General features: G+C 35.5%; 10 protein-coding genes across 32 annotated transcripts in view; 3 read left to right on the forward strand and 7 right to left on the reverse strand.

Annotated features, from left to right (window-relative positions):
- Positions 1-1,938: 1,938 nt before the first annotated feature.
- On the reverse strand, positions 1,939-35,413 carry LOC143901190 (glutathione S-transferase-like). 3 transcript variants are annotated; one of them, XM_077413266.1, is made up of 5 exons: positions 35,394-35,413; positions 6,212-6,379; positions 5,693-5,860; positions 4,713-4,855; positions 1,939-3,953 (listed from the first exon to the last, which is right to left on the reverse strand). In XM_077413266.1, exons 2-5 carry the CDS (start codon positions 6,354-6,356, stop codon positions 3,786-3,788), a joined length of 624 nt encoding a protein of 207 aa, XP_077269392.1. In that variant the 5' UTR covers positions 6,357-6,379; positions 35,394-35,413; the 3' UTR covers positions 1,939-3,785. The 3 variants fall into 3 exon arrangements, with proteins under 3 accessions (XP_077269392.1, XP_077269391.1, XP_077269389.1); XM_077413265.1 differs by lacking the exon at positions 35,394-35,413 and adding an exon at positions 10,858-11,234 and having other exon boundaries at positions 6,212-6,372; XM_077413263.1 differs by lacking the exon at positions 35,394-35,413 and adding an exon at positions 10,858-11,228.
- Positions 13,543-46,068, forward strand: LOC143901186 (carcinine transporter). 2 transcript variants are annotated; one of them, XM_077413250.1, is made up of 10 exons: positions 13,543-13,661; positions 38,855-39,113; positions 41,142-41,352; positions 41,907-42,165; positions 42,400-42,592; positions 43,107-43,325; positions 43,404-43,618; positions 43,871-44,046; positions 44,132-44,304; positions 44,848-46,068. In XM_077413250.1, the coding sequence occupies exons 2-10, from the start codon at positions 38,863-38,865 to the stop codon at positions 44,957-44,959; spliced, it is 1,809 nt and encodes a 602-aa protein (XP_077269376.1). In that variant the 5' UTR covers positions 13,543-13,661; positions 38,855-38,862; the 3' UTR covers positions 44,960-46,068. The 2 variants fall into 2 exon arrangements, with proteins under 2 accessions (XP_077269376.1, XP_077269375.1); XM_077413249.1 differs by lacking the exon at positions 13,543-13,661 and adding an exon at positions 35,759-36,119.
- LOC143901188 (carcinine transporter-like) lies at positions 46,065-63,087 on the reverse strand. 2 transcript variants are annotated; one of them, XM_077413260.1, is made up of 10 exons: positions 58,408-63,087; positions 51,001-51,276; positions 50,556-50,751; positions 49,888-50,146; positions 49,191-49,383; positions 47,960-48,065; positions 47,760-47,863; positions 47,232-47,446; positions 46,953-47,128; positions 46,065-46,532 (listed from the first exon to the last, which is right to left on the reverse strand). In XM_077413260.1, exons 2-10 carry the CDS (start codon positions 51,270-51,272, stop codon positions 46,314-46,316), a joined length of 1,740 nt encoding a protein of 579 aa, XP_077269386.1. In that variant the 5' UTR covers positions 51,273-51,276; positions 58,408-63,087; the 3' UTR covers positions 46,065-46,313. The 2 variants fall into 2 exon arrangements, with proteins under 2 accessions (XP_077269386.1, XP_077269387.1); XM_077413261.1 differs by having other exon boundaries at positions 58,114-63,087.
- Positions 63,088-63,436: 349 nt separating this feature from the next.
- On the reverse strand, positions 63,437-79,566 carry LOC143901185 (organic cation transporter protein-like). The gene is made up of 8 exons (XM_077413248.1): positions 78,700-79,566; positions 73,971-74,154; positions 72,438-72,696; positions 69,586-69,884; positions 69,310-69,422; positions 68,859-69,073; positions 68,104-68,452; positions 63,437-65,900 (listed from the first exon to the last, which is right to left on the reverse strand). The coding sequence occupies exons 1-8, from the start codon at positions 79,056-79,058 to the stop codon at positions 65,693-65,695; spliced, it is 1,986 nt and encodes a 661-aa protein (XP_077269374.1). The 5' UTR covers positions 79,059-79,566; the 3' UTR covers positions 63,437-65,692.
- A 4,860-nt stretch (positions 79,567-84,426) lies between these two features.
- Positions 84,427-88,059, reverse strand: LOC143901189 (ectonucleotide pyrophosphatase/phosphodiesterase family member 5). Its single transcript, XM_077413262.1, has 8 exons — positions 87,745-88,059; positions 86,340-86,586; positions 86,158-86,250; positions 85,612-85,978; positions 85,322-85,531; positions 84,989-85,243; positions 84,801-84,891; positions 84,427-84,586 (listed from the first exon to the last, which is right to left on the reverse strand). Exons 1-8 carry the CDS (start codon positions 87,858-87,860, stop codon positions 84,559-84,561), a joined length of 1,407 nt encoding a protein of 468 aa, XP_077269388.1. The 5' UTR covers positions 87,861-88,059; the 3' UTR covers positions 84,427-84,558.
- A 3,620-nt stretch (positions 88,060-91,679) lies between these two features.
- On the reverse strand, positions 91,680-105,898 carry Cglr1 (cGAS-like receptor 1). 9 transcript variants are annotated; one of them, XR_013258014.1, is made up of 14 exons: positions 105,683-105,898; positions 104,578-104,746; positions 100,916-101,079; positions 100,658-100,828; positions 100,187-100,284; positions 99,975-100,113; positions 98,731-98,880; positions 98,264-98,350; positions 97,832-98,002; positions 97,342-97,464; positions 97,082-97,268; positions 96,841-96,915; positions 92,187-92,299; positions 91,680-91,911 (listed from the first exon to the last, which is right to left on the reverse strand). XR_013258014.1 is itself a non-coding variant. In XM_077413251.1 (13 exons), the coding sequence occupies exons 2-13, from the start codon at positions 104,741-104,743 to the stop codon at positions 91,682-91,684; spliced, it is 1,761 nt and encodes a 586-aa protein (XP_077269377.1). In that variant the 5' UTR covers positions 104,744-104,746; positions 105,683-105,898; the 3' UTR covers positions 91,680-91,681. The 9 variants fall into 9 exon arrangements, 8 of the variants coding, with proteins under 8 accessions (XP_077269377.1, XP_077269384.1, XP_077269379.1 ...); XM_077413251.1 differs by lacking the exon at positions 92,187-92,299; XM_077413258.1 differs by having other exon boundaries at positions 91,680-95,695.
- A 1,404-nt stretch (positions 105,899-107,302) lies between these two features.
- LOC143901230 (FIGNL1-interacting regulator of recombination and mitosis) overlaps positions 107,303-144,179 on the reverse strand; it is a 43,058-nt gene continuing 6,181 nt past the window's right edge. Inside the window, exons 1-14 of one of the 7 annotated variants that reach the window (XM_077413342.1) lie at positions 126,768-126,890; positions 118,814-118,899; positions 117,163-117,309; positions 116,186-116,409; positions 113,056-113,210; positions 112,472-112,656; positions 112,159-112,304; positions 111,868-111,961; positions 111,302-111,482; positions 110,788-111,019; positions 110,001-110,331; positions 109,514-109,714; positions 108,067-108,477; positions 107,303-107,733 (exon numbers count right to left, since the gene is read on the reverse strand). In XM_077413342.1, the coding sequence (XP_077269468.1) occupies positions 107,482-107,733; positions 108,067-108,477; positions 109,514-109,714; positions 110,001-110,331; positions 110,788-111,019; positions 111,302-111,482; positions 111,868-111,961; positions 112,159-112,304; positions 112,472-112,656; positions 113,056-113,210; positions 116,186-116,409; positions 117,163-117,309; positions 118,814-118,899; positions 126,768-126,783 (2,661 nt within the window). In that variant the 5' untranslated portion in view covers positions 126,784-126,890 and the 3' untranslated portion in view covers positions 107,303-107,481. The other 6 variants (XM_077413344.1, XM_077413345.1, XM_077413343.1 and 3 more) reach the window with 6 other exon arrangements.
- On the forward strand, positions 121,460-130,302 carry LOC143901231 (uncharacterized). Its single transcript, XM_077413349.1, has 8 exons — positions 121,460-122,131; positions 122,362-122,895; positions 122,987-123,577; positions 123,758-124,079; positions 126,674-127,007; positions 128,281-128,401; positions 128,795-128,958; positions 129,255-130,302. The coding sequence occupies exons 1-8, from the start codon at positions 121,949-121,951 to the stop codon at positions 129,316-129,318; spliced, it is 2,313 nt and encodes a 770-aa protein (XP_077269475.1). The 5' UTR covers positions 121,460-121,948; the 3' UTR covers positions 129,319-130,302.
- Positions 132,566-140,251, forward strand: LOC143901232 (E3 ubiquitin-protein ligase LRSAM1). 4 transcript variants are annotated; one of them, XM_077413350.1, is made up of 13 exons: positions 132,566-132,758; positions 133,178-133,420; positions 134,726-135,139; positions 135,457-135,486; positions 136,239-136,340; positions 136,402-136,510; positions 136,609-136,770; positions 136,839-136,938; positions 137,315-137,558; positions 137,806-137,931; positions 138,106-138,300; positions 138,594-138,791; positions 139,775-140,251. In XM_077413350.1, the coding sequence occupies exons 1-13, from the start codon at positions 132,690-132,692 to the stop codon at positions 139,898-139,900; spliced, it is 2,118 nt and encodes a 705-aa protein (XP_077269476.1). In that variant the 5' UTR covers positions 132,566-132,689; the 3' UTR covers positions 139,901-140,251. The 4 variants fall into 4 exon arrangements, with proteins under 4 accessions (XP_077269476.1, XP_077269477.1, XP_077269478.1 ...); XM_077413352.1 differs by lacking the exon at positions 132,566-132,758 and adding an exon at positions 132,778-132,903; XM_077413353.1 differs by lacking the exon at positions 132,566-132,758 and adding an exon at positions 132,947-133,078.
- Positions 143,287-144,179, reverse strand: part of Chrac-14 (DNA polymerase epsilon subunit 3 Chrac-14) — a 1,114-nt gene continuing 221 nt past the window's right edge. The window contains exons 1-2 of one of the 2 annotated variants that reach the window (XM_077413357.1): positions 144,114-144,179; positions 143,287-143,849 (exon numbers count right to left, since the gene is read on the reverse strand). The exon at positions 144,114-144,179 is cut by the window's right edge and continues 221 nt beyond it. In XM_077413357.1, coding sequence (XP_077269483.1) covers positions 143,425-143,817 — 393 coding nt within the window. In that variant the 5' untranslated portion in view covers positions 143,818-143,849; positions 144,114-144,179 and the 3' untranslated portion in view covers positions 143,287-143,424. The remainder of the gene's footprint in view (positions 143,850-144,113) is intronic. The other variant, XM_077413356.1, reaches the window with a different exon arrangement.

The following is a 144,179-nucleotide window of genomic DNA, read 5'->3' on the forward strand; positions in this document are numbered from 1 at the left end:
ATATGTCTTAAAATTATAAGTCAGCCATTCTGCTCAGGTCCTATAAAGGCAAAGAAAAACGCAAGTCCGTAACAGGCTATTGTATATTATACTTATTATATATATTATAGTCTTTTTTTTTACGCGTCTTACATTTCTCTCTGCTTTATTACTTTACGTCCACAGTTACGACAGACGTCTCGTTCTCTGTCATCAGCCGAAGAAAATGAAAAGACACCGCGTATATAAAATATGAAGATATAAAATATCGCCTACTAAGAGAAATTATATTACTAAAGAATTTTGAATGTTATAATTTTGCTCAAATTACAAAAAAGATGTAATAACATCTAAGCTCTTTTATTTACTCATTTTTTGTTCCAGATTTCCTTTGTAGTCGCAGATGATTATCATAAATCATAATAATCAATCCGAATCTTGAAACAAAAGAAAAATGGAAATATACGAACGCGAAAATATGGAATAATTGCCCCAGATAGCACCGTATATCTAAAATCAGGACATAAGATGTCTTTAAGGCATCTTTACGAAATGATGCCATCGTAGCTCATTATAGTGTCGGTAAAATCAGTCCTCATCCCCTATATTTCGAAAATAGTTTAAAATTATGAAAAATCACGAAATACGTGTTGATCATTTCGAAGGGCTATATTTATTTAAAAGGTTGTCCCACCCACACAAGGAAATGCCCTAAAGAAACCCCAACTTTCAAATAAAAACCCCCATATTATTGTAGCATATCGTTTGAAGAGGCATAAAAAAAAAATTTTTTTGGCGTAAACCAGAGATCGTTGATCAATTCAGGAGTTATTTAGGATAAAAAATAGATATTTTCGAACTTTGATCTTAAATAACTTTTGAACGGATCAGCGTATCGATCTCTGGTTTGCGCCAAAAATTTTCTTTTTTTACGCCCTTTCAAACGATATGCTACAATATGGGAGGTTTTATTTGAAAGCTGGGGTTTCTCTGGGGAATTCCCTTGGGTGGGACAACTCCCGCACCTTTTAATTAAATAAATAGCCCTTCAAAATAATCAAACACGTATTTCGCAATTTTTCATAATTTTAAACTATTTCCGAAATATAGGGGATAAGGACTGACTTTACAGACACTATATATTGTGCTACGATGGCATAATTTCTTAAGACGTCTAAAAGATATCTTAAAGATGTCTTCAAGACATCTTATGTCCTGATTTTGGACATACAGTGCTGTATGAGGCAATTATTTCATATTTTGCCCTTTTAAATGATATGCTATAATATGGACGATTCCATTTGAAATTTTTCAGTGTCTCAGGGAAACGGGAACGTAACTCGATCCTCCTCTTTTGGGGGGACGTAACTCCTCCAATTTTCTTAAATGGAGCTTCTAAAAATGATCGAACACATATTTCGCGATTTTTCATAATTTTGAACCATTTCCGAAATATATAGGGGATGAAGACTGACTTTATAGACACCCTGTATGTCAAAATACCTATAACATTAATAAGGTAAAATTTCTTTATTTAACTTATCAAAATATATTTTTAAGTCAGTTTTACGACTGCATTTTGATGTCATACTTTTGCTCTTTTTTCAAATTTCGTTTCTTTCAATTTCACAGATCCACTATTTTTCTCGATTATAAAAAAAAACCTAGACGTGATAGAACGAAACGGTTTACGAATTCGGATTCAGTGACCCAAAATCTATAAGAAATACCTACTCCTGATCGTCTATTCTCAGTTGATTTTCAAACAAATTTTTTTTGTAGTCCTGTGTAATCGTTAAAAACCGATTCGAATCTTGAAACAAAATAATTCCATCATGAGAGAAACGAATAAACGAATTGATGCGAATGCATTTCACGATCCAGTCAAATAATGCGCTTATATATATATATATTTTTTTTTATGGATGAGGCATTATTGATATGAATATATACGTGACATTAACATCAATTGCGACTCCGCTCGTTTGCATTACGTTATTATTATCAGTCATGCTGTCCCATCGTGTAATCACAATAATATTTATATTACATCATCTGTAATCTCAACACTTAATAATACACTTAACATTACATATATAACACCGCATCATAACGTTGCAACATGTATTGTACATTCACAAATCTCGCTCTTAAAGATCTCGTTTGATAATTATAATTGACTATGTTTAAACCATACCCGCGAGTATGTTTTCAAGCGCCGACGAAAGGACAAAGCTTTTTATCATCTTCATCGTAGCACATTAAAAAGTCTACCGTTTCGCTGCCCTATTCTAACAAGATGTATTTTACAAGCGCATTTTCTCATTCAATTATCTCGCTCAAACACGATGATCTTATATGAAATACGTTTAAGTCGGTGTCTTATTGATAAAAGCAAAAAATATCATAAATTATCTTTGAATCTTTGTTACAATTAATCTTATCGACTGCATTCTATTTTGTTGTTGCATTTGTCGCATATTACCTTTGCTGGCTGCAAAATTCTATGTACATAAAATACTCATGTGGAATTGTACTTACAGCGTGTTGCTGTTCATTCGTGCAATAGATTATTTTTTTATTCTTCGTACATTTTTAGTATTACCCTGTACATTACACCGCATTCAACTTCGACTAGATATGTTTCGTGCAAAACAAGTAAGGATGATTTTATGAAGTATCAAGATCTTATATGTAATGAAGATCGTGATATCGCAATCAACGGTATAAAAACGGACCGAGCCAGCGAGCGCGAATAAGCACGAACAATTAAACGACTTACTTTAATTTCGCCGGTACAGCGGCACCGTTCGCCTTCATTGATTTATTCATTCGCGCTTGCTCGTTTGGCTTGGATCCGTTAAAAAAAAAAAGAGATTGATTATGATATCCGTTCGAAATACCACGCTTGTCGCGCTTCTCGTCTTTTTCGGCGATCGCGACAGAAATCGTATTATTGTAACGATGCACCATTCACACATCACACGACGCACACGACGCGCGATAAATGAACACATTGACCAAGCTAAATTTGTACCCTAGACATCCATTCGACAATAATCTTATATGCGCACATTGTTCGCATAATCTGCTATAGCTGTGCGAAAACAAGTGTCGCAAACGATCTGTGATCGATCGATGATATGTAAGTTCATGTAACTCGCATACGTGTGACAAAATTAAGCTGACTGGGATAAGAACAATAGCGCTGTCTTATTTTTTTCTGTTTTAACAATAACGAACAAGGTTGCATTTTTGTGACTATTGATATACGAATAATATCGATCTTTCCTGCGTCTCTGGACTAGTATACTATTTCATGTGAATAAAACGTACGTCACTTAAAAGTAAGCGTTGACGTAACATTTTCCAAGCAAATCGATCTCGAAGTTCAAAGTGTTCGGAAAAATTTAGAAAACTTAATTATAAATACCCATCAGACAGCACTATGTTCAAAATCGGGACAAGACATTTTTTAGACATATCATAAGACGTCTTAAAGATGTCTTAATGATGCCTTGAAAATGTCTTTAAGATGTCTCGTGTCCCAATTTTATATAGACATGCTGTCTGGATTATTATTTCAAATTTATAGAACTTTATTGTAAATATAGGTAGTCTAAAATAAAGCGCGCTCCAAAGAAACTGACGCGAAACGCATCGTGTTTATGTTACTCAGCGATTAATATCGATCGTCGTCAGAGCGATGCAGGACAGTCGGACAGTGAGCTGCAAGCGTCAGATATGTGGTTGTTTGTGATGCGCCGTCGACGTCGCCTTCCGATTGCCGTCGTTGGAGCGACATTTCAGAACTCCGAATGAGGTCGTTGGGACAGCCAGTCGGCGATCGCTGAAATTTCGTGCACTCGCTTCTTCAGGCCGCGTAACGCCGGGTAATTCTCCAAGGCGGTCGCACCGAAAATGTTCTCAAAGTTCTCTAACGCCACCGTGAACACGAAGTCCGCCCACGTGGTCTGCAAAGCAACGAGCAACTTATCATCGAGACGGAAATTTTTAACTTATCGCGATTCTAAAAGGAGCTGCCTTACTTGAAAGATATACGCGACACTCGACATCTGAGCGTTCAAAGCTCCTATATATGTCGGTCTATTCGACTTCAACGACGAGAGAACATCGAACAAATAAAAATACACGGCAAATAATATTCTATTTTCACTCATTTTATATTTCTCTACTCTCTCTAAATCTCACAGAGAGGTTTCGCCACTAATATATATTAAATTGCAATAGTTACTTCAAAAGAGAGAGTTGTCACTTTTATTTGAGTAAATGTGGGCATTCATAAGGTAGGAGTAAATTTTTTACTCAAATTTTTAGAGCGGCTACTCTACCGGAGTGATACACTGATACGATCTCTAAAGCTATAGTGAATCATGATTCACTAAGCTCGACTAACAAATCGCTCTAACAGAGTAAAATTTTTCAAAATTGTAGAGTGAATTGCGTAGAGACATAATTCACTCCTATAAACACTGATCTACTGCACTCGAAAAGAGTGCCTTTTCACTCAAATGCATGGAGTGTGATTTTATTCCAATTTATTGAACGCAATTTTACTCTTAGAGTGGTGAATCACTTGAAGTGCACAGGGTCAATTTTCACTTTTCGTTACACTTGCATTTCACTCATTTCGAGTGATATTTCACTCTTCGACTTTTAGAAAGTAATTAAACAAACTTGTGTGAAGATCGTTACTGAGACATTCTCTTTACCGTGGAACCGACCGCGTAACCACCGTTCTCGGCAACAGTCTGCTCGAACTTATTCAGGTAGAACGGTATTGTTTCCTTCAGGAGCTTCGCCTTCTTCTCCTCCTTCTTAAAATGATCTTCCTCCGTGCGATATTGAAAGATAACTGGAAAACAAATTGTACGCATGCTTTAGTGGCTCATCCCCATCGTGTAAGCTTACGTCAAAGTGACACATCGCGACATTAAAGCGTTCGTCGTCGTATACGCTCCGTGAATATCCGAATATTCTCAAGTGCTGTTTATCGAGTGACCGGAATATATCAGGTTTCCCAAATCTCCGATATCGCGAACAACCCCGCAATCTAGAATGTCTCGTTATAGCGTCTAATTGGAGTCGCGCGTGTTATTACTCGCGGGGATTACATGCTGGCGGCGATCCAATTGCGCGCAAACGCACCACCGTCACGTCAGATTTCGCGAGGAACGCTTTTCCGGGACTATAGCCCTCCGCTCGATTATGTTACGACCTCGGGGAGAGCCTGGAAATATAGGTCGCGCGAGATCGCGCGTGTCTTTCAGAGGAGCAAAAGCTAATTTATGTTTAGCCTCGGTCGCGCCCGCGTCGCGCACTTTTCTCTCTATCTCGGGCAGCATCTTCGCTGGACCGTCTCATTTTCGATAGTACGATCTTCTACGTCTCTTCGAACTCGAGCTGCTCGAGCATCATCGATCGCTATCGACTGACGCTCGCGCGAACTTACTAAAAGTCCTTTGACGGGATTTGATTAAATTGCACGGCAACATCGAACATCGAACGACATTCGAAAACTTTTGTCGCTGGGTGGTGGCAATCCTTCGGTATAACGGAAATCGCGACCTGAAGGCGGATTCGCGGCCGAAAAGGAATATCGATTAGAGATGGAGAGGGTGGAGAGGGGCTGACGGCCGTAAGCGGCTTTCCGGAACCGTTATGGATTGCACCGGGCATATGTATCACTTACATTGTTTCAGGTCTCCCAAGGTATCGACCAGCACGTCGCACAGCATCGATTCCCATTCGTCCTTGCCCGCGAGATTATGCTCGCGGGCCAGGTAACGCGCCACGGCGTTGCTCTGCGCTATCGGCTTGCCGTCTATCTCCAGAACTGGCAGCATCCCGTAAGGCATCGCTGGGAACAAGAGAGAGCAATCGGCAGGTCGTGCTTAAGAGCTTAAGTGGCAGCGAAGGACTCGGAGCAATTTGTTTTCGCTCGAGTTAAAAATTAAAAATGTTGCTGCGTACGCAATATGCCTCCGATTAATTTTAGGTTGTTACGTTGCACAATTATTTCGTGTTTTTAGTCGGGTATATTTGTTTTGTTATACTTGGAATATTTTATGTTAAATGTAAATTTAATTTTCAATTACAATTAAATTAGAATTAAATCTCCTGCGTGAAGTTTAACCAGGATTTGCGTTGCATTATTTTACATGTTGCGCGAACAAGTTAAGTATTTTATAACTTTATTTCTGGCACTTACACTTTTTAAGCTCAGGCCAGCGGTCGTTGGAGATCCTCTCGTCGATATAATCGATGCCCGCATAGGCGAATATGTAGCGAATATGCTCGGCACGACCTCGTGCATTAAAGTAGATCAATTTGTACCTCGGCTGTTCCTCAGCCATCTCTCTTACTTGCGATCTGAAAACTTCCGAAGGTGTCAGAAAAAAAAGTTACGACTTCAATTTCAAGTTAATTATCGCCGTTAAATTATTTTTAACGCAGCAAGTAGTAATGGCTTCGATATGGTCAGACAGAGCTAACGTAACGAAATTCGTACAATAGAACAAGACGAGACATTTCGCTCGGCCAGCATTAATAAAAAGTATCGTAATTTCAGGGAATTTGAATTGTAATCATTCCTCGATATTGTTTCGTACTATCAGAGTCCGGCTCAAACAACCGGACTTTTTTTAATTTCGGCCGAAACCGAAACCAAAATCGAAACTTTTATAGAAATCCTAAGAAAGCCTACGCGTGCACATATATAGTATACTTTTTCTTTATAAATATCAATTCAATTATTAAAATAATAATTAGATATACCTATTATCATACAATCCTATTATTACAATTCTATTATTCCAATCTGTATAGCTGTATATTATATAATACTATCCATAACAGTATCACAATCATATTATTTCAATAATAATAAAATTTCTACACATAAAATGAAAATATTTTTTAAACAAGTTTTGGGAAAATCTGTGGAAAATACAGTTTCGGCTACATCGCCGAAACTGCCTTTCAATTTCGGCCGAAACCGAAATCCAGGAACTCCGATTTGTATAGCCGAAACTGGCCGAAACCGAAACTGAAATCAAATTTTCGGTCGGACTCTATCATACTATATATTTAAAACTTTCATCCAAGCATTTAAAGTCTCGTAATTTCCCACAAAAACCCACAATAAAGATACAAATAATTCCTTGAAAGGCATGACAGTGTATTTTGTGTGCTCGCGGTATTGCACGCCTGATACCGCTGATTTTCGTTTCAACCTTTATCGCGCCCAAAACGAAGACGATTTATCTTTGTGGGCGATCTACGTGGTAATTCACATCAGTATTGCCTATAGATCCCGGCCGTTTCCGTGAGGATGCTATATATGATCTATCTGGAGTATCTTCACCGCGGGCGGTCGACTTGTTTCGGGGAATAAACGATAGGGTTGCGTGATTACGTGCGTGTGAACGGCGGGGTTTTATCAAATTTCGGGGATCGGGGGCTCGCCCGCCGGATTAGATAAGCCGCGGCAGAACTGACAAACGCGAGCGTACTTCCTGTGAGTTTCCTCGGCGAAATCGCGGAATTTCGTGCGTCACGCGTATATGCATGTATACGTGTTTACATATGCCAATATGTGTGCACATCGGAGCATATTATGCGCGCGCGCGCGCGCGCCCTATCTAAACGTTATTTACCTATCCTATGCGTATACATATGCACATTTATATTTTACATGTCAACCACTTAATTGGCGTTCTCGTTACCACCTCCGAAGTTCACACTTTCCTTAGCCACATCTTAAAGAATCTATGAAGACTCACGGTGCATTTGACTACGATAATTCAAACAATTTTTTTAATATTTTAAACAAAATGTTTAGTGGCATAATTTTTTATATAAGACACTGAATAACCAAATATAACATAAATTAGTAAAAATATTTTTCTTACTTTATGTATATAGCTTAATAAAAAATAAAATGTCCATCAATGGCCAAGTAATGGGACATGGCCCGTCATTGGTACTTTTGTCGCGATAACCGCCGTATCCATCGCCGTAATTATCGGTTCCGGTCCGCGAGTCCAAGTCCGGGCGGAATTACGTAATTTAACGGACGCGACGCGATCCCGAGGTAACGCTACATAATTCATGTTACGCGTAAGTCGCCCTCGCGACTCGAGTGACTCGAAATGAGAAAATAAAACTTCGCAAGAATTTGCCGGTCACGCAGCGGTGGCGTACATATACCTCTCCGCGCATGTATATCTCCGCGGGGAGAGAGCTCTCCGCGGCGATAATTATTTGATAATTCGACTTTAATTATATCCATTTTTTTCTATCTCTCGCAGCGGAGAATTATTCCCTCTGATGAAATTGATTTCCGAACCGTTTGAGTGGAGAACCGCAAATAAGCGTTCTTGGGCGAAGTTCAAACTAGCCATCATCGTTATCGTGTAAAAGAACAAAATAATATTATTCAGCAAAGAGCGCGGGTATATTCAATTAAAGTTGTTCCTTTCGACGGTGTGTTCTCTTACGGTTCGGAAATTGCCTCTAATCCGATTACTTCCGATCGCAGGAAAGGTCATTTTCATTCGAGAGGCAAAGCTTTCATTTCTCACGCGTGCAAATGTGCAAACGTGTAAGAAACGGCCTGTAGGGAATTACACGATACTCGCAATTAAACATCAAGGACCGCTAAATAAGAAACGCTAAATGTAGATCGCGAAGGAGGGCTTTGAGGAGAAAACTCCGTTTCCCGGGATTCGACCATTTAATTCTGTTTCTTTCTATACCTTCTCCCCGAAATAAACGCGGGCTGCTTGACCCAATTTTGCGTCTCTCGACAATAACAACCCCCCGTGAGAGGGGAGTTTTTAAAGAATGGATCCATCTAATTAACGGGTAACACGGGTAACATAATTTACAGTTCCACGGAACTGGGGGATTTGTGCGTACAAACGATGCGTTTATTGATTATCGCTTGGATGGAATGCTCCATGCCCGACGGTTTCCACCCACCGATCGAGAGAAACACGTGACGAGCGACGTTGTTGCGCGAGGTGTGCAACGTGTCCATTGCAGAGAGCGGATACAATCTACCGCATTAATTCAATGGATGCAGGCGCGTTTGAACGTGCGCGAATCGAGTGGATGTAATCTCTCAGGGCGATTGAATCCTGCATTTATACCATTCGACTCCGTTCTCAATTAATATTTGCTCTTATTTTTTTTTCTTTTTGCTTTCCGGAATCGAAATGAAGAATATTCAACTAGTTTCTGTTCTCCTGCCGAAGAAAAACATAATAAGAATCCTAGACAGCACGCATGTCCAAAATCGGGACGTAAGACGTCTTAAAGACATTTTTAAGACGTCTTTAAGATTTTGGATACGGTGTTGTCTGGGATGTCTGCGATAAAAATATTACTTTAGCAGTTGTTTTTCGTTATACAAGTGATGATGAGAAAGGACTCGCTTTCACTCTTCAAACCGCGGCGCGGGCGTAAACTCCATCGAGATCGGACGATTTTCCCAACGACGCCTGTCCTAATTTGGCGTCCGAGATAGCCAGCGATTTAGCGCCGTAATATGTGGCGAACAGACAATTCGAGTCGAATGTCGGCGTAGGTCGCGCCGATAGCCGAACTCCGCTAACCATATTTGACGTAAAATCAATGGCCCGTATCTGCGGAAACATTAATTTGGCGCGTGGGCAGACAACTGGAATGATATAAGGTACCGTACAAAGGCTGAAGGAGTATTAATGTTGACGTTGTGCCGACTCCCCGGCGGGACCGTCGCGTCCGCGTCGCCCCGCTTTTTCCGCGCGGGGGTTCGGGGTTCGGGGGTTCGCGCGCGGCGAAAGTTCGCCCCGGCGCGGCGCGAATTCATTAGTCATGCCGGGCCATTTCGACGCGGACGTTCGAGTTTCGGGTGAAAGCGAGATTATATAAAAAGCTCTCCGTGAAATTATCTCGACAGGAATATCGACCTGATACGGTGCCCTCCATCCTTCCCTTGGGCCGGCTTTATCCGGAAGGCAGTCATTTAGCGATCATATTCGCCGGAAAATCCGGCGAAATAAAAATATGTCTGCCTCAGAGTTTTCGCGCCACCACACGACGTTCGAGATGCACAACGTGATCTATATATATTGACACTCTCGCGAATCGAAATCTGCTCGCGGTATTTTTCACCGTGTCATCTCGCCCGCGGCCTTGTAATCCTTTCAGTTTATTAAAAAGCGCGATATAATCATATAACAGTCGGTAAACGTGCGTCGGCTAAGACCCGACCAAAATTAACGCGTAAAAGAAAACTCTGTTGTTGCACGAGAATCGAACGTTTAACGTCGGGAAAAGATGGACTGAACGAAATAAGAGAAACTGCTCGACCGTATATGCACGTACATGCGAGAGGATTGTGAATAAACAATGAGATATAAATATGTATCGCGGGATTTTAGTTCTATATCTGAAAATTTTATATTCCGTGCACGAAGGGACGCGAGAGCGGTGCGTGATAAATTTATATTGATCCATAAAGTTATTTAAATTAATTGAAATTAGAAACTATATAGATATAATTATGAATGTAATAAACTTATAGTTAAGGAAGATAACTATTATTTAACAATGTAAAAGTTAAATATTCACTTGCTAATATAAATGACATCTTGACATCTTCTACTCGCGTTGAACATTCTATATTACGCGTCAAGCGAAGCATATGAAAATAAATTCACTAACAAATGACGAACTGCAATGTGACGAATCGTTTATATTATCGTGGTTTTCTTTTGGATTTTAGGTGCGGTGAGGTATAAATAGGCGCCGCGCGAGAATTATACGTTGAATCACTCGGTCGTCGCGTTGAACGAATTTCAAACTCACCCCGGCGTTCTCGTACGATCCCGCTACCACCCCGAGTATAAGGTGCACTCGTGCGCCGAACACGGGGCCGCGACTCGCGACTGAGCCGTCGTACCGGAATCCTGCGCGGCAGAGGACCACCGGTTTCCTTCGGCACCACTTGCGCTCTGCTTCGTGCTTGGGCACTACTGCGAGTTTCAGGTTCCGACGAGCACGATGCGCAACCTCAGAAAATTTATACCACCCGCCAGATTCTCCACCCCCTTCGCGAGCTGCACAGGCGGGGGTGACCTGGAAACTCTGGCCATTCTTGGACTCCTCGACCGGATGATTTTTACGGTGAAAATCTCGCTCGTGGAAATTGTTCGCGCGGAAAAAGGCGTCGGTAGAATCAAAATCGAATGCGTTTGACAACTCTTGTCGGATCGCAGGTAAATGCTTCCGAGGTGGTCGCGCGATAACGGATCCCTCTGCTTCTACTTTCAGTGAAATTTGTAGCTTTATAGTCAGACGTGCTGGCCAGAATTGCGGTATAATGTAGCAGGAATAGTGCCGAAGGATTCGCAAATTGGATTCGCCAGACAGAGATACGATGTTACCTTGAGCGCGCGCCGAAGAAAGTGAAGACGTATAGCAATAAATTACGCGCTAGCGTATCTTCATATCTTATATAACGTTTACATTGAATAATAAAATGTTGTATGACTTTAACGTCAATATTGTGAAATATCATTAATTGCTCCGCGCGGTTGATTTGTAAAGTAATCTTTTTTCGCAGTGAATTTTCATATAATCCCAGACGCGCGCACATACACACACACGCGCGCGCGCGCGTACGCACGCACATGCACACACATGTAAACAGTCACGTGAACAGGCGACTGTACGTCAAATGTTATGTCGTGCTTGGGTCAGTTAATTGGTCAGACCAAGCTAGTTAGTTTCATTACGTTATCTCCATCTTCGTGAGTTTCACACAATAGACGCCTCTTCCAATATCGGGGTCACTAGGTTTGCTCGCGTAGCTTAAATCCTCTTTATCGTAATGCTTACTGTTATCACAGTCAAGACAAAAAAAAGATTTCAATGTCGAGGAATCGAGGAAATTTTCCAGCAGATTTTCGAGCAAATTATACGAATGACATTCAAACCGCGGCGCACAAAAATATTATATCTTTACGACAAAGCGATAAGGTAAAATATCCAAGATTCTCATAAGTTGATCAAATGCTTTGAAAATTTGGAAAATTATTTAGATATATCGCACCCCGACAAAAATATTGTCAAAACTTAAAAAATTTCAATTTTGAGTTAAATCGATAAAAAGTTGTGCCTATAAGGTGTTCCCTACATGTTATAATATATACTCTCCAAAAGTCAAAGAGTGAAATATCACTCAAAACGAGCAAGTGTAACGAGTAACAAAAAGTGAAAGTTGAGCCTGTGCACTTCGAGTGATTCGCCACTTTAAGGCCGGTATTCATAGTCGATTCTTATTTCATGATCGTCTTAAGTAACGTCTTAAGATGATAATGCGGCTCTGTGATTTAATTTGTGACATCTTAAGATTGTATTTAAGATGGTCTTAAATGTAAGATCTGATTATGAATACTGACCTAAGGAAGAGTATAAAATTGCGCTCCATTTGAGTGAAAGAGCACTCTTTTCGAGTAGAAGTAGATCAGTGTCTATATAGGAGTGAATTATGTCACTCTACAGTTTTGAGAGGAAAATTTCACTTTGTGTTAGAGTCATTTATCAGTCGATCTTTAATGAATCATATGATTCACTATAGCTTTAGAGTGAGATCATATCATTCCGGTAGAGTAGCCGCTCTAAGGAAAAAATTCATTCCTACCTTATGAGTTCCCGCATTTACTCAAATTAGAGTAACAACCTTCTCTTTTGGAGTAACTATAGCAATCACTCTAATATATTAGCGGCGAAACTACTCTCTATGAGATTTAGAGAGTATATAATATAATCACACAAGTCTATGCAAAATCCGCTGCACGAGGCAGAAGCATCGTTATTTTTTTTAAACCGGTTATACTGCAGTTTTCTGGATGAATATAGTGTTATAAGTAAATTGATAAGTAATCTACAGCGGATTTTTTTAAAAAACAGTATAAGTTTTATTATAACAAAATATCGTAATTGTAATTACGTTAAATATCTCGTAATTTTTAAAAATTGAACTAAATCTGTGTTTTCTCTCTCCTGAAAATTGTGTATTTTTTATTTGCAAGAGTATTCTTCTCGGGATGCAATATGTTATCGCATATAGAGATTTACCTCTTGCATTTTTTGTAAAATAAAAGCAATTTTGCGACTTTACTTTGTGATAAAATCTGAAAAAAAAAATCCGTTTTCACTTTGTTGAAGTCTCTTTCTAATTTAAATATTCAAAGAAAATCCAAGGATCGTTAATTTGGGAAAATATCAGAGGCAGAGGAAAAATTAAAGGGGAAAAGTCAGATAGAACCGACGTAGAATTGGTGCGTTACTTCTCTCGCGGCGGATTACGTAAATCCGACGTTTCTACAGAAGAATAACTGGGGGCATCGTTAATGGGTCGCGGTAAAGTGGCAAAGAATTGCCGGCCGTGAGTGCCGCGCGTGCCCTGATGAATTCCGGCAGGGCCTCTAAAACGCGTTCCACCCAGCTCGCTCGCGAGTATTTTGTTATCGTGGCGAACGCGAATTAAATGACAGAGTTTAGTGCAAGGCTAGCCGGCGATGAGCGAAGCTGACAACAGTGGGGCTCTCGTCCGCACGTTCTCCACGGCCAAAGACGACGCTGTCTTGAAAGCACGCTGTCTTGACGTAAGTGTATCGACGATCGATCAGCTGTCTGAAGAAAATCAGTGCGATTCTATTTTTTTCGCGTTCGCGCGACCGCGTATCCCGGTGAAACTTTTTCCTCCTGAAACGCAGATTTACGACGTGCGATAAGGAAGTAAGCGTGCTAGTGACTCGAGAAAATGTATATTTAGCACGCGGATGATGTCTCGGGGAAAAGCTCCGTGTTTATTTCCACGATAAACCCCACGACGAATTTGGGGCTTATCATCTCTTAGCAATTAAGCCTCGAATATCATGCAGGATGCAGTGAGATTTGCTTGAATTTAATTTAAACGGACAATAGCTCCCGTCATTCGGTCGCATTTTAGAATCTCTGCCCGTTTATAAAGCGTAACGTTTTGCGCCAGGTATATTATTCTCGAATGGATTTGACGCGCGCGGCTCGTTGAAAACGCGTGCAAATTGCAATTTCACGGGACATCCGTTACCGTGACAACCGAGCGGTATTTTTCTTGTTTTTTCCTCGCGCGGAACTGTTTCACATCTGCGCACTCGCGACAATAACAAATTAAATTACTGTTTGTACAAATCATCAATATGGTATCTTCGAGATGTATAATTTATCGATTGTTTCGTCGTGTATTTTTAATTAAAAACGCAAAAAACCGTTAAAAATCAAAGGTTTCGCTTACTATCGATTGGAATGACAAAGTAGATAGAAAAGACTAATTATTTCCTTCTAACTGAATTTTGACGTGGGCGCGCTTACTCGCACGCGCGTATGTGTGGCTTATAATTTTCCATTCCTCAATTCTCGTTGTTGTATTCTTAATTACTGCTTTATCAGGATGTGCTTAAAGCACAGGCTTAATTAAAATCTTTATGACTACATTTTTGTCGACAATTCTCGCGTGTGATATGATGCATTTTTGTAATAAACGCGTGATAACATCCTAAGCGCCAGTCATAATTTCTTCCCGCCACTTGTGTCTTATCTCGCTATTTATAGAAAATACGGAAATGTACGATACAATAAAACCACTATTAATCACTTAATCCAAATAAAACGCGATATTAGTGAATGCTTACACCACTTTACATACTCTCTAAATCTCATAGATTGGTTTCGCCACTAATATATTAGAGTGATTGCGATAGTCACTCCAAAAGAGAGAGTCACTCTAATTTGAGTAAATACGGGCACTCATAAGGTATTAGGAGTGAATTTTTCACTCAAATTTGAAGATTAGAGCGGTTACTCTATACCGGAGCTTTAGAGTGATACGATCTCACTCTAAAGCTATAATCACAATTTACTAAAGATCGACTGATAAGTGACTCTAACAGAATGAAATTTTCCACTCAAAATTGTAGAGTGATATAATTTACTCCTATATATATACGAACACTGATCTACTGCCATGCACTCGAAAAGAATGCCCTTTTACTCAAATGAAGTACGATTTCACTCCAACTAATAGAGCGCAATTTTACCCTTTTTTTAAAGAGGCGAATCACTCGAAGTGCACAGGCTTAATCTTCACTTTTCGTTACACTTGTATTTCACTCGTTATTTTGAGTGATATTTCACTCTTCGACTTTTAGAGAGTAACATTTCGCATTTACATGCGCACAGTAATATTCATGTCTGTATAAATTGAAATGAGTTTTTTGAAAAACTTGGAAACTTTTCAACTCAACTATATGCATCATCGTTCTTGTGACATTTACGTACAAATTGTCGAGATATCAAAGTTAATAAAATACTTTCGAAGCCTGACGTCAATACGTTCGTTGAACAAAACTTACGATCGTGGCGAAATAGAGTGAGATTAATTGCAATCGGCACGTAAAGTGCGACGAAGAGTATGAAGATCATAATCATTCTAGAAAATTCGCTAAACTACGTCGTTCTAATAACTAGAACAGTGGTTAAAGAAGATTTTCTAATATATCCGGGAATTATATATTAAGATGCCGTTTGATACACGAGCGTTCGTTTAATTAAAACAGCATAATTTTGAAATTATAAACCATGATACGCCCCAGATGTGACTCGGAATTTTCTCGTGGAATAATTTTGGAAACCCCGGGTAGAGATTTTTCCTCTTCCTTTCCGCGTCTCAGTGTCTTGCGTATTTCACCGGTCGATCGGGACGGGAAGTGGACGGGGGAGGGTGAAGGGTAAGTAGGATAAATTGAGAAGATTAATCGCAATCTCCACGTAGCTCGGGTTGCACCATTGTCCGACGAACGCTCGTGTGCCTCATCCTCCCTCCTGAACTTCTGAAACTAGGTTGCATAACGGTTCGAAACGGCCGAGAGCTATACGTGTCACGCCAGGTAGTTAGCCTGGAATCGCAGCCTCGGCAGCATCGAAATGCAGGCATCTATCTGTCGATTCTGCCGGGGAAAATATGCGCCTAATCGGATTCGCGCCGCGTTTTCGCGCGCTTAACGCCGCGGCGCGGAGAAACGCCCGTCGCCCGCGCGTGGCGCGAGAGAGCGACGTGTATCATCAAGCGCGCTCTCGGGACATCACGCTGAAGAATTCTTCGTGTGAATGCCACTTGATTTCCTCCCTCATTCGATTTTCATTCGGCTGCCTGCCTGAGTCCCTGAACCCGCGCGCGAATCACGGCCGTTGCAGCTAACTTCGAAATATACGATCGTCGATCAGTCCAATCTCGTCAGATTAGTCGAACGAATATCGTCAGTTTCTTCCTGTATTCTTCTCTTTTCTCTTCCGTCTCTTCCACAGATCTCGCGTCTCGTGAGCTTGGAAAAAGAAGATATAATGTAAATAGAATAAATCCGGTTTCCGCGCCTCGCATTTCGTCAGAAATTCTCGCAACTTTCGCTACGTCAATTTCGCTTGCGAGAAACGTCGTTTGTTTACGGGAAGATGATGTTGCTCCGGCGATTAATTTTCGTCAGCGGAACATTGTATAAATATTTTGCTATTGCTAGCAAACTGCTCCGAGCGCCGGAGCATCTGTTGCCGCATTCATATTCACGTTGTCGTCGTCGTCGTCGTCGTCGTCGTCGTCATCGTCGTCGTCATCATCGTCGTTGTAGTCGTCGTCCGTCGGGAGAAACTCGCGCTAAATTATAATGGATTAACGGGATGGAGATCGACGATGTGTGTAGTTACCGGCGTTAATGAGCGACACGATTAAAACTTCGCTGAGCACGATACAATTCTGCCATCCTCCCGTCAAACGCTGTCTGCCACCCTTTAACTACCCCGAAAACGTCGTTGATGCGTAATTAAGCTGAGCTCTACAGCTCAGCGAGGACCGTTCTCTCATCGACCGTATCGTTGCCTCCGTCTCTATCATCCCGGATATATCCCTCTTCTCTTTCCGTGAAGCAGAAATTTTCAACACTTACACTTGATTATAAAAAACACTGAAAAAAATATTTATTAGTTTATATTAAAAAATCGGAGTAATTATATTAATGGAATTCTTATTACGTTGTGTTGTTGTGTAAACGTATTTACCGAATACATTAATATTATTTTCTAATATGAATCGAATTAAAACTGAGCGAATATTAAAAAGTTAAGCGAGCAAAATATGAAGCTGAAGACTTCGTTGATTTTTACTGGAAAAAACTCTATAATCTTTTTGTATTCGACTAATCTGTTTTGTGCTCCGCGATAAAATTACAAGTACTTTTGTTTCATAAACTACGCGCTTGTAACAATTAATATATAATAAAAATGTTTATCGAAATGTGTGTGTTGGGACAATTTTAGATTCAAACGTATTCACGCATCGCTGGGTTACGAAGTATCTGTGCGCTCTCGATATTTGTATTCGTGCTATCTCCATATTTTACAGAAACGCTCGATAAACACCCGAGAGGAGGACTACGGTGCAAACAAAGCTGCTATACTCTCAATCGGATCTCTTTTTATCATATCGCGATCGTGCGAACATTTATTATCTGTTTATTCGGTGAGACGTCAACTACAAGCTATGTGCGAATCAAGGATTTTTGATGTCGAATTATCGAATCGAATCGAGTCGACAATATTTCATTCGAATCGAAGCGAATCGAATATTTTCAAATTGAATCAAAATATAATTTTTAATTAACAATATAATTATTATTAGATTGAATTTTAATACGCAGATAACAAGAGAATATTTTAATGTGGAAAAATAATAATTTTAATTATATTCTTTTTAAAGTAAAAAACATATTTAAATGTTTAATATGAAACTAATAAAATATACTTTATTTATAATGTTGCATTAACTGAAATAATTAGGCAAAAAATCATAGATAAATTATTAAAATATTTTTATGTAATATCAATATCCAATAACATTATCCAATTACATATACAAGGTGTTTCAGCGACAGGTGGATAGGAAGATTAGAAAGAGGCGGGCCTGGTGCCTGGCCAGCGCGTTTGCCGGACTTGACGTGCCTTGATTTTTTCTTATAGGGGCATGTTAAAAGTTTACTGTACACGACCCCTGTCGATATCCAAAATGAGTTCATTGACGGGATAATGAACGCGTATGTGATGTGATTCGCAATACTCCTGGAATTTTCCATAGGGTGCATCAATGCACCGTAGATGCAATATGCTTGTATTGAGATTGCTGGTGGCCATTTTAAACATTTGTTGTAATAAAATAAACAAAATAAAATTAAAAACCATATGATTTTTTTAAATTCTAATCTAACCATACAAAAATCAAACAGTGTTCAACAAGGCTAAAAACGACGCTTGGATTAATTAACAAAAATTGTTCAATTTACCAAGATCTAACACCCCTTTAAGTTTATCGCAAATGTTCGGAAATATCTTGTATAGAAATTAAAATAAAATAATATAGTTTATTTTTTATCAAGAGACACGGTAGTGTCTCGCGCTAAGTACACGGATAGCACGAGATCGTCGTGTATATCTTTACGCGAGCCGACGAGTTGCAAGTACCCGAGATTTTGAGATCTCAATAACGAGTGAATGGATTAAGTTCTAAGTAGGCTCAATCGATAGCTTGGAATCGATTTATATGAGAAAAGTAATTTCTTTTCCTCTACGTGCCTTACGAGCGGAGATATTACAATGCAAAGTCCAAAATGTAAATATTTCGTTTACGATACGTTATCAATACTCATAGCTTATACGATTTTTTTTACATATATTCAAACTTTTACTTATAATTTGATAGGGTCACGGAGCATGAAAAAATTAGAAATAAACTTTTGACTACTACTTATAGTCGCTCAGTGAACGGTTATAATACTGAATTAACATAATCGTACTTTTGCTTATTAACAGAAAATATAATTTTATAAAATTGACAATGTATATTCCTCACAGCAATAATATCATATATATCTATAGAATATACTAAAGATGCACTTAATATACTGAGAACATCCTTATAATATCTTACACTTTATGATATTCTCTGAACATTTTCAGAATATACATTTGCTGTTAGAGATGATTCGAATTCTATCTATCTAGATTCAAATTTTTGATTAGTTCGAATTCGAATATATATATGTATAGTTTGCACATCTCTAGCGTCGACGGTTTGGAGCATGTTCGGTAAACGCGAATAAAAAAAATTCGTGCCAGAGGCCCGAAATTAGGCAACGGAAATTCGTAAATATCGCCTTGAACGGACCTACTCGCTTATCGGCTGTCCTATTAAAATCGATCGTCCCGACATTCGCTAGCCTCCGGAGAGGCTATAAACGATTCGATTCCGAGAGCAGAGACGATCGTTCGATTTCCGCCCGGCGACGTCGGCCACTCGGTGGCAAATTAAAAAGCGCTTAAACTTACTTTAGCGGTGTCGGGCGATCGTCCACTCGGCGGAAATCGATCGATTGCCGTCTATCGCTTAAATTGACGTCAATCTTTAGACGCCGTCCATGAAGCTTCCGTTCCGCATTTAAATAGCGACCTTTGCGCTACCTTCGACATTCGAACACGCGTGAATTGCACGCGCAAAAATGATTCGCACGAATCGTTCCGAATAAGGACAGCTGTCGTGCCGTTGACAGAGGATGCGATACAATTGTCAGGACCGGTCAGGACTGTTGGCCGGGGAAGAAGACACAGCGATGCAAAACCGCGATAATGCACGCGCGGTTGACAGTCACCGAGCGATATTCGCGACGCGGACGGAAATAAAGTTATTTCACGCATCGATAATTATGCGGCAAACCAAGCGTGATCGGCGCGATTTGCCCCCGTTACATTTTCATCGCGTAATTAAAGATGAAGAATAAATAACACTTTCTCATTGTATTTGGGTTCAGTCAACGATCCTAGACAGGCAGATAGCACGAATGTCCAAAATTGGGACATCTTTAAGACATCTTATAAATATAATGTCTAAAAGGCGTCTTAATGACACGTCTTTAAGACATCTTATATGGCTTTATTCAAGTACTTTGCTCCAAAATTTTCAGAAAATCCACCATGTTTGTGCAACTGTTTTCGCAAGTTTACACATTCGATTTATACCCGGTCGGAATCACCGATTGTGTGTTCCCTATAAATTGGCTGAAGCTCTCGGTGGCACGTGAAACGAAATAAATGAAGACGATCTTCTCGAATGTCTCTTGCACGACCGGGTGCATTATCACGTCAGGTTCTTCAGATCGATGTCGTTTCCGTGAGTTTCGGTGATCATGCGAAGATTCAGAAAGCATTTCTCGGACATGAGAGATGGAAACGAGCCGAGCATCCGCGTGACGCGGCTTTTGTGTTTCGGCAAACAACGGCCCAATCTCGGCTGCCGAGGCCATGATTTTTCCGCGGCCTGATTTCTCTCGTAGCATCCCCCAAGCGTCGTCCTATTCGTCGTCCGCCCCCTTCGTCCGATTGAAAATATAGCGACGGAAGAGAAAAAATTGGGGCGTACAAAAGATAATCGATCGGACGGCCGGAGGTACATATACATGCGTCCGCTGTCACGTGTCCCGATGTTTTCATTTTGCGGGGGATACTGACGTCGGAAATACAATGCCGATGTCGAAACGCAAAATATTATTGTCGAGGGTGCGGGACGGTAACCGTTACGTAGATAAATAAGCGCTTTCGAAATTATTGATATTATTATAGTTATCTCGTGCTTGTTATATTAAGTCATTGTTGTACCAGCGGGGACGTCAATTTCAATCGACGAACGTCATTAATTTCAATTGAACGTTTGCACGGATGTTATCGTCCTTGTCGCGCGTGTAGCTGCTAAAGTAGACAATATGCGAATCCTTTGCATCGCAGTTTATAATCCGTCCGAGCCGCACCGCCGGATCTCTCTCTTTTCTACTAAATTCCTCGTTAAGGCTGTCAGAGATTCGCAAAAGTGGACGGTTAATTTCCACGAATGTCTCTTCTACATTTCGCGGAGAGATCCGCGCTGAACGAAGCGAGACACGGTGGAGCAGCGATTCGCAGTCGCGTCATTTTGTGCATGCATGTTGTGTCAAGACGACGAGCGATCGAGAGAAAAGATTCGATCAGCCGTGAATAATCGCCAAGATACATCTGTATCTCGAATCGTAACGTCGCGAGGTGTAACGCGACCGATTTATCTAGGATTTTTCGCGTCTCGCAGGTGCGTCTATGGCTAGACGCATGACTAGGCAACTATTACGTGAATTGCGAATAAATAAATGTGAATTTATGAATATGCGAATTAATATATATATATACGAGAGCGCGGAGGAGGTGTGTCCGCGGCAATCAGTCTATATTAGGTTAAGAACCAATGTGGCTATAGTTCTCAAAAATCGGTCATAATGAGGTCACATATATTAATTACCATTTACAATTGTATTTTCTATTGTCTACATTATTTCAACGATATATTAAAACGACATAAATATTTTGGAAACCAAAGGACGCTTTTATCTATAATTAGCGTACAATTTCTTTTTTCATTTTTATATCATTTTTGCGTCATTTTTTATCAGTGACTTTTAAGAGACAAATAAAGTCATGATATGATATCCTAATGATATCATTATGACTTCTATGTTCTACCTGGGTAATCGTTGCACGTGGCAGCCCGGCTCCCCTTTTTTTGCTTCATAGTACGTCTGCTACATCTATCAGTTTCATCGGCTCTATTGCATGAACCAGTTCTATTTATCAGTTTTATCATATCCATTAGTTCGTTACGCAATAGTCGATAAAAAAATTACGAAGATTCGATTATTTTAAATTGGTGAGAAGTTTGTATCTGTTTCTTGTTCTCGCCGGATTTTTTCCGGCATTAATACAGAAACTGGGTACAAAAGTTATAGTTATACTTTAAAATACTTGTATATATACTAAATATACAAAACCATATACTTGCATGTACCGAAGTTATTGTTATACTTCGGCATATACTAAAATTAGAACAAAGTATATAAATAAGAATAGCACTACCTCTGTGCAAGGATGACCCCTAACAGCATTAATATCCTGTACATCTATGGAATATACTAAGGATGTCAATATACTGACAACATCCTTATAAATATCTTATACTTTATGATATCCCCTGAACATTCTCAGAATATACATTTGCTGTTAGGGACAGGGAAAATCGTGAACCATTTCATACAAAAGATGATAAAACAGTTATTATAATCAACCTATTGACCAAGACAATAAAAAAGGAAACAATTCTTAGAGTATTTTTGTTGAGTGAGAACGCATGGTGTGTTCAAAAGAAATTCGCGTAGACTCGAGAGGAACGTTTTTTTTCCGCGTACGTGTCGATCGATCCGCGATTCCTGAAACAACCGGCCTTCCCGCGTCCCGACGGAGAAGCCGGAGTTGTCGCGATTTTTATCAAAAGTTGCCTATGACGCAGATGCATCGTGATTTACTTCGGCGTACGCGGCGGCGGAAAACGCACAATTCGCGGTTTGCTCGTTGGAGGGGGAGCAAAAAAATATATCTATATCGACGTCTCTTATTTTAATGACAAAACTGCATTGCGATTTCTCTCTTCTGTTATTATTAACACGTTGACTGCCAAGTACGAGTTAATTCGTATTTGGCGATTTTGCCTAGGACGCCACATACGAGTTAACTCATACTGGCCTGACTTGCAATTAAATCGCAGTTACGAAGAGATTCGTAGGAAATAAAATTGACAGTGAGCTTCTGAGGTAAGAATGAAAACTTAATTATATAGTGTCAAAAAACGAAAAATATAACTTTTCCCAAATATAGCTTGGCAACGTTAATTTGAATTGACGGAATTGACGTTAATTTGAATTGAGGAAAGCTTCATTTGTGAACGACGAAGTTTCTCGAGCCTTCCTGCATGCATTCGTTAGACGATTTAGCTGGCGTCAAAGTGAAACCGCAACCTTTCGCAACCGTCTCGGGGAAACAAACTTCCTCTTCACGAAGAGAATCTTCTTCCTCGTGAAAATTACCGCATTGGCCGGCGAACGCTCGTAAGAGCTATCGATCGGGTGTTTACCTGACAAACTGACGCCGAGCTGCCGTTTGACGATTTCGATTCACTCCTCGCGTTCTCACCGTGAATCACGTTTCCGCGATACACGAGATTCTTGCCCTTGACAGGCCGCTTAATGAATTATTGATGATGCATTTGAATTCATTTGAATGCGATGGCACGAAATTGCCCAGAAATCCTCGGTTTTGCGACAAAATGACGGCATCCCGGTTGGCAAAATGAGACCATACTTAAAAGTTCGGTTCGCGCGTGAAAGAGAAAAAGAGAAATATATATATATATACATATATTTTTCTATTTGGTTTTCTATGCATTTTCACATCCATATATCTTGATACAACTCGACAAAGAAATAGAACTAAACCAAGATGTGTGTGTGTGTGTGTGTGTATGTGTGTTTGATTTTGAAAAATAGTTTTATATGTGGATTTTAAGAGACGCAATTTCATCTACATATAGCAAAATATATTTTAATTATTTATTGAATAACATTTTGGTCAAGTTTTTCTATCTGTTTTCGTTGAAAAACTGTGTGTGCAAAAATACTCGCAATCCAGTAATGATTTTGATAGCATCAAGATTACACATCAATAAAAAATATTCATTGACAGCTCTGAAATATCATTGTACCTATTACTTTCTGGTCTGATGAGCATTTTCACGAACATCACGTCAGGAAATACAATAAATACGTAATATGTATAGCGACGAAACATTTGCGATTGTAAAAAATGTTAATTGGATAGCTATTAGGTAATAGTGAGCTTTTTATCATAGCATACTTTAAAGTGGTTTCTTTTATGCTCCAACGTGTTACAAAGGCAAGAAAATTATTATCTCATTTATTATCGTATCATTTATTATTATATGAATTGTTTGTAATCATAGTCATTATAACATTATCTCATATCGTTTATTATAAAAGTCGTGTAAAAACATAAATCTATAAAGTAGGTAAAATATAACAGAATATAAATCTCTCATGTTAAAAAAGAGCGAGAGAATTATTATCATTTATCATCGCACACTGAGAGAAAAATGCTTGGTATTTGCAATTATAATTGCATAGTAAAATAATTATGATTGGCGTTCTTATTTTTATAATTATTATTGCTATAGGGGAAAGTAGGGGAATAGGACGCAGTGGGTGAGTGGGTAATAGTGCGCACCTCAAGTTTGAGACTGTGACGATAGCTCGCGACACGTGAATGGCAAAATTTCAAACCTATCGTCAATTCTAGATAATATAGATACATTTTATCTCAGCTCAAAGCTTCATTTGAACAGAAGAAGCGAAAAAGAAAACGCGCCCGTTTACCATTTTGAAGCGACAGAAGTTAAGCTTGTAAGTGGGCAATTTTTATTTGCTACTGTTATTGGTATAACATAGTAAAATACGATCCCTTGGGAACCTTTTGCCGCGTTGGTCCCATAATTTTATTTGCGGTTTTCGCGAGTAACTGACAAAATTGTCCCAAAATAACAAATCGGGGAATAACGCGCGGCTTTTATTTATGTTAATTTTATATATATAGTTTATTTATATTTGAATTTATATATATTTATGTCGAATTAATCGTGTGTTGAAGCCATAAATCAGTTCTACTCGCAAAAAAATTTTTTTTTAATATCTTTTTATTTTTAAAGTTTTGCGTTTAATTTTTGATTATTTATCATCACTTATCATTAATTATACGTAAAACTAATGATTTAAGCAGAAAAGTTCGAAATTTATCCGCTGCAGACGGTCGCCAGACACAAATTGGCAATTTCCAACTGCGCACTATTACACGCCACTTTCATTTTTATCTGATTTTGCATCGTCCTAAATATCGCTCAATAAATATTCAACAACAAAATTATTATCAAGTATGAGTTCACATACTTGTAGACAAACGTTTAAAGGTTCCATAGCTGCATTTAAATTAATTGTAACTATATAAAAGCCATTTTGTATTAACAGATTTACTTTAGGTGCGTACTATTATCTCACTTTCCCCTAATATTAATAAAAATAATTTTATATGCATAAATCTTTCAATTATAGTCATTTTTATCATATTTATAGTATATACGATTATAGTACTTGCTATACATAAATCACAGGTTATAGCGTATAAAATCATGTATAATGTATGATTGAAATAAACGTTCGAAAGTTATGACAACAATAATGTAGAATTGAGTCATAATTCGCATTGTTAAAATAACTATAAAAATATAGTTGGCATTAAAAATAACTAAAAATTATAGCGAAATTGTGATAACTGCAACTATTTCTTTTGCTCGTTGTATTATTTATTATATCATCTGAGTTGTTTATAATTCTAATCGTTATAACATTATCTTATGTCATATTTATTATTATATAAGCTATATAAGATTGTAAATCTATAATCTCTCACAAGTCGATCATCTCTAACATTAAAAACAAAAGAAAGAAAACAGATGAGGTACCCTGTGACATAATACCGAAAGTAGCTGTTATGTTCAGGCAGTTCAAGCAATATGCTGGCGATGAAACAATCGATTCAGTTTTTCAGACCAAGTAGATTCTATCTATTATCGATTAAACCACCCGAGCGTGACCGCATTGACATTTCCAAGGACTTCCTAAAGGAGTGAACTAAAGGAGTAGGAGCGAGGATTAGATTAGGTCACGTGGAACGTGCGACTGTCGCTAAAAATAAGAAAATAATCCACACTATTATCGATCGGACAGAAGAGCTTCACGTCTAGAGACGTTAATTAGTCTGAATAATGACGCCTTCGAAATGTTCTCTGAAAAGTAACACGTGCTTCCGCCATGCTTGTCGGAACGTGTGTCGATACAACTCAGAAGATTATCATGCCATATATAGAAATTTAATAATAATACGCGTCAGCGCGCTCGACAAAAACGCCAAGGAGAAACTCGGATGCTCGGCAAATATCGCGGATCACGTGCCAGTCAGAGCGCTTTGGTATAATTAAGATCGGAAAATTTTCTTAAAATCTTCGAGTGTCAGAGATAAATAACGACGTGGAATAAAACTGACCACCTTCGAGACCACGTTCGATCGATATCTCGATGAAAAGATGTTTCATGTTTAGCCGATTTTGCATACTCCGGGCGGCACTCCGAAATAGACTGTCGTCAACGACGATCGTATCTTAAAAATGTTAATTAGCGCTTTGCTGCGAGGCATGTGTCGCCGAGCTTATAAAATTAAGATAACGCCGCGGTGTGCAAATTCGTTTCTTCCGTGAGTGCACGGCAACAACGTACGGCTTTTTTAAGCGCGTTCGCGCCAACTGCGTTGCATTTTATTTGTAAAGGCACATGGTTCTGCGATATGTTTCCTAGATTCGGTAAAAAAGTAAAGTACTTCCATGTAAAAGATCGCGCGCGCCTTTATTCCGATCGATCCGAACGATGGCTGACATTGACTTTAATCGTTAATGTGTATGCGAATGTGTTTGTACTTCATTGCGCTGCTATTCCTGATTTTTTTACACGGCAACAGATGAAAACACTCGATCTCGAACGTGCGATTTTGAACTTCTGATGCAAAAAATTATAGAAGAAAGATTAACGTTAATTTATTTTACAAGGAAATTTAATTTTATTTCATTTAAGATAAATTAAGATAAATAAATTATATATTTCATTTAGTTGTTTCATACGGATATAAATTCTTCATTTTCGAAATCAAATATTTTTGGATTTATCTATATCTATTTTAATTGCTGTGAAAATTAAATACTTTTTAATACCATAAGCCAACTGTTATTCGTTTTAATTTGGTTTCTAAAGAAAACTCGGTTTTCTTGGCGTTCTATCCGCCGCGATGGATTATGTTTGTTCTGTTCGTTATGTTAATTAATGTGTGCCAGTACTTTGCGGAATGTTATGGATGCCATCTCCGCGTAATGGAATTTTTTAATACTCCAGGGCAAAATTAATTACATACTGTCATTCCGCACAAAGACCGTCTTGTATTGTTGCTATCTAAATCCGCTAATAAATTATGGTTTACTTGTCTGCTTGTTAATTGCTTTCCTCGCGGCGGGTTAAGCCGAAAATGCCATTGTTGAACGAATTAATAATCAGAAACGACCACACCGTCGTTGTAAATTATACACGTGGATCAAGTGAAATCTCGATCAAATCTTTGATACACAATGCATCCTTGCCTGATAGTAATTATAACGCTCTCTTTCTCGAGCGCTGTTCATTACGGCTTTTATATAAGATGCGTTTTTATATATAATACATGTATAGTCATATATCATAAACAAGCTCTTAATGTATGGCATAGCGAGCAACGTTGCTCCACGCGTGATAAGAACGAAAGTGTTTTAAGACGACGCGTCGCACTTTGAGTAAATAGTCAAATAAAACAGATCGACAGATAAGAAAATAAATTATGCCAAAGTCTTTACATGACCGACTATAGTTAACCTCGATCTAATTTTTTGCCAGCGATTATATGTTAATATTTTTATCTGAAGACTGAAACGCGTCGGTGGCCTTACTGACAAATGCGAATTTTGTCCGCATGTCGGGCATCAACACAATGATCATTTATTTCAGACTAGCTTTTTCGCTCGCGCTTCGCGCAGGCTCAAAACTCTTCCTTTTGAGATATAGGTAGGGTTACCCGGGGCTTCGCCCAGGCGTCTTTTTTTTTTTAACGACTTTATTTATGTTATTACGTTTGTGTTCTAGCTAATCTTATCCACTAATGTATGATTCATAAACACATATTTTCAATAGCTTTCCACGTCACCCATAAGGTACTATTATTAACGCGTTTTTTTTTTACTGGTCAATACCCCAACCTTCCTTTAACAATACTCTATATAAAATTACATGGTATAGCTCATACACTTTTTAAGCAGAAATCGGTAACCCTTTCATCGATCCTCGGCAAATTCAATAACAACCTTCCTTAAATGATTACTGTATCCATCAAATAATTTATACATTGTTTAGGCAGAAATCGGTAACGCCTTCACCGATCCTCGCCAAATTCAAAACACAACCTTCCTTTAATGATACTCTATATAAGATGACAAATATAACATGTATAATTTATACACTTTTTAGGCAAAAATCAGCAACCCTTTCACCGATTTTCGCCAAATTCAATACCAATCTACTTTTAATGATACTCTATCCATAAAAAAATTAACTCAATATCTCAAAATATGTATATATACTTTACTATTATCGAAAATATTGAAGAGGATTTTTCAATGGCAGATATTTTTCGATAAATATAAGTGTAAGACTCGCTTCTGTGAACTTTATTAAAGTGGACTTCCTCGCATTTTGTTAAAATAGCAAGGCTAATTAACGTCAACTTCCGAAGGTGCGACCGCAAGAAAAATGAACGGGCGTCCGATTTTCTGCCACGCGCCAGTTTATCGATCTTTAACGATATATTCGAAAAGCGTAAGATTCGAAACATCATTAGACAGCAAAGTTCGAGCATGCGTACATTCTTCCTGCCCGTTCAAACTGTTAAGGAGCATCATTGTCGTTTTGGTATACTTGAACCCGATAAGAAGTTGCCTGAGGATTTGCAGCTCGGCGATTTACAACTTCACAGAAGCCCGCGAGCGAATTTCTCGTAGCCGCGTCTTTATCTTCGAGAGGCAATTATGACAACGCATATTTCAGCTTATATTGCTTACCGTTTTAATGTATTTCAAATCAACAAAAAGTGAATAAAAAAACTTTATTTTCAGTTTTCGCTATTTTTAGCGATGACCGCCTGCCGCGTGCATGTTTTCACTGTATGGTACTAAACTTCCGCTTGTAATGACCCCCCCCCCCCAAATTCATAGTCAAATCCATCATTCGGCAAACAGTTATAGAAAAGTATTACTGGTTGGTCAGTAATTTATTACTGAGTCTAGTAATTTTTTACTAGCGATTAATATTTTATTCATGTATTTCAGTAGTTTAACTACTGGCAAATGAGTAATGTATGAGTAATATCTAGTAGTATTAGTAGTTTTTCCGGGATTTAAAATACTGATACAAGTACTTCAGTATTTGCTTATATAGTAAAAAAGTACTGAAGTATTGGAGAATCTAGTAGTTGAGCTTAGACGTGAAATACTGATTATAGAATGAGTAAGTATAGTTTTCCTAGTAATTCATTACTTGGTCTAGTACTTAAGTACTGGTATAGATGAGATTCAACTACTGGGGCGGCAAACGGCGCCTAAATGCATATGTTTTATATCTGGAGTAAAAAGGAACCTAATATATAAAATAAGTAATTAAATGTAATTAATCAAGCTGATCCATTGATCAATTATATGTTTTGCAACTATGGTCAAAGGCTAAAAGATAGACAAGGTTTTACAAATTTTTTACATAAACATAAAATTTATTTCTTTCATTTGCTTTAGTCTTTCTCTAAGGAATTTACTAGAGGATATATACACACACAGTTTCCTATTGTATGACATTATAATAATACATTTACATTCTATCATTTCGGGATAAATAGCCACACATTCCGGAGTCATTTCCATAATGTTGTAAAAAATATCCGAGGAGACATATTAACTAAGGAATTTTGACAAATAGTCTCTTTTGTTAAATAAAGACGTGTACTTAATAAAATGCATTTCATATTGTTGGATCCAAGAATCCTAATCTCAGGAGACATTGATGTTGTCAATCGCAATTAATATTAGCTAAATGAAACGTTTTAATAAATAATTAATGAAAATGATAGTGAGACATTTTAAAATTGAAGAATTTTATTATGTTGTAAAAATACAAAAGTTATGTGTTATATTAATAACCAGTTTTTAAACTGATCTTGTTTCTTAAGATGATTTTTGAAAAATTATACATTTACGCTGGTTATGACATATGTAGACTATATATAACACTTACATCAAATTAAGAAGTAGTCTACCACGTCAGGCAGTTAGCTCACGATCTAGAGGTCCCGAGTTTGAATCCCATCAAGGTAAGTGTTTTTATGTAACACGTGCATGGAAAATGGCCCATTGCGCACGCTACGCGTGCGTGATAGACCACTTTCCACGCATTTGCAACATAAAATAAGGTATGCAAGTCGTGCGTAAAGATGAAAATTCCCGGGTGCGGAGTTGACGCACGAGCCGAAGTGCGAATGACCGCATTCGCCTTCGGCTCGTGCGTCAACTCCGCACCCGAGAATTTTCATCTTACAGCACTTGTTGCACAAATAACTATTTCAAGTACGAGAAAATATTTATAATTATAGTCTGCATCTTAAGAAACAAATTTAGTTATAAAATAGTAATAAAATTTCAAAAAAAAAAATTTTTTTAATGTCGGGTGATTATCGGAAATTGGAAATTTTTGATTGAGTAATTCAATACTAAGCACCAGTAGTTCTGTGTAATAAATTACTACCAGTAATGCCCAGTACTTTTAAAGTACTCGCCAAAATATTATTGCCAGTATTTGCAGTAATTTATTACTGTGTACTTTTAGTACTTTTTTTCTGTAAGAGGAGTAAATAAGTAGAGATATGTGCATGGATAAAATGATTTATTTTGTGCACGTTCACTATTGTTGTTCACTATTCGGCAAATGTCAACCATTGATAAAAAATTTTTAGGATTTTCTCTTACTATACTTTACTACCGACAGTTACTCGCGTCGTTCGTTTGCATCTTTATTTCGTATCTGACACGCTTCCGATATGCTGTCGTAATACTCTATCGCAACCTATACTGTCGTTTCTCGTGTCGATTTTATCATGTCCTTGCTTAACAGCTCGTTAGATTCATATACGTTTTATGCAATTATTACAATTTTCAAGGACGATGCCACGCGAGAGTTCTATCGTACAACATTCTCGCGGCGATCACATTTGAGCAGAGCAGCGCTGAAATTAATATCGTCCGTGTCAATTTAATTGTTTCGAACCGACAATGCTTGCGGCGCCAAAATCATTTAATTTTTATTGTCATAATACAGATCAATTTAAATATCGTATCGCTATTGTCGCGCACGCGATTTCTCAACGCTGATTTTATCACTCTAATCGATCTATCATTTTAGTGTGATAAATATCGCTGTCAAAACTGAATTGAATGTCATTGATTAGCGCTTAGACGATTATGAAATACTTTATCGGTTTGCATCAAAAGAATTTGCGAAAGCCTATTATGTTATAGCAAAATGCGACTAACAATAAGCTAGAGCTCTACAAAGTTATTTTAAATTTTATAACGAAATCTTTGAGACGCTAATGTATGTGCATGCTAGAAGCGTGAATTGGCATTATTTACTAATTTTTTATTTAAATAACAAAAAATTAAAGAATAAAAATGTATTCATAATTTTTCTTTTAATTGAATGATGAATAAAAATTTATTCGTTATTCTTTTTTCATTAAATAATAAATAAAAATTTATTTGTTATTCTACCTTTCCATTAAATGACGAATAAAAATGTATTCGTTATTTGGCCACTTTTGTGAATGATGAATATCTACAAATTTCTTTGTCATTCACACAAGTGGCCAAATAAGAAATAAATTTTTATTTATGATTCAATTAAAACGCGAATTATAAATACAATTTCATTTATCAATCACCAATCATGGAATGTCTTTCCTGACTAGAAGTAATAACATTCTTAGTGAAGTTTTAATTTAAAAGACAAATTAAAATTCAGTTATAAATATTTAACATCAGTTTTGGAAGTGAGTTTATCATTGAATAAGGTGTTGTCGATCGACGCAATTCGTAATTCTCTATGCTACGATGAAACAAACTGCATGCATCGAGATATGTGACGTGCGTGCGCGATGACATTTAGGAAAAGAAAAGAAGGCCAGGATTCCCGTGACGTCGCGTACGCTCCGCAAGTATTTTCTCTCCGCCGTTCCTCGAATTTTTCCTTCATGCACAAGCAAGAACTCGCGCGTTTTCCTCAGTCTTGCGAGACGATGACGCTCGGGCATTCCTTCTCCGCGACGCCGCGCCGCGTAGCTGCTCTTCCACCGTAACGTCGTCGTTCGCGTTCGTCAACCGGTTTCGTCCCGTATCCCGCGTCCGGCCTTACCTTTCGTCGTCTTTCTCGACATCTCCACCTCGGTATTTCGTCCGAACCGGCGTTCTATTCCGGTTATATCGGGTTTTCCCTGCGCATGTGCCATCAATCAAGGTCGTCATCTTCGGGTCTGGAGCACTCTGCGAGAACTCACGACGCATCGTCGTCGGAAGTTCAGGCACCGTCGCTGATCGATTATATTTATGCACTGCGTACGCAATTCACCTTTTGGCGAATGTTCGACGTCGTTCGTGACTTTCGGATTGAAATAATTCAAATCCACGATTTTTTAACCAAATAATTCCCTCCTTTCGCCATCGCGATCGTTTTGCTTAATATTATCCCGTAAATTCGATATTTATCGAAAAATTTTAGGAAGAGTCTTCGCATTTTGTCAAGAAATCAGGTTTTGCCTTTAAGATAAATATATTCGGAGCGTTTAGACTATAAAACAGAAGCGAGAAAAGACGCATTTATTATAGGTATCATAGAAGAAAGAGCTTTATCATGTTTTCATTATATTATCATGAGCTTATCATTGATGTGACGACGTGTTGTTCATTTTATGTTTATATTTTTATGTTTTTTGGATAATCTCTAAAAATCCCCCGCAAACAGATTTGCGTTTGCGTGAACCATAGTTGCGCCATCGCCATCCGCGCATTTGCCTGATGGATGATAGTAAAGCCTGATCTACAATGTGTTCTTTGCTTTCTGTTTCTGCTCTTACCTCTTTGCGACTATCTCGCATTTCGCAATTCCGCCGCGTACTTAATGCGATGTTTTTTGTTCTCTGTCGCCGAAGATAAAAATTGACGAACTTCAGAAGAGACAAGAAACATCACGTTACGCGACGGAATTGCGAAATACGAGATAGTCGCAAAGAGGTAAGAGCAGAAAACAGGAAGCAAAAAACACATTGTAGATCAGGCTTAAGTTATCCCAGTTTGGATGTCATTGTTCGCAAATTACTGTATTGTGAATCTCTTTGAGAGTACCCCGTACGATGATACATATAATATTTATTCGAGCTTCTTTTATGAATGACAAGTTTCCTCATGATTCACGTATTAGTTTTTCCTTTTTTTTTCTCGTACAACGAGATTAGTGACGCACGTTTTTCTAATTATAATTGATACTTGACTTGTTAATTTCCGCATACATTATGAGTTGTTAGTCCAAATTAGCGAAACTTATAACAGATAATTTAAGAGAAAAAGACGCTCGAAGAGGAAATATTCTCCACCTAATTAAATTATATTGACGTTTAATTGAATATTGTGCGATTGAACAAGTACTATAAATCATTGAAACTGAATTGCTTGATACGCAGTTAATTTTTCATATTATTTAGGCATTATAAATTGTTCTTGAATTAAAATATTACCAGATTAATAATATCGATCAAAAATAGATAAAAGCAGTGTTTTGTATCAATGATTTCTCAACCTATGTAATTCTCCGATATTTGCCGAACGAGATATTGAAACCTTGCCGAAACACATGATTAAACAAAACATTTTCACATATTTTTCGACTTTAATATTATGACTAATTACATCCTAATTAAATCATTAATATAGCATTACTATAAATTAATGACTTATTAGGTTAGGTTTAGATTTCTTCAGATGTATTTAATATAATTACAAAAATTATAAAGAAGAAAAAATAAACTAATTACTAAATGTTATTGCAATAAAATAAAAATTTTAAGGTTTTATTTGGCATCTCCGAGGCCGGGGTCGACTGACCGGAAGAGACACAGATCAAAGTAAGTATTTTATAATAGATAAACTTGACCGTTTATGAAAATAACGACGTAAATATTTTACTTGAAAAGGTTCTAGATTTCTTAATCTTATCGGAGATCGGAGATTCGATATTACTTGGATCATCGAAGAGTTAAGGCCTGTCCTACTGGCCGGAAGATAAACATGGTTATTTTATTTGAAAATATGTATGTATAGGTATAATCTTTTATGATACTCTCTAAAACTCAAAGAGTGAAATATCACTCAAAACGAGTGAAATGTAAGTCTAACGAAAAGTGAAAAGTGAGCCTGTGCACTTCGAGTGATTTGCCACTCCAAGAAAAAATAAAATTGCGATCTATACGTTGGAGCGAAATCGCACCCCATTTGAGTGAAAGGGCACTCTTTTCAAGTGCAGAAGATCAGTGTCCATAAGAGTGAATTATGTCATTCTACAATTTTGAGTGGAAAATTTGATAAATATGCATAAAACTGGTGCTACCCCAAAAAATATAGCAGTTATTTTGAGTATTGAAAAAAGGCGAATTTAATTCTACACCGCCAAGTGTAGGGCGGTGGAGATAAAGCCTCCTACATTGGGTTAGGTTAGGTTAATTTTTTGGGGGTGGGGGCGCAAGGGAAAGGACTCCGTCCCTCTCCCGCCCACGCATTCAATAAATAATATTTACAATTATAATTATATAATTTTATGGTAAAGCAGAGAATACTTATTTGTATTCTTGCAATTATATATGTATATACAATATTCTATACATATACTTCGATTTCTATATCCTACCAACTATTCTCTGCTTTAACAAAACAACTGTTCAATGTCTGCTTTAAATGACTTTTTTTTGTTTATACATGTGCTATTTTCACATATACATATTAGTCATTTATGCCTTTCAATATTCAAAATAACTGCTATATTTTTCAAACCTCTTTTGTTAATAACTTTTTAATAAAAAAACGATCGCGGACAGCTAAAATCTTTTGAAGGTTACTCAGGAGGGTGACCTTGACAACGTATGTCAAGGTCAAAGTCATTGGCGGTGGCACCAGTTTTATGCATATTTACCGAAAATTTCTCTCTGTCACTCTATAGCTTTTAGACTGACAATGAGATCGTATCACTCCGGTAGAGTAGTCACTCTAAGGTTTGATTGAAAAATTAACTCCTACCATATGAGTGAGTGCCCGCATTTATTCAAATTAGAATGACAATTAATCCTCTCTTTTAGAGTGACTATCGTAATGACTCGAATATACAATATTAGTGACAAAACCATTCTATGAAATTTAGAAAGTAGGTAGAAAAATCTTAATCTTTTTGGCGACTCGACGTCGCGTATTGGATCTTTTCAAGCGTCGAGAGATTTCGTTCCTTCGGACTTCGGACGAAGTGAACGCAGAGAGTCACGCATTCGCACTCTTCCTGCGCTCTTTATATCGGTGCACTCACCTGCGCGCAAGACTCGCGCAAAAGGTTGCGGTTTGCCGCGCCGCGGAGGAAAGCGATGACGTTCGTGAAACGAGTGCGTACGCGATCAGAGAAGATCGCTTGTGCGTGCAGGAACGCGGTACAAAAAAAATCGCGAAATCCCCGTTCTCGCGCGTGCGTGCTCCAGTGACGTCACGGAAAGCGCGTACCTTCCCCGTGCGCCTACAGATCGCGTTTAATGCGTTTATCCGAGCCGCCCGGTGTCTACCGGTCGCTACGGGTCCCATCAAGGTGGGGAAGCGCGTGGTTTTCTGTATCTGTAGTGGAAGACTATAAAGCCCCACCAATCAGTTATGCTGCCGACAGTCCGCGCGCTTCTCGAAACGAGACGATGTAGTGCGTGAAAAGGTCTGAAAGATATCGATTCGCGGCGATCTATCAGAAAATCGAGATTTCCTCGACGCCTTCTTCGCGTAATCGTGTGATCGATCGAAAGAGAAATATTTATATACTTTGTTCGAGCGTTCCAAATATCTGTTTTCCAAATTAATTAAAAGACGGCGATACGAGTCAAGCGCGGTACGTGGTGCGCAACTATTAGAGAATTAATAGTTACATCTGTTTTCCGTTTTACTTCTTATGACCTTTGTAAAGTGGATCTTTGTTTTGTGGATTATTAATAATTACCTTTGTGCGCGCCATCGTGACTCTTTACCTTGTTCTCCACTTGAGAAGAATCAATAATAGGTAAACAAATGTTCTCGTCTGTCTCTTATAATTTCAATCGTGCCATCAGATATTTTTTCCTTTTTTCTTTTTCAAATAATGTGGAATGATTTTGAGACAAATGTGGGAAAATTTTTTTATCTTTTTTTTTCGCCAAAACGGATAAAACTGAATGCAATGAAGCTACAATAAGAAGTTTCACAAAATCTAACACTTTGTGGAAATAACTGACGTGTCGTTCTTTTATTTTCTGAATTTGTAATTTTCTGATTTTCACATCATTACTTAATTGCGTGAAGACTGTGAAGTACTAAACGTTCATGCTTACATTGCTATATGAAATTTCCTATTTCTGTTACAAGAAAATATCACACGTCGCAGAATTCACGGTTGATAGATCATCCAAAACGGAACAAGTATTGATTCAGTGGATAAAAGCGGATAGAAGGAATAATGGAATTAAGCTGAATTAACGAGGAAAGATATTACAGATTGATAAGCGAGATAGGGTGGTAATTAGATCTGATTAAATCAGTGGAGAGACGGCAATGGATTATTAATATAATTAACAAGACTGCGTTGCTTTTGCGAATTCGCTGATATTGTTTACCTTCTTTTTGTTTGGTTCCATTATTCCGCAGTGCAAATTATAATTTCTACTAAAGGCAATCCCCGCAAGTATATATCGCACTTTATGAATATCTGATCAGATTATTAGCGCTGATGACTTACCGGCAGCGTTTTTTTTTTTTTCGTTACGTATATATCGTCGAGGACGGTATATAATTGCTCAGTGTAATTACTTCTGTACTGAACTAATGCGTCGGTTCAAGCAACATCGTTTCGATATCTTGTAAATTTTCAACGATATATATCTGTTATGATTACATGAACGTTCGTGGCACGTGACGGAATTATTTATATTCGTATATAAAGCTACGTAAAGGCACATATTTTTCCGAATTCGCTCTTCGAAGAAAGCGTTGCAGGATTACGAGCGAGGAACATATCCAAGTCGCGCGCTCCTGTCACTTTTAAAAACAACGTCCCGATTCTCAAGGAAAATAAGAAGTGAAGGGATGAGGTGCCGATCGATTCTGCGATTTTCGCAAAGATATACCCAGGTAGCACATACACGTTTCAAACAGGTTTTTTAAACGTTTTTCCGAAAAGTTTTATAACCAATTTCTAGAAACGTTTCTCATGAGTAAAAAATGTCCATTCAAAAAACGTTCGATGGAACATTTCTTTTCCGATAAAATAACGTTTAAAAAACTATTATAGAAACGTTATATTTTAATGATAAAGACATTTTAAATAAAGACATTTTAGATAAAGACATTTTAAATAAAGACATTTTAGATAAAGACATTTTAGATAAAGACATTTTAGATAAAGACATTTTAGATAAAGACATTTTAGATAAAGACATTAAAAATTCCTATTTTTCACGTCTTTTGTACGTGTTTATGACGTCCTTGAGACATGCATGAAAATGTTCTAGAAGCTTTATGCATATACCATCTATGACAATTTTTTCGAAGAAATTCCTGAACTGGTGCACATTCGTGCAATAAGTTTAAGTAAAACAAAATATACTTGTCTCACTCTAACTTAATTGCATTACTGATGTGCACCAGTTCAGGAAGTTCTTCAAAACGGAACACACGTATATATAAATGTTTTTTCAATGGCCACGTTCAGCAGAACGTTTATTTTGCAACTGTTGGAAGTTTTTTAAGCTCAGATTTGTCCGATAACAAATAGATTAAGACCGGTAAGACAAAATTAATTTAAGTAAATAAGTGGGTATGTGTGCATGAATAAAATGATTTATTTTGTGCAATAATTAGTGCAATATAAATTTAAATGTTTCAAAAAAAGCTATTAAAGCTATTATATATATAGATAAAGCAAATTATAATTTTGAAAGAAAAAATTTAACAAATATAGGTATATTTTTATTAACTGTAGAAACGTAAAAAAATACGTTTCTTAAATCATGGTTTCAAAAATATTTTTATTCAAACGTTTTTTAATAGTTCTTTACGGTTATGAAACTATGTATGTATACGTTCAAAAAACGTATATAAAACTAATATGTGCTACCTGGGTATAACCGACGCAGAGCCGGTAGAAATTACGGATCTGAACGAGATTCGAGAAGCGAGTACTAGAGAAAACATTCCTTAATATTTATTTGTTTTAATATTGCGTCACCTACTTTTTGTTTATGTTGACGTATGTATAATAATCTTACATGACCTTTCACGGTCCCTTGATTACCATACTCGATATTCGGCCAACTATTTGTTCCGCCTTAACAGTCAGAAAATTCCCTTATTCTAAATAATATACAACTCTGACGTTCGGTCAGTTTAGTGCTTAATGTAAAAATATTGTAATTAATGAAAAAGACCAGTTACACGCGTTGTTGCGTTCGCTATATGCCATAATAACAGTCTTTCATTTATTCCTATTAGCTTCCTCTTTCCGTACGCTCGTCGTCATTTACGGAGATCCGCTCGGCTCATTAGCGGTATAATGATACCGAGGCGTCTCGCCTCGTTATCGCATTATGTATTTCGTTCTTTGTTCCCGCATACCCGTTGTCTCACATACCAGCGAACGGGACCGCACGTCCACGTGTATATACCGAGTATACCGACGATACTCGACGAGCTTTTTTCGCCGTTATATAGTCGCGATAAACGTTCATTAAGAGAATCACAGGCATTTTTCGTTATTCTTTTCAGATATCACGATGACGGTCATGGTCGAGTCCACGAAAGTCGAGGAAGGCAACGGTCCCGCGAAGATCGAAACCTTCGACGATATTCTGCCCTACGTCGGCGAGGCGAGCAGATACCAGTGGTTCCTGTTCATCCTCCTCCTTCCGTTCACCTTTGTTTACGCCTTTTTGTATTTTACGCAATTTTTCATCACACTCGTGCCTGCTGAGCATTGGTGCACCATATCGGAGTTGAATCATTACAATCTCACGGATTACGAGAAGTAAGCTTGAAGCCTTTTGATACTCTCGATACTTTATACACTCTTAAATCAAAATAACAGATAAATAATATTTCACATTTAGATAATTGTGACAAATAAAAAAAATGAAGTAATGAGACATTTAAATAATTAACACGAAGTAATTTCCGCGGATCTGTAAGATATTTTTGTGCGAGCGGGATCAAAAAACAAAAAATTTCCGAGATTTGTAAGTTTAATAAGTAATGTCTGAGACAGTTTTGCAATGACAAAAAGTGAGAAGATAGCGAAATTCCTTTCATCTTTATTTCATAACGACAGTTCAAGTCCAGTCGGTTCGAGCTGACCGAGACCTTGGGCCATGGTCGGCTTGGCTTATATATAGATTCACCCTTGCGTGTTGGATTTTTTGCCTATACGTTTCATCGTCTTTACAAGAACGACGATAATTTTTAGATTGTTAACGTTTGTGAAATTTTTTATGAATCAACTTTCTTTTGAGAAAGTATTATTTGAAGATATTTTGAAACTGTTGCAATTAAATTTTTTCCAAATTTTAATACAATAATTGAATCGAAAATGCCAGAGAATATGTGAGCTATTTACATATCTCTTATTTATTTTCCAGAATAAAATTTTATTATTCACATACATAAAAGCTCCTAATGTTTCATTTAGTGCGATCTTAGTTTTTACTTCGCTTGAAGCAAAAAATAAATTGTTGCCAGCGGCGTTCCTGTTGGGATTTCCCGAAGTTGAATACATGATGTTTAAAATAAAAGGTAGGATTAATAAGGAGTTATTTTGTGGTTGCTCAAAAAAAAAATGTAGGAGACGACAAAGATAGATCTCTTCTTCCGCGTTAAACATATGACTTAATTCACGTCCAAATAATTTTCGTTCTTGTCCCACAAAAAGAACATTTTTCTAAAGCTAGAAATATAATTACGTCTAATTACGTTACATTTCTTGTAGGCTTTCCGCCGTAAGCGTGTTACACAAATAGAAGTGCATAATTAATACGTTAATTATACGTTTTTCTTTTTTTTCCTTAAGTGGCGGAACATAAATTTTTCGCGTCAATGAAAATTGCGAACAGACGTGCGAGACCATTCATTTGACAAACGTATAATTTCTAAATTCTGGTTTTTCGTTGAAATATTTCGTTGACTACGATTTTTGGTGTGGTTTCAAGCAATTCGGAATAATTTAATCGTATACAGTGTTTTTACCCAAGTGTCGCGTGTCGAGCGGAAATAATTGTGCCAGACGTTTCCTGCATGACTGTCACATAGGAAAATCCGTCATTGCGGTTGTATATACGTGATTCAGATTGTTCGATCAGTGGTTTCTCATCGTATATCCAAAGTTACAGAAAACCAGTTTGGTTGTCGACCTCGAAGGGATTCCACGGGGGGGGGAGAGAGAGAGAGAGATAGAGAGAGAGAGAGAGAGAGAGAGAGAGAGAGAGAGAGAGAGAGAGAGAGAGAGAGAGAGAGAATGAGAGAGAGAATGAGAGAATGAGAGAGATGGAAAAATCTTTTTCTTATTCTTTGAAAGACTATCTTATAGGAATGGACTTTTTCCTCCCTCATCTTCGAGAAACCGCCGAGTTCTTTGGAAAATTCGAAGCATCATTAAAATTAGCCGCGACATGACTTAAAATGATAATCTCCGTTGAGAATAAAAGGCCGCACGAAATATAAATACTCCGGGGACTAGTAGAAACGCGCGCCTATCTCTTTAGGATAAAATTGTCATTTTCTCTGTCTTTTTGGATTTATGAACCGTATAGAACGCGTAATCGCATTCCTCGGACAAAAATGGCACGTCCCCGAAGGATCGGAGAACCCATCTGCTGTCATATACTAGCGTGACTCGCGCATAACGCCGCGCGCCGTAGATTTCAACGAGTATGCCATTTCTTCGACGCGCGTCACTCTTATCTTTTGTTACTTGCGATATATAGTGAATGAAAGATATTTGAGATATAAAAAATCATATAAATTTGTTTTCCTAACGATTTTGTTTGCGTCTGGGTTATGACAGGATCGCGGTAGGGATACCCCCGGCCACTGACGAGGAATTGAGGCTGGAGAGCGCCACGTCATTCTCGAGATGCTACATGTACGACGTGAATTACACTGAACTCTTGGAACAAGGTGTCAGGCAGGCCAATTTGTCGTGGCCGATCGTCCGATGCAAGGAAGGATGGACCTTCAATTACACGATGATACCGTACGCCTCAATCGCCGCCGAGGTATCTAAAACGCGCCATTACCACTCGCCATGAATCACTGTCGCCGCAGATAATTGATTAATAAATTTGCCGACTGACGCGCTCAGCGAAACGTCAACCGACTTTTTATTCTTTTCTTCTTCTTGCAAAGCGCGCAGCTTCATTGTCATCTTCTTACGAAGCGAAAGAGAAACCGGTACCGAAAATACGGTCCACGCACCGGTATTTTTTTGGTATTGCGTAATATCCGAGATAAAAACCGATTAACGTACTGGTCACATCGTCGAGCAACGTTTATTAATACTTGTCACCAATATAAAGTAGCGTAAGCTTCGGTTGTATATATATCATCAATATTTGATGCTATTTGACGTCCGATGCAATTCAAGCTCCTCAGCATTGCAATATTATAAGGCTAAAGATAATAGAAATTATTTATAAAAATAATTACTTCAGTCGCGGCATATCCATATACAAAAGATGCTAACAAATTAACGTCATCGATGACAATATTATAATAATAATAATAATAATAACCTCTTCGCAATTATAACAATGTGCACTAATTTTGCCAGCTCGAATGGGTTTGCGAGAAGACCTTTCTCGGTTCCGCAGCCCAGTCGGCCTTCTTCGTCGGCAGCATGATCGGCGGCCTGATATTCGGCTACATAGCCGATCACTACGGCAGAATCCCGGCATTGGTATCTTGCAATGCCGTAGGATTCTTTGCCTCTATCGCAACCGCCTTCTGCAACAACTTTTGGTCCTTTTGCGTTGCAAGGCTGATCGTCGGTTCGTCGTTTGACAATTGCTTCAACGTACTCTTCATTATAGGTACGTATCGTTACGATCAAATAAAAAAAATCACCAAGGACCTAAATAAATTTTCTGTCCGAATAAAGCAGCTTATTAAGGAGATACAAATAGGTATTTTTGTTCTTAATAATCGCAGTAGTTTCAATTAAAAGTAAAGTATTGAATTCTGAAATAGAATTCTAACGCGATTATAATGGAATTATTATATTGCGACATCTCAGTCGTCGTTACTGACGATAACTTTGGTCGTAGTGATCGAATACGTTGGTCCGAAGTATCGAACTCTGGTGGCGAATATGTCCTTCGGGATTTACTTTGCCGTCGCCGCTAGTCTCCTACCGTGGATCGCATATTGGATCGCAGATTGGAGAATTTTAAGCGTCGTCACCGCATTCCCGATGATCGTCGCTTTCCTCGGTCCGTGGCTTGTCCCAGAAAGTGCACGGTATTTAACTTCATTCTTATTGTCTCGTATCCAATTTGTAATATAAATTACCCAGTGAACAAAGTGATATAACAGTCTGTCGGCAGATTGGTAACAGATTTGATCAGATATGTCAGCATTGTGTTCTTCCAGCAAAGTCTGCTAACATAATCAGATTGGTAGCAAAAATCGTGCAAACAGAGCTTATTGACAGGCAATGTGAGATTGGCAACAGAAACCACGTAGAACCTGAACGGTTCCAGCAGGATTTGCTCAATTTAGGCTGCCAATCTATATACTGTCTGATTATGTTATACTTTTAGCGTTCCGCCGACATCATGCGTACATCAGAATCGGCATCAAATCTGTAGTTTCTTTCTACCGACAAAATTTGTAACAGATACTTGACAAGATTTGCTTTCGACAGACTTGGTTGTCTGGGTATATCATGAAATAAAATTATCTTTTATATGTTGTACATATGTGGGTATAGATGCTGATAGGCGCATAATAATTGGCCTATTTTGTTTCTTAGATGGTACATTATGAGCGGCAAGGTTGACAAGGCGATCAGCATGCTGAAGAAATTCGCAAAGGTCAACGGCAGAGAAGTGAAGCAGGAGGTGTTCGAGGAATTCGAAAAGAGCTGCAATAACATGATCGTAAAGGATCAATCGCACAATCAGTACACGGTCCTGCATCTTTTCAAGCTGCCCCGACTGGCTCGTATCACCGTCATGCTCGTTATTTACTGGTGAGTGCCAGGAAAATTCAGATCCGACTTATTTTCCCTCGTTTGAAACGACTATTGATCCAAACAGTTCGCTTTCAGGCTGTTGATCATTCTGGTGTTCGACGGACATGTTTGGAACATGAAGCTGTTGGATCCGGACGTGTTTACATCGTTCTCCTTAGCCGCGCTAACCGAGCTTCCGGCGGCGATTCTGCTGGCACTTTTCCTCGATAGATGGGGCAGACGATGGATGGGCTTTGCTTCGATGTTCATATGTGGCGTTTTCTCTCTCATCGCTATTAGCACTCCTCCCGGTAAATTACATTGTCACTCGCAACGTTAATTATTTTTGTTGTTATCAGGATTTTTTGCCCTTATCACCAGAACAATACGGGAAACGTAAAATTGTCATAAGGGTGCGAAAAATAAGAAATGGAAGATAAAACGGGAAAGAGCGTGAAGATAAGATTTTCCAATCTGTCACTCTGCGATCTGCGATCCAAGTTTCGTCGGATTGCGAATAGTATATGTAACACGCCACATTTACATAACTCGTGATGTTTCAGGTCCACTAACCGTCACCATGGCAATTTTGGCGCGCCTCGGTGTCAATATCGCCGCGAATATCGGTTTCCAATACGCGGCCGAGATGTTGCCGACCGTAGTGCGGGCGCAAGGTGTATCTCTGATTCACATTATTGGCTACATTGCTCACATCATCGGACCCTACGTGATCTACTTGGTAAAGTATCTGGAAAATCCGCGTGATTAAACGAAATCCAGTCGCCAGGTCGATTAATTGAGTCAATCGTCATCGTTGTTTTCAGGCCGACGTCAATCAACATTTACCGCTGATAGTGCTCGGCTTTCTGTCGTTTATCGATGCGTTCTTAACGTTAGCGCTTCCGGAAACCTTGAATCAAGAATTGCCTGAAACTCTGCAAGAGGGTAACGACTTCGGCATAGATCAGAGCTTTTGGTGGATTCCTTGCATATCTTCGTAAGTTCTCTATAATTACTTCTCTTTTCTTTTCTTTCTCTTTCTCTCTTTCTCTCTTCTTCTGTCTTTCCTCCTTTTTCCTCTCATCTTCTTTCGTATTAGATTCAAGTAAAAAAAAAAGAAGAGAGTCCCTCTGTATTTCTCTTATACAAGGGAATCTTGCACATCTGAAAATTCTGACCTTAATGAAACTTTATACATATGTGTGTGGGGGGGGGAGGGAGGGAGTAAATAGACGAATTTCGAAATTTTTGTTGCGGCCCAAAAATATGTGGTTTAAAGGTGTAAAACTACCCCTTATATGTAGAGCGGTTTTTCTCGATATATCTCGAAAAGTATTCGAGATATCAAAAAATGTTTTATACAAAAGTTTTATGGCAACACCTCTATTTAATTATATTAATTATATTTTTAAACAATAATTTTTGAAAAGAGATTTAAATTTAAAAATTTCGATTTAAAATTAGAATTTTTTGGTTCGCGAGTTTTCCTTGTTGGTAATAATTACGTAAACTTATCTCTTTATTCCCGAAATTTTTGCAGAACCCCGAAATTGAAGAAATCGCTGAGGAAGAAGAAGAAGAAGAAGGAGGGCATGACGAACGCGGCCTTCCATCACGGCAGTATTCAAACTATGGACTGTACAAGATTATAACGGCCGTATTCGCGTGGTTACGTATAATTTGCTAAATCATTGTAAATATCGCGGTCAATATCGTCCGCGTGTGTGTGATCTTAGGTGTTAAACTATAACAAGTGACGCGCGATATGGACACGTCAAGTGCGGTGTCGCATCAACGCACGGTGGTGAAGAGGGACATAAATAAAAAATAAGAATGCAGGATTCAATTCCATGCATCCGGCAAGGTGCACGCTTAGATAGACACGAATGCAAACGTGAATGCGCAACTTCGAAGTCGACGCGACTGTCTCGAGAGTGCCAGATTATTTTTCCGAATCGTTTCTTCGCGATGCGACTTCGACTTTCGCCGCTCTTTTTCAGGATGCAGCTGTGTACAAAGCTATTTGATTAATTGTAAGCGTAGTTTTAGCGAGACTATATAGATTGACGAGCCAGCTGACTTTTTCATACCGTTCGCGAGATATCACGAGGCTCGAGATCGGTGTAATATCCGACGTATTCAATTTTTTTACATTGCATAGGGTGGCGAAACTTGTGCCAAATGTCGCATTTTATTTACTCACGAGTAAAAATATCGCGTACCTATAGATATTCATATGTAAACGTTCGCTACATTCAGCGGGATCAAGATGTCTGTTACAAAGGGATGTCAACATCCCATCTCTCATTGTTTCTTGTCTTGCCCGAACGATATTTCTGACCCGCGGTATATAAAAAAACTGCTCATTTTCCGTACCGAAATACAGATACAGAGATCGCCTTGTTACACTTGATTACTCTCGAAAAGATACAACGGATCTAGATAAATTGTGCGAATAAAAGGGCTATCATCGCTTTCTTGATGTATCATCAAAAGTTGTTGCGAAATTGTTAGCAGCGATGGCAATCACGAATTAATTTTCATTATGTAAATAGAAGACTTTAAGTAATTTAATGTATATAGGCTGCGGGACACCGCGATCACCGCATAAAGACATGTTTCTCATCTTTCACTGCCAAAAACTTGGAAATTTCTTCGAAAATCGCGGAAGATGTCAACATACTTTTTCTCTCATTGCCATCTGAAAGTCGTTGAGTAACAGTGTAAAATAAAAAGACAAATTGTTTTATCATCGTGTAAATTCCGTTCTAATGTATTTACTCTAAAAAAAAAAAAAAAAAAAAAAAGTAAATCTTCCTAGAAAATGCTCCTCAGATCGGAAGATTATTATTCCGATCTTATCTATGAACTTTATTAATTCGTACAAAAAGAAGCTTAATTACTTATCATATTATTACGTGCCGCGCGAGACGCAAGTATCTTTTTTTCTAATTACATTTCTTCGACGATCGCGCCGAAGATTATTATATAACGGAGTTGAAAAGACTAAAGCTCGCGTGGACGATAATGTCGATGTCGATTCGGACACGGTCTTCCGCAGCAGGGCATCGTCCAGAAGCTTTGTTCCTTGCCGAAGTCCTCTCCCTGACGTAGGGTCTGCGGGAGGTCGCGACCGAGCGTCTCCGGTAGGAACAATACCAGGGTAGCGGCTCCAAATGACACGACGCTGATGATCATCATCGGCAGCCCGTCCCAAACCTTGGCCTAAAACAATTTCGATTGATTGACTAAAAATACCGAGCGACGCGAATAAAGCTTGCATTTTTGTCCTCAACAAAAGTTCTAATGTTTTCATTCTAAATCGATACACCAATAAATTATTAAATAATGGACGCAATATGCGATAGGGTGTTCAATATTCGCCTGCCGAAGTCTACATTAAATTGGGACAAATTTCTTAAATTTCTTAAAGTTTTTTAATTATTTGTGATTGACAATAATAGATCATTTATAATAAAATATATTTTAATTGTAATTAAACTTCTCTGCTAGAATCTCCACTACATAAATATAGTTTTCTAATAATACTACTAATTACATCGTCATGCAAAATGCAGAATAGTTGTGTCAATTGTTCCACAATATCGTCTTCTTCCTAAGTAAAGAATACAAAAGGTTACTTACGCTATCCACCACGTACGGCGCGACGGAATGGGCCACAATGCCAAAAATGTGGATCAATGCGACGCCCTGCGTCCTAATGGGGGTCGGCAACAACTCGGCGGCGTACTGGAGGCCTACATTGGCTGCCATATTCAAGCAAAATCGCGAGAGCACCGACATCGTCAGTTTCGCTGCGACTGAATAATAAAAACGCATGAGATAAGAGATTGCGGCATGGTCGCGGAACGCTTGATTTTATTCGAAAGACACATTTGAAAGCCCTTGTGTATATGTGCTCACTCGACTGTAACAGCAGTTCGGCGAAGCTGAAGAGGCAAGTCATGGCCAGAGTGATAAATCCGCAGAATCGGCGACCCCAGCGGTCCAATAGCAACGTCAGCAACAGTCCGGCCGGCAGCTCGGTCGCGCAAGCGAGGGAGAAGGACACGAACACCGAGCTCTGGATCAGCTTGAGGGAGTATACGTGGCCATCGAAAGCTATCATCGTCAAAGACCTAGAAAGTACCCAAAAGTACATCCGTAACTTCGTCGCCGTACGCGACGCGGAATATATAACGTTATATCCGATTTCAAAAGCAACAGCGCGGTATAAATTTAGTTTAGCAGATAAGATCCTCATATGTGTCATCAGATTCTGAAGCTATTTTCGAGAAAGGAAATTAAGTCAAGATATATCCTCTCGCAAGATAGAAATGCGATCATCAAAAACTAATGTTCCGCCAAGCTGAAGAGGCAATATATCGAATAAGGAAGGAAAAACGACGCGACGAAGCGACAGCGGGAAATATAAAGTTGCATCTCACTTACCAAAATAAGATTAGCAGAATGGTGTTCTTCGCTAGACGCGGTGACTTGAGAATATCGAAAACGTTCGCGCTTTCTGTTTGGATATTGGTCACGGTCAAGTTTCTCTGTAAAGACGATAAGGTGGACAATGAGTGATGCGCTGTTTGCGTCACGGTCTCACACGTCTCACAGCTTTGCGTCTCGTTATCAATCTTACTTACGACGAAGACTTCGTAGATGCGTGTGTCAGGGCTCTTTCTGTTAATCTTCGCTATCCGTTGCAGTTTCTGCACCATTTTGTCTAACTTGCCGTTGGCGACGAACCATCTTAATAGCGAAACAGTGTTTCTATTTCAGCGGAAAGTTTGGAGGACGAGGCTAACAGTGAAACGAGCTTACAACTGTATGAATTTCTAAGAACAACATGAATTTCTAGATATTGATGCGACACTGCCCACAAGAACTTTAAACTTTATTTAAATATCGCGCTTATTTGATTCAACTCGGAAAAATATGAAATCCTTTTACAACGCTCTAATTATAAAATTACATAAATAATTATTATATGTAATAGTAAAGTTTGTGTGTGTGTGTGTGTGTGTGTGTGTGTGTGTGTGTGTGTGTGTGTGTGTGTGTGTGTGTGTGTGTGTGTGTGTGTGTGTGTGTGTGTGTGTGTGTGTGTGTGTGTGTGTGTGTGTGTGTGTGTGTGTGTGTGTGTGTGTGTGTGTGTGTGTGTGTGTGTGTGTGTGTGTGTGTGTGTGTGTGTGTGTGTGTGTGTGGTGTGTGTGTGTGTGTGTGTGTGGTGTGTGTGTGTGTGTGTGTGTGTGTGTGTGTGTGTGTGTGTGTGTGTGTGTGTGTGTGTGTGTGTGTGTGTGTGTGTGTGTGTGTGTGTGTGTGTGTGTGTGTGTGTGTGTGTGTGTGTGTGTGTGTGTGTGTGTGTGTGTGTGTGTGTGTGTGTGTGTGTGTGTGTGTGTGTGTGTGTGTGTGTGTGTGTGTGTGTGTGTAGGTATGTGTGTGTGTGTGTGTGTGTGTGTGTTCGTGTGTGTGTGTGTGTGTGTGTGTGTGTGTGTGTGTGTGTGTGTGTGTGTGTGTGTGTGTGTGTGTGTGTGTGTGTGTGTGTGTGTGTGTGTGTGTGTGTGTGTGTGTGTGTGTGTGTGCGCGTGCGCGTGCGCGTGCGCGTGCGCGTGCGCGTGCGCGTGCGCGTGCGCGTGCGCGTGCGCGTGCGCGTGCGCGTGCGCGTGTGTGTGTGTGTGTGCGCGTGCGCGTGCGCGTGCGCGTGCGCGTGTGCGTGTGCGTGTGCGTGTGCGTGTGCGTGTGCGTGTGCGTGTGCGTGTGCGTGTGCGTGTGCGTGTGTGTGTGTGTGTGTGTGTGTGTGTGTGTGTGTGTGTGTGTGTGTGTGTGATTTGAATGATTGAGTAGAACAAATCGAAGATGCGCATAATATTTATTTACCGAGCGCTTTCGGGAAGAATCCATGGTGTGATAAAAGCGCTCACCATCGGGATCGCGCTGACATAGGCGAAGAATTTCCAGTTTGCGACGTAGTACGCGATCCATGGTAGAACTGTGCTTCCAATGGCGAAGTATATGCCGAAGGCAACGTTAACGACGAGAGTTCGCCTGTTCACAGCCATGTACTCTAGCACTGGCGAGATTAAAATTCGGGATTTGATTTATTGCTTATATAATATTTAAAAAAAGTCCCGAAATTCTCTCTCAATTTAACAAATTAATTAATAATACGTGGTACGTTCAATTCATAGCTTATAGCTTACGTAAAAGTTAACAATAAAGTTACGTACAGAATGAATTGTGCGCCGTAACATTCACGTAAATATTCATAAAACGCGTCACCGATCGAATACAATGATCTTTCATCTCCGTCGAGCTTTCCGGGTAGACTACTGCACGTAATACCATTCATTGTAATAAAAACTATGTACGGACACGTGCGCGCATTATTGCCGCAGAGAAGATCCGCAGTCCAGATTTATGTGACATGTAGAAAAATTTAAAAAAAATGAAAAATGTGACCGCGCGTATCTTTGCATGTAATTTTGAACGGACGTCGGAATAGATTCTCTGATTTAGTGCCGCGAGCGACGCGTAAAATCCTCGCACGGTCGATCATCTCTTGTCGATCGCTTACCAATAATCAACGGAATGTTGATGCAGTTGTCGAAAGCCAGACCAGTAAAAAATCTGCAGACGGCGAAGGACAAGAAGGTATTAGCACTCGCAGTTGCGGCCGAGGCCAGGAACCCGATGCCGTTGCAGAGGATCAAGGCGGGAATCCGGCCTCTGTGGTCGGCGATCCATCCGAAGAGCAGACCGCCGACAATGGAGCCGCAGAAGAAGATCGACTGTGCCGTCGATATGAGGTATTCCTGGTCACATACCCAATCTAGCTAATCACAAAGGATCCAGAATCAGTGCGCGAGGAACACAACGTTTGTCACATTTTTGCATACGGGAAGTTATGCGGATTTATCTTTGTCTTATTTCTCTATCTTTCGTCACTTATTGGCATATTATTATTCTGAAATGGATTACGATTAAAATTACGCGAGAAACGCAACGCTATATTTGTGTATTTACGTAAATTGATTTTTATTTTACTTCTTCATCTCTCGTCGTTTATATTCGCATATTATCGATCTGCGGATTATACGATTGAAATTACGAGGAAGAAATCGCGCGTAATCTCAGTTAATCGCTCGACCGTTTAGACAAGAGTACTCGTGAATTTTGACTCTCTTTCTCTGTGTCTTTTGTATATTTTATACGCGCACAGCGATGCATTCAAGGATACTTCACCTCAGCCGCTATACTGGCGTACGGAATCTGCGTGAAATTGTATTCCCAGTGGCTGCAGTCCACGGATTTATTTGCCTTCAATTCGACCGAACGAATGTCCTTCCCGTGACTTAGAATAACGGAAAAATCCAAATCCCTCCGATGGCATTGGTCATAGTACGGATAATTCTGCGACTTTGGTACGCCGATCTTCACTCTGAAAACATTGACCTCCAAATGTACGAAATATATCTTTTCAAAGACAGAAGATAACAAAAAGATAATAATAATACGTACGTCAAAAAAAAAGGAAAATAATAATAACAATAATAATATAATAATTAAGTTATGTAATATAAATTTAAATATATATAATAGATATATATGTTATTTAAAGCATGTGTGATAAAATATATTATTTTGATTTATAAGATCTTAATGAGTAACATTGTTGCGGAAATTTCACCTTTCTTCCCGCGTAAGGTTTAAAGGGATCAGTTCCTCTATCTTGCACCAATGCTCCTGCGGCACCAGGGTGAGGAAGAACTGCGAGAAGTATAGAGTGGCGTAAGCCACGCTGTAGGGAAGCAAGGCCAATAGAAGTAGCCACTGATATCTGCCAAAATCACCGACGTACGGCAAGACATCGTCGAAGGTCTCCAACTTCGGCCTCGGCGTGGTGTTTTCGTTCGGATCTACGGTATCTGTGGGGTTCTTCATGCCGTTTGAGTTCTTCATCGTTCTAAGAGATGCCAATATTTGATACGCTAGATTTACACTCAGCAAACCAAGTTGAGGAAAAGAAAAAAGAAAAAGGAAAATAGAGTCGGTTTCATCAACCGAAAGTAACTCAAACTAAAAGAAAAAACTTTTAAAATCGCTCGAAATATTTTAATTTGAAACTACAGAGAAAGGGTAGATGGTTCAAAAAAATGTCTATAAAAAAAAGTAATATAAACTAACTATATAATATATAATTATAGATGCAAAGTTGAAGCTGGTAGACAGTGTATTTTTTTAACAAAACGATCGCAATATTTGTTGTTCCGGCGAAAGCAACCCGGCACAATTTAGCGTCCTTCCTCTATAATATTATTTATAAGTAACAAAGTGCGCGCGATTTAAGGAGGTTCGTCTACTACTTTAAAGTAAAAAATGCGATTGAATAATAATGTTATTACAGCGATTCCGAATTATATGCAATATTAGTATAATGAATTGTGGATGCTAAGTTATATGTGCTATATTTTTCGTAAATTATTAGTGTATAGAATATTAACAAATATATGCCGAAGCATGAGAGCGTCAACGACTCGGGAATCGTTGTCAGGTATATACTTATTATCCAACATTATAAAGTAAAAGTAAAATTACAAATAATTTATAAAAACCTATATGAACAATTGTCAGAGAATACTAAAGACTTAAAATGATTAATACATTGATGATTGCGTGTCGTGGATTCGCGATTAGTGGTTATAAACACTGTTGGTGAAGTTAGGTTCGCATCAGCTGTTGCGTTGCCAATGGCAACGTCTGTCATTACAAAGTTCGATCCGCGAGGTAAAAGTAAACTTTCTGACAATAAATAAGCTTTAAATCCATACGGTAATAGTTATTTGTGCAACAAGTGCTGTAAGATGAAAATTCACGGGTGCGGAGTTGACGCACTCGCCTTTGGCTCGCCTTAGTCGCCTTTGGCTCGTGCGTCAACTCCGCACCCGTGAATTTTCATCATTACGCACGGCTTGCACACCCTATTTTATGTTGCAAGTGCGTGGAAAGTGGTCTATCACGCACGCGTAGCGTGCGCAATAATGGGCCACTTTCCATGCACGTGTTACATAAAATCATATTTTTAAAGTTTTTATGATATCCTTGTTTTTTCAGTCATGTTTTTTCTGTCAAATGCTAGTTTTTCAAAGTCCTAAGATGGCTAAATCAATAATTATTTACCTCCGAGCGACAGTTTCTCATGAGGCAAAGGCTCAAAGTGGTCAATTTATGAATAATATTACAAAAAAAAACTATACGATCAATATTGCTCAACTTTTGAGATTATTTGAGTGAATTGTTTATGTAAATTATATAAAAAAATTAAGACTAAGTTGACTTTCGACTAATAGGCGAACTTCCTTAATCCTAGCTACCCATACTTATTTTCAAAAATCTGAATTAAAAATATGTTACAAAAAAAACCTAAATACACACTTAAATTTGCAATTTTGAGAAGATCTGACGTCTAGTTTTTGAGATATTAAATCTCAAAGTTGGCATTTTTAACATAGGTTTTATGTTTTATGGGAAATTGTACCAAAAACATACATTTTTGGAGAATTTCACTCACTGTCTGTAAAGAAACAAGTTCAAAAAACTGAAAATAACATTGTTTAATTCTTCTAGCACTTGTTAAGTATAAGACAAAACGACGTTGACGTGTAATAAAACCAAAAATTCAATCAAAAGTTGATGAATTGTCGCGTTTCTTGTCAGCCTTTCGATCAGCTGTACGCGACGTGCAAGAAAATCTCCCATTATCGAAATTGTTTGTTACCTTTCATTATTTTTCTACGTAAACACAATACATAACCTCACTCAAACACATGGCACTGGCATGATAACTGCCTACATAGGCCAGTCATATTAAACTAATTTAGAGGGTTAATCTTCCAATTAATCTTCCCAGGTTGCAACCACCATGAATCGCTTTGATTTGAGGTGCTATAAGTGGGATTTATTTTGCTTCAAAAAATTAACACGCAATAAAAAGTTATTAACAATATTATCAACAAAAAACGCAATTTTTTTTATTTTTTCTCAAATATCTCAAAAACTAAGCAAGATAAGGTAACTAACTATACGTACTTTTTTTGTAGAGCGTAAAATTATCTACAATAATGATCTGAACAACACTTATCGTCAAGTCAGTCGTTTAGCTTGCACGCGCCGTCAAAGTCCGAGACTCGGATCCCGAAAACCCTCGATTTCATCGTTTTTTTGATGTTGCGCCGGTGATTTTTTTCCGTCATTTTAAATAGAATTAAAAATCATACATCATCTGAGAACTACAAAGAATACTTTTCATGGTGTAACCGATTTTTTAGATCCTTTTTCTTTAGTTTGGTAGCTGTGTAAGCAAAAAATTTCGATTTTTTGAAATAGTCTTAGTTTTTCGCTGTTTTCAGGCCTTAGAATTTATTTGAGACGAATATATGTCATCGTATGCATCTTGTTGTGGACAAAATTTGCAACAAAAAAGGACTCTTGTATTTTTTTCGTACGACAAACGCTAATTTTTTTATTGACGCGCAAAGTTATCCAATATTGCGCACAGGTCGGATAACGTTTGTTTTACACCAAAATAATTATTTTTTATTAAAATTCACGTAATTCTTCGCATTATTACTGAACCATATTGCAAAGCCGTTTTTTGTAATATGGTTCAATAATAATGCAAAAAATTACGTGAATTTTAATAAAAAATAATTATTTTGGTGTACCTGGGAAGATTAATTGGAAGGTTCGATGTCTAATATGACTGGCCTAACAGCGAAGAGATGCAATGTCGCGACATTTCTCTTGTACGAATGTCAACTGAAGTCAAATCTTGAACTGTTTACATTTATCAGTAAATAAATTGATACATAATCGAATGAAAAGTTACATTATAAAACCAGTAATTATATAAGTGTTTAGAATATATCCATAAAAATGGTTTTTCTTAAATAAAAATTTAGGCCTTATACGGTGCTAGCTGAAACACCTTAATTTGCCACATTACGATCCGTGAGACCACTCGACTTTGTTGTTTTATCATTTTCATTCTAATTAATATTTTTAAGGTTGTAATGTAAAATTAGAAATACAGAGATAAATAAGATGTTTATAATAATATAAGGTCAAAAAAATGATTTAAGTTTAAACTGAACTTATTATAAAGAAACTAGAAAATTATGTTATTATGTGAAAATTAGAAAAACGTTTAGCAGTCCACTGGACCAGAATGTGGCGAGGGTGGCGAGCTAGGGCTTAACTAAATCGAGTAAACATCGGATATAAAAATGAGCGGACTCTGTGCTTCTGTTACGATCGACTTAAGTTGCGGTGCAAAGTCCATGCAGCTTAAGCGTATCCTAGTGGAAATATTAAATGACAATTTGAGTGGGAGCGATCTGAGCAGTCAGTGTTGTCCGAACGTGGCGGGATCAAATGGCTCGTGACGCGCGTCTCGATCGAGATAATGAAGATCAAGCGCAAGTTTGACAACCCAGGGCGCGATTAACGATGTTGGATAACGTCACTTTTATACCCACTTAATATGACAATGATAATGCAAATAATATCAGATACTACGTAGATAAATGTATCGGCATTATATCGAAGGATGTTGAAAATATATAATAAGAATATTTAGGCGTTGAGAATTTTCGGGAACGTAGTACCTACTAAATTAACTCGTTTAAGGATCCAGGAGGCTCCTGCAAGCTTTTCTGTTTTAATTCTTTGTAACGTGAGTCCTAATAAAAAATTTTAGAGCGCAATTGATATTTAGGGGCAAAAAAATTACTTTTTTCGAAAATCTAATCGGTGATAGGGTGGGATATCTGATAAAAGATGTAAAGATTGAAAGTAAAGATTAAAAAAAATATATATATATATATAAGTAACCTCTACGGTTTTAATGACAAATATTCAACTAATAAATGATTTCGTCTACCTTTTTAAGTAAAATAAATTGATATAATTATTAGTTGAGTGATCTATAACAAAAATTCCACTCAAAAAAGTAGACGAAATTATTTATTATAGTTGAATATTTGTCAGTATATACATATAGGTCAGTAGATAGAAGTAACTTACTTTTTTTACCTCTACTCTTTCAACCATTATATGTTTTTCTTCAGATATTCTAACTAGATTTTCGAAAAGAGCAACTCTTTTTACCTCTAAATATCAATTGCGGTCTAAAAATTTTGATTAGAACTCGAGTTACAAGGATTTGAAATAGAAAAGCGTGTAAAAAGACCTTCTAGGACTTAATGGGTTAAACCTGTTATAGGATTTTGCTAAATCCCGAATCCTTTTATTTAAGTATTTAAGTAATTTAAATGTAATATGTAAATGGCTTTTAGATGCTTAATATCCTACCATTTATTGGCACTGTAAGCAAATTATAAATAGTTTATATAACGTTGAAATGCCATTAAGGCTCTTGTCCACTCATTACAGTTTGGATTGGTGACATCACAACCGAGAAAATTTGTCATAAAAATCCTTGCAACGTACATTAAAATAAAAATGTTTTTCAATAAAATAATTGTTTGTGTAATTAGTAGAATAAACGGTAATTCTTTACAATAGGGCCTTTTCCGAATTTTGATATTTTCTTGCGGCTCTCTTGGTATTCCTTTCCTCCCGCTTCTACTCGGCTTTATGTAAACAACAATACAAGACATTGACTGCTGTATTTGGATAATAGAGAATATACCGACACTTTCTCTCAGTATACGAACGGAGATAATCGGTCCTTTTTAAGGGCCACTATATTTATAACGTTGGAAAATCCGGAAAGCCATGTTGGAAAAAAACAGGTAAAAAAATAAGGTAAAAATAGGTAGGGTACATATTTTCGGGCTCCCCCGATTGATTATGTCGAAGTCACAACAAAGGTTTTTACCAAGAGAGCCGCAAGAAAATATCAAAATTCGGAAAAGGTCCTATTGTAAAAGAATTACCGAAAAAACTTGCAAAATATATCGAAAAGTCTTCTTTCGTTTCGTTCGAATAATCAATAAATAACGCACATATGTCGAATTGAATTGTGCCTAATAAAGGATGAAAAATAATAAGCTGTTCGACAACTGCCGAATTGAAATAAAATTGTTTACTTTATTCACATATTAAATTAAAATGAAATGAGAGTTTTCGGTATATTTTTACACACTACGATAATTATTTTAAATATAAAAACACTACTACACTAAAACAAAAATGACGCCGTAACTTACAAGAATAATTGGACGCAGTTCTGCAATGCGGAAACTCCAAAACTTTACTTTTCGCTGGAGTAAATTTTACGAAATATTAGAAATAAAATTATGTACCAACGTTATCTCAAATATAATGACCGAACTATAATCTTCCTCAAGTACAATTCCATGTGTTATACGCGTTTTTTTAGAAAATCTCCTGTCCTGTTTATGATCACTTTACAATGCGGAACTAAAAATCGCGAAAATGGCGTTTGGTTCCTTATTATATAGGTAACTATATCTAATGAGCTTTTTAACGTTATTTTTCACGCCTTTTAGTTTCACAATTTTGCCAAGTGTGACGTTAATTGTAAGCGTACTGTCAATGCAGACTTGATAATCAGGAGCCTTAACATATAGATAATCGATATCACGCATCACGTATAGTACTTCGTCTCTTCACAAAATTAACGCTTGCTTTGACTGTAAAGAACGCTTGAGATTTTTGTTCATGGACGATTGACACGACTTACTACTTTTTATTCTTGAAAATCGAAAAATATCGTGCCCGCGATACTTGACGATTGTGTTTATCTGCGACAAACGCCCCAAAAAAATATACATAATAATTGCTGTTCAAGAACGGTGAGATATCGAAAGTTGCGGCAAAGGGTCAATGTCAAATGTAAATACCGGCGCGACAGATCACAAAATGGTCCGACGCAGCTTGATAACGCGATAAAAATAATTTTTAACAGGCAGACGCAACAATGCGTTTTGCAAGACCATTATGCTTTTAATTTTGCACGACTTTGCACTATTCTCAAGCATGAGAATAATAGTCATATAAGAATAAGAACGTTTATAGATTTAAATCTACAATTTTATACGTGTACGTAATTTGTACGCGTATAAGCATTTGATACCGAATTAAAAAAAAATGATGATAGGAAATCGTCGCGCGTATTATACACTGTATTGTACTCACATTGCGAATATCTTGTGGCTGACCATTCATTAAGGTTAATTAGCCAAGGCATTCCGCGAATATATATATGTATATATATATATATATATATATATATATATAGAACAACTTCGCGGTTGCGATTGTGTGATTATTCGCTATTTTGTCTTCTTATTAAAATAAACATTTTCTTGCGTAAAAAAAGCGTCGTTGTCACGTCTGCATATTAACGTCCGAAATTAATTAATATTAACGCGATGAGCCTATATGTTAAATATGCCTTCCCCGAAGTTGGTCATTGATATCCGATCGATGATTCATACTTTTAACATTGCTCAAGCAGCTCAAGTTTCATCTTAAACACAGGGTGTCTAAGGAGAGCTTATTCTCGATATTTACATTTTTTATAATATCTTTAATCTTTAATTGTAGTTATTACAGATTTATAGTATCTTTGATCAATCTTTCTCCTTTTTTTATTTTTTACAATTAGAAAAACTTTAATATCTTTCGACACACTATACCTTTAAACCTATCGCAATAAGTTTCTCTACTGTTTGAATTCTTGTAATTTTTCAATACGTCATGTATCCAAAACTTAATTGCATGTAGTCTTCGTGTTAAAACTGTTAATACTTACACTGTTATTTTTTCGTTGCACTAATTACGTGTATTTAATCTTTTCGTATATTTAATCTTTGATTTGTATCACCGAACGTCAGCAAATTTTACAATTTGTTTACGTAATGTATAATTCCCGCGTTGCAGGAAAAATAACTTTTCGAAGAAAAACTATAAGTCAGTGAGAGCATTACACAAACTGTTAAAGAAATTATTGCAAATTGACTATGAATAATTCGTAATTCGTAATTACGACAATTGTAAATCCAGATGCCACTACACTATGTGATAATTTTTAATGTTTATCACTTACGGCGGTATTTTTTACGATCGATTGTGGTTAAGCGACGGTAATGACGAGGCTCTCACGCGAAGTGCAACTCGCTGTCTGAGGAGGAAACCCGATTGAGTATCGTTGATATGAGAGCTCGGCATGCAGAACGTGATATATCACGTATATATATGTCAACAGTAGCGAGAAGGAAAGGAAGAACAACGGTGAGAGAAAACTGATCACCGCGTCGTGGAAGAATAACGAGAGATGGACACGCGCGAATCAAACAGACCTCCACGCTTCTTGAATTTTGTCTTTGGTTGAAGACAAAATCTTGAAGAAAAGACATTTCCGAAATTCGAAAAAGAGAGTCTGAAATATTATTTTCTTTCTTTTCTACATTCGCGAATCGGATACAGAGTTTTCTTCACGTCTCTTCATCTTCTTCACGTGTATGTGAACACGAAGAAATTATGTTATCCTGCTATCATGTTATCTAAAGGAGGGGGTGCAAAAGTCGGCATTTTTCACCCACAACGGAAATAACCTGTAAAGCATGCTTAGCTACCTTATTTGAAGTTGAAAGAAGAAGGAAATAATATTCTTTTCACCAGGAAACTGCGGGAAATATTTTAGAAATGATAATGAATGTCTTTAAAACGTGTGTCAAAATAGCTGTGTTTGAACGGTTTAATAAGAGATAAAAAGTTTTGAAACGCATGAATGAGAGTTAAAGTGCATTTGTGTAAAATAAGTGTCGCGCATATGTAAGATAATGATTTATATATAAAGATGGGGTAAATATGCATATTAGGTCAAACCTCACCGATGACTTTGACCTTGACATATGTTGTCAAGGTCACCCTCCTGAGTGACTTTCAGAAGGTTTTAGCCGGTGGTCATTGTTTATTAAAAAGTTATAAACAAAAAATGTTTCGAAAATATAGCAGCTATTTTGAGTATTGGAAGGCATAAATGACTAATATATATGTCGAAATAGTTTACGCATACACTTTTCACGCAAACCGAGGTTTACGCACACCTCCCCCTGCTTTCGGGGGAGGTGCGGTAGTCCCGAGAGTGTTTGCTTTTTACTACAGTTATCTGTGTTATAAGTCTGATTAAACTGACTAGTTATTACAATAAATAATAATCTAAGTGAGAAAAAGTCTGATTAAAAATAATAATTTTGATTGTAAGCTTCAAATAATAAAAACATAACATATATATTTAAGTTAGCTTTAATTTAAAGTCATATTATCCTAATCTTACTTATCATGTCTTATAATTATCTTTTCTTTAAATAAACATTTTAAAACATAGTAAAACTAATATAACAATAACAATTCACTGTATAAAACATGTGGTTTATTGTTAAAAATGGCTAGGTTCATTGTGTGTATATACACACCCCTGTACACAATGAACCATTTGACTGTTTAAAAAAAATCGAAATTGTGGCTAAACTTTAAAAATGACTTATAAGTTATCTTATACAGTATGTAGCCAACTAAATTCATAAACTGTATGCAAAAACACAGATCTCCAACTCAATAATTGAGAGATATAAGCTTTTGAAATTTACATGGTTCATTGTTGAACTACCTACCCTACAGGCATTTCTATACAATTTCATGGTGTAGAATTTATTAAATGGAAATGTAGTGACACGCGTTTTAAGACATTTATTATCGTTTCTAAAATATTTCCTGCAGTTTTCTAGTGAAAAGATTATTATTTCTTCTTCTTTTAATCTCACATAAGGTAGCAAAGCAATGTTTTACAGGTTCCCGTTGAGGGCAAAAAATGGCGACTTTTGCACCCTCTCCAAATTGTAATTACGCAAGGAACAAATCTCGCAGAAAAAAATCTCGCTGATAAAAACGATCTGCCGAAACGAAGAAGTGCGAGAAATAAAAATTTATCTTGTTGCGGTTTCACAGAATCAAGTTTAACACGCTATATATATTCCTTACAAATATAACGCCTCATTACACATATCTCGCAACTATAAACTTAAAGTTTCTTCCCGCGTTAATCATGCTGCATAAAAGATTCATTCGTAACAGGATTCGCTCGACACACTTATGATGTGTACATAGAAAACTTGCATTCTCCCCGGGGCGAAATTGTATGTAAATTTGTCGTTCGAGCACTGAGGAAAAAATCAATACGACCTTCGTAATATACACGCGAGTGATAGAAGTTCTACGCACGACAGTGCGAAAACTTGCGATCACGAGTTTGCTGTCAGCAACGGATCTACATTTTCTACAGTTTGAAGTTAATATTCTTTGGAGAGGCTTTTTTTTAATTTAGTTTATATAAATTTTAGTCTTTAAAAGGAACAAAGGCTTTTTAGAACTTGACGTCCCAGACAAAAGATAAAGACATATGAAGCGTATGTGAGAATACAAAGGAGAATACTTATGGCCGAAGAAATCAAGATAGAAATAAGACAACGCTTTGTTACGCATTGTAATAAACAAAAATAACTTATATAGCGAGCCAATTTTTGTACTAATATTAATAATTTATTTTCATAGTTATCGTAGAAAAAACACTGTCGAAAATCTAGGCAGATTTTAAGATATATATATGTATACATAAAAATTAATATGAGACACATAGACTACGTTTACACGGGCCGATTTTCGCCGAAGTTATAGCATCGATGTCGTTATAACTACTGACGTTAAATGCCGTGTAAACGCTCTTTTACGAAGTTACTACATCTATGTAATAACTTCATCGTAAAACAACGTTTACACGGCATTTAACATCATCAGTATATAGTAATATCGATGTTATAACTTCGGCGTAAATCGGGCCGTGTAAACGTACTCATTAAAAGCACATGATAATTATATGATAAATAAGAAAAAACAATAAAACGTATCAGTATAAATTTTATCTAAATGCAATTATTATTTAATTAAATACCTAACAGGTACATTTTAAAATAGAGAAATGAAACAGAGAATCGTTTAATAGCTAATATGTACCGGCATGCTTTTTGTCATTGACTATTTATTATGACTTATAATCCGGTTTATTATGACTATCGTATGTACTATTCAATCCAAAATTTTTTTTTTTATCATATTGATCATTTAGATATAAACCTTTTTTGATATTTAAACTACAACTTTTAGTATATACACGTACATATATCAAAGATTGATTTAAATGTTTCTAGAGACTTTAGAGTATCAAAATATATTCTGTATAACCGTATGTACAATTAAATACTTTTCCTCAACGTCGACGTAGATCGACCCGATGAGAGGGGTGATATAAGAGCGCTTGCGCTAACTGCTAACTGATCAATTCTAGATCCCCCATCATTAGACGGATCGATAGATCATCGGACACTCACTTTTTGGAAGGCCGTGGAACTGTTAAGTTGCCTTTTGTGAAAAAACGGAATCAGATCATATTACCGGCTATTTATTATATACGAAGTCGATATTATATTCCAAGGAATGGAATCTTTATTAAAGGGGATAATGGAATATTATTAAATTAAGAAATGAAATCAGGTCATATTACCGACTATCAATTATCTGAGATTGATCTTATCTCAAGGAGCAAGCAAATAAGAATTGCCTAATTTGTTTTGTTCATCTGAGAACGTAAGTTGACTATTTTTGATTCTTCTAATTATCTAAATTAAATAGATAATTCCCACCCCTGAGTTCCGTTCAATTATAATCACATTTATTTACCGTTACTAATTTTCGTGAAATTAGTTGGCGCCCATCCTTGTCATTAAATATATAAAATATTAATGTTGTAAATAAAATTTAAATTTTGTGAGCCCTATAACAGTCATGGACCCGACCGCGTTAGGTGTGTGTGTGTGTGTGGGCTCTATTCATATAAATTAATTAATTAACAACTTAACTCTAAAGTGTAAATTAGCGTAAATTATTAGTAAAAAAGAGGTCCTGTCTTAATTTATATTTAAATAATCGTTATAATAAAAAAAAGAAAAATTTTGGATCGGATAGTATACGATATAGTTATTAAATTGGATTATAATAAGCCGCTTTGTAAACGTAGTCATTCTTGTAACTTCATTGACTTACCGGTAAATCTAGCTTCCACCATTATAAATTTGACCATTCTCGCAACCATCTTTGCTATCAATAATATAAGAAAAAATTAGTTAAATTAATATTACAATTAATATTAACTCTTTGCACTTCGAGCATTTTTTGATCCGATTAAATTAGCAATTCTAACAAACTTGTACAAAACTTTAAAAAACCAAAAGTTTTGTTTCAAAAAGAAAAAATTATAAACGTTTATGAATTTATTTATTTAAATTACGCATATTGCTGTAGCGACGACAGTGGAGTACAAAGAATTAAAAAATTACTATTAATTAATTAAATTAATAAATTCAATTAAGGGCATATTTTGGAAGGTCGTAAAAAATTTTCTTATTTAGGAAAAATATGCCTATTTTAAACTAAAACTGAACCAATATTTTTATTCTAGACAAAAAGTCGGTTTTTTTATTAAAAATATTTTAGTTTTTCCTAAAAAAAATTTTTTTTAATATTTTATTACAAAAAATCTAATAAACGTATAATGTTTATTCTAGTTTAGACGGTAGCTACACTTTTTCTGAATAAAAAAATTTTGGTTTTTGCATTTTGAATACCTAAACAGCTAGAAGCATTTACACCGTGCCGTCTTTTTGCGAGCTGATATTGGCTTAGTTTACACCGTGCGACCTGATCGCGACCTGACCTATGCCTTGACCTAAAATAGGCTGCTAAACAAAACGTTTACACCATGTAGACCTATGATACTTTTGGTCAAATATAGATAAAAATCCAGTATCCAGTATCTATTGGTACACTCTCTGCACTTTAGGCGGTCTTTAGGTCACCTGCGTTTACACGCGTTACGTCGTGTGACTTAATTTAGGTCAGGGCACGCGAAAAAGAGACCTGACCCAAGCGAGGTCGCAACCGTTTACATCGTCGCGACCTATCGTGTTTAGGTTGAATATAAGGTATAGGTCGCGGCCTAAACGCACGGTGTAAACTAGGCCAGTGGTCAGGATAAGCAAACAAAAAAGAAGAACATTTTTGTTACTTAAAAAATAAATATATACCTATTCTTAAAATAAGGCTAAAAAAATCTGCAAAGTTTAACATTATTCGCTTTTTTCGTTTTTCTATAAAAAATTCCTGAAAAGTATCTTTTTTTACGACCTTTCAAACCAGAATTCCTCTCCTTAATAAGTTAAATTAATAAATTAAAATTAAAAAATTGTGAAAAATGATTATATAAATGTATTAAAGATTATTGTTATTATATGTGAAGAAAAGTAGCATATTACTAGCCTTATTTATAATTTGTCGGGTGTACAATGCGACGTTAGTGAAACGCACGACGTTAATATCGTACATTTAAAGGAAGGAAAAGAAAAAATAAATACTCTTTAAATAGAAAGGTTTTCGTAATTTAAATTTCCATTTAATTTTGATTTAAAAAATTTTGACAAAAAACGATTTGAGTACTCGCTTCCATCGGAAACAAAATAATTTCTTTCGTTTTTTTTTGTGGCTCAATATGGTTACGCGAGCCATCCTGTACGACTGTGTAAATTTCTTGAACGATGCCAATTGTGCCAGGTATTAGCGATCCACGTTATCGCAAATACCTTATAACGTTAATAAACTACGCGCGTTATATAGATCGTTATTCGTTATCAATCTCAAGGTCACAAAAATCGAGATAGCACGAAAAGTTGCGCGCTTCTCGGGTTCTAAGCGTTAGAATGTGACGAATCGTGGTCTCGTTGAACAGATTCTGAAATTTCACGCGCACTGATGAATTGTCGGGCAACCGCAATGCAGTGATAAGATAGCTTAAATTATATGCATACACGGCTTATGAATGACCCTAATGTCTGTATTCAACATTTCGTCGATATTGCATTAGCGTACATTTGCCGAGTCGACGATAATCGTCAATTGCAATGCAATAGTATGGAACAATTAAACTATAACATATATAACTCTCTCATTTGCGATCGAGAAACTGTCAATAGTTGTTACCGTTCATTAACGATCGCACTTTCGTCACAGAGCAATACCAGCGCCTTTTAATCAAAGGCGACCGGTAATGGCGGTAATTATCTATCCTATTGAATATCAGTTTACATTTATTAACACAGATCAGCGGGACATACAAATTAATTTAATATTCTTATATTTACATTATAAAATACTGTATATGTACATACACAAATCTCGAGATCTCTGAATTTCAGCGAAAAGCATTTCTAGGTGAGCGTTCCTGAACGGCGGGAAGACGTCGGCGTCGATACGCGTGTTCACTATCACAATAAAGCTGTTATTATGTCCGAAAATTTCCCATTCAAGACGCGCGATCTACAATTAGCATTCAATGCGCAGCCCATCGCGTCGTTTGATATAACTCAAAAATTTGATTCCCATCCGCTATGTACATTGTTGTATTATATACTATACGCGTACGTGAGCAACAATGATGTGTCGCAGCTGCAGCGACGCGATCAATTTATGCAAAATGCACACAAACCGTTCTCAGCATTGTCTCGAGTACACATTTGCCTTTCATCTGTTTTTCATCTAATCGGAACGGTGCATCTGAAAATATTCTCATCTGAAAGTTTCTCTTCTTTCTTTTTCCCTCGAAGGACGCGCATTTCGTAAGGAACAGATAAGAGTTTCGAAACGTCACGCGTTTCTAAACTCTTACGACACCGGTTTTTCTTCTTATTAAATACAAGCGTGGTAAAAATATATATGTAAGTATGAGTCGCAATAAAAAAAATCTGTAGCTTTGCGTTAATACTACATGACTGGGAGTAATAAGAGTCCCTATCTATTTACTTGAAATCCAAGTCAGATTTCAAGAACGTCACACATATAAAATTTAGAATAATATAATAAAGAAAATCGTAAGGGGCATAATCTGCAGAGTGGAAATAGACCGGCCAATTAGAGCGTTTTAGTTGAATTCTGATTAAGTTCTAATTGACATTTCTATACTTCTCTACTGTCAATATTTAAAATTAATTGCAACAACCCTCCCCTCCTCTATTTAAGTAAACTTTAATAGAGTAACGGGTTAGAGAGTATAACGTTCTATTTTGTCTTTTCGTCGATCTAAAACTGCCATTGACGGTTAGATACAGGCGTATGCATAATTTGATTTTGGTAGCTCCGCGGTATCACAAAATTCTGAAGAAAAGAACAACGGTAGAGACAGAAAGAGAGAGAAAGAGAGAGAATCAAGGCAGCGTGTCTCGAAGTATTCACTTGCTCTTCGCTCTCTTCAGCTCTCCGCACTTGCTCTCTTCTGTGGCCGCATTTACGCTTTTCCGTGATCTTATGCTCGATCTTTGTATCATGCTGCTCCTCAGGGTCTCGCCGCGAATAGATGCTCTCATTGAACTTCGGAAGCTGCTGCGTTCGAAGGACCGGAAGACGGCCACTGGCGGCGCCTCCACGTCAGGCTTTTTTCTAAAAAGAAAAAGCACCCTTGAGCAAAATGATAACAATACGCTTGCAAATTAGCAGCAAATTCAATCAAAAATTTGCATCAAAACTATCCGTACCATCTGATGTGTTCTCGTTAGGCTAGTGTTTTGTTTGAAGAACTTGCTGTTTATAAAATGAGAGCAAATTGGCGACAAAAACTGCACAAAACTTGCTAGCATAATTTAACAGCAAACAGACGGTAAAAACCGAGCAAAAATATGCACGGCGCAATACAACGGCGAATTGGTCATTCAACCATGCCTATACTTTTAAGTATTACCTTAAGTATAACATATTTAAAAGTAGGATATGGTGGGGCAGATTGAGACATGGGGCAGATTAAGACACTTATCGATATCTTGAAAATGGTGATCGCCAGCGGATCGACACCAGTGCCGATAAATAAAGGCCATTGTTGGCAAAATTTTTCATATTCACGTTTGTGGCCGGGCATGGCGGCGCGAAAAATCTTTCAATTTTGAGAACCATCAAAAAGTAGGTAAAATTTATGTTTTGAATGTCACGCCTTCTTTAGTATTGGTCATAATTCTTATCATTTCAGTGAAAACTTAAATTTTATTAAAAAGGCAGGACATTTTTGCATATTTTAGGCCTTCGAGATCCGCACTTGAGTGACAAGTTATAGCGGTATTGAATAAATTTATAAATATTTGTATAGTGGGGTCGGTTGAGACAAATTTTCGTGGGGCAAGTTGAGACACCGTAATTTTTTTCCTGTCATACATTAAATAATTTAACACTATTTTTTGGTAAAAATGTAAAGTTATTAATGTAATTGTTGCATCCTCTTACAGGAATCATGGTCAGGAACCGAGTCAGGAAGACGACGAATGGCACATTCACACCTAGCTGATTTGATGAAGAATGCCATTAAATTAGTTAAAGATGATGGGGGATTTAAACGTCAGCGGTCACTATATCACTTTAATGTTAATGTTAGATTACTTACAAGAAAACATAACTTAACAAGGTGACCCACAGAAGTGCCCCCTCCGATTTTGATGAGCTTTCAGTATGTTGTTCTTTAGATGAAAATAAGGAACACATATTTTTTTTATACGTGCTCATACGCGCGTTTAGGGGGTAAAACACTCCTTTGAAAAAAAATTGGCTTTTCTCTTTCGGGCTGAATATTTCCGGAATTATAAAAGATGGAAAAAAATTTTTAAATAAAAGTTGAATGATATAAAGGGTACTTTAAAACAATGACAAAAAAATTTTTATTTTTTATTTTTTAATAAAAATAAAAAAAGTTAAAATAAAACAATTTATTTTGTCATTATTCTAAAGTGCTTTTCAAACCATTCAGTTTTGTTCAAAAACATTTTTTCTACCTTTTATAGTTTCGGAGGTATTCGACCCAAAAGAGAAAAACTGATTTTCTTCAAAGGCGTGTTTCATCCCCTAAACACACGTATGGGCATGTATAAAAAAAATACGTGTCCCTTATTTTCATCTAGAAAACAACATACTAAAAGGTCATCAAAATCAGAGAGGAACACTTCCGTGGGTTTCCTTGTTAGCACATTATAAATTAGAAGCAAGTCATTGTCTCGTAAACGTGTCAAATAATTATTACATCACTATCTAGTTTAGGCACATATTAATAGTTTTATAGATATTAATGCATGAAGTTATGGCTATGCTATAAAATAAGAGAAGTAAAAAGAAATATTTCTTTTATAATACTTTATGATTTTTTTATGAATATTTATGTTGACTTTTTTTGTGCAGAATTCCTAGACAAACAACTTCCATTGGAAACATTTTTTTGTATCTCTATTCGTTGTCCAGAAATTCGGCAAAAACTTTTTTTGAGGGTAGTTTTACCCTTTTAAAAATATGCTTTTTCAGATTTGGCTAACTAGGAATATACGAATACGATATCTCTCAGGAAATAATATGCGCTACTTTTTTCTTAAAAAATTATATTTAGTAAGAAAGAAAAATTAAGAAATAAGAAATATATTCAATTTGAAATAAACATTTAAAAAGAATTGAAGAAAAGATATTTTTTAAAATATAATATCTATAACTAATATAGATATTATATATAATTAAGATAATTATTTTTAACGCAATTATTTTATTAAAGGAAAAAACTGCCGAGTATTGTAAAAGTTGTAACAAAATAATGTGAAAGAGAATCATCGTCGACACTTACTTCGAGAGACACGGCATGTCCCATAGCTTCTGATTCTTTCCGAAATCTTCACCGTCCTGCAAGGTCTGCGGCAGATCTTTATCGAGTGTCTCCGGTAACAGAAGTGTCAAAAGACCGCCCAGAATGCCCATGACGCCGAGAACCAGTAGTGGCAAAATAGGCGAGACAATGTCCAGGTAAACGACAAAGGGTGCAAGGATGCTGGCTACGTATCCCATTATATGGATCAAGGCAACCCCTTGAGCCCTTACAACTGTCGGCAACACTTCGGCCGCATACTGAAGACCGATGTTATATGAGATATTGACCCAGAATCTACCGACGATCGCCAAGGTAGCCGAATAAATATCTGAAACGGAAATCAGAAGAAAAACTGTAATTTTCCACAGCTAGTCTGTATAATTTTAATCTTTACTTTTAATTATTATTTTTTTTTTTAAGTAGTTTATCACCGTCCATTGCCGTTTGCAATGGGATTTTTGAAACGTTCTTTTTATAGAGCACTATGTAATATCCATGCGAGATATAAGGGATCAAAAGCGCGACTTGCTACAGTCGCGACTTATGGGTCGATCATTTTCGCTCTGAGCTATGTGTCATCCCAATCTTCAATTTTAATCTTTAATTTTAATCTTTCTTAATTTTAAAATTTCCAAAAATTTTTATGACTTTGTTCTATTTTATGAATTTTTTGGAACGCTATTATTTCGGGCGTTTTAATAATCTATTATTAGGTAAAAAGAGAGATAACTCACTGTTTGAAATCGCGCTTGCCCAAATGCTGAAAATTCCGGAAATTACCATGGTACCGCAGGCCAACCATCGTCTACCCCATCGATCGAGAACGAGGGTGAGGAACGTGTCGGCGGGTAGTTCGGTAAACGCCGCTATGGTAAACGTTACAAAGACGTCGAGCCCGAGATTATTCACGTTTCTTACGTGGCCATCGAATACCAGCGATATCACCATCCTACATTGCGGGACATAATCGGTACATGTAGATAAAGAACAACCTTACCTTCTTATTCTTTATAGTTACATCGAATAATGATTATATTTTATTCAATGTTACATATATTTTCTCTTATAAAGCTATAATACTGAAATGTCTCTGTTGAACGCTATTTATTAAAGCATTTCCAACTTAACAGCCTCACAGAATCTATTGAAATTGAAGAAGCATTTTTTATTATGTAGATAACTCACCAGATAATAATGAGGAGAATCGTAACATTTCGCAAACGTGGACTCTTAAATAGATCCACCACGGAGTAAGTCTTGTCCGCCTCTTGCTCTTTGCACACTCTGGCGCAGGTTTCCTGTTACATCAACAAAAGCAGTCATTTACAACGTGAATTTTTCTCAATGAGTTTGACGTAATTTTTTTCTCCTCACAAAAAAGAGCCCAGACAGCATGCATATCTAAAATATCGTAAAGATATCTTTTAGACATGCGTGCTGTCTAGGAGCAACGATCCTTACGCGGAACTGTTGATAGACGTTTTCGGGTACTTTCGTGCCATTCATGCGTTCGAATTTACCCAAGATCCCAATGGCTTTCTCCACTTGGCCTTGACTGACAAGCCACCTCGCGCTTTCTGGTACCAACCAGGGTGCCGCCACCGCCAGAGCCAGAGGGACGGATATTGTAATGCAAGTCAGCCTCCAGTTGGCTAGGAAGTACGCGATCCAAGGTAAGATGCAGGCGGCGAACGTGAAGAAGAGTGCTATCGACATGTTCGCCACGAAAGTGCGCCATTTCGGTCCCACGTATTCCAGTACTGAAGATGAAAAGATCAGATATTTAAGAAAAATTTATCTAGAACGCCGCGTTCGACCTGCGAAGTGCAAACTCTGATCTCGAAATCGAAGATGTATAACCGCACAAATTATTAAAAAAAAACATGTGACACACATCATGTTAGTAAAATCTGCATTTAAATCACTCTGTGTACATATTAATGATGTCTTTTTACGTAACAATTTACTTTCTAAATAAAAGTCATCTTGAACGCTTTCTCGAGGACAGTCGGACAGTTGCTTCTCTAATCTCGGGGGATAGATTTATGATATTAAATTATTATTATGCTGCGAATGGTATCCTTCGCCCTGACATTGCGCGAGCCGTCCAGGATGAAACCCGGAGAATGCATCGAGAAACCTGCCTATCTCTCGCTTCTTGTAATTTAGATAATACTTGGTTGTTAGCGCAAGGAAGCTTAATAGTTAACGCAAACTTCTCGTTATACTTGTAACCGACAAACGTGACCTCCTATCATCCTCGTCATGTAACAGCTTAAACATTAAACCATGCACGAAATGTGTTTCCTGTTTGCTAAGAGGATAACGCATTATTGTTGACTTACATTATCTTAATTAGATCGACGAGCGGTCATTTTTTCAAATGCACTACCTTCACGCTACCATCCATCTGAGAAGCGTAAAATTATCAGTGAACTGATCTACATGCGTGTTTAGCGACAGTCGCAAGGCTACAAGATTCAATATAAACCGATTTGCAGATTTCAAAATGTATCGATTGCACATTCCTTGAATAATTAAAAAAAATAACGCTTTGAGTAATAGTAGTGACTACTTTTGTAGTCAAAGGAAAGACGTATATTAATATTCAAGACTTTTGAAAGCTCGAATCTCCCTCTTATTACGAACAAGCTGATTTACGGAAGCTGAATTACAAATGTTTGTGCCGTCAAATTAATCATTATCAAGTTTATTTTTTATAAACAAAATTGTTCGCGTAACTATATCGTGAAACCTGTGTCGACTTGCACACTTTTCGCGACGACAGCTTGCGGTGTAAACGCGTAAGGAATTCGGCGGAAACGCGAATCGAGCGATTTCACGATCTTCTTCGTCCTTCAAAAAGACAAATTGATATCAAACTTCCCGTAACGAATACATTTCTCGAAAAACAATGAGACACGATCGACTTAATGCTTCTTTAACGAGCGGATAACGGCACGTGCCTCTGACATTGGTTACGCTTCCACCGACCGACGAGATCGGCGAAACGGAACTGACAAAACGCGCGAGTGCAATAACCGTGACTTACGTGAGTCAAACCGGGCGAGCTTGACCTGGTAGCTGAATCCGGCGATCGTAATCGGCCGTGACTCAACAGGCGCTCAGAGATCGATTCGGGCAGACCGTCAATCACTCGGGCCGGATTGCCAGGTCTATCGCCAAGGCCAGGCGGCGATAATCGGGCGCGAGATAATTGCGCAAGAAAGGGCAAGAAAGGCAAAGAGAATCGTATCTCCCTTTTTACAGCGAAATCGATTTAGAATGTATAAACGTATGTAATTGTCTGCAAATCAGTCATATCCCAGAACTCTTGTGAAAACATTTAATCATGTCACGATACTCCACGATTTAATCAGCTTAATTACAATTGCGCTGAAATAACCGACGATTGTAGCGCGATAGCTGATGGGGTTAAGGTTGGACGTAACGCTTTAGTGAATACAAGGAGATGCGTTTCTAGCGCACGGCATTGTTTCACGTACGAATTGGGATAACCACGTACGTGGGAAGAACGCCTATACGAGAAAGAACGCGCGAGCGGAATTTCTCATTAATCGCTAATTAATAATAAGCGCGGTGGAAAGGAAAACTGATCACGATCGATTCCGGTCTGGAATCCCACCGATCTTGTTTGACGGCAACGTGCCAGTACGTCGCTAAAAATCTACATACTTATATAGTTGTAGGTTTCAATAGGCGGCCAAGAGTTCGAGACTCGATGCGACGATTGTGTCTTGACATGCAGTAATTAAGCGAATGATATATTGCGAATAAAAGGTAATTTATTGATTCTTAATTATAGTATACATAGACAATTAGTCTACATAGTTAAGTAGGTAATATAGTCGTAAAAGTTAATCGCGGAATTTAGCAAATCAGGTCTTCAGATCGGCTCGGAAATATTAATTGGCTCATTTCTTTGACAAGGTCATTACCATTTCTATTATTCGCAAATATGATTCACCGTCTTAATGATTAACGAAAAATCATGACTATTAGCCTTTAATCGTGCGTCACGCGTGTCCTGTTGCGACGAGCGCGGTTTCTGCGATTTCTTCCGCCTCCAGCTGGGGTCACAAATTACATATGGAAGGATTGATAACGCTTATCATCAACAAGCAAGCAATTATCGCGTCGGAAAAAAATAAAAATCTCCATGGTTAACGTGCGATAGATTAAATTGAAAAAAAGCACCGCTCGGCTTTATAAAAATATCTAAATTCTGCGACGTTTAAAATCTTCGTTTCTAGGAGAGTTGAGTGTACAAAGATCTCGCGACACATACGTACCCAGTATGTACATCATGGTGAAACAATTGTCGAAGGCAAAGCCGACGAAGAACCGGCACAGCGCGAACTCCCAGAAACTTCCGGCCAAAACGGTCGCGACGCCCGCTAGAAAGCCGGTGACATTTGCGCCGACCAGCGCCGGTATTCTGCCGTATCTGTCGGCGATCCATCCGAAAATCAGGCCGCCGAAGATCGCGCCGACGAAGAAGACGCTTTGAGCGGTCGTCGGCAGCGCGCTGTGTTCGCACACCCATCCCAACTGCAATGAATAATAATTCGATCTATGATCGAATAATTTACTTCCCGGCGTCGACGCTCGAAAATGAATTCTATTATTCGGAGATGTAAGACAGGCGTCGGCAAATTATAGGCCCCTGCCTGTTTTTGTACAATATTATTATTATTTATTAATATTATAATGTTACAATTATTATTATTATTATTATTGTTGTTGTTGTTGTTGTTGTTGTTGTTGTTGTTGTTGTATCATAATGATGTAATTATTTATTGACGAGTGTTCCCTTTTTTGTTGATGACAGTTATCTCAACATATTCCGTTCGTCAGTGACATGCATATTGATGTATATATATATGAGTTATGCGAGCAATAAATCCAGCGCATGCCTACAAAATCAACACCGTACCCTCATTTCAACGCCTAAGAAATATTGCTGCGCAAATGACTCTTTCTGTTCAAAAACAAGCACCATACATTTTAATTATATAAATATCGTAATATTTTTAAATACCACTGATGATGATCTCAAAGAAGGTCGAAAAATGTCTAGTTTCTTTTACATTTTAATATTGTATATGTTATCAATAGAAAAATTTGTTTTTTTTCTGTTATATATACATATACGTATAAAGAGAGTACTTAGTAATAATCTCGATTTTTCCTCTTGGCCGGCAAAGCCTAAACCATACATCTCCTTAGTTCGTTTCCGCGCTTGGAAGCAGGCGTCCAACGTGCAAAGATCTACGCACGAGGAACCGCGGTACGTTCTCTGGAAGATAAAAGCCGATTGCTTAAACCTGCACCGGCAGTGCGATCTCATTTCTAGGCAACGCGGGAATCCATCCAACAAACGCGAGGAATTGCTTGATTCCGCGGCACAATCGCGCGTGTAAATTGTATCTCTTTATATATACTCTCGATCCGTCCTTGCCGCGCGAATACACGCACGTGTCGCGAGTTCGCGTGACAGCTCGACGCAAACATCTGTTGCACGTCGGCGATATGCGCGCTAAGTATACGACTGTCTTTTGGCTGTCGAACGGCTGATGAATGCTCGTTAGTCGTTACATCGTATATTTTTAACTCCATTACCCGTTCGCTACCAGTGCTACCACGTTGCTACGCGCTCGAGCCACCTTGAAATATCTAATTCGCGCAACAAGCGAACAAGCGTTTTGACGTTTAACGAAAGGATCGTCGCTCCCTGAGAAGAGAGCGTGGTTCTTCCGTCATGATTCTTATCCCACACAATGACACAATCCTCATCCTCCGCTGCTTTCTCCTTTTCCTCTTACCTCGGTCGCCACGGTCTCGTAGGGGATGTCGGTAAAATTGAACTCCCAACCGTGCGAGCAACCCTTCGTCGGCCAGTTCGGATTCGCTTCTCTGATCCCGTTCAATAGGAGTTCCGTGTAATTCACATCGTACATGGTGCATTTGGAATAGCCATCCTCGCCGACCGGTATCGCCAGGGCAATTCTGAAAAATCGAATGACAAAATAAAAATACCATTCGGGGGCAGAAATCAACGCAGATGTGGAAAGTTCTGATAAAAGACGGTCGATATAATAAGAAAATGTCCAGTAAATGTCAAGCATTGACCCAACAAAATGTCAGAAGGGACTATCCTGACGGGAAATCGAAAACGATTATAAGCCGGCAATAATTATCGCGTATAAAGCAGGTCCCCAATTATCGAGTGCGTGCATACCTTCGGTTAATAAAACGCATGCAACCTGACCTTTAGGCGAGAGTTGCACGAACGAACGGACGCATTCGACATCGATTGCAATACACGTACAACATTTTTCATCCTTGATAAATATCCTTGCGCGAGCATCTCTCTAGCATTCTGCACGAGTTAGTAACTGGCCGCGCGAAAATATTAAAGTTACGACATTGGATCGTAAATCTGCAAATATACGCGCTAAGAAGCACATATTATTGATAAAAAAAATTACACAGTTAAAGTCATTGCGCACTTAGAACTTGATCCGTTCACTCGTTATTGAGATCTGAACATCTCGGGTACTCGCAACCCGTCGCGTCGCGTAAAAGAGTCACGGTCGGTCTCGCTCCGCGTGTACTTGGCGCGAGACACTTTCAACATATTCTGTTTGAAAACACTTATCATAGTTTTTTATTTCAGGTTAAATGTCGTAAGATAATTTTTTTCATATACAAAAGCTTCTATAACATCAACAAATATCAATTTTTGTGCCATTTAGAATTTATTTTATTAAAAATACAGAAGCTCGTTGAATGTAAATACAAATTTGAGAATTGAGAGGCCAAACTCGAGCAATTAAAGAATGTTAAAAAAGGATAAAGAATTTTACTTTGTATATCCCAAGGGGCAATTAAAGGATGTTATAATTTATATTTATATAATAATAAAAAAATATTCGATAATTTATTATCCAAAGATCAATAACACATGTGATATTGATATACAGAGAAGTTTTACCTATGGGTTCTTCGAGAAATATTTAAAGACAAATTTTATTTACTTGCAATGCATATGGTATGTATCAATTAAACATATATCGAAATCGCAGAGGCATCCTGTTTAAGGACCGTCTTTCTGGTCGCTCACGTGAAATCAGTGTAGTTTTAGCGCGGCGTTATGTCGAAAGCAGGCTTACACAAGTAGTTTTCACGTTCACGCTCTCATTGCTCATACGAAGGTTTCGTGCAAATTTATCATTCATTATCCACGAATACTCGTGCTGGCCTCCGGGCAGCCGGGGGCGTTGTGCAAATCTATTACATTTGCCTTATTGATTTTCTAATTGCCACTAACAGTTGCAAAAACGTTAGCACGAGCACAACGAAATTATGCGTGCAATTTGCCCAAGATCGTCACAAATATAATAACGACGGAAAAATTTCAAGTGAGGTAAGAGTGCACTTGACGATAACTCGTAATAAATTTATTCTCGTTAAAGCGCTAAGCTAAGTATGGCGATTTATGGCTTATATGTGTGGGAGAAAGATAATAGCTTATAATTGCAAATTATATCTCCCTCGCTAATCTTCTCCGCTCGAAGTACACGTCGCAGACACGTTAAAAAAATTTTTCCACTCTATTTAATACAAACGTCATTCTACCATTACAATCGGTCTATTAATTATGCAGATCGATGGATAAAATGGCGTAATCGCTGCTCCATTTGAAAACGGTTGAAAGTGCTGTAATAATAATAAGTAGCGCGGGTCACGTCCGATGTCTGTGTACTTCTTATGGATTTCTGCAGAAAAAAATAACTAGCATTAACCGGTCATTTATCTCGTCATTAAGCTGACGTCAGAGAGATAGAAGGAGGCTATTAAACCAACACGCAGGTATTACTAATCGCACAATCCTTGTCGTGCCGAATCGTGCAATCGAACTGTGACTGCGAAGGTCTCGACGTCGCGCGTCGTTTCCATACTTTCCCTGACTGACACGTACTTCTACAAACACCGATACGTTTCACGCCGTATACAGTTTCCATCCGTTTTTTTGCGATCATCGGAGATGAAAAATCGCCGACGCTCGCTGTCAGCGAATGTGGAAAAACACACGCATCAGTGACAATAGCCGAGAATAGCGTTACACGTTGTACATATATACGCCGCGTTTATTTCCTCTTTTGTTTCTCTTTTTTACTTTTTTTTATTTAAAAAATCCACGAGATATGCGTGTTTACTTGAAGTGCAGCATAACGGGTCATTATAGGAGCTCTTTTACGAGTTATTAGCACGTCTCACATTATGTTGTTATAGCCCAGATTTGCATACACTGCAGCGACTAAACAAGCCGTGAATATATCGCGCAAAACTCTTTAGACGATCTATAATTCGTGATAGAATTTAAGATAGAATTCGACTTACAGTTTTATCTGTCGCGTAATACGTAAAACATTGGAAAAAACAAAAATACAATCACATATGAAATATATCTTGAAATTACATATATAAAAAAATATGGAGAATTATATATAATATAATATAGTATATTATAAATGTAATATAAATTATAAATATACTTTGCTTGAAATTTGACGGAAATTACAGACCGCGACTAAAGTGGGTTTAAGTGAAACTATTGCGTTCCATTCGTGTTTTTCTGTTTATCTCGGAATCATTGTAGAAACTTCTACGCATAGCGTTTAGAAAGATTTTTTTCTTTATAATTGAAAAAATGATTCTAAATAATTGGTAAATGGCTAAAGAATACTTTCAAACAAGGCAAATGCATAGTCGATTATGTAATAAATAATTTACATCTAGCATCGTGTTCGATAATTCATAAAACGCGCTGACCAAGCTTTCGCAGTGAGAAAATAATATAGTAAATCGCAAGCCGTGAATCACCGGTTCTACGTATTCCGGGTAATTCGAATGTTCATGGTATATTTGTTCGCGTGAACAATTAAGCGCGCGGGGAAACGGTCTCAGCGGAATACCGGTAGTCGTAACGCGGAATAAAATCCGCTCGAATTACCGCAAAATTGGTTATAGATATATAGTATATCGAAATGCGAGAATAAACTACGACAGATTACCGGTCCTCGAGTTTTTTAAAAAGAAAAATAACAGGAAAAGGAAAAGAGAAATGTTTATGAAAATGCAGTTGCATAAGCATAATGAAGAGACAAAGCAGTATTTAAAAATTCTAAAACCGCAGTTATCGCGAACGCTCTTCGCGTTTCTGATGAACTGATGAAAAGTTTCGTCTCCTATTGAGTTAACGTGCATGCGCGGTCACTGTAAAGGGGACTATCTGTATCGTTATGCATTTACAACAAGCTCTATTATTCTTTAGCGAAGTTAGAATGTGAACATATTGTTATAAAAAAAAAAAAAACATTTGTCCTGTATTTTAATCAAGAACTTTGTTGCTTGCATGGTAGGACAAGAAACGTTATCGAAATCTCTTGTTTTAATACCTTATCAAATTAATATCTCACACTAATCTATTTTTAATCGACAAGTAGATGATTATCACGATGTACTTTACATTTTGTGTTAAGCAAATAAGTAGCGATAAGAGAGGAAATATAAGACTGTGAATTATCATTCGGTGATCATGTTGATACAGATGCTAACTACATCCATTCCGTGGTTTATTTACGAATTATATTCGCGTAAAAATGTGAATAAGCGGATATCATAGATAAGTAATTTATAACATGCTCAAATAATCACGTGCCAAATAGTAAGGCGTGAAAGAAATATCCAAACACATATATCAAAATTCAAAATGGTTCATGTTTAAATATTTTACAGTTGCTCTAATCTGCTATGAATCGACAAGAGGCGATTACCAAGATAAACTTGAATGATTTTATTCTTTATGTTAATCAATGCAAGTAGTGATAAGAGAGAAGATGTGATAAGAGTATGAATTATCATTCAACGATCACGTTGATACTGCTAAGTGCTGTATTCATTTTGCGCTTTATTTACGAACCATATTCACGCAAAATTGTGAATTTTAAGCGGTAGATAAGTAATTTATAACACGCTCAAATAATCATGTGCCAAAGCGTGAAAGAAATATTCAAATATCAAAATAGTTTATGCGTAAGAATTATGCTATCTCAAGTAATAATATTCTCTCATAAAAAAACATGTAATTACTTCAAATATTTAATATGATAATATCGTATATAAACAATGAGTTGTCATACTATTCATTCAACGATAAAATCTGTTTTGGAGTAAATTCTTACTCTGGTGTCAAAAATAGGAAAGTTAGAGGAAAATTTGTCCGACGAAACTATAATAATAATATATATTCGCGCGTAAATATACAGGTAGTGTTTAGCGCTGCGCGTGTAGGTACTTGGCGCGAGACACTACCGTGTCTCTTGATCTGTACGTTATTTCCTCTCAGATTTAATTCGGCGAGAAACGTTAATATCACTATAATTTTTTTGTTGCTTTCTATTGTTTCTCTCGAAATAATCAGTACACTTTTCTCTTTCATCGCTAAAGCATAAAAACGCGACGATGACTTCAATTTCCATTCTATACCTTTCTTCGACCGGGAGGTTCTCCAATTCCGGCACGCGACACCAGTGCTTCTCCGGCACGAGGGTGATGAATATCTGCGAGAAGTACACCCAGGCGACGAAGAAGGCGAACGGTATCATTAGCACGAACAGGATCCTCTGATAGGTGCCGAACTCGCCTACGTGCGGCAGCAAGTCGTCGAAGTCTATGTCCTTAGGCTGCTCCTGGTCATCCTGATCGTCGCCGCTCTTGCGGCCCCTGACGGACGAAAGCCCGTCGGATGAGGCCGAGGCTGACAGGCCCCCGTCGGGGCTCGCATCCTGCGGGGACAGGTCCCTGGAAACCCCGGCGGACACTGGAAACTTCTCCTGCGGCGGCATATCACTGTCGACCGAGACCTCCGATGTTCCCCGGGAGAAGATGGGAGGTAACAGTTTCTTCGTGCTGCGTGCGCGTTTCGGATCCAGCCTTCAGGATGCTGCGCCACGCGCGCACAATTAAAACGGCCGATTCGCGCGACGCGGCGCAACGAAATCCTTATGCTAAACAGATGCACTTTATTTATTACGAGACTCCTCCCCAGCTTCCGCTCAGCGACGGCAAACAGACTCCGTCCTACGTCACGGAGAACATATCGGAGATTCCCTAATCTTTGCTTGTCACGACGGTACGAATTGTTATCGCCGGCCACTATCTCTTCGAGCACCACTTCGATCGCGATAACCGAAACGGCGAAACTAATCGGCTCGTTAGATGATCATTTGATTAAACTGTGACTGTGTACATTGTGGGAATGTATCGCGCGAGGCCTCGGAAGAATCGAGGCTAATCCGAGGACATGTATAATAATAGGCGAAAAAAAGGAAGCTAGCAAATCCTGAGACGAGAGACAACGACTGGAACGATCTGTTGCGTTCGTAGCTGGCTATATAGGCATTGACCGTGGGGTATACCCCCTCTTTCTCTCTCACTCACTCACTCTCTCTCTCTCTCTCTCTCTCTCTCTCTCTCTCTCTCTCTCTCTCTCTCTCTGCTGCTGCTACTGCGGCTCTGTTACTGAACACAATTCAATGTTCTCCAAGTGTGGCATTGAACGCGCCACGGATCACATCGATCGCCCTCGTCCGTTACTGCTGCTGTTGCTGCTGATGATGCTGATGCTCGAACCACCGGCGTTGGCCTCTTCTCTTTTCCAGCATCGCGCACGTTCTATATAGCATATGGACAAGCGGTGGGTATTTTTGGATATTGATTGAATATCCCTGGTTAACGCGCAATGTCCACTTAGAAATATAGTTTTAAAACACTACGCGCCGGAGACACTACGAATTAATTGTACGGGGTGTTGCAATAATCTTTCTTTTTATTATTACGATTGTTTGTTAAACTCTAGGGTTTAGTTCTATTCGGAGAATAACTGAGAAAAATAATACGTAACATAAAACAATACAGATAAAGCATAAAGAGATGCTTTGAAAAACTAATGCGGTAATTACCCAGATAGCCAAATCTGTCAAAGACAGATTAAATAGTGTTTTAAGTAGCTTGTTAAGGATGTTCTATAGGTACTGTCCCATAACCAAAAGTATGCAGGAAATATTAAAAACTCTGATATTAATTCTCCAGGGATCTAAAGACAAAAAAATGTATATAAATATAGTTACGGAACATCTAATAAAACGTAAAAGACGTAGATTTAGTGACTGTAAATAACTGCTACTACTTTTTTTATTTATTTTTTATTTAAAAAAAAATTGTGAATTGTTTCAAATTTTGTTGCTATATTTTTGTTTGTTGATGATCTGCTTGTGTGTAAAATATTATTATATTGGTTGCATTTTTTAATGTTTACACTTTTCTCTGTAAAATCCTTATTTGTAAAACGGATATTCAAAAATTGATAACTTTTTATCTAATTTGTGAATCGATTTGAAATTTAGCCCCGAACTTTGAAAAAGAATACACAATATATGATATTAAATTTTCGTCAACTTCGTTACATTTTAACTAACTCTTTAGAACCTTACCCTTAAACCAACTTTGCACATATAAACGGAGGTAATCGAGCCAAACAGATGTTAATCGGACCACTAAAGAAATTTTTAGGAAGCAAGAAATATATATCACAATGATAAAAAGAATTATATTACGCTCGACAAAAATAACAGTTAATAAAAGTGACAGACGACGAATTTTCGAGCAATAAATAAGGATAGTAAAAAATAAATTAAAACATAATTGTTTATTGAAAATTCAAAAGTTGCATAAAACATAAAACTGTTAACGTTTCGAACCATACTTAGACTTCTTCAGAACATTATAACGAAACACGAGAAGAAATGGATCTTATATAATATGAGGTTTTGCATAAAGAGAGGATTGCATAAATGTAAGGAAGAGGGAGATAGCGGAGATGTTTTATATTAAAAAACACGACAATACAATCAATCTCAAAAAAGACACGGAAAATCTTAACCCGTTATATGACCAAATTATAAGATCCGCATAATAGTTTTCTTTTCGAGTGTATGTTTTTCTTCCGGTGACCCAATCGCGTATTCGGTATCATGGTGGAAATTTCTTTCCACCATGTTCGGTATTTACAAATTAGTTAGACTCCGCGTCCTCCGACTCGGAACGACGTTTCTGTTCTGCAATATGGTTATGTATTGTTTCTGTGCTACATCGCACGATTAATTATAAGGATGGATCGCGGATCCTTCACATTGAAATTTGACAAAGTGTTAAAACTGCAAAAAATATGTGCGGCTAATCTTTAATATGGGACAGCCTAGGTATTTATTTCCCTTTCTACGTTCTTTGTTCCTTGTGCGATATATTTTTTATGTAATGACTTCGTTGTTTTAGTAAACTCTTGATAAGGACACAAAACTAGTGTCGAAACGTCGAATGAATTAATGTAACTCTACGATATTAAACGTCAGTTTGGTCAAATAATCACTCTTTGTTAAAGAGAAGACTTTGTTTGAAATCTAGCTAACGTTTCACGTGAAGGATATCATAATTACGTGACGATTAACGTTATACCAAATTATTACTTCCTTACTTTTTTTACGATTCCTAAGATCTGTCTGCCGATGGAGAGTGTGCACAAAAATAAAGAGAAAACGTCACTTTTATACAAACGCCCGAACGTTAAATCACTCCTGATGACGCGGGTTCGTAAATTCCGCTTGATAAAGATACAATCTATGAAATCCGCTGACATAGAACTCCATTCGTGATGGTTTCATGTATAAACCTTATATTCTGAGGAACATTTATTTCCGCTTGCGTCGAGAAATATGAAGTAATTGACCCGGTGAGTTAGAACAGATATATAACATTCGCAAAGTTCTCACTTATACTTAAGATATTAATCAGCATTTTGATTTGATCAAATCGTGGTTGGCACAATTTCATTTTGTATAGTTTTCTATAATATATATTCTTATATCATATTTTCAGAGCTACGAAAAATTTTCCATTTACGTCATCAATATAGCAATAGCAATCTCAAAAGCAATTTAAAAAAGGCAGTCCTTATATATCTGCACAATTCGATATTTTATTTCAAAAAGCTCGCATGTAGCATTGTTTATCACGGGATTGTAATGCCCATAATATTAGGCAGGTAATCATTGATATAGGATTGTTTTTGTGCGATATAAGAGATAAACAAATTTTGCAAAGAAACGATGATTATATATGCATCAAAGACATCACATATATTATAGAGTGACGCGTAGAATGTTTACTCTTTCAATTTGTAATTGTAACTAATCGATTATTAATCGTAATTACAACGTTTTCAGTAGGCTGAAAATATGGGTAATTTAATTTACGCCTTATAGCTACATACGATAGTTTTGTCATGATACGATTAAATTTCTCCATTTTAATATTTCGCGCTGTTTGCGCGAGCAATTTATCGCAATATTATAAGACTGGGAGCTGATAAAAAAACTTTCCGCTTCCTTAATTGAGCATTCGAGATCTTATACTCCGGAGAACAAAGAACATCGTTAATTTTACAATACTCTTTCGAAAAAGCACTAGAAATGCGTATGGTATATAGGTTGCAATAATTGTGAATAAATTATATTTTATAAATATATTTTATAAATTTTTTGGATATAAATGCAATAATAATTGCCAATAATTGTCTTATGGATATAAAATGTAATGACATTTTCCAATTAAAGCAAAAAACATAATAGTTTATTATTACGGTGATCGTCATAGTATAGTCATTGGTGATCAGCTTTCTAAACTTTTTAAAACGCTTGTAAAAAATAAGCATCATTTAATATAAACATTTTGAACGACATAAATGGCTAGATAACAACTCATATTACGAGGACAAATAAATCTTTTATTCACATACACAATATTTTACGTATAATATAATGAAAATTTTATTATAGTGTACAATTATACAAAAATTACTGGGCAGACAAGATAACACGACGTTATTCGCTGCTGAAGAAAAGTAAAATTGGAATGCGAAGTATATCCTTATTCTTCGTCGATTAATTCCGTCATATCCGCGTTAATGACGATTGTACAAAGTCGCTTTGGCATGAAATAAATGAATCAAACGGAGCCTCGGACATTATATCTACATATGTTTCATACATAATTCTAATCGATACGACTATATATTGTTCTGCATACGTAATTAATCTTATTCATCAGGGAACGTTTTACAGTCGGGGAACATTTCAGCGTATGCATAATTTTATACAGTAAATGCATAGTTCCAATTCTCCAAGTTCTAAATTTATATATTTTTATTAACAAAAAGCATCTGATATAGTTTCGCTTACTTTCGCTACGATGTACTTGAATTAATCTATAACAACAATGGAGAATAATATTGCAAAATATCATTGATTGTTGAGAACCCAAACCAAAGTGTTTGCTGGGAAATTATCTAATGCAAAATTCTACAAATAAAATATACATATATTAAAATATTCGCTATTTATATCTTCTCAAAGCCATTGCCTCAAATACGTAATGACATCTCGCTTCACCTGTCAGGAGATCTTGTAAATAGGATCGTAAGAGCTTTCACGTGGAATAACTCAATGCAAATTGAGTGCAAATGCCTCCATTACGTGTCTTGCTCGCGATCGATTCTGCGATAAATCCGTTCGACAACACGAGTCATTATCGGATAATAAATGGAAAAAAAGAGATTTAAAAACTGCTTATATAATTAATCCTTGACGTAAATCAACGCGAAGGTTTTCTATTTCGTGATGCAATATTTAGAAAAGGACAAATATTGTATACTAGAGGAAGAAAATAATTCAAAAAGTATGAATCCGCTCTTATTTTTTTAAAATTATGTGTTTATTTTTGAGAAAAAGTTTTTCATAAATGGGGTATTAAACTTTCGTCCCAAAGCTGTTGAGTTTCATATTCATCCAGTAATGTTCTAAAATATAACAGTTGAACGGAGTTAATAATTGTAATTTACTCAGAAATGTATACATTTATAATAATAAGATCACATATCGTAGTTTAGTAAGTTATATTTATAAATACTAATGAGAAATATTATTTTGAATTTGCTATACTATGATGCCATTTTATGATTTAACAAATTCTTAACATTTTAAATGTCTAAAAATCTGTACCAACACTAAATAATTACGTTAATGTCTAAATTATATCTAGTGAACATGTTTCCTTACACATAGAGAAGATCCAAGGAGATAAAAAATTATATTTGTACTATTCATTGTTGAAAACATAATAATTTATATAGATATCACTTTCGTATAATATCCCTGTCATATATTAGATTAATTCACTAACTAAAACCTAACTAAGATGTATAATGTTATGTTTATTATAAATTGTAATATCTTATTCGCCCAACGTATAATACGATTCTCTAAAAAAGAAAAATAATTTTGTTATTAAATCTTATTAATGCTAAAAGAGAGTTTTGTTATTTAGATAAAATAAAATAAAAGAGTAGCAAATCCTCTTCTAAAAAGGAGTATTATAAAAAAGGAAGAGGAGAAAAAAAAATTCAAATTTTTATAACTGCTTCAAGTCAAGAAAATCGATCCATTAATATTTATCATCATGTATTTGTTCTTTACCTATAATTATATGCTAATCTTCGTTTTTTTCTATAAATTATTGTCGCCACTATTGAAATTCCTATTAACATGGTGGTTATGATGACTGCAACTAAACAAAAATATTATTAAGATTCTGTAAAATCCATGTTTTTATTAAAAGAATAATTCATTTATTATTTACATACATTGTTAAAAGAAATACTTACTGAACATTTTATATGTAGATATTGATATATCTTTCGATTGTGTCCTAAGGCACTTTGTTATGTGGGATAAAGTGCCATTAACTATGGGGCACTTCAAATTAAGTATTTCGCAAAATAAGGGAAATAGATCTGTATTGTTAAAAGGCTCCAATTTACATTTTGGCATAAAAGCAGGTCCATTCGCAAAAAAGAATGGATGCATTTCTTTAGCTTCATTATTATAACCATGCAGCCCAAACTCTGTCTGATTGTTAACTGAATGGGAAACAACGTTAAAAGTTATATAAAAATAGTACATATATAGCAATAAGTGTGTGGGCAGTACAAAATTACCTGTAATATAAAATTTCCGTTTATAATATTCTATGGTATCATAAAGGTTCTGAAATGCATATCCAACTTCAGCTATGACAAAAATGGGTCCTATACGAGTGTTATCGCCATAATGATACTTCTTCGGAATGTCTTCTCTTTTATATACTTTGAACGTTTTCGTTTGTTCCGCGGCAAACTTCAATTTCTGATAAATCATCTCTTCTTTCCCTAAGTGACGTATTTTAAAAAAGACAAAGTTTTAACAAAGACAATAATTCTACACAAATCGTATCGTAAAACAGCCTTACCAGGATGTGGAAAGATATGTAATCCCGGAGAAGTTCCCACGAATATATAATCGCTAGCATTGATGTAATTTGTTAAATTTATTATTCTTTCCATCGTGACTGATGCCATGCCATGGTCACTTAAGTGAATCACATTAAGATCATCTGTCAAACCATAATAATCAATTTTGTCGTGCATATATTTTGTAATATTATCCAATTTTCTGAGAATTTCATTAAATTCGGGACTGTTTATTCCTGTAGCGTGACCATGGTAATCTGGATCCTCAATATATAATATCCCCAAGTTTATTGGGTTTGTGGGATGTACAAACCACGACAATAATTCATCAACCCGTTTCTCCCAGGAAATCGTGTCATTAAAAGCCTAAAATATTTTATTAATATAATCGATAGATATCTCTAAGATCTAAGTATATCTACACAGTGAACACAATGTCCCAAATTGGGATCATAAAGACGTCTTAAAGACGTCATACGTCCTGATTTGAAATATGTGTGTTGGCTAGGTATATTATATATATTCCGTATGTTAATTCAACACACTTGTGCGAAAGTAGGTGACGTTCCTTGATATTCGAACACAGAACCCGGCCACATCATCGTGCCACTACGTCTGCCACTTTTTTCATTAACCGTCTGAAATCGTTAAACCGAAAAATGTGTTAATAAAATGTAAAACATGCTTAAGTATATAAGTAAAATATAATTATCATCTTGCTACATACCCAAATAGGCAGAATATTGTTGTTGTAATGATACAGTTCGTAAGAATACTTAGTAATATTATCTTTCCTAGGATCAAAAAATTCATTATCTATAACCCCATGTGTTTCCGCGTAAAATCCCGTCGCCATCGTATGATGATTGGGGAAGGTCTTGGTGACAAAAATGTTCATCATATAGTCCGTGTAAGTGCCTTCCACCTTTAAGTGGCTCATGAAAGGTGTCAAATTTCTCTCGAAATAGTCATATCTATACAGAAGAAAGAGGAATGAAATAAAATCCTATATATTTTCATTTCATATGTATTCTTCTACATTTCAATATTTCAATAGCAATGCGGAATAAATCAATACTGATGCTTTCAGTCATTCTGTAAGATCCGAATAAGATCCTATATGGAAAGAATGGTTGCTGAAATATCTAAAAATTTAGCTAGATTATAGATTTAAAAATAATCATGTTGTACGGTCTAAATATTTATATATGGCGTTTGGTTACTAGAATGTCAAAACTTTTTGCACCATTATCATCCCAATATAGCCAAAGCAATCTAAAACAGATTTTGAAAGCGTCCACTACAAATTTTCATCGTTTTTTGTGCTGCTGTAGCTAAACTGAAGAATTACCCTACCATTTTGTAACCATATAAACAAAATGTATTTCATTTAAATATATATAAATTGACAAATTCTGTTCAGTTTCTGCTGACAATCTACTGTCAGATTATGGTTATGTTCCGATATTTAAGCCCCTTGCACAATGCTAGGCGATAGCGATAAAATTTTTAATCTATCGGAAACCGTGTATCAATGCCGTATATTTTTTCTTTTTATTCTTTATTCAGCATGTTTATTTACCGTGTATATTTAACCGTTACTTTCTGCCTTTATCCAGATTATATATATGTATGATTTTTGTTTCTAGCAGTTGGATTCAGGCAAGATTCCCAGCCAAAAGTTTTGAACCTCTATTAAAAATATTTACAAATACGCTGCCAGTAATGATAAAAAATGATTAAAATCACTTAAATCAGTAATATTAATGTCCTTGTTATGATATGCAATAATAGTCAACCGTTAAAGTATGCATACAACCGATATATATTAGATTTCTCAGATTACTATGCTTTTTACTGGGAAGGTATACGTGATACATCCTTAAATAATATCTGATTTGCTGCAATATCTGAACAAATCTGTTGTCATACTATTATGGACAATTTACTTATTCGTTTACTGGGATCATGCTTGAGCGTGCTATATAATTAGTTTAATGGTCCATAATTATTTCCAGATTTATATCTGCAACCATTAATTTGTATATACACTTCAGCAGAACCATTCTTTTCGCGTAACAATAATTTTTCTAAATCTTTATGCCTTTATGTTACTACAAATATTCTCACACCTGAACGCATCGTAAGACACGATCAACAGTTTCGGAGCATCCGGCACGGGACCCGCCCGAGCGTTCAGCAGGAAGAGAAACAGCGAAACAAATGGGACCGTGGAGCTGAAGATCATGGTGACGCAATCGCGGCGGTTCGCGAGAACATAGGAAGGTGCGAATTATCGTCCCGCAAAACCGATCACGAGAACATCACTCATAGCTGCGGTGTATAACCTGTCGGACAGCTCTGGACAGCTCCGACTGTCCGAGCTCCGAGTGCTCCGACGAGCGTGGCGCGTGCTCCGTGCTCCGGCTCCGGCTTTCGTGAAAGCGTGAAAGTCGTGAAAGTGGGTGAGCGTGAAACTGATCGCATCATTCGCAATATTCGCATCGCCGCCACCGGCGCCACCGCGGACCGCCGCGGGCGCCGCGCGCAGCGAGCGATCGCAGATAAGAGGGCCGGTATCACAGTCTTCGATTAACGTGATTCTCCGATTAAACTTCTGCATCTCTTTCTAACTATCCCCCTAGAAAGAGACGGAAGAGTGAGCACGTTTGCAATAATCATTTTTCACAGATTACTTTTTTGTTTAGGGCCAATTTCACCAACCACAGTTAGAGTTGATTTATAATAGCCGTAACCGTTGATTTAAGCCGTAATCTTTAAGAAATTGACCAATCGCAGTCGAATGTGAGAAGAATAATCGACTGTGATTGGTCAATTTCTTAAGATTACGGCTTAAATCAACGGTTACGGCTATTATAAACCAACCCTAACCGATGGTTAAAGTTAGCAGAATTGACCAATAGAAATGAATCCACCCTGCTTTCTATTGGTCAATCCTGCTAACTTTAACCGTCGGTTAAGCTAACTGTGGTTGGTGAAATTGGCTCTTTTTATGGAGGATTCACATTGCGTCCGATCACGTCCGATGTTCGACGTACGACGATCCTACATCCAATAACAGAATTTATTATTAGAGACAAAAATTTCCTATTGGATGTCGGATCGTCGTACGTCGAACATCGGACGCAGTGTGAATCCTCCATTAGAGTCTAAACCTAAAGGCCATTGCACGTAATAAAGTTTTAGTCATAATGTAAGGCCGTAAGAAAATAGACCAATCACAGTCGATCATTCTCCTTGAGCTCGAAGAATAATCGAGTGTGATTGGTCTATTTTCTTACGACCTTACGATTATGACTAAAACTTTGTTACGTGCAATGGCCTTAATTCTGACAACGGTATCGTATTTTTAGATGTAATCCGCTGGCCACGCTACAGTTTTTTGTAACAATACATTGTAGAATTTTTATATAAAGCGAATGTTTTCGCAAGTTGACGCATTGTTATATGCAGTTTCTAAAATTATTTTTATTCTCGGTATAAAATCGCGTGGTGTGGCCTTTATTTCCGAATATACTTCAACTTTGGAAAAGGATTTTTCAATCCGTAAAGCCAAAAAAAAGACATCTGTACAAAACAAATGTCGGTATTACAGACCCGGCTATCTAATTATGGGAACTTTCCAGCAAGCGACACAAATCTCGACACAAGTGTTGTTTTGTCTTTGTTACTCATTGCTAAAAAAGAAAGATAGAGATAGAATGACGTTTGTGTCGACTTGTGTCGCTTGGTGGAAAGCTCCCTACGAATACCGGCCTATGAATACCGGCCCTAGTGTTGGAACTGCTAGCGTTTAAAGGCCGGTTTTCACACGCAATGATTGGTGGCGCCAACTGACTGGCATTCATTGGCGCCAGAACCAACTGGCAAACTCACAAGTGTTACACAGTGATTGGGCGTATAATATGGAAAATATTTAACATTTATTAAACACACAGTAAATGACAACAACCATATAACCTTAAATTTTGAGGTTATATGTTTTGGCCAATAACCGCCAGTAAACGCCACATTACTAGCGCCAGTTTGCATCAAGTGTTTACACTTGCATTTTTACTGACATTAGTCGACTGGCGCGGCCTGGCGCCACCAATCATTGCGTGTGAAACCGGCCTTTAGTGGATCGTGGATCACACCATATATATTATGTCAATAGTCGAATAGTCGAATCAGGGGATCGATCATGTATCTTTTCCCCTAGGACGGAAATGTGAAAAGTGAAAAGTTTATCTCTTTCTATTCAACACCAATAGAAAGAGATAGTTACATAAAAGTTTTCACTTTTCACGTTTCCGCTCTAGGAAAAAAGTTACATGATCGCTACCCAGGAGTCTGGAGAGGATATCGGATCGACGGGATCGGGTCGATCGGGAGCGGCAGCCATATCAAATAAGAGAAAAATAAGAAGTTAGTGAGAGAGAGAGAGAGAGAGAGAGAGAGAGAGAGAGAGAAAAAGAAAACAAGTTAGAGAAAGAAAGAGGAAAGATGAAAAATACAAAGAATTGAACTGTGAGAGATGAAATCTTTGTGACTTTGTGTGTGTGAGAGATAGAAATAATCTTATATTTATATATTTAAATTTATGTGAAATTGCATTAAAATAATTTTATGTCGTAGCTTTTAGTGGCTTTTAGGGGAGCAAAATAATGGAACTTATTATATAAAGCCTGATCTATATACAATGTGCTCTTTGCTTTCTGTTTTTTGCTCTTAACCTGTTTGCGACTATCCCGTATTTCGCAATTGCGTCGCGTAACGCGATGTTTTTTGTTCTCTGTCGCCTAAGATAAAAATTGACGAACTTCAGAAGAGACAAGAAACATCACGTTATTCACGTTACGCGACGGAATTGCAAAATACGGGATAGTCGCAAAGAGGTTAAGAGCAAAAAACAGAAAGCAAAGAGCACATTGTAGATCAGCCTTAATGTCTTGCAATCATAGAAACTTTTATATACAGATCTGTTTCTTGTGGTTGTGTTTTGTTACATTTTCTGACCTTTTTAAAATGCAATAGAGATATACAATTAAGGTCCAGTTGCACCAACGTCCAACGTCGCATAATATTTAACCTTAGTTTAACTCACTCTTCGCCTCTTTTTAAGGAGACAATTAGAAAGAGACGAAGAATGAGTTAAGTTAAGGTTAGGTGATGCAACCGAGCCTAAAACATTGAAAGGAAAAGAGAGAGAGAGAGAGAGAGAGAGCACAAAGACAAGATTTATAATTTTTTAAAAGACTATTTTATAATTTCAGATCGTTACTTGGAAACTTGACTGCATGAAATATTGCACGTTTAGATGAAAAATGCTTGGCACGTGAATTTTATCTCTGAGGAAAATGTACCTACTGGATGCTCTGTGGTATGTAAAGCAAGGTTTTGAAAAGTTAAAATTGTTCAATCGCTATTTGTTGCGATTATAACTGGTCTTGTTGCAGGTAGATCACAAGATAATGAAAATATAGTACAGAAGATAGTATTGACATGTGATCGAGGAATTTGACATGGAGATTCAAACATTTGTATTCTTTGATTTAGAAACAACTGGTCTAATTCAGGGGAAGGTAATGCCAAAAATTACAGAGATTGCTTTAGTTGCCGTCTCGAGAGAATCGATATGCAATGGTAACAAAAATTTTATGCCAAGAGTTTTGCATAAAATGGTGCTCCCAGTTAATCCACGAAAAGTCATACCGCCGCATGTAGAGCACCTGACAAGTGAGTTACCTCATCAGTATGAATTTATATATAAGTAACTATAAACGGAGAGAAAAATCCAAATTATAAATAGCTTGGTTTACACTATTAGTATTTTTGCAATTCAGATACTCGATATTATAATAATCTTATGATTTTGTAGAACTGTACAATGAGGACATGCAACTACTTCAACCTTTCGAGAACGAACTTTACGAGTTAATAACGCACTTTTTGCAACGTCTCACACCGCCAATTTGTTTCGCAGCGCATAACGGTGACAAGTTTGATTATCCGATATTCTTAGGGGAACTCGAACGTATCAATAAGGTAATTAATTTACATAATAGCTCATTCATAATCTTTTATTTTATTTAATAATTTTTCCCCATTAAAGATCTTTAACAATGAAATCCTCTGCATTGATACATGGAAGATGTTCCAAGATTTCTTCAAGAAAAGAGACTTGCAGCCAAAGGTGGTCCAAGATTTGTTGAACGATGAGTACAATGACTCGCTCTCCATGTTGGATATGGATGTGGTGATGGAGGAAGTACCCAAAGTTGTTGCGACAACGTCCACTGTGCAAACAATGCTTTTCTGTGGTGATAAATACACTAAAGTTATAAACAATAAAGTAGAGAAGTATAGCAATGATACTAATATCCAATCATCGAACAATCCTTTACAAGAAACGAATGAAAAAACGCCAAAGAATCAAATAATGAAGCTGGATAATGTCTTTGCACAGCGACCGTTCAAGAAAAACAACTGGAAAAAGAGATTGAATTTTGAATGTGAGAAGCCGATTAGCTTGAAACTTAATGACATTTATGAGCATATGTTTGGCTCGAACTTCTCGTATAATCATTCAGCCGAGGCAGATTGTCTTGCTATGATACGCTGTGTCATGAACATTGCTGATTTCTTCCTCGATTGGTCAGATAATCAAGCAGTTCCATTGATTTGCTGCAAAAAAACGTAATGTGACGCTATTAGTTGATTGCAGACGATAAAAATAACATGAAAAATACACAAAATATAGAAAGAATACGTGTTATTGTCGTGAATTAAAGTGCAAAGCTAGTATGTACGAAATTTGTGAAGTAATATTAAGTGTACTCCTCTGCTCATATTGAATTGAAAGTGAGAAATTGTTATGACATGATTCATAAGGGACGAAGAATCACTTGATTTTATGTGTGAACATAAATTATTTATTAAATTAAAGATCTTTTAAAAACTTTAAATTGCCTTAAATTAATATTTTTAGGATCTGTAGCTACAATTTTATAACGTATCACCCCGTTTCCTAAAAATATAAATTAAGGCTCCTGGTTCCTCAGCCGAGAACTCTGCGTTGACGGTGGCGCCGTACCGTCGCGGTAGAAATAAGAACTCTCTCCAATGGAGAATTCTGTCTTGTGACATGTTGACAACCTCATTTTAAGTTGCGGTATATTTCTTTATTATTCGCTCTGTACTTGTGCTCTAACGTTTAACGTATTCGTGAAACTCGTGAAATTGACCGGATGGTAAGATTTGCAAGAAATATATATGCGGAAGGAACATTCACCACTCCTTTCGATAGTCGGAAAACGGCTTGTTCTCCGTATGTTTAGGCTTCGTTTTATGGCTGTTTGTTTATCGTCGAGGGAAAAGGATAGTATCCGGTCAATTTTTGAAGTGTGCTGAAACGATCTGTCGTGATTTTTTATTGAAATGTCTTTTTATTTCGGAAAATACCGCAACTTAAAATTAGGTCTAACGAGGCATTTGTCCTTGTTTCGATTGCTGTCAACCTAAATGTGCTTTTGCATATATAAAAGTTTTATTTAAACTAATCTTTTTTTCTAGGCTTTCAATCTTAGATCTAATTGCACGATATTGTTCTTAAATGTTATCCCTAAGGTCATGCCGGTCTAATTTTGTGGATATTTATTGTGGAATTTTTGTACAAAGCAAATATTATCGTCACGTATACCAAAAATTAACAAAAATATTAATTTTTTCTCGTTTTCGATACAAATTCGACCACCATGACCTAGATTTTGATGCGTACTTTAATTCTAGACAAGAATTTTGCATTTCTATAAAGCCAATTAAAAGATTAGTGCTAAGAAAAAAAACCGGTATCTCAGACGGCTTTAGGATCCCCTTAACTTCGTTCAAAAATAAACATGAGATGTGCAACCAAATACATATAATTATACTTTAGAATCAATTGAAATCTCTTCTGAGACATTAGCATTACACTTTTTCGGCAAAGAAAATGGATGTATTTCGAGGCTAACTGCATTTAATTGAAATCTATTTTTTACCTTTACCAGACTTTACTATGTACAATGTTTGTGAAATGTCGTATCAGTTATCTTTTACCATGATGAAAAATTGTACTGATAATTTTATATGTATTTTTATCTATACGTACCTTTTTATTGTAGATACACTTTAATATGTTATTATAGTTATAATGTTATATATGTTATGGTGTTATAGTATGTAATGTAATATGCAAATATAAATGTTAATTTATTTTGATTAATTAATTCTTATTTTATAAAAGTCTGTCAACAAGTTTTTCATTAAGGGGATGCTGGAGAGACGGCCGAATTTTCTCGATGTCGATAATATCAACATTTCTAATTTTGTTTTCCCTATATCTGTCTTTGTCTAACGAAATGACATCTGTCCTTGTTCGATTGCTGCGCCACCTTTTGCTATACGCAATATACTACTCATCATATCAACCTGCATGTGCTTTTGCATATATAAAAGTTGGACACATAACTTTTTTCCTAGACTTTTATCTTAGTTCTAATTGCACGATATTGGGTAATTATGTACTTTAGGGGAAGCACCTCCGATGACCTTGACCGTGACATATGTTGTCAAGGTCACCCTCCTGAGTGACCTTCAGAAGTTTTTAGCCGTCGCTATCGTCTTTTGTTAAAAAGTTATTGACAAAAAAAGTTTGGCGATCTCACCGATTTCAATGACATTGATATATGTTGTCAAGGTCATGACCCCGAGTGACCTTCAGAAGGTTTTAGCCGTCGCTCGCTATTCGTTAAAAAGTTATTAACAAAAAAAGTTTGGAAAATATAACATATATATAGGTGTATATATAGGTTAGTTGACTCGTTTTAAAAGTATTTAAATGTTTAAAGCGCGTCAATTTCCGCTATAATTATCTCTGAAAGTATTAATTTATTGGAAAAATGTTTCAGATAAAAGTTGGAGAGTTCAATGAGGACCAATAGACAATTTTATTAGATTTTGAACCCGGGACCTGTGTTAAGCCTAATAGGATCCAAGTCAAATTATTTAAATAGAAATCCCCTTTTTATGGTATCATCTTTTTCTACTAATTAATATGAACAACTTTTATCTGAAACATTTTTTTATTTGCCTTATAATTTTTGAGCGTTACTTCTGTAGTAACTTACGATAATTTCTTCGCGTAAACGGGATTTTGTAGTAACTTACGATTTTACTCCGCGTAAACGAGTGATATATCGTAAGTTACTACAGAAGTAACGCTCGCGTGAACGTAGTAATAGAAAACAGGATTAGAAATGTTGACATTACCGACGTCGAGGAAGTTCGACCTTCACTATAGGATTCCCTTAAAGGGATCTTGGAACGTGTCCTGGGGTGACGGCCGAAATCCGACGGGATCGATAATTTTGACCGTTTTCTATGTTACCGGCCTATATCTGTTCTTATCTAACGAGATATCTGTCCTTGTCAGATTGCAACGCTATGTATACACTGCGTGTGTGTACATGCATAAAATCTGCGATTAGTGAAAATCTTTCTTATTAGGATTTTAATCTTTTATACTACCTATACGTTTACGCGAGCGTTACTTCTGCAGTAACTACTCGTTTACGTGGAGTAAATTATCGTAAGTTACTTACAAAATCCCGTTTACGCGAAGGAATTATCATAAGTTACTACAGAAGTAACGCTCGCGTAAATGTATACTACGTTTACGCGAGCGTTACTTCTGTAGTAACTTACGATAATTCCTTCGCGTAAACGGGATTTTGTAAGTAACTTACGATAATTTACTCCGCGTAAACGAGTGAATTATCGTAAGTTACTACAGAAGTAACGCTCCCGTAAACGTAGTACTAATCCGATTAGTGGGGTACTTTTGATTTGTACACGTAAGCTATATAATTCGTATATTAAACGAAAGTTTCTATGAAGTTCTAGGTACATACAAAAGGTGCAACATCAAGTATTATCAAATATAATTTTTTCAATTCTTTTTTAAGTTTTTGGTCTTCAATTTGTCACTCCACTCATCATTTCTGTACGTACTTATTTAAACGTGTTAATGCTGGGATTTCAAATCTGTAAAGCAAATTCGAAAAAAAATGGACATCTATAAATATTGATAATTGTCGTCGGTCCAGGATCCCCATCGTCCCAAAAGTATGCAGGAAATATTAAAAACTCTGATATTAATTCTCCAGGAATTCAAAGACAAAAAAATGTATATAAATAGTTACGGAACATCTAATAGAATGTAAAAGACGTAGATTTAGTGACTGTAAATAACTGTTACTATTTTTTTCAAAAAACAATTGTAAATCGTTTCAAATTTGATTGCTATATATTTTTGTTCGTTGATGATCTGCTTGTGCGTAAAATATTATTATATAATTGGTTACATTTTTTAATGTTTACACTTTTCTCTGTAAAACCTTTTGTAAAACGGATATTCAAGAATTGATAACTTTTTATCTAAATTGTGAATCAATTTGAAATTTAACCCCTAACTTTGAAAGAGAATACACAATATGATATTAAATTTTCGTCAACTTCATTACATTTTAACTAACTTTTTAGAACCTTACCCTTAAGTTTGATTGACGTGAAAACTCCCGACAAGCTTAGTAGTACCATGATGTAAAAATACAAGGTGTATCATTCCCAAGGTTGCGCAGTGAATGACCAATCAGAGATTTGCCCATTATATAAGACTCCATTCAGCCAATCAAATGACCATGCGGTCGGTATTCATAGTCAGATCTTATATAAGACCGTCTTAAGTACAATCTTAAGATGTTATGAACCAATCACAGAGCCGTATTATAGCATCTTAAGACATATTATTTAAGATAATCTTAAAATAAGATCCGACTATGAATACCGCCCTATATAGTTCTTCACTGGATCTAATACTACGTTTACGCGAGCGTTACTTCTATAGTAATTTACGATAATTCACTCGTTTACGCGGAGTAAATTATCGTAAGTTACTACAAAATCCCGTTTACATGAAGGAATTATCGTAAGTTACTACAGAAGTAACGCTTGCGTAAACGTAGTATAAGTGTAGAAACTAATCATAATAAAGAATTACTGAGCGCTCACTGATCTGCTTTGTCTGTTGAACGCACCTCTTGTATTCTTACATTATGGGGTAGTAATTTAATAATACATTTCTTTTCTTAAAAAAATTGGAATAAAGTATATTATGTAATTATACTTACATTGGGGTTGCGCTTCGCGTTCCGGTATCGTTACATGTTCCAAATTTTTCAAAATCTCCAATTCGTCTCCATTCACTACAACCGAAAATTCATGGGAAATATTGTGATATAAAGTTTTTATATTTTAATAAATAAATAGTAAAATAATAGTAAAAGTGGTCAATTTTATGGTGTACCATGCATATGCAATGTAATACTAATTTATACTTATTCAAAGCATAAAAAAAATATAAGTACTCACAAACCCATTTAGCTATCGCGTACTGATCGTCTTTAATAGTCCTTCTAATATTTTTTAAAATCTTGTCTAATCTACCTTCCATATTCCTCATTTCCTCACGTCCGATATTTGCCAGCAAATTGAGATCATCGTCCCAATAGTATTTTATGCAGTGATTATTGAAAGCATCATGAAGTTTTTCTAACATCTATAAATATCATTGATACTTTATTATTAATGCTTTAATAAAAGAAGCACTTTGAATTTTAACAATATATTACCTTGAAGAATAAGAAAGTATATGATTTTCTCTGAGAAATATGAAACATTTCTGATTCATGGTAGCATAAGGTTTCGAGATAATAGCTTGCAATACTCGCCCATTCTTGAGTATCCCGAAGTTTCTAATAGAGAGAATATATATATGTACGTATTAGGTTGGCCAATAAGTCCGTGCGGTTATTTATAAGTAACCGAGTAAGTAACATTTATAAGTAAATACCGCATGGACTTATTGGCCAACCTAATACATCATTATTTAAAATAGATTATATAATTTAAGTTGTTACAATAAAAAAAATAAAAATTAATAATATAAATAAATAAAAAAGTTTTATGCACTAATTCATTAAGGAAAGTAAAAGTAAAAAAAGAGAGTCAATTACAGAAGATACTTACAATATTACTATAAGTATAAAAGTAAACTAAAAATTTATTCGTATTTTTACAAATAAATTGATGTTTATATTACTTCACGATGTATCATTGTACCTTTAATTGGCGTATTACAGGCTTCATACGCCCATAATTATGGTTACAAAGCATATCTTTCTCAAACTCGTAAAAACACAGTCGCCAATAGCGATGTCGTAAATCACCGAAATCGCTTCTACTGTTGTTCAAAGGTTTGGGAACTGCAGACCAACATCTATTTGGGCGAGACTACGAAACGGTAAGCGATTAGTAAGAGCATGCTATTAACAGCTATTGAATTGCTGCAGACAATTATTTGTTTTTTGTTTTCCTCTATTGAGTTCTGTGTGTGTGTGTTTTTTTTTTTTTTTTTTTTTTTTTTAATAAATTTAAAGTATTAAGTTTAAATTTATTTGTATGACAAGGATTGAAGAAAAACTAGATGAAAATAAAACAAAAGAGCTGCATCTATCTAAGTAGGTGTAGCTATATTTCGACAAAAAAGATTACTTTTCGCCAATGTCGCGAACGATGTCGTGAATTACGGAAACCTTTTCTACGCTTCTTTAAATAAAGTGCAGACCAACATTCACCAAACTATGAAACACGAAACGATTAACATTTACATACAATACAGACACGCTATTTAGTTTATTTGTAATTGAATTGCTACATACAATTTACCGTTTTTCTTTGTTAAATTTTTTTAAGTAAAAATTATAAAATATTAAGTTCGAATATTTTTACGAAAAGGAAAAAATAAGATAAAAAAATAAAAATATATCTAACAATAAGTAAATAATATAGCTATACTTTAAACGGCTATACTTTAAATTATTAGGTATATTTTAATACTAATAAAAATTATTTTTTTCCCAAATAGTATAATTTTTTCGTATTACTTTTACTTAATAAATAAAAAAACAAATAAACAGATGTACGACAAATCTCAATTATTTTAATTTTATATTACGTACTTGTAAAATATTCATTTTCGAAGATTTCGGTGGCAAAGAATGAATGGAAAAAGTTAAAACGGGAACCACATCGATGTCGATAGTTTTTTCATTGTTTCTTCCGTAATTAAAATTTAACGTAAACGCTGGTCCTGATTTTCTTTTTCTTATCTAAACACAGATAAAGCATGTAATATTAGTTTAGCTTTATTAATTAGTTCAACTTTTCCTTCTTGTATAACATATATTCTATAATATAATATTTTATATGATTTATATACGACAACTTTAAATAGTCAAATATGTCGAAAGCAATTTTGCTCGTTATTACAATCTTCGATATCTCCACAAAAATCGAACAAAATCTACTGACAAAATGTGATAGCAGATAGCAATAACTCTACCCATTTTTTTATCTAACATAAATAATATAAACAAGCAAAATACAAAAATAGTAATACTTTAATAAATTAAATAAAGGTTTGATTAATAATTTAATAACTAAATAAATATTTGAATAGCTATGAAATAGCAGATCTACTCGATTTATACCAATTCAGTTGTCATATTTTATAAGTATATGCATATAATATCAAACTTGCACTTATATAACATCAAAAAACGTTAGCAATTAGTATAATGTATGAGCGTGAGTCCAATAATTATCCGCATTCTATTTTAATAATTTATTAGACAGTTGAGCAGAACGTACAATTACATCATTTTTTTTAACCTAATTCCTTTGCTTTTCAATGCACTTGTTCCAGCGTGCCACAAGTTTCTAAAAAAAAAAAAAATGTTTTTGATTTGTATATGCCTCAGCCTGTATATGCACCGCTTTTGTTATACTGCTGACCATGCACGCTGTTCAAACGCTTCAGAAATTGGGTTTCAAGGTATTGGAGCATTCAGATCTCACTCCCTTAGATTGCCATCTGTTTGGTCCATTTAAAGACACCTTATAAGAGATCGATTTGTCATCAGATCAACATGTGCAAGAAGTGATGCATACATGGCTGAGAGACAAACCAAAAATATTTTTTTGCGAGGATATACGCAAGTTTGTGGTACGCTGGGATAAGTGCATTGAAAAGCAAGGGGATTGTGTTAAAAAATGATGTAATTGTACGTTGTCTACTATTGTTCTAATAAATTAATTATAGAAATAGAGCGCGGATAATTACTGACTCACCCTCGTAATTGATGCAATTCTGATCAATCTGTTGCCAGACTATCAATGACTATAATGTTAATATTTCACTTACTGGTGTATAATCATGAAATATAATTCTGTCATTTTTGTCACCAGTAGCGTGAGCCACTTTACTCAAAATTCTTTCTATCCAAGTGCGAAATTTTTCTTGATTCAGATATGATTCTTCATCAATGAAGGAATTCAATTCCCTAAACAGAAAATAGATATTTTTTTCCTTTTATTTTGTAAATTATAAGTCGATTTCTATAACATAATACTTACTTATATGCTTCCGGAACTAAATTTAAAGTATTCTGCGAGCTTATAGCTTTCCAAACCGGTACGCGTATCTTAATAAAACCTGGTCGATCTGCCCTAAACTAAAATATAATCAATAAATATTATATATTAATATAATATTAATATTAATATATATAATATACTTATTAATATATATATTAATTATAATATTAGTATTAATTTCGCGTCGATCTTATATATAGTATAAAATTGCATTATTGGATTAATAAGAAAATATTTGTATTATTTTATTGATATATTATAAAGTTATATTAAAATTATTTAATATGTATATATATGTATTACAAAAAGAAAATAATAATTTTACATAAAAAAAATAATTCAAATAAAAAATAGAAATGTTTTCATATAAATGGAAATTAATAACTTTGGATTTTCAAGCTTTAATAATCTTCAGAAATATATGTTGCTGATTTTAAAAATAATATCTACTTGTATATCTTTTTCTTCGAAGGGTAGATTGATCACAAAATTCAAATCGTATTCTTTTGGTTCTCCAAATCGAGTTCCTTTATAATAGCTTCCAACCCAAATAATTCTTTGAAATGTTTTATCAAATAACGGACTCTGCTTTCGCATAGCGTTTATGAGCTTTCCAAAAAACTGCAGCATACATTACAAGGTACAATGAATACGAGCATATAAATTAATAGAATATAGTTTTATATATTATAATACAAAGATTTTTACCATTTTCAAAAACTGATTTTGATCCTTTATGTCATTGGAATCCATTTTTATAAATTTGCTGTTTATTTTCTCAAATATCGTATCGCTAACTAGATACTTGTCAATATCTGCGACTTGCGCCATCGCGTGTGTGTAAATTGCTGGATTTTCAAAATCTGAAATTACTTTAAAATTGTACCTATGTTAGCGCTATACAATTATTATTTAAATATTAATGAAATAAAATTGTATAATTATTATAAATACAAAAAAAGATAAATTTTTTTTGTAATATTTAATAGATATTAGTTAAGTATTATTATTTTAAATAAAATTGAAAAGTATAATAAGATTATATAATATAAAAATTAGATTTCAGAATAAAATTGCATTTCTCTCGCTTTTGTTTTGCATGCATTCAGGAAGATCCAGATCTTTTAGAGATTATTTCAAATATTATTATATAAACTTTTTTTTTCTCTTGTGTAACTGAAACAACAGGTTTATGACAAATATCCCTTACTTGCCACACTTCTGTAGAATCACGTACTTGCCACACTGCAATGAAATTTACCCCAGCGACAAAAATTGTTATAACAAATAAGCTATTCAATATTTTAACTTGCCAAATTTTTTAGAACTTCTTAAAAGCTTACTTTTAAAAGTTATGTAGGTTATATAGCCAAAAATTAAAATTATGTATAATAAAAAAATTAAAATAGCAAAAAAAATGAATGGCTTGAGGGGATAGTGGCATGCTCGAACTATTGACAAATGTCGCTATAGACCCGCTCCCGGTAGGTTTAGGTACTTAAAATGAAGGGAATGGTCGTGGGGTTGATTTACACCCCAGTGTGGCAAGTAAGGGATATCTCACACTATAAAATATTTAGATTATATTATATATTATATATTAAATGTGGAGGAGAGACTTGAGAGCTTTTCGCGATGCACATCGTCAAGGAGAAATCAATCAGCAATTTTACTATGGACGCATTGTACAGTTTTATTGCCACGTTCACATTCGATATAATTATTATTAACTGGCAAAGCATTTTTTTGCAAACTCTACGACATCATAATATAAATATCGTCACTTGTGTGTGCAATAAAACGCAATCTATTTCTGGAAACGCTGACGGAAAAAAAACATGAATGATACGCTTTATATGTCACTGATATCGAGTGATTTCCGCAATATCCGTGATATCGAATGTGAACGTGGCAATAAAACTGCACATGCATCCATAGTTAAATTGCTGATTGATTTCTCCTTGACGATGTGCATTGCTTAAAAAAACGAAATGTAAGATTAAATAAATGTCTAATGAATGGTGAACCAATAGAGCAATCCGAATATTACTTGTATACTTATTCCTACAAGGTTTGTTTGCACTTACACTTAATAACTCTCTTTTTGCGCGTTTTTTCCGCAATTTTTTTTACGTGGTTTTTCTAAATAACACAGTTTCTCGACAAATCTTTGTAATCTCTCGTGTAGGGGAGAGAGAGGAACATTGATTGTTTTTGCTTTGCTAATAATTTTGGCTAAGAAAAAATATTTTTTATAATTTTAAACAGGAATCGGCAATAAAAAATTTACATTTTTCATTTTTTAATTATTCACAAAATTATAAATAACAACGAATTAAATTATGTACAATTTTCAACTTCCTGCACTTGTTACACAATAACTATTTATAGATTCAACAAATTAATAATTAATAAATTCAAAATTACGCGACCCAACTGGCCAATTCCTATTTAATTTAACTCACGACGTTTCGACCACAATCCAGTCCTTATCAAGTGAGATATTATACATAATTAAGTACGCAGCAATACATTATGCGTCGCCAGATGTTGTGTCCAAACTACATCGTGCGAACACCACAATGTTAGGTGCGTCAAAAGAGTAAAATAATAAAATTCTGAGAGTCGCAAATATAAAACGTGAAGAAAATTAGACTGCCCATTTTCTCCACTAGATCGGTCCCGTGCCATATTCAAAGTCACAATGATGTTGGGTCGCGTAATCTTGAATTTATTTTTATTTACGTACTGGCGAACTGAGTTATTTATTCCATTGTTAATAATTAGTCACAAAAAATTACTAACTACGTAAAAATTAATATTTCGGCAAAAGTGACTTACTTATTACTTAAAAAGTGGGTAAATCATCAGAGAAAAATTTTCAGTTATGTGGAAATTAGTATTTAGACAAAAATATGAATTAATTTTTATTTACAAATTAATAGTAAACATTTTTTATTGTTAAAAGAATTAATAGTTTGTCAAAATAAATTACTACTTATTTGAAAATGAATAATTAGTAGAAAATAATTATTAATTTTTTCAATAATGAATAATTAGTCTCAGGTAAATTATTAATTATTAAAAAATTATTAATTAATTTAATATAAATAATTTAAGTATTATATTTAAACGTGGTTTAAAAAAATTATTATATTAATGTCATATATAGGGAAGACCGCGGGGCGAAGTCGGCCCTATTTTTTCGGTGCCGTTTTTTCTCTGCAATGAGTGTACGGTACACCGATGACCATGAAATTATATATATAATCACTTGGCACTCCGTCAGTCATAGTAGATAAGAGATCTCGCACATGTTACAAATCTCGGGATTTTTATAAAGAGCAAGCTAGGAGTAGTTGTGTCACGTACGCGTGATATGAACGTGACACTAAAGGCTGCGGTCAACTTGACGCTACAATGCTTCGAAGCATTCTCTTTTCTTTCAATGAAGAAAGAAGGAGAAGAAGAACGCTGCAAAGCATTTGTAGCGTCAAGTGGACCGCAGCCTAAATTGCCCGTATATTTAAAACGGTCGTTTATGGATTTCTCAGGAGTTTTATAATATTTTATTGCAAATGATGATATTTATCATTATAAATATTAACCAGACTCGATGTAAAAGATTCAAGTTGATTAAAAGTATTAATCAAGTGTTTAAAGATAACAAGAAATCATTAAATTCGTTTTCCTGTTGATTCTATTAGATTGATAACAAATTTGCTTGCTTTTTTAATAATTCTTTTAAATATATAGGGTGGTTCTTATACATATAAATGTACAGATAATTTTAGCAACTAGGGAACTGTAACTTTTTTGCAAAGAAGAAATACTAGAAGAAAATTTTGTATAAGTTTAATCTCTCTCTATAGACAGAGATTTTTTATGCATTGTGTACTTTAACAAAATACGGTTGCACTTTTTTTTATATATAAAGCTGTATGATTTTTTAAAATATAAATTAATTCTTTTCATATAAAAGTCTGAAGTAAGGAGAAATTAATTATTCATTTTCTGAAGATTATCTTATTTATATTTCACATTTTATCCTAATACATTCTGTTGTAAAATGTAAAACATTCATTATTTGAGCATTTTATCTTATTTATATGCAACACGAATGGAATTAATTAAAATAAAAAATGCATGTAATCGTTTAAAAATATTCCACTGCATTTATATAAAAATCATGCATTAATTTCTATTCTTAATGATTCCATTTACTCTATGATAAATTTAGCGACTTACTTTATTGAAAAAGTAAGTACTTTATGATATTTCATATTTTAACATTTAAATATTGGGTGTTGGAATTAATTTTTTGATTTTTTTTTTCATAAAAATTAATGTTTATTGAAAAAAAACGGTACCATGTGTTTCATTCAAAGTACTGCCCATTGTTGTCCACAACTTTCTCCTATCTTTCTGGCAAAAGACGGATTTTTCGACGAAAGAATGTCCAGGGCGCTCTTTGTCTTCCAAGTCAAAATCACCAATTTTAAATCGTCGATACCAGTATTGGAGTAGAATCACCATAAGCTTCCAGGAACAAACGATGACAGTCAACAGTTTTTTTCTTTAGGTGAAATAAAGAAAGCCTGGCTTCCAGCAAATTGCGTTTTGATGGCTCGAAACTCGAAATTTTTGACGCACCAAAAAAACTTGTTACTCACACTTCAACAAAATGGCTTCTACTGATTCTTAAAGCTTAATAACAAGACTTTTATATAAGGTTGGCAACCGTATGCATCAGCGTGGAATATTCTAATAGTTACGTCATCTCTTAGAAAAACCAAAAAATTAATTCCAACACCCAATAATGTCAAAAATAACTACAAAGTTTATTTTGTGATTTATTTATTTTTCATCCAATTTTTGACAATTCTATACTTATATAATAATACTATCTTTTTTGATACACCTGTGCTTCGCTATACGGTATGCGAAGGATTCTATAATTTACCCCCGAATTTAGATTTGCCCCTTTAGGAGGTTGATTAAGGCAAAATCTTGGATTATGTTTTTAAGCATTTGTATGGGTAACCTTTGTAAGCAAAAATCAAGTCGACATCTCATTGGGCTTAAGAAATATTGAGGAATCCGTGAAAACATATTTTATCCTTATTCACCCCGTTAGGGGTCGAATTTCTAAAAATCCCTTACCCAGTGGGTGCTTACATCATGGAAGGAATATACTTCCCGAATTTTATGTTTCTAGGTTTCTAGGTTTAGAGGTTTGGGCTGGGCGTTGATGAGTCAGTCGGGACATTTGATAGAATATAGATAGATGGATAGAATCTCGAAAATTTATATTTTAGAAATTATACAAATCCGTTTAAAAAAGTGTGCAACAAATTATTTTGCAGGTGAATCGATTCCTCTGCGGTTGTCGAGTTATTATCGATAATCGTTTAATTAAAAAATTAAATGATGTATTCTTGACTCATCGCAGCTGTTTATCGGATTTGTACTCACCAAACAGGAGGTGATGCGGGCAAAATACCACGAATGCAGCAATATTGCTGCACTGCAGCGATAGTCGTAAGAACGTTTTCAATAATTTAATTGATTGGAATTTTAGAGCTGCTCACGCGTCCTTTATTATTATTCTACTAATTATTTCCTGCAAATAAACGCGAATAAGGCTATGTATCGGACTGCATCCTACTGTGCACTAACCGGCTCTTTCTGCTTTATGTAATATATATACAGCAAATTAATGAGTAAACTTTCGGCAGATGGCGTTACAGCGATACGTAAGCTAGAGTCCCTAGAAGTAAGAGTCTGGCCAATTTTTCTAGCTCAATTATGCTCAGTATAAAGACCTGTGTCCACGATGCCACACGATGCTAGAACTTGATCTAATTGTAAGTTCTCGGGTATCGACGGCGTATAGTTGATAAACTAATTAAAAATTATTTATAATTATTTTTTTCAATAGTTTGGAAATCATTTGGAGAAAGGAAAAAACTTTTTAGAATTTGGAAAAAAAACCATACAAAATATACATAAATTAATTAAAATTAACCGTATAGTTGGCAGACATATTGGGAGCTTTTCAGCAAGCGACACAAGTCGACACAAGTATCGTTTTGTCTTTGTTACTCATTGTCAAAAAAGAAAGATAGAACGACGTTTGTGTCGGCTTGTGTCACTTGCTGGAAAGCTCCCATTGTCTAAAATTTTTTTTTCTTATCCAATTGCTCCAGAATTATTTGGATAAAGTGTCGAAATATATTTTATTATTTGGAAAACTACTCTATTTTAATAAAAATTAATTAACAAGTAAACGATACCGGAAATAAGTTGGCGCTGAAAGTTCATATTTTTTAATAAACAATAGTTCAACCAATTGCTCTTTAATTTTACGTAAAATCAGTGAATTAAAATCGTTATATCTCAGCAACCGTTTAGTGGATTTGTTTCTACTTTTTTTTAGCACATCAGGAAGACTAAAAGAACATTCTCACAAATTTTGATCCACTTGGTAGCGCTTCGAAAATTATGTCCTATACATCTAAGAGTGTACCGATGATACATCCTTAAGTACTGAGAGGCACAAACGACTAATATCCTTTAAAAAAATGGTGTCCGGCTTAGCCCCGGTCTCCCCTACTTTTAAAAACCGCTCGTTATAAATATTATTATAATAGAAAGATGAAATGCAAGTATACATCTTTTAAATATATGTGCTGGAGAGATTTGATGATATTCGACCACTCTCAGAAAGATAGATGGTTCGAAGAGCATATTTTCAAAACATGTGTTAAATTCTTAAAAAAATGTATACATCAGCAAAATTTCAAAAGGTTTAAAATTTTACATAATCCACATTTTTTAAACAAAAAGATTTATTCTTATAAAAAAAACGGAAAAGTTCCATCGTAAAAAAAAGATAGGTATGCGATAAAATAATAAGAACGAAATAATTAATTTTATTTGATTTTAATCTTCGGTATGTTTATTAAAAATTTTTAAAATATTTTTTTGCCTTATTTCCTTTGATTTCTTTATCTTTTTATGATTTTTTAGCTACTACTATTTTTTCGAATTAAGGTACACTAAAAAAGAATATTATAAAAGAATGTTTAAATCTATTCTTTTCTATGTTTTTATTATTCATTTGGAAATATTTTCTCAGATTTTTACATTTACTTTCACAATATTTTTTGCCTTTTTTCAATTATTTTACTGCCATTTTGATAAACAATCCCTTCGTCTTTATCATAGATAAATTATTATTTTCCACCTTTATATCGCAAAGATAAACACTATCAGTTCCATGAATTTTCGTTTCCCTGAAGTTGAATAATTTTTTCGAGGACGGTTATCAATCTCCTGCATATATCCTCACTGATAACAGCCTGATCTTCTAACACCTTCGTCAATCCTTTGTACAGCTTTTCCGCTTGTTCATCCAGCTGTGTTAACATCGGCGAAATGATTTCATGCGAGTTCTTCTTCAGCTTCGGCATCTTCTCTTCTCTTTCGGATTCCTTGTGTTCGTTTATCATTATTAGCATTTTCTATTTTGCATATATATATATATATATATATATATATATATATATATAGTGTCCTATATTATTTATACAAAAAGTCTTATCTTGAGTTTTTAATATAATTTGTTTGGAACTATTACTTGTGCAAAGAAACATATCAAATCAAAATTATTTTGTTTAAAAAATAATACTTCTCACAACGATATATTCTTGAGTGGTAGACGTAAAATAATCTTACGTTGTACATTATAGATTGGATCTGCTTGTGCAAAAGATATAAATTAAGATAAAAGAATGGACTTTGAAATAAATAATTATCTTTTATTTTTTAGTTGAAGTTTTCTTCATCGTACTTACGTTGTACTCGTGACATCTATGCTCATCGCCATGATTTTGAACAGCTTTAGCCAAGTATCTAAGATAATCTTGCATGTTGATAAAACCCTTGAAGACATAATATGATTTCGAGGTCAAATAAGCTTGCATAACATTACTGATGCTGAGTATCTTTGCTAATGCTTTCGCTATTTCGGCCACCAGCTGCTCTGGACATACATGTCCGACGTGTTCAAAGGTCTCTAAGGCGTCTTGGCGTACCCAGGGATTTTCGTCTTCTAGTAAGCGACTGAACAATTCAGTCAAAATAGACGCAATGCTTTGAATTCCGCAACGACCGAGGTATTTGATATTCTGTTGTAGAAAATGGCAGATCTTGATCTTGCCTCGAGGCGGTAGATGGACACATGAAGTTGCGACGGATATCAGAATCTGAAATATGAAACAAACATATATCTGATATTATGTTCTAATACTCTTATAAAAAAAATTCCTGTAAAATTCGTAATTTATTGCATATCCCCGTAGGGTTCGCAATCTACTACCAATACTATCCTTCTCCTCTCACTTTAACCCTTTGGACCAACGGCTTAACGTCTCTTTCCGAAAGACGGAGCCCAGTTTTCTCCGCACAAGAGCCTATCTTGCACGGAGGGACGCAGCTATCGGAAAAACATTCCATGCTTACATAGCTCTAGTGGACTCGAGCCTGGTTCCTCAGATTACGAGTCTGGCGCTTTACCACTAGACCACACTGCCGCCCTAATACTCTTATAATTTCTGTTGTTATTAAAAAATTACTTCTGTTAGCAAATAATCCCCGATAGGAAAATTGCACAAATATTGTACAATAATTGCATCATTCAATTAAGAGGAATTTCACAATTATTGTGCTAAGATGATTCCTCATAATGCAGTGTTAATTCTTGCCGGCATAAAATTTCTGAATAATATTTGCACAAAAATTAAGAAATTCAATTTTAAGTTTAAATGTTGCACAATTATTTCGACATTTAGAAGCAAAATCACTCTAGTACACTTCAGTATATAAACACTGATATATAATAGTTACATATATATATCACCGTTTATTATATTTTACGTACGAGAAAGGATATACCATCTATCGGCGACCCAGCAAACACAGAATATGCTACGTAAAACAGGAATAACACATAATAAAACTCAAATATATCTCTCAATTATTTTGCAATTATTTCGCAATTTCTTTCCAAATTAATTTTGCAAATATTCTGCTAAGATAGTTCCTCATATCGCTGTTATCTTACTGAAATACTATTTAGAAATAAGTTGTGCAAATATTTATCAATATTTGCACAAAGAACTAAATTAGTGTTGCTGCAAAATTGAGACATAATTGCAGCATTCCCAATAAGTTCACCCAGATTTCGTTATATGAATATTTTCCTATTGGGGATTAGATAGATAAAATAGAGTTTTGTTATACCGCATAAAAGCTTTCATCATGAAGATTTTTGAGATAAGTAGCGTCGAGTAAGGTAACAACCAAGTCGGTCAATAGATCCAGTTGTTTGCCTTCGGATTCGATAATCGTTCCTGCAACGAAACTCCATAGTTTAGTTAGGACGTTAATAACATCCTTATTATCACTGTAATCCACTGCTATTATCGCGGACACAACCTGCATCTGAAAATATAAACAGAAAACTTTAAATTTTTAAAGAATATAGAAATTTAAAACATGAGATTTCTAAGCAATACAAAATTTTTAAATTTTGAGATAATGGGAGCTTTCCAGCAGACGACACAAGTGTCGTTTTGTCTGTGTTACTCATTGCCAAAAAAGAAAGATAGAACGACGTTTGTGTCGACTTGTGTCGTTTGCTGGAAAACTCTATAATTACAAAAAAAATTTGTAGTTAAAACAAGTGAACAAGCTTATTGATATATCCAATATATTTAGTACATCTTACAAGGCACTTCCAATTGCATGTAGAAGGGTGTTCCTGCAGATCTGAGAAAGCCTTCGGCAAGTCTTCGATTTTACGCTTTAATCGTTCCGATGAAAGAGATTTGGTGTTCGCCATTAACAAATGCAAACTAGTGACATAATAATCCACATCCAGGTGGTCGATAAGATTGTCAAACAGAGTGGATTTCACATCTTCGTTTAACAGATCGTACAATCTGACAATCATGTTGTCAATCATGATCGCTTCTATGCTATCGCGTCGTTCTACCAAGGCAGTGGAAACTTTAATCAGATGTTTAACGTGATCGATGCATAGTTGCGAAGAGCCGAGTCTTACATAAAAAAAATGATATATAAGGAATCAGCATTCGATTAGTTTACAATTACTCAATATTAATCAATATGTTATTGATCTAATAATCAATTAAATATATATATTACTAATAAGTTAATAAGATATACATATATATATATATATATATATATATATATATATATATATATATACCCAGATAGCACAGTGACGTCAAATGACGTATTAATTCTGTCATAATGCCGTTTTAATGACGTTAGAGACTGCATTAATTTTATGACGGAATTAATACGTCATTTGACGTCATTATGCTATCTGGGTATATATCACTCTAATCAATAATGTATACACAAATAAGATATAATATTGATTAAGAGCAAATTAATAACTTATAATTAAGTGCACTGACTAAGATTCTGTTAAGCAATTATTAGTATCAATATTAATATAATAGCGATTGCGTTTGCTTGCTTACCTGCCAATAAAGCACCAAACATCCGAGCTTAATAGTGAGCACCAAAGGTGACCGGACAGTAAATGCTTTAGTAGAAGCAGTTCGAGTACGTGAAAATCTTCCGGAAGAATTTGACTGACCAAATTGCAAACAGATACCAAAGTTGCTTCGTAAATTCCAACAAACCGCGGCCCTTCGCCGATCGTGCGAACACTTGACAGTCGCAGGTCTCCGACGCAGATTTCTTCTTCGACTACAATCGAGAATGAGTGAACGAATGAGTGAGAAAGAGAAATTAACGTTTACTTCATTAACTGCAAGTTTGGAATAGTAAGAAAAAATGCAAGTGCGGTTATTGTAATTAACGTAATGTGCAATTAGTTGTAATTTCTCTCACTCAAAAATTTCAAGATTCTTAAAATTAACTTTCAAAATTATTTATAGAATTCTTAAAAATCTTAATATTCTTAAAATTTTGCTAAAGTTTTTAGAAATTTTTGAAATTCTTATAATTATTTATCTTTTCGTCACTTACGATGTTCTATGTACGTAAAAGCAATATCCAAAATCGAATCTGAGCCTAAAGACCACTTGCAATGGTGTTCGAATGGCATGCCATTCAATTTCTTCATGATAGCGATCGTCAGTAAATGGTAATTTAATCTACGTACATATTGATCACGTGGAACATTTTGCCTTCCATACTCAAAATATACCTAGAAATACAAGGAATTATAATTATATTATTTTAGAAAATTAATTTTTGTTCCTTTTATTACATGGAAAAATATAAAAATAATATATTATAAAATACTATACAGACATATATATTTCTCTTCAAAATATTTTTATCAATTACATAGATAGTTCAACAAATATATATAGTTGACAAAATAATTCTTCGATTATTATTTAAACATAGTACGTTTATAAATTCGTCATTTTATATAAATTATTTTATATTATTTCATGCAAAAACTACAACTACTTTCTATTTTAAGGAATTAGAAACGGAGTTACTTATAATAGTGGCAAAATGTGATTGCATTATGATTTATATATTGTTTCATAAAATGCCTAGAACTTTGTGTCATCACGTACCTGCTTGAAATTGTCATGTCTGAAGATGATATTTAAAAAAGATGTAGCGCCGGCCAAGATTGTTCTTTCGCTACTTTTTATTAAACAAGAATATCTGTAAAAGAAGTAATAATTATTATATAACTTTCTGAATATAATATTATATTTGCTTATATCTATAATGCTATATATAATAATAACTAATAACTACGTATAATGATTTTATGCAATACGCGAATAAGAAAAAGTTCTTGCAATCGTCGAAACTGATTTTTATTTTAAAAAACTAATGGTTAATGACAGAATTGTTACCCGTGCATTTGCGCCAGAAGTTCTACCAAGTCTAGCATCATCTCGTGTGTGAAAGATGCGCCGTAAGACGATGTTAATTTCTCGAGGATTCTCAGCAAACGCATAGCAACCATTACATTTCGTTCCGCGTTCTTATCGTTCTGATCCTGTATCATTGTACATTTATCAATTACTACCAATATATAGAGATAAAAATATAAATAATATACACATTTAATTAATAATTTATTTTTAATAATTTAATTAATAAATAACAGTACATGTACACATATTTCAGTTTAATTCAAAATAAATCACGTGTAACATAATATACCATAGCGGCGGACAAAAGGTAAGATACGTCCTTCGTCATTCGAATGAAATGCGTCGCGATATTGTATGGTTTGATTTCGCTCTGGTAAACGATGACTAGCTTGGCAAATATCTCGGACAACTCAACGAACGTCTTGGTATCCATTCCGTTCGCAATAGAAGCGATGTTACCATACGCATCAACCACTAAGAAATTAATACATCAATTACTCAAAAGAAAAAATTTTATTGAATGTTCTGTACAGGTAACAATAAAATTTGTTTACAAATATGGTAATAGAAGGGAAAAGAAAATCGTGCATCACTTTTAAGGTTAACACAAAATTGACCAATAAAAAACTTGCAACTTGTACTTTGCACTTTTAGCAAGAGATATTCTGTAATTCTGAAATAGCACGTTTCTAAGTAATTTTTCGCAATTTTTGAGATACTTGTTTCGCAAGTCTTTGTAGATACATATATTTTTTTCTTCTATTGTTAACAGGATTATTGGAGAAAAATCCTTACGAGTGCATGCGCCCGAGATAGCACTGGAAATAGTTCTCAGGTTAAAGAGTCGTTAGGGCGTAATGGGATCGCTCTCACCTTTCGTCAACAGCTCCGTTTCCGATTGCACGTCCGTGTCGAAGACGATTATGCCGTTCAAAGTGGCAAAGAATAGCTTGAAGACCGCGCACGCTTTCGCAAACAGATTCCTCAATTCCTGCATCGCACCGCTCAGTAACGCTCCATATTTTGCGCTACACGATTAACAATGTTCCTTTATTTTTCTGCATTATTTGATAAACCAAGGCTTGTTCCATATAACATTGTAAAAATCGCTAACAACTTTATTTATTCACTTATTTATGAGAAAAAATAATTTTAGTATAATAACACCAGCATATCGTGAGAATATCGATATATTCGTGATATTAATAAAAATATATAATACTGTAAAAATTTAATAATAATAATAATCAAATAAAAATAAAAAATCATAATAAGAGATTATGATAATAAATTAAATGGACTAAACCATAGGTAAAAATTGCAATTATAATAAGAGAAGCAGGCTTCCAGAAAAGAAGATAGCAGAAACTTATTTTACTAAAAACTAAATTTTCTATATATGTACATATACATACACGCATACACACAACATTTATTAAATTGATTTATACTACACTATTATTCTTAACAAAATTATAATTCTCTAAGAAATATTTATTACAAATTAAATATTTTAGAAATATACATAATTATAACGATACACGGAGAGAATTTTTCGCTAAATTTTACCGTTAAATTCACTACAAACTTGGGACAACTTGGCAAACAAGAAATTGAAATATACAAAAGACATTTTGCAAACAATGTAATAAAAATTACCTAGATATAGTAAAATTAATCAAACATATTTTATATTTTATTGTAATAAATTTCAATATTTTTTATTATGGTAGATATTAATCAGAATAGCTCGCATAAAATTCTTCGTAGTACATGTTGTCCCACAACTACTATAATTTTGTAAGAAAAAATTCTTTATGTAACCATAAATAATAAAAACTAATAGTAAAAGTAATTACTATTTGCAGTGCAATTACTAATTACTGCACAATTGCAGTACTGTAAGGGCCCCCGCACAATCAAAAATATAAGGAACAAAGAACAGATATTACACAGAGAAAAAGAAGTTATAGATATTATTTTAATATCATATCAACAGCATTAGTCTAATTGGAAATAATCTTGTTAATTCAATAACAGTATTAGTAAAACAATACTTATTTTATTTAAAAAAATACTTATTTCTTAAAACAAAAGCATGACGTATTGAATTAAGATTATTTTCAATTAGACTAATGCTGTTTTTCTCTGCGATTAAGAATAAGAAATCAGGAATAAAGCTGGTGTAGCATTGATACATGGTTTCTGATAGGTTAAAAATATATTGTATCTGTGTTATTCCCTGTTTCTGTTGCCTGTGTTTTTCATTGTGCATCCAGCTTTATTCCTGATTCCTTAGTCCTAATCGCTAATACGGGACCGGGGCTAGTTTTGGTACATAAAGCAAGTTGATACACAGTAATTGTAAAAGTGACAAAAGATAATATTACATAAAAAATATAGTATTTCCGCAAAAACATTGTAATGATATTTCAATTAGTTATTTCAGGAACAACCGGCCCTAAATGTTATATTTATAAATCTGGTCATTATATCGTAATTCTGTTTCTTTAAAATCTTTACTTTAAACGTATTAACTTCCAGTTATATTAATGTCTTAAAACATTTTTTTAAGCAATAATCAAAATATCTAAATATGGCAGGTCGGGGCTGGTTGTGACGAGGTAGGTTGTTACAGCTTTCTATATACTTATATATAATTTCGATCAACTCCGTCGATGTAACACATAACCTCGGTGCAATATATATTTTAATCTTATGTAAGATTTCACCATTAACGTCTCTTATTACGCATCAAAACCGGTCAATACAGAACATCAGCTACATTATATTTATATATTGTAATTTTGCACTCAACAATGTAAATGTAATATAACACATGTTGTTACATGTTATTTCTTTTTATTAAATATATTATAATTTGAAAACTGGATCTTTCACAACTTAATCCAGTACTGTAACAACTTATACCGCATATGGGGCTAGTTGTTACAAATGTAATTGCCTTATAATTTTTATTAGTGTAACAAAATTAATTATAGATACTATTCAGTTAAAAAAATTATTTTTGTGTTATACGCATGTGGCTATTGAAAAATTCTTTTGCGGCTTGTATTCCATTTATTAGTTACATGCAAAAAAATCACTGAAAAAAGTGTACCAACTAGTTCCGGTCTCCCCTATCTCCTTGTTCTTTATATTTTTGATATTCTACGGGGACCTTAACGCGTCACTATATAATCTACATAAGTTAGTTGACGCGCTTTAAACACTTAAATACTTTTAAAGCGCGTCACTAACCTTCGTGTTTAAAGTTTAAAGTGCGTCACTAATCTACATAGGTTAGTTGACGCGCTTTAAACACTTGAATACTTTTAAAGCGCGTCCTTCCAAAGGTCACTCAGGAGGGTGACCTTGACAACATATGTCAAGGTCAAGGTCATCGGAGGGTGGTCCCTATTACTGCATAATTACCGTTCTTTATGCCTTCCATTACTCAAAATAGCTGCTATATTTTCCAAATTTTTTTTGTTAATAACTTTTTAACGAACAGCGAGCGACGGCTAAAACCTTCTGAAGGTTACTCGGGGTCATGACCTTGACAACATATATCAAGGTCATTGAAATTGGTGAGGTCGCCCTTAATCTTAAGTTTTACCTATTATCACATGTGTTTATACTTAACTAGATCGTTAACTTTGGGCTTTGGCTATGGAAAAATTGTGACGGCCGGCCCCCAGAAAAAATGGCGGCGATACGTGTGTTAGTGCGTATGTGATACCCGGCGGGCATGTCTTGGCATGCGTGTGTTGCGTGAGCGGCCATTTCTTGAGAGGGTATCCTGGCCGAACCCCGAAATCCTGCCGACATACTTTTTTCACGGAATTAACGATCTAGTTAAGTATAGACATCTGTGTATATTATTCACTTGACAAACGTTCAATTCACAATAGGGAAATTCACAATATAAACATATATTTGACTATATTTTTGTATGAAAAGTTTCGAGTAAGCGTGTTGTTTGTTGTTTGATGAAACGTACCTGTCTTTGCAATGCTCGAAAATTATTCTCGTTGTTTCTGGTAGAATGTCGCATAATGATGCTACGTAGGCAGCTTGAACTTTCTCGAGCGCGGAAATACGTTCTACGCATTTCTTCCAAAAGGCAAGAAGCCCATCGCAAACTTGTAGCTTGTACTTGATGCCATCCAGATCATCAAGTCTCACGTTATTGCCCGTTATTATTTCATCTATAACTTTCACGATCTTTAGGCCATTGCAAAAAAAAAAAAATATTTAAACATTGAAACTAAGGCGATAAATACCTATCGTATCTGGGTCGAACTACGAATACATTTACAATTTACTTCATATGCCCGTAGGCGTGATATAAATGCATGAAAAATAATTAACCTTTGGATGCATGACTTCCCTAATGAGGTCTGCTAAAACTCAAACAGCAGAAGAATATAATTACTATAATAACTTTAAATTAAATACTGTCAAAAGAGAGTTAAATTAATTGAAAGAAGAAAAAAACGTGATTAAAAATATTGGAGAACATCATAAAAAAAGTAAATATGTTATGAGGTCTTAAAACCACTTCTTATGCATCCAGCAATTAATATATATATATCCTGTAATTTCTTTTTTTGGGGGTAAAGCAGCGATTTCTCGCGAAATAAAGTGTTCTCTGTTTTAACAAAGACTTCAATTAATCAACAATTTACTGCTTTAAATGTTGTGTTTTGGTAAAACATCGACTTTCTCGCGAAATAAAGTATTCTCTGCTTTAAAAAAAAAACGTAATATTAGTCGTTTATGCCTCTCAATGCTCAAAATAGCTGCTATATTTTCGAAACTTTTTTTGTTAATAACTTTTTAACGAATAACGATCGCCGGCTAAAAACTTCTGAAGGTCACTCAGGAGGGTGACCTTGACAACATATGTCAAGGTCAAGGTCATCGGAGGGTGGTCTGTATTACTAAAATAATTACCGAATTTTTTAATAAAATTACCTGTGACAGAAAGTGTTGAGCTTTCGGCAAAACTTTTTTGAAAATTCGCTCGTCGAGCGATTCAATTGGACATACAGAGAAACATTGTTCCAGCGTCTGTAGTAAACATTCCGTATCAAGAATGAGATTTTTATCTTCCAGTAGAGCGTAACGATTGACAAACGTGTTAAGGATTGATCAGCTTGATAAACATTATTCGAAAGAAAATTGTGTAAAAATGTAAAAAATAATATACCAATTATATATCTTAAATATATAATTTTGGAAGGCAAATATGATGCTGAAAGAACTCTCTTTTATTTTCAATGCTATTATTTAATTTTGCAAAATAGAAAGATGTACATTTTTATTTCTTAGATTTTAATGTCATTAAGATAAATCAATCGTATAAAATCTTTAAGCATTATATTTGCTTTCTAAAATTATAGGCCAGTCAATGTATACATACATTTTGTCAAATAAAAAAAATTTGTTAAGGTGGTAATAAATTTTTGATGATTTATAAAGTTGGCGCTCCTAGTCAAGAATCCGATGAAATCTATAATATTAAAAAGGAGATTGGGACAAGCCGGCGATTTTGTTTCTTAGGGGAGTAAAAACGGTTTTTGCAGAATATTTCGTTTCCGCTTGAATTTTCATTAAACATGGTTATCAATCTTGTAGAAAAAAAAATTCTCTACAACTTTTGTCTAGAACTTTTTTTGTACTGCGAGTAGCTTCTGAGTTACAGCCGCGTAAATAGTGCAATTTTCTAAGAATGAAAAAAATGCTCGATCATCTGCCAGCATGTGCAGTGGACAAACTTGCGACAATGTTCCAAATCTATGAGATGATATCAAAGAAAAAGAAGATGAAGTAAATGACGAAAAAATCCAGACAGACATTGGCTTCAATATTTTGCGAATTAGTATTGCATGAAACAGAGGAAAACATTAAAGTAAACGAGGATAATGACGACGAAGAATTTAATGACGAACAATCCGGACCATCGAAATGAATATGATTGCAGTGACATCCTTTGATTATAACATAACAACACTTAAAAAAAAAACGCGTCATCAACTCTATCGTAAGGTGGTGAGGAAATGAGTTAATTTAAAAAAAAACATGTTATTTACTATTTATTATATAATAAAGTAAATAATCGAAAACCATCGTAATTGTTATATATTCAATTTATAAAACCTTAAATATGACATTTCCCCATAGAAATGCATATTCCTAACAATTTTCCTAAAATTCGTTACGCACTTTTTACGCGGCTGTAACTCAGAAGCTATTCACTGCACGAAAAAAAAAGTCCTAGACAAAAGTTGTAGAGAATTTTTTTCTCTACAAGATTACCATTTTTAACGAAAAATCAAGCGAAAACGAGATATTCCGCAAAAACTGTTTTAAGTCCTCTAAAAAACAAAATGGCGGCTTATCCCGACCCCCTATTTAATAGATCTCATCGGATTCTTGACTAAAGGCGCCATCTTTATGAATCATCAAAAATTCATAACTACCCCAACAAATATTTTTACTTATGTTTAAATTGACTGGCCTATCATGCAAATAAAATCATTAACATTCTTTCGTATGTTTAAATCTAAGGTAATTTTTTAGGCTCAATCTTTAGTTCTTAATTATTCTATATATCAAAGGATATTTGCAATTTCGACACTTCGCTGTCGTCGAAATCAGTTGGTTCAAAGGAGGAGTCAAAGAGACCAGACAACATACTCTCGTCCATATCTAGAATATAACAATATATGTGTAAGTAAGTTATCTTCTCTTCAAAAGTATCTAAGAAACTATTAATAACTTTTCACATCAATAACTCTCTTCCAGTCCCACAAATTAGCATGTATTATTTTTAATTATTTAACAAAGAAAAGTCAAATACGACAATCAAATATAAGTTAATTTTTTATCTGATTCAATAGATTGGTCTATGGGGAGAAAGTTGATTTCGGAAACAATTAAAAAATTATTCCTAGCTAAGGGAAAATAATTACATGCTGATACTTAAATTACAAAGATACACTGTGTATGTACAATAGATTTACGATACAATTTATTGAAAGTAATCAAAAGAGGATGTACAGCAAATAAAATATACCGATAACTTAAACTATTCGCCAATAGTGTATTTTCGCAATAATTTCAAATAGAGATCGATTAACCGTGAAAGAGAGGGGGGAGGAGTGTAATCAGACCTAATCTTCCTTCTCCCTCCTTCACTATTAATCCCGAATAATAGGTAGAAACGGGGCAAATCGAAAATTTCTTGGCAATGCTCGAGGTTGCCAAAGTTTGCTGATAAGGACGTCAATTAAGGCAGCTCCAAGCTCTAATCGTCGATTCACCAAAAGTTTCTGGCTGTAATTTGCGCCATCGCCGGCATGTAACCGGCGAAATTGTAACCCACTTCTCGGGAGGATTTAACCAATTGAATCGATACGCAAGGTCGATTTTTCGAAATGTGCAGGAAATGTTTCAATTGTCACGAGTCACGACTGTTTCTATATATTTGACATATTTATCCATTATCCATTTTCAAGTAACATCGAAAAAAAATAAGAGATAGAAATAAAATTGTTATGTATCAGTACTAGATGTCAAATGCAGAAGAGAAAAGAATCAAATTAATGAGAGAAGCTTGATGTGGAATCAAATAAAATGGATAAAAAAAGAAATAAGAATGCAGCGACGGAATGTAAAACGTGTAGCCGAGGGCTAGCGTATATTTGTAAAAACTGAGGATCAACAGAAAAAAGACCACTGGGACGAAGAAATGAGTTCAAAGTTGGTTTCCTTCGTCAACGAGGCAAGGCCATGCAAATATGAAGAATCCTAGTTGAAGAAAAAGGAGAAAGAAGAGAGGGGAAGACAAACAAGGCAGTCGCGGGAGTAAACAAGCGAGAAAAGAAGTCGATCCGCGCCAGGAATTGGAATGATCGAGCTGTCGGACTTGCCATGGCAACTGCGGACAACAAGCTGTCAGATGATGGGCAGAGTTTTGATCAATAATACCGGCAGTGACTGTGGTTGCCTGCCGGCGATTCTTGAGTTCGATATACGGAGTCGCGCGAACAGTGATTTTGACTCCAAACAACAGCACGTGGCTGCCGGGTTGTAGTAAGGACAGTGGCGAAGGGGTTAAGAGAGGGTGGTTCCGACACGTGACGAAGGGGCGAGCGACGTGTACCAGGCTGAGTCACAGAGGATGGATTTGAGCGATGCGATTTTCGATCGAGAGATGCTAATTTCTCGTCCCTGAATTACGAACTCGAGACTCGAGCCGCCAGTCGGCTCAAAACTCTCAAGAGTAGCACTGACTATACTGATTACGATACCGTTACGATACGTTTCGGTGCTTCAATATGCCTATTTATTGAAAGAGTCTGACCTACTAAATTCGCACATTTTATTATGTTTGAAATGTAGCAAAAAAGAAAACAGCATGATGAAATAAAAATTAAGGCTTATTATTAACAAAAGAATTTTTGTCTCTATCAAAAACAAAATTGCAGAAAAATCTCTTGAATATTTTTTAATAAAAAACATTATTTATAATATTAATATTGTAACAACTCAAAATATGTCCTATAATAATAATATTAAATGATAATAAACAGTTTTCTAGCTGTTCTGTGTGTGTGTGAGATAATTTTTTTTTAAATATAGTTTGGAAATATAGAAAAAGTTGCAGAAAAGAAGCTCTTTTTGTTTTTAATTAACGAGATAGTAAAATGATAATTAAATCAATTTACCAAATATTTTTCTCTATTTTCTATTTCAATAACATGCAAAAATACGTAATAAAATAACTATTTTGCGGTTAGGGAAAGAACAAATATTATAATCAATAAAAAAATTTTCATCGAAAAAAGTTATCTTTTTCTTCATTTTAAAATATTTGAAAGTCATTCATGTCTTTTTCATCACGGAATGATTTTCATTAATACGTATATAATAAGAGATTTGATCAGAAAAGATTAATTTAAAATTATAAAAATTTGCTTGTTTATATCTCTTCAAGAAAAGTAAATTTCGTATTTTTCCGTATAATCAAAAAAACAAAAACAAAAATATTTCAGATGTACATACTTCAAATTGAGGGAAATATTCTATACACATACAGATATCGCGATGTTACGTCACCGTGGCCTCGAGAGCAACGTATACGAAGTGAACAAGGAGTTCGACCACCCTGGCAGCGCTGACAGTGATTGTAATGACGGAGGTTAATGGTACCAGTACAATTATAGTGTTCGTGTGTTGGCTCCCGTTCAAAGCAGAGGCAGGGAAGAAGAGAGAAAGAAGGGGGGAGGGAGAGAGAGAGAGAGAGAGAGAGAGAGAGAGAGAGAGAGAGAGAGAGAGAGAGAGAGAGAGAGAGAGAGAGAGAGAGAGAGAGAGAGAGAGAGAGAGAGAGAGAGAGAGAGAGAGAGAGAGCGAGCGCGCGAAAAGGGGAGAGTTAGTACACCTACAAGTGTGTTTGTGAACCGGGCTTGGACTTGGTACACACCGAAGGTTGGTGGAGGGCAATGGATGAGGGTAGTCAGTCAGTCGGCGCCCAGTCGTGGCGTCGACAACGTTTCTTGGTGGACTCCTCATTCGAGAGCTAAAGAAACCTAAATATTATATTTATAGAGAAAGATCCTTTTCCTTAATTCAACCTGTGTTATCGTCAAGGGATTGCTTCCCCTGCCAATGAACGAATTAATAAATAAGCTCCACTAAAAAGGTTTTGGAAATTGTCAAGAGGACACACTGACAATGCGAAAAAGATTGTCCGGGGATGTCTAATGGTAGAAGAGCAACGCGACCTGTCAGGCAGCTGTCGTTGCAGCAGCCTGCGCCGCGTCGACAACATATTAGACGTCAGAGATCGGCGGAGGACGATTGCAGCAAGTCCCTGCAAATCTACGCGAATCCGATCGCGCATGGAAGATTAGCCACAAATGCGACAGAGAAGCCCAAGGTAGTTGAGAAAACTTGCTTTCCTTTAACCATTAGGTTTTAATTAGGACTCGCCTTTCTGTAGACAGCACATAGAACTCGTTTTTTTTTTCCATTTAATAAATCGAAGAGTCGTTTTATTACGTTGTATTTATTTTAGATTTTTAATATCTCTCAAAATGCATAGTCTTAACGTAATAAATACATTTAACAAATACGTTTTGTTATTTTATATTATCGTGCAATTGACAGGTGCGAGTCGCCTGGGGTGATGATCGTCGCGGCTGCGATGGTCTGGCCCAGGTGGAGGTGGTGGCTCGGCAGATCCCAGGTCGATCCAGACCACCCACAGGTCGATCTGGCAGGGCTTATGCCACTACGGAGAAGGCATCGATCCTTTACTCGCGGCAAGAGCTCGCCGAGAGGCTGCGACTCGCATGGAAGCACCGCGAGCAGAACAAAGCGAACATCGACATTTTCCTGGCACATGGCGTGGCAGTGGAAGAACGCTGCGACTCTCAGCTATCAATGTCCGCCCCGCCGACCCCTCTCTCCAGGAAAGAGCCTAATTCTATTCAGGATGAGAAAAAAGTTCAGCGAAACTCAGCAGCGTCAAACAATATGAGAGATCGAGGGAAGGAAACGCGTGAAGATGATGCTAATGAAGATGGAAGATCATGCGGGAAGAAGCTGGAGACTGCGTCTCGATTGACGGAGAACGATCTGTTGACGAAAGGGGTTGAGAAAGTAGCGAAAAGCGTGGAAAAGGAGGAAAGAGATAACGAGGTATTTAGATGGATAATTATATACTCTGTTCATAACAATGAAATTTTTCAATATCAAATAATCGGATGGAGGACATTACCGATCTTTTTAGAACCAAGCTACCAACTTGCACGATAATCCAGAGATAATCGAGGAGGAGGAGAAGAGAAAGAAGACGCATATAAATATCGACTGCACGAATCTTCATCTTCCAATGACCGATCTATCGCAACCGTCGGCCGCTTTTTCATGCTCGAAAGCGGCAAATGCGGAATCGGCGAAGATCAATGCCGATTTTTCGTTGACAAAGCAGAAGCGCGCGAGTTTTCACAGCGGTACCAATCGCGCCTTTCTCGTGCCGATGGTGGACAAGTCTCCGAAAGTACCGGAAGCGAAGAATAAGCTCGCGCCAACGAAATCGGTCGAGATCAGATGCGCTTCGGCCGATAAAACCGCGATGAGATCGCCAATCGACAAGAGTGCTGTTCTCACGAGAAGCTCGTCTACAGCAAGCCTAGAAAAAGCGAGAAGGACGAATTCGGCGCCGCCGCAGAGACGAAATCTCGCATCCGCGGCGCGCATACAGGTGAACATTGTGATCGACGCGCCTGGTCTCGCCGAGGCGACGGATAAATCGATCGTTTGTGAAAAAATGCAGGACGGAAAAGATGCCGTGGAAAATCACGAGGGAGGTGCGACGAAGGTAAGTAGTTGCTCGAGAGCTTTTCCTATAGAATCCGGGGATTCACTATCGCTTTGCGCGTCGTGAATCAAAGATCTCCCGATAATAAAATAATTCACAAGTAAATAATCGATATAAAAATGAAGGGAAAAAACAGTCTGATAAGAACATAGATAAGAATCTGCGCCAACTGTTCTGTAGATATCGCGAGGAGAGCGATCGATAAGATCGGCGCCTCTGAAGAGGAGATCGAGAAGTTCGAAAAGACGTTTCCTCGCCTCGTCGGGTCTAAGCAAAGACGAGGATCGCGGGGGACGAGGGAAAGCTTTTGTGGATCCCAAAACGAGTGACGTGGTCACCATGGTGTCGCTGGTCAGCTCCGCCGACAGCGATAGCGACGTGGAGAATTCGCCGGGCGACGATAAGCTTATCAATGAACTGCGCAGCAAGCTACCCACCATGCCTATCATAAAGACGTCTATCAACCCCAACCCTGGCACGGTGAGAAAGCCCATCAAATCAGGTAAGATGTTCCTATTTCATATATATATATATATATATATATATATATATATATATATATGAAATATTTTAATATGTCCCATTTGAAACAGTACGGTCGAATAACTCATATACAGGAGGAAGTTAATGAAAAAATGTTTCAGATAAAAGTTGTAGGGCTCGAAAAAGACTAATAGATGGTCATATTAAATTCTTGGCCCAAGGCCCGTATTGAGTCCAGTAGAGTTCTCTGTACCACCCGGTATATACAAATTATACAAGTTCGATAAATAAATAACGATGGACTTAGAGGCTCCTTAGAAATTTCTCGTTTCTTGAAATTCTCGCCGTTATTAATTGAGGATAAAATAATTTTTGCTTGTTGCGTTATAAATTATTTATCTACGATCGCGATTGATAACATCCGATAACATATACGCGTGCGGTAACAAGTAAGGCGAAGAGGCGTAGAACTATAATTGAACCGACTAATTAAGAGAGACACGAGACACGCGAACCGCACATAGCCAGAATACTTCTGTTTATATAACGCTTGCGTTCACTTGTGATCAATGAAATTCTTTATTTTATTATTCGTAATGATTAAAATCGCTTAATTACTTTTTTATTAATTTGTTCTGTTTTACATCAATATTCTTTTAACTTCAATCCGAATAGTTAGGAATCCAATTATTTAGGAAAAATTGATTAAATTTTTTTTAAATATACCATAAAATTTATTATTATATGATAAAAAAAAAGAAGAAACAAAGGATATATAAAATACATTACAATTTGTTTATTATATCAGAAAATAACAAAATAAAAAAATATAACACAATTAACTAAAGAAGGTGGCATTTTTCGATTCAGGCTAGATGACTATAATAATAATATTTCTGTGTGAATTTTGTATACTTTTTCCAATTCAGTAAGCTGTGCGCCAATTTTTTGTCGGTCTTAAAACATAGCTTCTTGTTGGAATAGTAAATCCACATACTTAAAACGATAATCGATATAACTTTTGATACTAATAAGCATCTTATTTAATTCACTATAAAGAATTTATTGCGAAAAATATTACTCCAGCCAGAGTTCGAATCTATACCGCCCTAAAAAAATATATATACAGTATATATACATAAAATGTATACATATATAGGATATGTCCCATTTTAAATGCCCCAGGCAACTATCTCAAAAATATGGAAGATAGGGAAAAATGTTTCAGACAAAAGTTGCATGGTTTGAAAGGAGTCGCATGATAAAAATATGGACTTGACCTTGAGTGATCTTTTCAAGGCCAGATCAATGTAATTGATGTTTTTTTTAAATGAAACTCCCATTTTTTTATTGCATATTCTTATAGCCCTTGTCGTGACGTTTTTAAAACAGTATAATAAAGCTATCTTTCGTCTAGAATTTTCTGAGATATTTCAAAAATTTCATCATGATATTTTTAATATAAAATATGAAATATCTCGTAAAGTATTCACTTTTCGATGACTTTACCTTATACTTTTATACATAGAATGATGAAAGAAATCGAATAATAATATTAATTTTTACATTTGCAATTTTGTGAAATAAATGCGTCTACAAAATACAATAAAATTTTTTAAAATAATGTTTTTCTGTTTTTTTTTACAACAATCGACTTCTTTCATTATTCTATGTATAAAAGTATTAAGGTAAAGTCATTGAAAAATAAATACTTTACGAGATATTTCATATTTTATATTGGAAAAATCTTGACAAAATTTGAAATATCTCAGAAAATTAACGAAAGGAAGTATAATTATTGTGTTTTGAAAACGTTTTGACAAGGGCTACGAGAATATGCAATAAAAATGAGGAGTTTCATTTAAGTCTGAAACATTTTTCCGTATTTTCCATATTTTTCGAGATATTTGCCTAGGGCATTTAAAATGGGATACCCTGTATATATAATTCTTTAAGTACATACACGAAGAAAAAAAGTGACAACAAACATTTGGTTTACTGCGAGTAGCAAACTTTTTGCTACTGTAACAAAAGGTTTGCTACTATTGCTAAATTAATTAGCTCTCGCAGCAAACCAAATGTTTGTTGACACTATAGTAACGAATGATTTGCTAATATAGCAAAATCCTTTTTCTGCATGTAATTCATATTAAATTTGTAATTATATATTATAATATTGTAATAAAAATCGGTTTAAAGAGAGTTTAAAGATATAAAAAAAGCTTTTGTTCTGTATGTCTTATTAATTTTTTTTTGTAGAACCATTTTTTATGTAGAACTACCGATTGTACTAATAATGGACCACCTAGGACGGGGTCGTGCAGTCTATGCGGAAACATCGTGATTGATCGTGTCGGATTAATAGACCTGTCGTGTACGATCGAGTTTAGGCTTTTTACAAATATCACATAAGTCGAATCGAGCCTATTTACCGAGTAACCCGGTTCCAGCCGTTGGCCAGCAACTGAGCCAAACGATATCGCTCATTATCGATTTGCTTTCGCGGTAGACCGAGTCACCGGGTATCAAACGTTATTTCTCGTCTCGATCTTTGGCCCCAGGGAATCAAACGAGCAAAAAATTTGCAAAGCGATAAGCTAATTCGCCAGACAGTTTCCTTCCAGAGGGACTCGTTTGACGAGGAGCCGACGAAGGAAGAGAAGCGAACCGTCAGCAACTTCGTTCAGCTTCCTCGTTTCGGACTCACCGTTAACGTCGCTCATGAAAACGGTGGTGAGAACTTGGACGAGCAGGACAGCAGAACTGTTGCCGTCACGATGCCGATGCTGGCCATCGATCCCGCGTTAATTCCACAGGATGCCGAGAGGATGGTACCGGAGGCACCGCTGACTGATCGCGAGAAGAGATGCTTGGCGGTACCGATCGGTGATCTGCACGACAAGAAGCGGAAGCTGCTGCGAACGCGCAGCACACCAAGCCGCCCGATGTGAGTGAGGTCTCTTCTTTAGTTATAATGTTATAATACAATAAAACCTTCTATATTATGATATGAATAACGGTATTATCGATATTATAAATACCGAAATAACTCGCTATTTTATATCTCCTTATTTTAGCCCGTCAATCGTCATTTATTATTTAACTATGGTTCGGATGACACAAATATTATTATTTTAGAAATTATCCCCCCCTAAGAATGAAAGCATTACGCAAAATTGCAAAAATAACGAAAGCTACAGACGTGCGGGAGAAATTGCTAAATCAAGTCCATCCATTTGCAAAAATCGAGCTATCGTCGTATCTAATCTATATATAAAGCTTAGGGAGGAGAGAGGAAGGATAAAAAGTTCGATTGGTCGACGATTTATGATACTGACGTCGAAAAAATAAAGTGGGGCGATGTAACGGTGCTGGGGGAGGAAAAAAGAGTAGGAGGAGGAGAAGGAGGAGGAAGCAGTTCGTTGGTAACGGACTGGTACGGCCGTGAATGTTCGCATCCCGCGGATCGTGGTACGTCCTTGGATTGGTGCCTCCGTCAAACTTCGCTCATCATATTCGATGTCATCCGCGACGCGTACATCGTTTACTTAGGGTGCATTCCGTTTCATGCATGATGTGCATAATTCATCATTTATCCATCATTCATCATTTAACATTCGGTGAACAACAAATGACACATTATGCGCATCATGCGTGAAATGGAATGCACTCTTAGTTTAGGAGAAGTTCAGAAACCGATACTAAACTCTGCAATTTCTTGAATATGCATTCTCGCAATCTTATATAAATCGAGAACACTCTTTCACTCTTTCTCTCTCTTCTCCCTCTCTTCCTCCCTTCTCCCTTTCGCGCGTTCCTCGTTATCAAAATATTCTCATAATTCTTAATTATAAGTAAGTTATTTCATTAATAATGCCATATTATATTATTCTCATTTTCTTAAAGGAATCTATTATGCTATTATTATCTATTAATAATCTTTTTATCGTTATATATAAATACATAGATGAGGAGGTATTTTTTTAGGAACTTTAAAGATTTTTTTTTATGTATTTTAATATTACCTATATAAAAGTGCATATGCGATTAGCAGTCAACACGTTAAAGTTGATCTGTCCGGACGCGCTCGATTAAAATTGTATTCGAAGTACAGACTTATCGTAATTTGTCGATCCTGCGATTTTGCAACTCTACCGCGTGATTGTACCAAGAAAAGGGAAAGTAAGAGGAAGAAGAAAATATGATTTCGATGTTCGCAGAGTAGCGGAGCGGACGAATAATGGACCGATGGAAATAAAAGAGCAGAGGACGCCCCTCGCGATACCACGAGTCGATCTCGTCGCGATTCCAACTCCGTCGATTGACTCACCGCTTTCAAAAGTAAAGGAATCACATGGAATCAAATTAAAGCAAACTTTTCACAGTATAACATATTGTAGAATTATGTGCTATATTTTACAGCGTTATGTGCTATATTTACAGAGTGTGGAACGGGCTAAGTAAGAACCAAGCGCTGTTGATGGTGCACAAAGGTTAACTCCTTTATTTATGATAAATCAAATTTTAAAACCGTACGTTATTTTGGTCCGAATTTTGGACCATGTTCAGCGAGAATATAATAATGCGGAGTTCCACACTCTCTTTTATTTTTACCATTTTAAAAGCCTTTACACGGACATTACTATTACTGCATGCTATTACTACTATTAATATTATTATAATGCTGCGTGGTTTCGTAATTTTTAATTTGATATACTTTTGGCGTAAATACAGGTCGAGCAATTTCCTAAAAAGACATTGCCGGCAAAAGAAACGCCACCAGAAGTGATACTGCCATCGGAGCCACATTTTCAAACGACCAAGGAAAAGGATTGCTGGCATCTCTACAGGCGGATGTGTGATAAGGGCGTGTGTGTGTCCTTCGACACTGTTCTAAGGTAACAGATAACTATCGATTAAATTGAGAGCCCGATCGATAAATATAAATTGATTATAAGAACTTGAGGTTAACTTAAAAAAATAATAAGAATAATTAACAAGCATTATAATATATGTGGCATTATTAATAAAACAATTTATCTCAGAGTATTTAAGAACTCCAGAAAGACTGAAAAAGATAATATTTTGATAATAGATTATGATCCAATCCTCAGAGGGAGAAATAAGATAGAATGCGATTTATATTTATATTTAACAATCTGTACGCATGAATGACTGGAGAAATGTATTTCAGAGGCATGCTAACACCGACGGAGTATCGACTACGACAGAAGGAATGCTCGCAGAATTTGCAATGAGATTCGCAAAGATGTCGAATTGTTACGACGTTTAGATACATTTTTAATGAACCGATTATTGTTATTTTCACGAATCGATTGATTATCGAGAAACAGTATAAGCGATGAAACATACTATTATATATATATATATATATATATATATATATATATATACAGGATGTCCCATTTTAAATGACGAGACCTCAAATACCCTCAGATACAATAAGATCGTCCTTTGGCCTCCTCCACAACTTTTATCTGAAACATTTTTCTTTAAAATATATTGTCCAAGAAATATTTAAGGTCGTCATTTAAAATGGGATATCCTGTGACTTATATATGCAATTTATTAATTACAATTAATAAATTACATATATTCCTTTATAATATATATTTCAATTCATATAATTTATTATAATTATTAATTGTTAAAGTTGAATTCGTGTATATAATTTACATACATAGAATGAGATACCAAAGATTAAATAGCCATGAATTATTAATATTATCAAGATTGAGTAAACAATGTCTTGATAATAATTAATAATAACGATAAATTAGGCGCACACGGTAAAGCAATAGGCGCAAATCGAATTACCTGAAATTAGATGGTTCCTACTAATTGTAAGCCTTAAATAAAATCCTACTGCCTCTTTCTCGATCCTTTTATATTCCCGAATTATTTTTGAATTATTTTTAAATCACTTGCGATAATATCCAATATCGGGGCATTTCTAAAGCATTTAAATACAGCAATGTATTTCACAGATCGCAGAATCTGCTCTTCTTTTAATTGTACCATGTGTATGCCTTCTGCACTGAGAATAAAAAACGGACAATAGCTGTTAAAGAAAGAAGCCATTGAAGAAAGAAAAGAAGAGATAAAAGATGCAATTTAAGAAAACAGATTCCTTTGTTATTCTTTTCTACAGCTGCGGATATTTTTCTTCATATGTTCATTCATGTATCCATATATTCAAATATATACCATGCATTCATATATCCAAATGCGTCATTAATTTAATGTACAATCATTAAACTTCGAGACCTCAGAAAAGTAACTTATTTGGATACTCGACTCGACTGTATCCAAGTTATGATTTTTTATAATAGTTTAGGTATTTAAATAAATTAGCAGTTGCGTACACAACGCGAATGTTAATAATCGATGCTTTATCAATCAAAAACGAATTTGAATTCTTCTCCTTCTCCTCCTCCTCACGTGTTTTGCCGTTATTTCTTTATGAAGGTTGAGTCGTGACGACAATCGCGGGTCTCTGGGGTCCACGGTCGTGCTGGGGTCTGTCGTCTCTCTCGAATTGAAAACGTGACGTGAGACAGGATTCTGTAACTCTTTAACGACAGTTGTCAGATCGTCACGCAGCTTTTTTACCATATATATAGGGTGTGATCCACTATAGACGCTTCAAACGCTTCAGAACATTATTTTGTCCTTGTTTAACATTTTATGAACAACAAAGATGAAATGTTTCTAAGAGCGTTTGGAGCGCCAAGTGGATCGCACCCATACTGGGGGTCAATCATGTATTAATGTGGAACGTGGAAAGTGAAAAGTTTCATATGACTATCTCTTTCTATTTAACATCAATAGAAAGAGAGATTTTTCATTTTTCACGTTTCCACCCTAGGGGAAAAGATTGACCCCGTCTGCGTAACAATACCGAAACTGTTGTTAAGGGGATGCTAGAGTCGCAGACGAACTCGATCAGCATCGATAAAGTGCTCACCGATTCTTACACATACATACAGAGCGCAGGCAAACTTGATCAGCGTCGATAAAGACGTGCTCACCGATTCTTACACATGCATACAAAGCGCGAGACGCGTAACATGTGCATATGAAATTTTCTAACACACTTTTCTCTTATACTAAAGCTCGCAGCTCATTTCTGCGAGCACAGGATTCTTCTTTATTGTATTTCCGAGGGTGATGTATGCTTATTTTATACGTATGTACAAAGTCTAAATTTTTATGTGCAGCAAATGTTGTCCATGTCATACATATAATTTTTTTATTTTTTTTCGTTTTTGATGTAAAATCAACGCTAGCACCCTCCGTTTTTATGCGTACTTTAATTCTGTAAAAAAATTTTTCAATTCCGTAAAGCCAATTCAAAGTTTAGCCTGCTCAAAAAAATGTCGGTAATTCTTGCCACTCCAGCATCCGGCCCCTTAAGGAGTTACAGAATTCCGCTACAGGGATCGCTATTCTTCGGTTTTAAATAACGCAAATTCAAAGACTAAATACAGGGGTAGCGCGAATCGTCGAAAGCGGCGCACATGATCAAAGGGATCGTTGCGCAGCTATTGTAAGATGATAAAAAACTACGCAACGATCCGACAATTGTCATTAAGGAGTTACAGAATCCCGCCTCAGTAGTGCGATTCTGTAACTCGTTATGCAGTCGTGCTCACATAACGACAGAAACGAGTTAACAGAATCGCACTACAAGTCGTGAAGCGCAAAAATCGAGACGCGATCGATCAGCGATCGTGAAAAGTCGCGAGCACGGTCTTACCTAGAGGGCCTCTAGATACGAGGGGCGCAAACTGATTGACTTGAAATTGCTGCACAAAAGAATAAAGCATGCAACATGGCGATCAATAGTTATATTAAAATTAGAAATGTTAACATTAGAGAATAAATTTAGATTACGGAATGTAAGATTAGAGGATAGATATAGGATAGATATATACTTTTTAAAAAGTTTTTAAACTCCAATGAATAACGAAGACAGAATATGTTTGTATCGATTTGTCGCGCTTGCTGAAAAAAAAAAGATATGTATATATGTAAGATATAAATAAAGACAAAATTGACAAAATATAAATATATATATATATAAATATATATATTTATTACAAAATAAAATATTACAAACATTAGAAAATGTTTATATTGCACCTTTTCAGGAGATTACTTTCTAACAATAAATCAGATGATTTATAATTCACTGCTTGACTATTTAATTTGTTCGTGGTATTTTTGATTTTTCGTTCAGACTTTATTCTATATGTCCTTATTAATATAAAATAATCATATTATTTAAAAATATTTTCAAAAATACATAAATAGATATTAAACAAGTTCAAATCATGTTAGACAAAATCTAATACAAACAAAAATTTACCTCTTCCTTTTTCCTCAATCTTTTTCGTCGTATCGTTTTCAATTTATATAGCAAAAAATATATTTTTCTTGTAAACTTGCAGTTATGCCTGTCATAGTAAAGTAAAAAAGACTGATGCTATTGATAGCTGGACGAGCCTTGTCGAAGGTTCGGCGCTATCGCTGATTATCACATGTTGGCTGTGCGAGATGAGATCCTTGTTCATCTCCTTGTCATGACAACGGATGCCGAGCAAGGATGTCGAGGAAACACGGGAGCAAGACCAACGTCGACTACAAGGCGCGGCTCGAGTACAAACTGTACCTGGTGCGTATTTCATGAATTGAGGTTATGATCCGTGAGTCCAAGTCGACTCTATAATGAAGACTCTATCTTAGTTAGACAGTGTCAGTCTAAACCCTGGATCGTTTACCGTATCTGTACTAACAAATAATAATAATAATAAACAAACGTAATGTATATATATACATATAAATAGATGGTAACATATATAAGACAGATCTAGAAGCTAGCTTTATGCAGATTGAGGTTAGAACGATCCTGAGAAGCGTTGACAAGTGCTGATCATGATGACTAAATAACGCCAGTTACTTCATAGTCGCCTTTACATAAGACTTATGTCATAAGTAAATGATAAACGTGAAATAAAATGCGATAGATATAATAAATTTGTAATTTAACGAAGAGTAATATATGCTGCAATTTTCATTTATTTTATACGACAGGCCAGGGAAAATCCGGAACCAGTGTTCGACGTGTCGGAATGTGCCTTGAAGAACGTGCCGTCGGGCATCTATTCGCTTTGCAAGGTGTTCCGAAAAAAAATCTTGCTAATGTATGATAACAAGTTGAGCTCACTCTTGGGTGGAGGTGCCTTAAGCGACTTGTCCTTGTTGACTGTCTTAGACATTCACGGAAACGAGTTTATTGCATTATCCTCTGACATTAAGTATCTCTCTTCCCTAAAGGTAAGCTTATCAGATTAACCATTCATTTTTCCTATGTGGTTATTACAGAAGATAAAATATATAACAAGTAGAAACTTGCACATTGTTTCCTCGTAGTTTTTAATTGTGCAAGTAGAAACTTGCACATTGCTTCCTCATAGTTCCTAAGTGTGCAAGTTTTTATTTTATTCGAGGTATAATTATCAGTATTTATTTGTTTTGGCTTCCTCATAGAGGAAGCTTTGTTAGCAAAGGTTCTGATTTCACACTTAACTCTTTTGGGGACTGCGTAAATAATTATATACATTCACTAAAAAATACTAAAAATACTTGTCCACTTAAAAACTAAAACAATACTTTATCGATAAAAAAAATCAGCCCGATATTATAAATATTTGAGATAGCGATTTATTTTTAATTCTATTATATTTTCCAGTCTTTTTTCTACCCCTATTTCATATATAATTGGTTAAAATTTGGTTGATCAGATCAAGTTTTATAAAGCTTCTATGTATGTACGAATTCTTCGAAATTTCAAATGTGTGTAATACGAGATCTGATCAATCAAATTTTAATGAATTATATATGAAATAGGGGTAGAAAAAAAACTGGAAAATATAATAAAATTAAAAATAAATCGCTATCTCAAATATTGAGAAAGCGGCAGCGTAAAACACATTTTTCAAAAAAAGGAAAATCTGCATAAAATCTATACCGGTAGACCGATTTCAATAAAATTTGAGGAGGACATACTTTCTATGATACTCTATTTGTGTGCAAAAATTCAAACTGGTATCTAAAAAATTGTAGAAGTAGATGCGTGTACAAAAATCCGTACACACACACACACACACACACATACATACATACATACAGACACTTACTACTAATAAGATATTTCGACATTTTCAAACATTCTAAACCTATTTCCATCAAAATCTGGAAAAAAAATTTTTTCACCATTACAAAGCTTCCTCTATGAGGAAGCAAAAAAGATAGAAAACTGGAATTTTCCTGGCAATAAAATATAACATCTTAATATATTATTATGATGCGGGAAATACAATATAAAAGAAGTTAATTTAACAAATAAAAGAAACTAATTATTAGTCAGTTTAAATACTAAAATAATACTATGTATTATATATAAAAGCCAGATTATATTTATTCCTTTATATTTCTTTTTAAAATGTATATAATATACTATTCTAAGATGTTAAAATTCCTTTATTATGTAAATAATTTTTGGTAAAGTCATATATTACAGCTTTTACTACATGCAGCATCAACAATACTAAAATATTATAGTTAATTGTTTTTTTTTAGGAGCTTCATTTGCAAAACAACAACATCCGCAAACTGCCCAACGAGATAGTGTACTTGAATAAGTTAACAATTCTGAATGTTTCGAGGAATAACCTGAAACAGCTGCCTGACGGCATCGGGCAGCTGCAGCAGCTCAACACTCTCGACATTAGTCACAACAAATCACTGCATAAGCTACCCAAATCTCTGGGCTATGCACAACAACTGGCGAGTTTAAATATCGATGGATTAAGCTTGTCGTATCCATGTCAGGACATTTTAGACGGTGGCACAATAGTGATTATCGCGTTTTTGGCGAATGAGAGTGGCATTAAATACTCGCCGGAGAATTCGGTATCAGAAACCGATATTTCAAGGGATATGAGCTCGGAAGACATCCAGACGGTATACCATAATAAGAATAACGACGTGCAGGTATTATAATGTAGTGTAAGAACATAATAGTTACGAGATTTTGTTAGTTTCACATTATTATATTGCTAAATATAAGTCGCTAAATTGATCAAAAGTCTTAGATCATTTATCGTCTTAGGAACGTGTTATATGTATGTATCTCTTTTCAACATGTATCTCTATGACGAGCTATTAAAAAAAATGTTTTATATACTCACTTGTGTTTTCTCTGTTTGCATATTTTTACAACAGAAATTGATCAATTTTGCGAGTATCTATGATTCACGCACAATGTGTTTTCGGTGTTTGCGCATATTCACAGTTTTTTTCTCTTTTAGGCAGCATTACAGAAGCTAAACAAAATGAAGGCATGTTGGACGCTTCTTTGAGTTTCGTATGCTTTCCACTTGTCATTCATTTAATTTATTATTACCATAAAGGCGCTCAGTGCAATAACGATTCAGCTTATACAGATATATATGTATGTATGTATGTATATATATGTATGTATATATATATATATATATATATATATAAACAATATATATAAACATAAAAATCTTAGTCGAAAAGAAATTCATAATATTTTTTATAATATGAATGAAGTCACATTTTAGTTTGTTTATTTTTAGTTTTTATTTTTAGTTTTTAATTTATTTTTGTTTTTACTTTTGGATTACCATTACACCCAGCGCTCCATTTATATCCGTTATACTCATATATATTAAGTAATAATTTTGCTGCTAAAAATGTCGATTTCTTATTCCATCTACATTCTTGTTATTCATCTTTACTTTAATTATATTTTATTTTTTACACAGTATTTTCTCGATTATTTGTTATATAACATTTATTTCTTCTACAATTTACTAATCTAATTTATCTATTCCCTGTTATTTCTTTTACGCAGACACTAGAAAATTGCAAATCTGAATTTTAATATATCAGATTAATAGAAAAATTTGCTTGCTAATAAAAGGGTGAATTTGTTCGCTAATAACAGACTAATACAAATTTTTCTTTTTTATTCATGTAACAGTGATATTTAAAAAAACGAGTTTTTTTATTAGACTGTTACATAATATGCCGATGCTGTGATAGTAAAATTCACTTTCGACAGGAACATCGGCAAAATGCCTTATTGGAAGTGGAAAAAAACATAAAGCAACAACAGGAATACGAGATGGAGGTGCAATCCATGCTCAAGGTTCACAAGAAAAAGGTGAATTAAGTGCACACAAAACTGTAAACATCTTAAATATGAAAGATTGTTGCATTTTTAGCTTTTGGAGGATGTAGCGTTACAGCAGATACAATTGGAGCAAGAACTCGAGAAAGTTCAGCAGGAAAAGGACACGAATAGAGCGCAGTTACTCTCGTACATTTATAGCGGTATAATTTTCCTTTCAATTTTTAACAAATTTCGCACAAAATGTATAATTTAGTAAATATGAAGAAATAGATATAAATATATAAACTTTTTCCTTTAGCGGAGAAAGAAGCTGATAACGTAATTAAAGAATTTCTGAGAAATAGCGAGGAAGAAAGACAGAGTCAGGCCGAGTTACTGGAGCGGGAGAAACAGGAAGAGATGCAATTACTAAGCTCCTGCCACTCGGAACAGTTTATGTTACGTACGAAAGACACTCTTTGTGAGTATCGAACAAAAAAGTATGCGAAATCAAGATGGTTCACGCATAATTGCAAACTTATTTTGCAGTTGCAATGGAGAAATTGTTGGAAGAGGAAATATGTCGAGCAAGGAAATGGGAAGAGCATACTAAAAATAGAGATTACACTGTTCAATCTTTGCTTACGCTGTCAGTAACAATTATAAAATTTCTTTTCTTTACATTTGCTTTCTCTTTACAAGAGTCAATCGTGAACATAAGAGATATGCAAAAAAATGCATTAAATATATTATTTAATTCCAATGATGAGTAATCAAATTTATTGTTCGTCAATTCGACGAGTAATAAATCAAGGAACTACTTACAAAGTCGTCTAAAAAAATTTACGCAAATTGATAAACATGAAACTTTAATCTAATTATACTTAAATAATATTCAGTTATTATATATATATATATATATATATATATATATATAATAGACAGTTCGTGTTATGCAAGTTGTATCATGTAACTATCATTAAAAAAAGAATAAATTGAGGAATAAAATCAAAATTCGAATTCAGGGAGGTGAGGAACAACGACCACTTGGCACAGATCATGCATGATCAAGAAAAAAACAGACAAGATCTTGTTGATAGATTACGACAAGATGAAGTTTTGCAGAAAGCGGCAGTTGCTGCATTATTGGAACGGAGTGACGCGCGTTCCTGGAGCATTATTCAACAAATGAATTTAGTGCAGTCGCAATTGGCTGCGCTCACTAATATTGAACTCGAGAGGAGGAAGTTGGAGATTAACCAGCAACTTGTAAGAGTGTAATTCTACGCGTTATCATTAACTAAGAATTGGAAAAAAAAGATATCTGTTATTAACTTATATTTACATAAATCATAATAAAAATCGTTAGATTTTTAAATTATTGGAAATTAAATATTTGGAGTTGTCAACTTCTTAAAATTTAAAATTTTAGATTTTTTAAAATATAATAAAATATAATTTTATATATATTATATACAATTATATATTTTTATAAAATTTATACACGTATTTTTAGAATGAGATCGCTGATAGACGCGTGGCCCTAACAGCTATTCTGGTCGATTTGTTGGAACAGCAAACGAACAGAAGAGATCAACTATTGGAGACAATCAATACGATAGAGCAACAGCGATGCATCTCCGTAATTATATATTTTATTTCTTACCGTTTTTTATTTAATGCCATTTCTTCTTTAGTGAAACTAATAAATTATTTATAATATTTATTGTTTTAAAAAATAATAAAATAAAGATGATATAAAAGTAAAAACAGGAATAATAAATAAAGCAATAAAACGATTAAAAAATATTAATAGAACCTGAGACGTGGCAGTTTGTTCTGGCTAATGCAATATCAATCTCTGATGGAAGCTCGACCGCAAGGACTATTAGAGATGTTGGAACCTATGCTGGTTCGACATGTGGCGATAGCAGGAGCTTTACATTGCCTTCCATTCTTAGCCACTTTGCCATCTTTATTGCCGGACATCAGCGACGAACAATTAAAAAATGTACGCGTCTTCATTAGATTTTTAAAACTTTGATCTCAAATATTGCAAATTCAAAATTCGAGGAGTTCAAAATAAATTCATGGTCATTAAATTTTTATGCTTATTTGCAATGAACACTAAATAAACATTAATAGATGCATTATTGGTATTTTCTACCAAAAAAAAAAGAAAGATAAGAATGGCATATAAATGAAAATTTTAATTAATTCAATAATATTTATTGATTATTGTAGAGATTTATATTTCAATTATTTAAAATAAACATATTTATTATTTTGCTTTTTATTTTACAGATCGGCATAAGTTGCGAGAATGATCGCGCTGCCATAATGTTGGCGGTTGAGAATTATCTAGCAGAAGTTAAAATGAATAATGCCAGATCGCCCATAACAGCTTCTGCGCCTCTCGAAGAAGCATCGACCAGCGATCAAGACTATAATTCTATTCAGAATGTCAACGTGATCGAATGCGTAATCTGCCTCGATTTGCAAGTAAATATAATGATGTGTATATGTTATGGTCAAAGGGCGGCGCGCTTCGTCAATCCTCAAAACATTTTTGTGTTTCGGCTTTTGTTAGGGCGTTTTTTTTTGCCTATTCTAGGAGTGACTGGCATGGCTGGTCAAAGGAAGAAACTAAGAAAAACACTTTGGACTTTGCCTAGTCAATCCTAGGTGTGCCTTTATTCAGTGTTTAATTAATAAAGAAAATCTACATATGGCACCTCGTTTCGCGTGGAAAATATGTATGCGTGGAGACAGTAATTGGACACATGCTATAATTTAATCTTCAAATTAAAAATTACCACACACAAGGAGGAGCAAGGAGAGGCCGAAGCCTCCCATGTGTGTGTGTGTGTGTGTGTGTGTGTGTGTGGTAATTTTTAATTTGAAGATTAAATTGCAGCATGTGTCTAATGTCTAGACACTTTATGAAGTGCTACATTACCGCATATGGCTGCAACATATAGATCCTACAGTCAAGTAAAGTAGTCGTCAACATTAACTGTTAATATCTCACTTCGCGGGGCAGAGCAACACTTTTTTCTGCCAGACTTGGTCGTTTTGTGCAAAAACGCGTCGTTTATTAAATTAAGTCTAAGTTTAACCGGGATTTGACTACCTCATTGCAATCACATCTAGGATTGACTAGTCAAAAGTCAAACTGGATTTTACTGGAAAATAATCATTTTAGTTTCTATCTTTGACCGGTTGGTTTAGTGTCTCCTAGGATTGTCTAAAAACACATCAGTCAAAGGTTGAAACACAAAAATGTTTTGAGAATTGACCAAGCGTCTTGGTCAATCCTCAGGCTCGACTAGTCAAACTGAGGAGTGACCGCGCTCTGTCCTTTGACCATAACATATATATGTAAAATAGTAACGAAATAATTTTGTTGAAATCCTACATATGCAAGTATATATAGATTCTAACGAAATTATTTCATTACTATTATACTCTCATATTTTTTTCAGTGCGAAGTGATTTTTCTACCTTGTGGACACTTTTGTTGTTGCTCCACTTGCGCTGAGAAAGTTCCTGCAGAATGTCCAATGTGCCGGAGTTCAATAGAACGTAAAGTTCGAGTTATACAGCCTTAAATTCACAAAACTCGGTTTTATTCAGCTTATTCACGAATAATTTTTCGACTTGATGCTTCTCATGGGTGTCAAAATGCGCTATACTTCCTGGTCTGTGATTACTCGCACGTCAACAAACCATTTCCATAATAGTGGAAAGTATAACACGCACAAGTTATATTGACCACATGCTCATAAATGTTAATATACAGAAAATATATTACTATATATTGCAACTCACAAAATTGCTCAAATGCATGTGATCAATTTCGTGAGCAATTAGTTTTTTTACCATCTAACCGTTTTTCACCGGAAATTCTTTGTGATTAGTTTGATATCGACATAATAAAATAATCGAACCAGTTCCACGAACACTGTAATTTAACAATCTTTTTACACCCATTATTTAAATGGTAGATAAGATTATAAATGAACTCTTTCCTAGAAAAATATTAAATTAATTAAAATTTTAATTTATGCTGTTCTTATTTTTTTGTTTTAGTAAAAAATACCAAAAAAAGTCGAACGAATATGTTTATCAATCTAATCCTAATATATCAAAAAGCATAAGGCTCCTGGTCCCCCCTGAACCCCTGAACCGAGAATTCCGCGGTGATGGTGGCGATGTAGTCGTAGTGGTACAAATAAGACCTCCATCCAATGGAAAACTGTGCTCTGACATGTTGACAACCCTATTTTGTCGTGCGTGCAATTTCCTTATTATTCGCTCTGTACTTGTGCCATAATGTTTAACGTGATCGTGAAACTTACACAATTGGCCGCAAAATAAGATTTACAAAGAATACATATGCGGAAGGAATATTTTCCACTCCCTTCAATAGTCGTCAAACGACTTGTTTCGTATGTTTAGGCTTCGTTTTATGGTTGTTTGTTTATTGTCGAGGGAAAAGGATACTAAGGACAGTTATCGGCCAATTTTAGAAGTGTTCTGAAACGATCTATAATGATTTTTTATCGAAATGTCTTTTTGAATCAATCACATTTACTTCGCCAGTCAAATAATTAACAGCAGTGAAAACTTTAATCGACCCTACTGGCTATTATAATCGTCATGACAATACGACCATTTTTTTATCCAATTATCGTCAAGACCACAACCATGGATTTGGTCCTTCTAAATTGATGTAATTTTGATACTTATATGTATATAAGTATCTCATTTAAATAATTTAATGTATTGCAAAAAATATCACCTCAGCCAGGGTTTGAACCGGGAACCTCCCTCATTCCGTGAAGGGTGTCGTACCACTTCGACCATACTGGGACATGTGGTAATATTTATCACATTCCGGTCGATTAAAGTCTTCTACTTAATTATTTGACTGACTAACAATAAGTAAATGTGATTGATTCGGTTTGAATCATTGAATATACACCTTGGACCAAAATTTCGGTGTTTTTATCTTATTATTATTGTTTAGTCACCTTAATACATGTTATTGCGATAAATCTTACCACATGCCTCAATGGTCGAATTGATACAACATAGAATGAGGGAGGTTCCAGATTCGAACCCTGCCTGAAGTCATATTTTTCGCAATAAATTACATTATTTAAATGAGATGGTTATATATAAGTATCAAAATTACATCAATTTAGAAGGATTAAATCCATGGTTAAGAACGTCTTGAGGATAATTGGACCAAAAAATGGTCGTATTGTCATGACGATTATAATAGCCAGTTACTGGTCTTCACTGCTGGAAATGTCTTTTTATTTGAGAATGGCACACACGATAAAAATCATTTCTCGCCTCGATAGCAAGAATTCAATATGACCGCGGTGACTAGGAGCCATAAGGAATATATCTATTGTAAATTTCTATAATGCTTCATCATTATGTTGTGTCGCAAGTTTAAAATTAAGTTAAAATTATTTTTATTGCATACGATTACATATACCGTGCGTACAAAAGTTGCGGGACTGTCAATTATCTCAGAAAGTAGTTAGTTTATGAGAAAAACGTTTCAGATAAAAATTAGAGGGTTCAAAGAGGGCCAATAGACGATCTTATTAAATTTTGGATCTGTGGCCTGTGTTGGGTCCAGTAGAGTCCAAGTTAAATTAATTTTTTAAATAAAAACCTTTATTTTTTATTGTATTATCCTTTTCTCCTTGAATTAATTTGAACTTAAACAACTTTTGTTTAAAACATTTTTTTATTTGCCTAATACTTTTTGAGAGTCAAGGAAAACTTTGTAACTTTTACAATATTTAGCTCATGATATCTCGATAATTATTTGCCGGAGAGAAAAGTGATACAGGACTTTTTGACTTGATTTGATCTCAAGAATATTCTGTTGCAATAGGTACTATAGTACAATAGTACAAATATTGTAGAAGTTACCAAGCTTTCCTTGAAAAAAAATATTTCAAAAAGTATTAAGCAAATAAAAAAATGCTTCAAACAAAAGTTGTTCAAATTAATTCAAGGAGAAAAGGATAATATAATGAAAAATAAAGGTTTCCATTTAAAAAATTTAACTTGAGCTCTACTGGGCCCAACACGGGCCCTGGACCCAAAATCTAATTAGATCGTCTATTGACTCTCTTTGAGTCCAACTTTTATCTAAAATATTTTATTTTTCCAATAAATCAATATTTTCTGAGATAATTGATCGTTCCGGAACTTTTATTACGCATAGTATAAAATATATATAAACTTTATTATAATATTATTATAATATTATAATAAAGTTATTATAATATATATCAAATGTGATAGGCAACTGACTTTAGATAGATTTCACTCAGTATTAATTGAAGATACCACCAAAGTGAAATTAAAAAGGTGTGAAATGTTCAAAGAAACTTGAAAAAACTGGGTATATTTTATATCCTTAATATACCTACACACATTATATAAAATATAAATATTATAACTAAATCAATCGCGGACATACCTATCTTTATAAATTACAGAATATACGAGAATATACAAGCACATCTGAGAGAAAAAGATAGTGGGAGAAAGAGCTAGAGAAACATAAAATTTGTTGATAATTAAACGTGAAAACATCAGCAAGTTTTTATAAAAAAATAATTTTTACAATGAAATTTTGATATACAATCGTTTCTATGCGAATCAATATAATTTGAATTTTACTTTCTTATCTAAACATTAGCGTTGTCATTTGATAGTGAAAGAGATTCTTATTAAATAACATAATAAAACTTTTATTTATGGATTTATGCGATTTTTCTTCTCTCCAATTTTTAAATAAATAATCTAATTCTCTGTTTTGCATGAGAAACATAGACCACATCGTTTATAGTGCTATAAATATTTTAAAATTATTAAGAAATAATGAATATGATTAAAAACAATACCATTCTATATGTAATCTATTATTATTACAGAAATGTAATTAAAATAAATATTAATCTTTTATTTACTGGCTTCAAAGTGTATATTTTTTTATTATTCCCACTTGAGCATTTTTATATTATAAACTAAAATATTAAATCATTATTATTATAAACTATTATATTGACTTAAGAACAATATAAGACAAGCTCACTTCTTAGAAAACTACAATTTCTCTTCCTGCTTCCTCATCTTCGCCATTTACATCATCATCATCTTTCTTCTGTTGCTTTTTCTTCGACGTCGCATCCTTTTTTTCCTTCTGAATCTTTTTAAAGTTTTCTAGAGATTCTTGTAGTGGATCGACAAACTGATCAAACTCGATGTCTATCATTGCTTGTATCACGTCCAGTCCACTGATCGTTTTACGATTGCCTTTCTTAGCTACTATATTGGCAGACGACGTAAGATAGAGTATGAAGATGGACGCAGCCTTTGCTACTGCAGTTCTGGCGTCTTTTCCAACTGTTACCCCATCCGGTAGAGCTTCCTTGATGATTCTGGTCACAACTGCATTGGGCAGGTTCAGATCTTCTAATCGCTCAGCCATCTAATTGACGTTTGTTTTTTTTTTTTTTAATTCTTATAAATGGAACAATATAAGATATTGTAATTCTACGATTCTTATATTATAACGTATATTATATTCAAACTTATTATAAAAATTACTAAAATATAATTAATGTGTATGATAGCACTTATAATGTATACATAACTTTCATAAATAATGTAAGACTTATTAAAATTATCTTTGGCAAGTAGTTCGTTGCAGCGCACAAGTTACACAATAACGCACAAAAAATATAAGGAAGAGATAACAGAAATAATAAGGGAAATTGTTATTACCTTACTCTGAAAACGTGTTGAAGCTTATCTATCAAAATCGACAACGCGGTGAGGTTAGGTCTTTCC

This window comes from Temnothorax americanus, unplaced genomic scaffold (genome assembly GCF_048541705.1).
Source record: "Temnothorax americanus isolate GAGA-0224 unplaced genomic scaffold, ASM4854170v1 Scaffold32, whole genome shotgun sequence".
NCBI classification, from domain to species: domain Eukaryota; kingdom Metazoa; phylum Arthropoda; class Insecta; order Hymenoptera; family Formicidae; genus Temnothorax; species Temnothorax americanus.

Excerpts from the sequence above, each read along its gene's own strand:
- LOC143901188 (XM_077413260.1), bottom strand. The coding sequence starts at position 51,272 with ATGAAGAACTCAAACGGCATGAAGAACCCCACAGATACCGTAGATCCG. Across the intron at positions 47,864-47,959 it reads GCATCTACGAAGTCTTCGTC|AGAAACTTGACCGTGACCAA; the intron begins GTAAGTAAGATT and ends TCGTCTTTACAG. Across the intron at positions 46,533-46,952 it reads CGCCGTACGTGGTGGATAGC|GCCAAGGTTTGGGACGGGCT; the intron begins GTAAGTAACCTT and ends AAATTGTTTTAG.
- LOC143901232 (XM_077413350.1), top strand. The coding sequence starts at position 132,690 with ATGTCGAGGAAACACGGGAGCAAGACCAACGTCGACTACAAGGCGCGG. Across the intron at positions 135,487-136,238 it reads AGAAGCTAAACAAAATGAAG|GAACATCGGCAAAATGCCTT; the intron begins GCATGTTGGACG and ends CACTTTCGACAG. Across the intron at positions 136,771-136,838 it reads ACGTACGAAAGACACTCTTT|TTGCAATGGAGAAATTGTTG; the intron begins GTGAGTATCGAA and ends CTTATTTTGCAG.
- LOC143901185 (XM_077413248.1), bottom strand. The coding sequence starts at position 79,058 with ATGCCGCCGCAGGAGAAGTTTCCAGTGTCCGCCGGGGTTTCCAGGGAC. Across the intron at positions 74,155-78,699 it reads AACCTCCCGGTCGAAGAAAG|AATTGCCCTGGCGATACCGG; the intron begins GTATAGAATGGA and ends TCGATTTTTCAG. Across the intron at positions 69,423-69,585 it reads ACGTCTATCAACAGTTCCGC|GAAACCTGCGCCAGAGTGTG; the intron begins GTAAGGATCGTT and ends TTGATGTAACAG.
- Cglr1 (XM_077413251.1), bottom strand. The coding sequence starts at position 104,743 with ATGGTGATTCTACTCCAATACTGGTATCGACGATTTAAAATTGGTGAT. Across the intron at positions 100,114-100,186 it reads TTAGTTCCGGAAGCATATAA|GGAATTGAATTCCTTCATTG; the intron begins GTAAGTATTATG and ends TTTTCTGTTTAG. Across the intron at positions 97,269-97,341 it reads ATACTTTCTTATTCTTCAAG|ATGTTAGAAAAACTTCATGA; the intron begins GTAATATATTGT and ends TGATATTTATAG.
- LOC143901189 (XM_077413262.1), bottom strand. The coding sequence starts at position 87,860 with ATGATCTTCAGCTCCACGGTCCCATTTGTTTCGCTGTTTCTCTTCCTG. Across the intron at positions 86,587-87,744 it reads GTGTCTTACGATGCGTTCAG|ATATGACTATTTCGAGAGAA; the intron begins GTGTGAGAATAT and ends TCTTCTGTATAG. Across the intron at positions 85,532-85,611 it reads ACATATCTTTCCACATCCTG|GGAAAGAAGAGATGATTTAT; the intron begins GTAAGGCTGTTT and ends TACGTCACTTAG.
- LOC143901190 (XM_077413266.1), bottom strand. The coding sequence starts at position 6,356 with ATGGCTGAGGAACAGCCGAGGTACAAATTGATCTACTTTAATGCACGA. Across the intron at positions 4,856-5,692 it reads CTTGGGAGACCTGAAACAAT|TTATCTTTCAATATCGCACG; the intron begins GTAAGTGATACA and ends TTTGTTTTCCAG. Across the intron at positions 3,954-4,712 it reads GTTACGCGGTCGGTTCCACG|ACCACGTGGGCGGACTTCGT; the intron begins GTAAAGAGAATG and ends GTTGCTTTGCAG.
- LOC143901186 (XM_077413250.1), top strand. The coding sequence starts at position 38,863 with ATGACGGTCATGGTCGAGTCCACGAAAGTCGAGGAAGGCAACGGTCCC. Across the intron at positions 42,166-42,399 it reads CAACGTACTCTTCATTATAG|TGATCGAATACGTTGGTCCG; the intron begins GTACGTATCGTT and ends CTTTGGTCGTAG. Across the intron at positions 42,593-43,106 it reads CTTGTCCCAGAAAGTGCACG|ATGGTACATTATGAGCGGCA; the intron begins GTATTTAACTTC and ends TTTGTTTCTTAG.
- LOC143901231 (XM_077413349.1), top strand. The coding sequence starts at position 121,949 with ATGTCTAATGGTAGAAGAGCAACGCGACCTGTCAGGCAGCTGTCGTTG. Across the intron at positions 122,132-122,361 it reads ATGCGACAGAGAAGCCCAAG|GTGCGAGTCGCCTGGGGTGA; the intron begins GTAGTTGAGAAA and ends TGCAATTGACAG. Across the intron at positions 124,080-126,673 it reads GAGAAAGCCCATCAAATCAG|TTTCCTTCCAGAGGGACTCG; the intron begins GTAAGATGTTCC and ends TTCGCCAGACAG.